The sequence below is a fragment of the Ylistrum balloti genome, unplaced genomic scaffold (genome assembly GCF_031769215.1).
Source record: "Ylistrum balloti isolate Yb309-2 unplaced genomic scaffold, AGI_CSIRO_Ybal_v1 Utg370072, whole genome shotgun sequence".
Classification (NCBI taxonomy): Eukaryota; Metazoa; Mollusca; class Bivalvia; order Pectinida; family Pectinidae; genus Ylistrum; species Ylistrum balloti.
In genome coordinates, this window is record NW_026782113.1 from 525,672 (window position 1) to 669,850 (window position 144,179).

Consider the following 144,179-nt stretch of genomic DNA (forward strand, 5'->3'; position numbering starts at 1 on the left):
TATTATCATTAATAATCAGTGTAAATAATAATTATCAACTGAAGAAATATTTGATTTGATAGCGAAATGAGAAAAAATAAGTGAAATAGAATTAAATGCTTCAGAAAGATATCGTTCTCTTCTAAAGTATATATATAAGGCCTACACACTTAAACAATAAGATACAACATGGGAAAAATCTAAAACTCAAACATGATAGAAAAAACCAAGAAACACAAACTTCGCTCGTAAATTGTATTTTTAATGCATTTAATCTTTATTTTCACGTATAATAAAAGAAGTCATAATGAATAAAATTGAAAAAAAATATATCGTAACTGTAAAACAAAGGACTAATTTGTCTCTTTCATATACATTTCGATAGAGGCATAAATTGCAGTATATTGGATAATAGTTGTGATAGCCTTTCTTAGGTTGTCTAGACGGTTAGGTGCCTTGGGGTAAACATGTCACACAAATGCTTGGCATTGGCTTTTGTGACTGGCGATTAACGCTGTAAGTAATGATATGACAATGGATCAACTCATTGATGTCGCTGAAACTTATTACCTTTTAGATGAATGTGCCTCACGTACGTAATGCTCATGTATTATTAACTAATAACATGAGGTAATACAATAGAAGGAGGTAGGGATGGCCGGGACGAACAATGATATTTATGACATAACAATATATAAGATATACCGAAAAATACAGGTAGATCTGTCACGCACATAGGTAAACGACAATGATGATTGCATGTACCCGCGGGCTTAATGGGTTTGGAAGTATATGGTTCTTTGATTTTTATGAGAGAAAAAAACCACTTAAGTATACCGTGATCAATTTATCAATGGTAAGAAATTTAATTCCAATTCACTCTGCACAATTGACTTCTTAATAAGTTGTTTTGTCTCTCTTCTTTGTTTTGGATATTGCATCTGAATCTACACTGTACATTCTCGAATTTTCCATATCTGATTACTTTTTAATCTATTTGTTTTACGTCATTTAACACGCATATCTGATATATTCTTTTCATTTTCTTATTTTCGTCATTTGCCTCATAAGCTTCCAAATTTAGGCTGTAAGCATCGCTGTAACTGAAAGTTGGATAACGATATTGAACAAAGATGTTTGCCCAGTTCATTTAATTTGTCTCAAGATCAACTTTTCCCTTTTACTCTTAGAATAAGCAAAAGCGCCATTCATTCTTAAGTTATGCCATAGACAAATAGTGTTTATAGATCGCGCTTCATATTGCCAGAAAATATTACATGTTCTCAAGGAAAAATATATATATATATGCTGTATTTTTCATTAAATCCAACTTTTGATTTTGGTCATCCAGGCTATCGGTGACCATTCGTGATGTATACGGAAGAAACAACATTAACAATGTGACGTCCATATGTATGGATAATTTACATATAAACACGCCGGTCATTAAGACGAAGTAGTTTTAAATGCGACTTTAGCGAATTCATCTTTAATGGAAAATCTTTATATATAAACTTTATTTATTTTACAACAATTGCGAAACAAGGAAAATCTTTGTATATAAACTTTATTTATTTTACAACAATATTGTACAGTGAAATATTGTATATTAAGAAAAATTGTAATTGTAAAAAACATACAGGCTCACACCTCTCAAGTTGTTTATAATTGTCAGACCACAATTAATCTTCCTTGGTTAATGATACGGAAAGCTTACGTGGAGGTTGAAGATAAGATAATACAGTATTTTGTTTCCTTTAGTTTGTTGCCACTTCTAAACAACTCACATTGTATATATACGACAATATTTGCTTGTTGGGATGGATTATTAAACATGGACATAGTGACTTTGACAAATTCTTGTACTCTTGGTCAAAAACTAGGCCATGACTACTGTTCGCGTTTAGTATAAATTGTTATTACTATTCTTATTCGTTAGCATAATGTTCTAGCAAGTTAGATATGATATCCTAATGGAAGTTACTTCACTGAAAGATATATTTACTTATTGTTAGGACAACGTAAATCAGTAAATAAACAGATCAACACAATATTAATTGTTAGAAGAACTACGAATTTTAATGCGCATTTCGTTAGTGACGAAGTTATATAACCAAATAGTGATAAATATTGGAACCAAAGAATCTGAAGCAATTGACCGTACAGGAATTAACAAATGAATCTAGAAACAAGTGCTAATTGATATTGTTTATTTCCATGTTGTAGGCATATTGAAATGGAAGTTATTGTTTAACAATTTGGACCATTAAGTATATTCCTAAATGCAAGGATATCGCCGCCACTGGAAAATTATCAACAATTGATATAGCTAGCTAGTTAAGAGATAACAACGAATAAAGACCTATCCTTTCATCAAGAATTTGACATTTCATCGAAACATGTGGCTAGCGCACTTTCCATCTAGATTCTGATATTCTTTCGATGATTTTTTTTTCTCAATGACCTCCAAGTATTTAACAGCATCAATGACCAATCCTATGAACAGCAATATGATTAACTTAATTTATTACCTGGCACAACTGTCTAATTCAAAAATTGTATTGAAAAGTGATATAAAACTATGTGCCCTTTTCACAATGTTATCATCGTATTTTCATATTGTATTTCCATTGATTTTCATACAACTCATTCAACATCCATGAACTATACAACACTAATTGACGCCATATCTTTATCAGTTAGGACAATAAAAAAATTTCTAAAACCGATTGATAAATGTACGTTGTATACTTTGTTCTCAATCAGGAACGTTACATATCTAACTTAGATTGACCAAGTTTTACATGGAGGGTGTTGTCGATGAAGTAAAAGATGCTTACAGTTCCGAAACACGTGGTCATATTCTCCTTGTATATTTTTCACGAATTTCCGTGTAAATCTTTCTTTTGCTCATATTTTGCCTAGGTTGTATTGAATTTTAGTTTGGATTTTAATTATGATGACAGGTTGGTATTTTCTTGCAGTTTTGTTTAAGTACTTACTCCATGTTGAAGTGGTTGTGAGAACATGTTAAGATCAAACATTTTTATGGTTTTAAGGTAGCGGGAACACACTAACGAAATAGAAAAGCATGCCTTGTATACGTATGAGTCTAAGAACCTCTTAGTTATGCATAAGTTAACAAGCGAGAAAACGGAAATAAATCTACTTATAAAGTTACCACTTATCTACGCTGTCATTTATTTTATTTATTCAAAAGTTTCCATAATCAATTGACTGTCGATTTCACATACAGCATTCTCATAATTTTCCAACATCAAAATTATACACAACTGTTCAGTATTGTAGAACACCAAGTTTAAATATATCACCGTCTCTAGTTACAAATTATCACAATATTCAGCCCGAGGCATCTGAGTCAAATTTAAAACAAGAAAAGAAACGAGATTCACAAACTGAAATCAACATGAGTTAAAGAATGCAATTTTTCACAATCACGGGGAAAGGATTTCAAATAATTCAAAGTATCTTACTTCCTTCTAGAATGTTAGAAACAGCATGCAAATGACGTCACAGATTAAACAGTTATTCATGTGATTAGCACGTGTTCGTGTTACACGAACAGCTTGAATAACGATAAAAGGACGAGGAAATTTACACCATTGGTGGACGAGGTGATGTGAGGACACAGGTGGATGGTGGTGACACCATCATAAGATCACCGGGTCAGCAGATAATTGATGATGAGAGTTGCCTTGCGAGGAGAGTCAGCTGATGATGAAGGCCGATATTAATGTCTCCCTTTGCCTACACGCTCACGGATAACGTTACATTATGCTACTGGGAAAGAGAAACTTAGAAAAAAGACAACCCATTCATTATGTCCGTAATTCTATAATCTTATGCAAAAGTTAGCTAAAAATATTAGATAACATAAGATAATAAAATCAGAAGATATTCTGAAGAAAGAAAGCTGAATTTATGACTTCATAGAATTGATTTTATACAGGGCCTTGTAGTACAAAATGTATATTCCCTTATTGAAATGATGATCTGATTTTAAGCAAAATAAGACCCGCTATCGTACTTACAGCTAGTACACATTGTATGATGTTATAGTATGTAAACTTGTTAATCAATTTGTCATACTGCTTTTAAAATAGGTCTCAAACCACCAAGCAAAACTTTCAAACAAATTCATTTTCTATCTTTAAAGACAATTATATAGAAATGTTCTATTACCCTGTGCGGTGGACATGTTAGGTGTTCGTTAGTATGCATTGATGGCTCTGTTGTTGATTTACCTTGTTTTCATTAGGGAACATCACATAACTAGAATTCCCTATGTACTTTAACGAAGGTGTAAATCTTTACTTTTCCTCGGTGTCATCGAATCTAGATTGACCTGTCAGAAATGTTCAAATGAAAAAAAATATCCCTCTGGTATTAAAATAGCTTAATTGCTTTAATCTAATTTTGATATATAATACCTAAGTTGATAAAAAAAGCTATAATTGATACGTAAAATTACATGTTTACCTAAGAATTACATTATGTGACAGAAATGTCAACGACATCGGCTATAGCTTTTGCTTTCCAGTGTTGTCAGTCGTTTATTTGCATTTAATGCGTGATTTTTGGCTCATATCAGCGAACATGTTATCTGTACTCCGTAAATTGCAAGAGACGTTTCAGAAAAAACAGACAAGATTTCTCATGATTTGATCACGTAAATAGGTAAAGCTATTTTCCAGTCTTTATTTAGCAAAGTTGTCCATATAGTTATTAGGGATTGCAGCATCAGTTTACTTGTATTATCCCTAGCTTTATAACGCTGATCAGAAACTGATGTCGCTGATGTATGTGTTTTGTTATATTTCTTATCAAACGATGGACAACAATCCTGAGTTGATTTTTTTTCTTCTCACGCGCACTCCATATCAGCACCAAGTATGTACATCTTCTAAGATCAATTTTTATACAATTCTTATAGACGGGATGAATGACCCAGAATATCCGTCATGGTTAAACTATTAAACAAAGTGTCTTTATTTAGCAACTGGCATGCTGTGATATAGAATAGTCAATCATGAATAAAAAAGAACCTTGGTATTAGCACCTGAGATTGTATCAAACGTAAGACAGGGGAGCTATCCATCTGGGAGAGGGCAGCCAAAACAAAGGTAGGGCAGTGAATCAAGTCCAGTAGGTAAAAAAAGCAATGCATGTCTATAAATGACCAACCATCGGTCAATTATGAAAGGGTCATATGGATCAAGGTTAAACGAAGAAAAAAGGCATTTCGGAAGCTTCTATGTATATTCATAGGACAACATATATGTAAAAATATCACATTAAGAAGTATTACATGTAGAATAAATTGATATATTAGGCAAGCGTGAATAGATATATAATTCCTTTGATGAATACAATATACACGTTTAGTTCAATTATACTGATTTATGATTTGCGATATGGACAAAGCATGAATAGTTTTAAATAAAATAACAAAGAAAACAGTACTATACGTAATAAACTAACCAGTCAAATAGAGAAAGGTTTTTCCTAGTCCAAAAATGATATGAGTTGGCTCATCTTTTGAATCATCATCATCATCATCATCATCATCATCATCATCAACATCATCATCATCATCATCATCATCATCATCATCATCATCGCTTATTTCATTTTATATTTTTATCGAACGCCTTAGCGAATTTTTTTTTTTTTACATTTAAATTCGTGTGTGTCCTCCATGGATCTTATTGGGTCATTCATGATGGTCAACTTGAAGTTATCTTAAAAACATTTGAATTTTTTAAAACTATTTTAATCATTGGTTCACTCCACCTCATCATCTGGTTATTACACATTCACCTCGATCAAATCTGGTTGTTCTCAGTCGTCAAGGTTTCCCAACTGTATGTCTTTGTCACCATGGAGTCTCAGAAGGACGAGTCAGCTGTATAATGCACTTTGAATCATTAATTTGCTTTACTATATATATATATATATATATATTTTCTCTCTCTCTCTCTCTCTCTCTCTCTCTCTCTCTCTCTCTCTCTCTCTCTCTCTCTCTCTCTCTCTCTCTCTCTCTCTCTCTCTCTCTCTTGTTTATAATACATTTCATGACATCACATTTTTTCTGTTCTCAGTTAAAGATGACATTTTTCATATATCAGCTACATTTTACCAACATAACTAACAAATACATGTCATTCGCAATGTTGAGTTATCTGGTCTCATTTTGTAAAATTGTAATGTTGCCGTAGTTATGTCTAAGAGTGCTGCAAATATAATACATATGCTGTTCATATGATTTGTCAGTTCTTGACATGGCCCTATGTTATACATGAAATAAAACAACACAGATGGAATTAATACATACATAATGAATCTGTGGTGTAAACTGAATGTCGGTTTTGACATGGTGATTATCTATCAGCAAATTAGGATAATGGTCGTTGTCAAATATTAAAATTTTCTATCGCCGTGAAATGATTTATATCGTCATTCAAGCAAATTAACAAGGTCCGTGAAATGACAGTCATCAGAATTCCATTACGGTCATTATAAAATATGTTAAGAACCTTGTCAAGAAAACAGAGAGGATTTGATAGTCAGCCAACCAAAGGTGAACGAATACAATTTATATAGCAACCAGTTTATTAGAATCAAAATGTGATTATGTATCTATCTTTCATTGTATGTAAACAAGAGTCAATGCCTGTTATGGGAATGAATTGGTTTTTGAGCAAAAGTGCTGACTAGACTTGAAAAGACATTTTTAGACCATCCAATATCATCCAACAAATGTGTACTGGCCAATCTTAATCACATGTTAGTGTCATCATATATACTATTAACTAAGTATGACATGTAAATGGTTTGTTGTGTATGTATTCCAGAAAAAAAGTCGTCCCGGTTCCGAGAACAGCGTTTATTTTTTTCAGATTATGTTTCAAGACAAAATATATGCCTGCCAGAGAGGTTTATTTTCTTTGAAATATTGCTGTGTGTTATTTCTTTTACGTTTGTAGTCAGGAATAGTGCTGTGTGGTATTTCATTTACGTTTGTAGTCATGAATAGTGCTGAGTGGTATTTTGTTTTTTCTTTGTCGTCTGGAATAGTGTTTTGTGTTATTTCTTTAATATTTGTCGTCTTGAATAGTGCTGTGTGGTATTTTGTTTATCTTTAAAGTCTGCAATAGTGCTGTGTGGTATTTTGTTTATCTTTAAAGTCTGGAATAGTGCTGTGTGGCATTTTGTTTATCTTTAAAGTCTGGAATAGTGCTGTGTGGTATTTTGTTTATCTTTAAAGTCTGGAATAGTGCTGTGTGGCATTTTGTTTATCTTTAAAGTCTGGAATAGTGCTGTGTGGCATTTTGTTTACCTTTAAAGTCTGGAATAGTGCTGTGTGGTATTTTGTTTACCTTTAAAGTCATGAATAGTGCTGTGTGGTATTTTGTTTATCTTTAAAGTCTGGAATAGTGCTGTGTGGTATTTTGAATAGTGCTGTGTGGTATTTTGTGGAATTTGTGTTATTTCTTTAATTTTGTTTACCTTTAAAGTCTGGAATAGTGCTGTGTGGTATTTTGTTTATCTTTAAAGTCTGGAATAGTGCTGTGTGGTATTTTGTTTATCTTTAAAGTCTGGAATAGTGCTGTGTGGTATTTTGTTTATCTTTAATGTCTGGAATAGTGCTGTGTGGTATTTTGTTTATCTTTAAAGTCTGGAATAGTGCTGTGTGGTATTTTGTTTATCTTTAAAGTCTGGAATAGTGCTGTGTGGTATTTTGTTTAGTGCTGTGTGGTATTTTGTTTATCTTTAAAGTCTGGAATAGTGCTGTGTGGCATTTTGTTTATCTTTAAAGTCTGGAATAGTGCTGTGTGGTATTTTGCTTTGTGTGTGCTGTGTGGTATTTTGTTTATCTTTAAAGTCTGGAATAGTGCTGTGTGGTTTATCTTTAAAGTCTGGAATAGTGCTGTGTGGTATTTTGTTTACCTTTAAAGTCTGGAATAGTGCTGTGTGGTATTTTGTTTATCTTTAAAGTCTGGAATAGTGCTGTGTGGTATTTTGTTTATCTTTAAAGTCTGGAATAGTGCTGTGTGGTATTTTGTTTATCTTTAAAGTCTGGAATAGTGCTGTGTGGTATTTTGTTTATCTTTAAAGTCTGGAATAGTGCTGTGTGGTATTTTGTTTAACTTTAAAGTCTGAAATAGTGCTGTGTGGTATTTTGTTTATCTTTAAAGTCTGGAATAGTGCTGTGTGGTATTTTGTTTACCTTTAAAGTCTGGAATAGTGCTGTGTGGTATTTTGTTTACCTTTAAAGTCTGGAATAGTGCTGTGTGGTATTTTGTTTACCTTTAAAGTCTGGAATAGTGCTGTGTGGTATTTTGTTTATCTTTAAAGTCTGGAATAGTGCTGTGTGGTATTTTGTTTACCTTTAAAGTCTGGAATAGTGCTGTGTGGTATTTTGTTTATCTTTAAAGTCTGGAATAGTGCTGTGTGGTATTTTGTTTATAGTGCTGTGTGGTATTTTGTTTATCTTTAAAGTCTGGAATAGTGCTGTGTGGTATTTTGTTTATCTTTAAAGTCTGGAATAGTGCTGTGTGGTATTTTGTTTATCTTTAAAGTCTGGAATAGTGCTGTGTGGTATTTTGTTTATCTTTAAAGTCTGTGTGGTATTTTGTTTATCTTTAAAGTCTGGAATAGTGCTGTGTGGTATTTTGTTTATCTTTAAAGTCTGGAATAGTGCTGTGTGGTATTTTGTTTAAAGTCTGGAATAGTGCTTTAGTGCTGTGTGGTATTTTGTTTATCTTTAAAGTCTGGAATAGTGCTGTGTGGTATTTTGTTTATCTTTAAAGTCTGGAATAGTGCTGTGTGGTATTTTGTTTATCTTTAAAGTCTGGAATAGTGCTGTGTGGTATTTTGTTTATCTTTAAAGTCTGGAATAGTGCTGTAGTGCTGTGTGTATTTTGTATCTTTGTCTGGAATAGTGCTGTGTGGTATTTTGTTTATCTTTAAAGTCCTTTAAAGTCTGGAAGTGCTGTGTGGTATTTTGTGCTGTGTGGTATTTTGTTTATCTTTAAAGTCTGGAATAGTGCTGTGTGGTATTTTGTTTATCTTTAAAGTCTGGAATAGTGCTGTGTGGTATTTTGTTTACCTTTAAAGTCTGGAATAGTGCTGTGTGGTATTTTGTTTATCTTTAAAGTCTGGAATAGTGCTGTGTGGTATTTTGTTTACCTTTAAAGTCTGGAATAGTGCTGTGTGGTATTTTGTTTATCTTTAAAGTCTGGAATAGTGCTGTGTGGTATTCATTTTTCCTTCTCTAAGTCTATCATTTTGTTAGAGAATCTTAAGCTCTTACTAAGAGTTGATTTGATTATTCCTATGAACTTTCATTTTTATCATTAGAATGCGTATTATTTAGTAATGTCTATTCGTGGGTTGTAGATAAAACTACGGTGATTTTTATATTAATTTTGTGCTATAGTTCCATTTGCAGGTGGTTAATATTTATTGTGTAAGTGTACCACAACGAAACAACGAATTAATATCGACAGGTTTTTTCTTATAATGATTGAGTTTTTTTCGGTCAATCCTGGTGAGTATAATTTTCATATATCTTGTTTAATTCAGGTCATATAGATAGTTCTATGGCCAGAACATTGATTGTATGTGATCACTATATAATAATATCAAGAAAGGAAATGTTTATGCTATGGTCAGGTGATCCGAAAGAGAATGTAAATCACGGTCAAATCAAATAAGTAATGTCACCTTCTCAACTGAGATCAAGGTGTACGACATATGAACCATGAAGAAGCCAAAAAGTGAAACACACGATAATGACATTGATCTTTTTTTAAAATACTATTTTAGGTGATGATGACGGCGATGGTGTCAAAGGTCACTAATGATTTGAGAAGGCAATATACAATATTTGTTATTTAGTTTTGTTTCGAGACTAAGGGTATAGAAAATACTATATAGTGTTATCTAAAAGTTCTATTCACTCACCAAACACAACTTTTTTTAAGATACTCAGTGAAAGAACCTCTCTTTCTACATAGTATTCAGAAGTTGAAATTATTCGACTTGAATTGGTGGAATATGTTGTCATTCTTTTAAAAATAAATGGCATAACTCCGGGTTCTATCTTTGCACGAGAGTAATTTTTCATTTTAACGGACCATAACGAGGTTTGTCGCGTGATGTGTGTGGTTATTCCAGGCCTCAAAGTCAGGAGCATACACGATTAGGGATATTTCAGGATGACAGTTTTTTTTATTAAAGAGGGGGTTAACTGATAGTGACAATTAATTAATTTGTTAATGCCATTAATTAATAACAATATGGAAATTTGTGGAATTTATTTAACACGTTGATGGTAATTAATTTGTTTACCCCAAGTACATTTACATATACCTTGATGTCCATTGCTTGTAAACAGAGTTATCCTGCTGTATGTAAAAGGCTGTAATAATACACTTTGGAATTTTTTCATTAGAAGCAATGCATTCATATCCTTTTCATAAAACTTGAAGAATGATAAAAAAGAATACTCTGTTTTTGCTCTTGTGACTATATTTTCCGCTTTCATTTCAGAAAAATGTTGAATGATCCCCACAAGAGAAACATGAAAACAGGAAAATCTTTGGGATTCCCCTACGTTGTACAAAAGGCACACAAGTGAATGGCATGTTTTAATTCAGATATTGTACAAAGAACACACACAAGTGAATAACTCCTTTCAATAATATAAGCTAATGGCTTTCTAAAATATGTGTTTTACCACAGGGCCTTTCAGACTTGACGTCACGTCATAGTAACAAAAGGAAAATCCCACTGTTAACCCAAAGATGAGTCAAGGAAATCGTACAACGCTTAACCTGTGGTCCACATGTCCAGGGCTTGATAAAATGTTGTCCGACATCATGCCCCAGATGGTTTATTTGCGTCCATTATTTTTCGTGACGTTGACGTGATGGTAAAATTCACTACATTAAATTGCACTAAGAAGAAAATTTGGGTTACCGTGCCAAAACTATACTTGATTTATCCTCTGCGCATGCCTCTAGATGATGTGATATACCATTAAAGTATCTTTAATTGTGTTGTGTGTTTATATATGCAGGTATATACACATAGTTAGGACAATTATGTACCTCTAAATAATATGTATCAATATTCTAACTAGCAATATTATAATAATGCTTAAAAAGTGCCTAAAATGGTTAATTAAAGGTTGGTCATGGTTAGCAGTTTCTGAAAAACTTATGTTGGAAGGCAAATATTACCTCTGCGTCATCAACAACCGAAATGTTGTGCAAACAAACTTAAGGCTCAAAAAGATAACCACCTGGTTGCGTTTGTTTTCTTTAAATTAAATTAAATGTATTTAGAAGACTGGTTTTATCGAACAACACAAATAGGACACCTTTACACTTGCTTCCCCCTAATGATTGGTTGATGTCATCAAACCATTTCTAATGTTTATAATATTAGGTACCATTTGAGTCATACAATAACATGAAATGTAAAGTAATGAGACAAGCATTCCTTCAAACACGTTAAGAATATCCCAATCGGCAAAACATTATATTTTATTGTAAACAAAGATTTGGGTATTTTTTTTATTATTATTTATTTATTTTACAGACTGTACATAAGTGGCAGTTGCTGGTACAAGATGTGAGAGAAAATGATCATGAATGCCAGTAAAATCTTAAGTAGGATCATTTCAGTTTAGCAAAAACTTAAGAAATCCTATCTAATTAGGAAGTATTTGTAGGTTAGTGATATGTTCTTATACCTCTGGCGAGTTCTGACATATGCTTTTGTCACATTATTTTGACACATAGCCAGAAATACCTTAGTTTTACACTAATTGGTCGGTCAGGATGTAAGAAAAATTCTCCACCCATCTCAGAGTTGTCGCCATGGTTCACGATGCGTGATACCGCTGTCAACCCCTAAAGTATGATAACTAACATTCGTTGAACCAGAACAATTATAAATTAACACTAAACACTTGTTGACACATTTTCTACTTGTCGAATTTAAAAACTACATTTAACACACAGAAGGCACCCTAGACAAGCTTTGTTTATAAACAAACAGCAGTTGGCATCTATAAGAGATATAACGTTATAGAGGTGATGAATATTTTCCAGCTGGGTGTCATTTACAACTTAAATGACAATGTTAATTTTTTTCTTCATACGTTTGGTTTCAAACAGTATACCAAATTACTTACATAAACATCAGCTATCTTCAATGTAGTGTATAGTGAAACACTAAGGTGTGATACTTATGGTAGATATATGAGGCGTGCGTGTTCACATCCAACCGTATGGTAGGGAGTTATCAGTTAAACATATTGATCCTAGTTAATCATTTCTTATATCATTCTAAATTTTTATAAGTATCCTTAATTTTAATGAATTTAATCTAAATTTAAAGGTTTATTCAATGTACATGTATGGTACATTCTCTGCTGTACTGAAAAAACAGAACAAACATATTGAGATACGAGCAATTTCCTTTATAGTTAAGCCTTTTTTATAATCCCATATATACGAAAGGATGGAACTGTCTACATATGAAAACTTAAAAAAAAACATCTTATCACAATTATTATTAATGATATATTGTATAAAAAGAGAATATATGACCAGGTGTTCCGGAAGGGTAAGCGCCTTCTTCTTCATCACCGACACCCGGCATGTAAATACAGGCCAATCCAAGTAAGTCATATCATGTTCTAAAAAGAGAGCAAGATATCCAATAGCAGACACAATAGTCAGACTAATGAGTAAAAAACTTCATCTCTTGAAATCCTGTGTTATGGATTAGTATACAACATCCTGCACGAAAATTGTTATATTGAGCTTATATCCTTGAGAATCGAATCATCTGTGATATGTAAACACCATAGGTTGAGGATGCAGGAATGCTCGCTATCTAGCAATTGAAAAACAACAATAGAAACATTGAAATTATAACACAAACTATGTTATTCCATATATGAAGTAATACAGCAGGACCAATTTTGAGGTTACAGTTAACATATGTATCTATAGTTAATTCATTATAAAGCGAGTTCATAAGTATGTCGAGACGATATTTAGATTATTTCAAATCCGGAAATGTACAATATATCTTTGTGCAATATGAATCTGGACGTGCATGATGCATGTTGGTTCCGTTATTGTTTACCTTGTCCTCATTTGAGGACGTGACATCAATGACTTGGATTTACCAAGGTTTATTTGGCTGATATCTTCGATCAAACAGCAGACGCTTACTCTTCCGGAACATCTTGTCTTATTTCCTTGTAGGTTTTTCAGCAGTTTCATTGTAAGTATTTCATTTGTTCATATTTTGCCACAGTTTTATTGAATCTGAGTTTGGATTATTACGATGTGCAGAAGTTGCTAATTTCGTGTTGTTTTTGTATTTGACAGAGGTACAAGTATATTTTCAGGTAATCTCAATTTTGTTTCGATTACTATCATTTACTCTATAGTATGGAAGAATGTGTATTGTATATGTACATTTGAGAGTTGTGGATAATAAACACGTTGTTAATCAATGATTGAAGAGCAAGGTATGAGGCCACAACTCTTTGTATGTCACCTGAGTCACGACTACATGTATACGGGTCAACCTTAGAACATCACGCCTTCTTCCCATGCGTATACAGCGTAAACAGTAAACAATTTTACCTGATAACATCATTAATAAATAATTTTGAAATTATATATGGCTATATAACCGAAGAAAAATATTCAAGCTTGTATTCAACATTTGATAAGCAACAGTAAACAATAACTATGTAAAATCTAATTTCGGGAATAATAGAAAAAAAAACAAGGTATAGATCTGAAGAAAGCTAATGGAAAATACGATAATTTTATTGACGCTGCTCCTAAACAAGGCCAGGAAGAAACTGAATTTTCTGAATATTATCTTGATATGTTATCGAATAATTATGATTATAGCCAATTGAACTAAGGCATCAAATAGACAAAATGAATCACACGATTAATATTACGCAAGCACCTTCACACTGTTAACTGTACTAGAAATTTTGTCATTTTAACATCATCATGTAGCGATATTTCCACATGGTTAGGCACAAATTTTACCAACCGCTAATACAGGGTTAACTAAAGATTTCCAGCACTTTATATAGGATTAAGTTCAAAGTTGGCCAACACTTAGACATGCTTAACTAAAGATCCATTCACTTAAATATGGAAGATTAAATATAGCTAGCACGTATACGTAGTTAATTACAGACTTCCAGTGCCTACCCAAGGTTAATTACAAATTTTGTAAACAACTACATTTGGTTAACTTCAAAATATATTCCCTTGCACTAACTGTTAGTCGACTACATCACAGATTTGCACATACAAATGGTCAACTACAACGGGAATTTATGCATACCTACCAATACATTGTATGTAATAATTAGATGAGGAAATGAAATAATTAAAAACTGTTTGGAAAATAGCAATTTAAGATTTCCTTATATGGGCATAACTTCTAATGTCTACATGATGTTTATTGTGTGCAATGATATACGACACATGAACTGGCCACAACTTCGTCTTTGCATTGCAGCCTGTGGTCAACATGTCAACACATCTTCAGTCAGTGGTCATCCTTAATGTCCACTCGTGGTACGTAGTTGAGATATCATAGGTCAACTATCAGAAATTTTGTGGGTTATTCTTCGTCGTCCGTGCGGTGTTTCAAGATCGCGAGTTTATATTCTGTATCAGCAAAGAACATGACAGTATAAAGGTTTGTAGCTGAACGAATCAACTTGCAAATTTCTGAACAAATTTCATGGTATCTTTTTACAAAACAAACCAGGTCACTGATAAAACTGATACCCAGTGAAACCTCGTTTATTGTCATGTATTATGATTAATAGTTATCATTTTAACCAGATCTTCTCAAAAGAAGTTCTTTGCAAAACAATCAGGACACATGGTTCCTTTGATGGAAAAACATGTTTTCTCTCCACTTACACGATCATGGAGTACGCGGTATATATTCACAGAAACCAAATTTGTTCAGAATATTGTTCAATGAAGATTCTTGATGTTTCCGTCAACTTTTCTTGTGATGTGAATCGACGTGTACATAATGAATTCTTATTCTATTTGGTGACTGAGCACTTGAATTCAAACATTTTATATAGACCTACAAAAACATATGATTGAAGTAAGTTCAAGCAACGAACTTAGTAATGCTTTTTGGGCGACCACCTTCTTGCGATGGCATTTAATGTAAATACAAACAAAAGCACCAAGCCTTGACAAGCTGTTGTCTCACCGACATTATATTCTGAGTTTGTTGACAATGGCGTATTTCTTCTTCTTTCGCGTTTAATGAATCTTGTCAAGTGAATGTAATAATGAAATTAATGTAGACTTAACACTATACGCTAGTTGTGCCGACGCCTTACTATTAAAACCGTAACATTGCACATTGACAACCTTCGTTTAACCTTCAGAGACGTTATTGTTCTTCAGTCAGGTCCATGATTTTCCGCTAAAAACGACATTGTCACAGTTTTTTGACGAATATTTGTGCCTGAGTGTAATTGTTTCATTTCCTTTTCGATAGTATATATGTAAAGAATGTTGTTTTTGGTATTTCGTGTTGTATCCAACATGTGAGGTCCTAGTTATCGAAGCATAAGATATGTATGGGCAACTGGTCAATTATACCTATCAGAAGAAGAGTTAAGGAGAGTTTTATGACAGTTTGATACATTTAATGAGTCAATTGCATCTATGTCTTATTTTGTATATACAGTTTCTATTGTCTTTCGTGCAATCCTTAGACCAAACCCTAAGGAACAGAATGTGGAGACGAAAGGAAGAAATACAGATCCAAACTGTCGCGATCCAGGCAAATCATTCCTACAACAACGATCCTTATGTCGTAACTGCAATGACTATGGAAAAAGTGAAATAATGTCTCGTTTGTAATTGTCGAAAAAGTGAATTAAAAGTGCAAAGCTGTTGTTGTAATGGTATACAGTATGATTAAGAAAGGGAAAAAATGCAAGAAAAAAACAAACAAACGGTGTAGACTTATCATTAAGAAATTTTACCATTCAATGACCTTAATCGACTGTAAAATAAATATCGGTTTTTACATGTGTGGTTATATATGTATGCCTGCTGTGATAGTATACATTGTGTTGATGTATCTTATGTGTCATTACATTGCATTTTTTCAGTTTGTGGCCATTTCCAAATGAAATACACCTGTTCGTGTTGACTTGTAGAAGTACAAATGAAATACACCTGTTCGTGTTGACTTGTAGAAGTACAAATGAAATACACCTGTTCGTGTTGACTTGTAGAAGTACAAATGAATACACCTGTTCGTGTTGACTTGTAGAAGTACAAATGAAATACACCTGTTCGTGTTGACTTGTAGAAGTACAAATGAAATACACCTGTTCGTGTTGACTTGTAGAAGTACAAATGAAATACACCTGTTCGTGTTGACTTGTAGAAGTACAAATGAAATACACCTGTTCGTGTTGACTTGTAGAAGTACAAATGAAATACACCTGTTCGTGTTGACTTGTAGAAGTACAAATGGAATACACCTGTTCGTGTTGACTTGTAGAAGTACAAATGAAATACACCTGTTCGTGTTGACTTGTAGAAGTACAAATGAAATACACCTGTTCGTGTTGACTTGTAGAAGTACAAATGAAATACACCTGTTCGTGTTGACTTGTAGAAGTACAAATGAAATACACCTGTTCGTGTTGACTTGTAGAAGTACAAATGAAATACACCTGTTCGTGTTGACTTGTAGAAGTACAAATGAAATACACCTGTTCGTGTTGACTTGTAGAAGTACAAATGAAATACACCTGTTCGTGTTGACTTGTAGAAGTACAAATGAAATACACCTGTTCGTGTTGACTTGTAGAAGTACAAATGAAATACACCTGTTCGTGTTGACTTGTAGAAGTACAAATGAAATACACCTGTTCGTGTTGACTTGTAGAAGTACAAATGAAATACACCTGTTCGTGTTGACTTGTAGAAGTACAAATGAAATACACCTGTTCGTGTTGACTTGTAGAAGTACAAATGAAATACACCTGTTCGTGTTGACTTGTAGAAGTACAAATGAAATACACCTGTTCGTGTTGACTTGTAGAAGTACAAATGAAATACACCTGTTCGTGTTGACTTGTAGAAGTACAAATGAAATACACCTGTTCGTGTTGACTTGTAGAAGTACAAATGAAATACACCTGTTCGTGTTGACTTGTAGAGGTACAAATGAAATACACCTGTTCGTGTTGACTTGTAGAAGTACAAATGAAATACACCTGTTCGTGTTGACTTGTAGAAGTACAAATGAAATACACCTGTTCGTGTTGACCTGTAGAAGTACAAATGAAATACACCTGTTCGTGTTGACCTGTAGAAGTACAAATGGAATACACCTGTTCGTGTTGACTTGTAGAACGTGTTGACTTGTAGAAGTACAAATGGAGTACTGCTTCATTTTGTGGTGTGTAAAGTTTTGTTGGCGGTATATAATATTAACACTTGTTTTTTATAACACATGTTGTCACAGTTTTGGTTAATATAATTACGAGTTGATTAATTGGTGAACTATTTTTGTGACATATGTCTGGTTGTAAACACTATTCTCGTCTGGAATGCAATCTTCATTACTCTCCATCTGTTAAGGAAAGGCCTGAAACACACTTGAGAGAATTATAACAGTGATATATTATTTAGGCTTAAGTGTGCAATAAAGGCACAATTAAAGTGGCAATGGATGAAATATGTTGACCATAGTTACAATTACTATCTCTGTTGATGGAAATAGTCGCTCTATATTTTATATTAAAAATGCCGTGCATATTTTATCAAAGAATATTATATCTGCGATACAGTAGGTCATTATCTTAAACTACCCGAAGAGCAAGTTAGATACAAAAAGGACGAACATATTGAAGATGTTATACTCAAGTTACGACGGTGATATTCTAATTGACAAATGGTGACAATAAACGAAAGATTATAGGTTATAGTTTCAGTGCTTTATTCGAGACATCATCTCTCTGCATGACGTCCGGCTTTACACGGAAATAATGCGCGACATCAAGAATCACTTGCTACAAGCAAACACCATAGGTGGGGGATGCAGGATTGCTGCTATTCAAAATGGAAAATTCACGAAAGGGAAATTGAAATCATCACGCTTATCATAAAGCTTGTTGAAAAGCTGTCCAAATTTTTTTTTCTCCTTCTTCTTTTGAAAAGATTGAGATAAGCGGCTGAGGTCGAAATGAATTTAAGTATATCATACTTCTGTTTCGTCCTTCTAGGACTCGACCGCGATGATATTTTGAAATATAGCAGGCGACTGATTAACATACAAAGCCCTTTCTGCTGTGTAGTAGTTTATAAATATGCAAATATGTTTGAAAATTTTCTTAAAAGCAGAAATGGAGTGCCAATTGGGTGTGTTTAGAACCTAACAAAAAACTATGTACCTAACAGTATCAGAATTGAAATTGCAAATAGATGCAGATTCTCTGCAGTGTTAACTATATCTAGGTAGGTGTGCACAACACGGACACAAGTAATATAACAATGGTCTAGCTGCAGAAGACTTTTAAAAACATTGGTTTGTGAAATGTCCACTCAGCTTTTGATTTATCACAGACGTAATGTTGTTTAATCCACTTTAACACAAACCATATATCAAACGAAACGTCCTAGCTGAAAGTAAATTATTACCTTATTACCAAGCCTCACAACAGCATGGCATAAAGTTTAACATATTTTATAATTTATCAGTCTGTTTGTAGCTACATTTCTAATGTTAATGTGTACACTATAAACTGACACAGAAGTTGGCCATTATTACAGTGGATGTCCAGGTGGTTTTATCGGCAGATTGGTTGGCCTAGTCATTCTATTTTGATTTTTTATATCCTGCATGCTTTAATAACATGGAAATATTAGCAATTTTGTCTGTCTTAATTTCCAGACTGTACCCCAAGGGAATTTATATCATTTTTTTTTTTTTTTATTTTAAGGGAGTTTTCAAGATTTTATGTTAATGAGTGTGGTTAGTGTGTGGGACTTTACGGTAATGTATGTGCGGTGTATCCGTTGGTGTGGGTAGTGTGTAGGACTTTACGGTAATGTGTGTGCAGTGTATCCGTTGGTGTGGGTAGTGTGCGGGACTTTACGGTAATGTGTGTGCGGTGTATCCGTTGGTGTGGGTAGGGTGCGGGACTTTACGGTAATGTGTGTGCGGTATATCCGTTGGTGTGGGTAGTGTGCGGGGATATACGGTAATGTGTGTCCAGATTATGATAACACGATGATACGCTGAAGGGTTCAGGAAAAAGCCTTTACTTGCCGACAGTCCTAATTAGATTCACGCTGTAAGAAATCCATATCATTATAAATTGAGAATTGGAAACGAGGTGGAACATCTACGTATCAAAATCACACATGTAAACAACACATCCTTATCCACGCAAATGAAAGCGTATTTTGGCATAAAACTCGTGTTACGAATGGTCAGCGGGTCAAGCCTGCGTCACGATTCGTTTTCATGTAGTTACTCCATCTTAATATATGGAGACGGCGACACCGTTACCTTTTATTAGGTTGAACGAACTCAGTAATCATTTCTCAATGTACGTATACAATATCTTAACATCTCAATTCTAACATCAGTTATGGACACGTTTACGCTCTATCATTCTTACAAGTCTTTATTATTTTTTTTTAAAGTTATAATTATGAAATTTATGTTGTAAAAAGATTTGACGTCTTTATAACATGTAATGAAGGCTGTTTGTTATTTAACTGTGTTCTGCCTAAATTGTCCTTTCTTTTGGGACTCCTGCAAACACGGTCATATGAAGACTAAGTTCATGGATATTTGCTAGGCTGGTTGCACCCAGAACAGCCAGGGTCATTTCTAGAGGTCGCCTTGTAGTAGCTGGTGATTATTTCACTAAATAACGCACGGGAGGCCCGCCGGGAGGAGGAATCATCACACCATACGCTTGGGGTTTTGATGTTATGTTAATGTGACCGATGTTCTAACCAACGAAACTGGTGAGTTACTGATAAACGTTTTAAAGTGCAATCAACCTGAAATACCATGGTAGATTGGCACCCCAACTAGATCACACCATATTGAAAAGATGCTAAGATGTCCATGTCCATCCAATTTAGTTCCTAGCAAGGATCACCCGGCATCATTTTAATTTCACTAGTTTGTTACTGCTGTGGAATGGGCTCAAAGCTTTTTCACATTCGGGCTGCCATTGTGTCTTAATATGTACAATTACAAAAGGTGAAACGGGACAATTATGGGTGTTTTCACAAGTCTGATAAATGTATTTCCCACATAGTTACTGTACAATGAACCTTCTCTACCAGAAGCATTTATATTTTACTGAGGTGAAGATAAATCATGTTTACTTACGTCTTACTTACGTAGGAAAAGACAGTTTACTCACGTAAACGTCACAGGGTCATTATTTCAACAAAGTGCATACATTCTCGAACTAGTGAATTCAATACTGACATAACAATTATCTCTGACAACGTCACAACTGAACTGTTAGCATGATATCACATTCGTCATCAGTTTCAGCATGCCTGAAAGCATTGGCAAAATTAACATTCATTTTTCATAACATCCTTGATATTATTAATGTGTGATGCAAAAGAAAAAGAGCGTTACACCTAAGCCCTACCGATCTTCCAGAATTAATGATTTTGAAGACAATAACAATTATAGAGCAAATCCTGCAAAAAATCTACAACGACCTCGGCGTCGCAAGTTTCAAATTAAATGAAAACAACTGCAGGCATTTCCAGGTGACCCCAGAAGTTCCCTGTAGTCTTATACTACCAAAATAACTTAAACTAAGACACATATTATAAATAAATCTAGCTGCTGTGGACTTATATATATCGTTATCATTTCTGCAAATAGGAGAGAATCTTCGTAGTTATCGCTATAACGTTGATATCGGCAAACAACATTTTCAAACGCGTTGGCTGCTGCGGCAAAGAAACAACGCGATGATTTAAAGCAGTTACCCCTTTTCACATTTGAGTCTGGATTTTTTTTATCAAAATTTGTTTCTGATGTACGACAATTCAACAGCGGTGTACTGATGCCAAATTGAAACATTTATCGTAAACAGTATGGCGTCCAACGGATTACTACGTTCTTTCAACGTCGACATCAAATCTTCAGAAATGTTTTGTGCCTTCTAGTGTTAGACCGTGTAAACTTCACTTTAAAACTGTTCGAACTGTCATATAAATTAACTAATCAGGATAAGTAATAACGATTAATTGGATAGAACTAATTTTTATTGACGCTGTTGACATGCCAAGTAATCCCAACCGATACTTTCCCGCGAAAAACAAAAGTGTTCATTCTCCGTCGTCTCGGCTACTTAGACTGCAGAGTCAAGTTGTAATCTCATATTGTAAATATTGTACATTTTTGTCGTTCATTAGACAGAAGATATGGTGACATTTGACACGACAACAGTCACCAGTACAATGATAGCATACGCAATTGTCTTTAAAGCGTAAAATCGACATAGGAAGTAATTCAGTCAATTCAAAAATTTTGCAAATGAAAATATTTTATATTTTTAATAAGTATTTGGCACAATTGTGTACCCGCAAATTGATAATCACCGGTGTATATGTTTGGTATAATTTATTTTGGTCTCGATCTGACATTCTGTGACATGTCATTCTCGGCTTCGCCTTAAAATCATTACAGAATGTAAGACCTCTGTCTAGATTAATCGATCTCGGACACACACACACACACACACATGTGACAGATTCAATTAATCATTTGTCCAGAAGCTCACTGTCGTTAGGACCTCCTCAATGTTGTTAAAATATATCAATTATTTCTTATATGAATCGTAAGTATGTCAAAATAGGATCACGTGATCAGTTTGCCCATACACTCTGCATGTTTTCGGTTGTTGGTGTGTTTATAGTTATTAGGAATTGGGTCTAAGAAATCCGCCAGTTATCCATATGCAAATTTGTTAGAGATACCATAGAAAGATAGGATTCTACGGTCTGCAGTATGATACATTATTTCCATGTCAAAAACACTCCTTGGACCACATGTAAACAGTACTATGACGTCATCAGAGAGTGACGTCAACCTGTTGTTTCCGAAATGAGAAGAAAATTGTAAATCTGTTCATAATGCGAACATTTTATAATGAGTTAATTTTCTGATTTTTCCTTTGATTTTCCAGTCAGTGTGAATAACGCTTTAAGAAGAGAAGAAAATACTGCAGGAGTTTTAATAGGGTCGCGTTATATCAATATTCTAAACTTGTTTGTAATCTTTCTAATTATATTTACCTTCAAGTAAGGTATGATGTATAAATAATAGAGTCTTAGGCCCACCATGGTTTTTACACGAGAGAAATACACATTCAGCCATGTCTACATCTAGGCAGTCTGGACACAAGTTGTGATAGATGGACTTGTTACAGACCTACAGAACTGTACATATAAACAAAACGTGCACAATATGTGTCTCCTTATCTACAGACAGGACGCTCACTCCCGTGTATAACACAGCAACTGTACTCTATACCACTAGGGACAAGGAAGACACCAAAATATATTTGCTATATCTCTCTTCCCATTTAAACATCCCCTCCCCATGACAACATCCCCCTACCAGATTACAACACCCTACTGCCCATTAAAATATCCCCTCCCCATTACAGCACCACTCCCCATTACAACATTCCCCGCCCCATTACAACACCCCTCCCCATTAAAATATCCCCTCCCCATTACAACACCTTCTCCCAATTACAACATCCCTACCCATTACGACATCCCCCTACCCATTACAGCACCCCTCCCCATTACAGCACCTTTCCCCATTACAACATTTCCCTCCCCATTACAACACCCCCTCCCCATTACAATATCCCCGTCCCCATAACAACACCCCCCTCATTACAGCACATCTCCCCATTACAACATTCCCCTCCCCATTACAACACTCCCTCTCCATTTAAATATCCCCTCCCCATTACAACACTCCCTCCCCATTAAAGTATCCCCTTCTCATTAAAATATCCCCTCCCCATTACAACACTCCATCCCCATTAAAATATCCCCTCCCCATTAAAACACCCCCTCCCCATTACAACATCCCCCTCCCCATTACAACACCTCTCCCCATTACAACACTCCTCCCCATTACAACACCCCCTCTCCATTACAACACCCCTCCCCATTACAACATCCCCCTCCCCATTACAACACCTCTCCCCATTACAACACCCCCTCTCCATTACAACACCCCTCCCCATTACAACACTTGATTTTGACCTTCTCATTCTGTGTTTTATCTCTTTCTGCCCTTTATTAATTACACTTGATGTTCGTTTTGACATCCGTCCTATTATGTCCGAGCCTTGCTCTTGCATGGACATGAAACCCCGCAAAAACCAAAACAAAACAAACTATCATTTACATTGTTTTCCCTTTCCCTATTATAATGGAGTATTTTTTCGAAATATTTGTTTTACAGAAAAAAAAGATATCTGACTTGACGGCTAACATTGTGAACCTGAGACCAATTATGATCACATCATAAACAATTGATTATATCTAAATGGAGCGGGTCACACGTAACACTACCAATTACTGGGGTATTTTTTGTGACATTTCGACGACAACACCTTGTAACTGTCACCAGAAAAGTCAACGTTACACAAGTAGAATGTGTTGCACCTATTCATGACACTTTCCACTAATATGTTGTTTTTTTTTTAAAAAAAATGGTTCTGATACATGTAGATTGCATGTTGAAAACAGCTCCTAATCTGGATTTTTTTCCATCCATGTATTTATGATATCGACATAATAGTGGAAAAAACGCCACCACAGCGTCCTGATTATTAATTCAGGGACTAGATTTAATTCATTCTAGAAAATTTACATAGAAATGATAGCCTACATAAATGCCACACCAAAATAAAAACAAACCGAAAATTCTCTAGCCAAGGAATATTGTTTTTCGCGAGACGCAAATTGTATTAAAGGGTATTTCGTGAGCACTTAATTCCGTGGACAACTACTGAATCCACAAAACATAGTTATTAAAATTCTACCAAATTTTCAACGATTCATTAATTTGGGATATATGGATAAAATGGGGAGAAAGGGCATTCAATAACAACAACAAAAAATAAAAGCCCACGAAAATTTAATGTTTTAAAGTAACAGAGCGTCTTTAAAAGTTAGAAATATACTGCCTTCGATGTTTGGATTTTAACATATCCATTGTCACACTAAATATTTGTTCTAAAGTAGCAGACAGTTCCCTACACTATCAATTATGACATAATGAAATGTATGTTATTATGAAATTGTGACATGATAAAATTTCCTGTTCATGGAGATTTGCAGTGTACGAGCTAGTCTACTTGGCAGAGAAAAAATGTTGGTAAAATATCAAAATTAGTGCAAAGAATTACAATAGACTGATTGATAAAATTAATGACTTATTATAATTAATACAAAGTAGGCACCGCTATATCAGTGTTTCCATCTGTATTATCTACATGGGAAATCACGTTACTGCTCAGTCATGTTTTTGATAATTCGAAATATTGTGTGTGAATAAGTTTTTTTTTAATTTATGGCTTATCTAGCTAATAAAAAATTATAGGATATCTCAATGAATATTTAAATTTGACAATTTGAATTTTAAAAAAAATAAGAAAAAATGCTGGTTTTAAATACAATTTAGATGTGTTATCGAAATGGAAAATAGTCATGGAAATGACAATTTGAAAAATTAAAGAAGGAAAGAAAAGTAATCAAATCGAATTAAGACGAAATTTGTTATCTTCAAATTACATTTAGAAAAATTGTCAGTTTAAACTGGAATAAAAACAATATTTACCAAAAACATTAATTGCCAAAAAATCAGTATACCATCGAATTTTCAAATCAGACATGTCGTGAAATTTTGTGGATACCAAATGAAGAATGATTCAGAGAACAAACGTAGTTGTATTTAAATATTACGTGTTTATATATTTAAATCTCGTACAGAAATGAGATATAGATACAGAAATATCAAACCCCTATAATGTAATAAAGTTTACTTAAACCCTGTAGAAATAGCTGTCTCTGATCCGCGTCTCATTTACAAACACGGGACATTGTAATAGATGCGCATGCCTTCGAGCAAGTGCAATAATTGTCAAGTGAGACATGCAAGTGTCCCGGAGGATATCTTTGTTCTGGCTAGAAAGATGGCGGAACTCCTGTTTAAGTCACCCCGGGGCACTGACGTAATGCAATAGTATTACAGTACTACATAGTTAACAACTGTAACACAGTGTCTGTAATTGAGTGGCAGACTCAAAGAGACTGGAGGAAAAGTTCCATCCATACCAAGAAAAGAAATTTGAGAAATGAGTATAATTCCAATATACCTGCTTCACGTGTGATAAACCTGTTGGATATTTTCCAGCCTCCCTTTTTATTGTACGTTCAATTTATTGTATATGTATCTTTTTTCATTCTATTATACACAGCGTAATATGTTTTTTTCTGATTAAAAAAATCCATTGAATATGAACAATTTAGAATCTATAACTATTGAACAGTTTATAAACTTCAACCGTTGAACAGTTAAGAGAATGTAACTATTGAAGGCTTTATAGATTATAACTCTTGAACATTTTAGAGACTATAACCATTTATAGATATGAAAATGGATTTTTTAAAAAAACTCCTTGACGCAGTGCAGTAACTGGAACGAAAATGTTTTTCAAAATAAGCAAATCAAGAAAAATTCCGATTTGTATGATTAATACTATGATATATAGATTACTAATCAATTAAACAAAAATATATTACGAGAAAACTTATTGTACCATAATATAGGAAATCGTTTGAGAGGACACCTAGTTTGTCTTAAGTTTGGACGAAAGACACACAAATAAAAAGTAACTTCCAATATAAGTTTAGAATCTATAGAGTCAGATACAGTAGAGTCAGATACAGTAGAGTTAGATACAGTAGAGTCAGATACAGTAGAGTTAGATACAGTAGAGTCAGATACAGTAGAGTTAGATACAGTAGAGTTAGATACAGTAGAGTCAGATACAGTAGAGTCAGATACAGTAGAGTTAGATACAGTAGAGTTAGATACAGTAGAGTTAGATACAGCAGAGCTAGATACAGTAGAGTCAGATACAGTAGAGTCAGATACAGTAGAGTCAGATACAGTAGAGTCAGATACAGTAGAGTTAGATACAGCAGAGTCAGATACAATAGAGTTAGATACAGTAGAGTCAGATACAGTAGAGTCAGATACAGTAGAGTCAGATACAGTAGAGTCAGATACAGTAGAGTTAGATACAGTAGAGTCAGATACAGTAGAGTCAGATACAGTAGAGTCAGATACAGTAGAGTCAGATACAGTAGAGTCAGATACAGTAGAGTCAGATACAGTAGAGTTAGATACAGTAGAGTTAGATACAGCAGAGTCAGATACAGCAGAGTTAGATACAATAGAGTTAGATACAGTAGAGTTAGATACAGTAGAGTCAGATACAGTAGAGTCAGATACAGTAGAGTCAGATACAGTAGAGTTAGATACAGTAGAGTTAGATACAGTAGAGTTAGATACAGTAGAGTTAGATACAGTAGAGTCAGATACAGTAGAGTTAGATACAGTAGAGTTAGATACAGTAGAGTCAGATAGAGTAGAGTCAGATACAATAGAGTTAGATACAGTAGAGTCAGATACCGTTGTTTAGTCTTTCTAGGACTCCTTACTGATGGGCTTAAATTTTCAGTAAATCTTGAATAAAACACCTTACAGGACCGTCACCCATCTGCCACACATACAGCTACGATAATACACATATATAACATCCAAAAAGCCTACACATGGTCCAGGATGTTTGTCTACGTTACGTAACTGCTTGGAGCTGTTCACCTGAACGACTTTTTAATTTTAAGAGACAGATCTGATGAACAGCGTAAGATTAAAACACCGTTTCACATCTTATCTCGTCACACTGCTTACTAAGTTTTTAATCAACCATGAACACTAGAATGCATAAAAAGTTAACAGCATCAATGTAGGTCAAAGGTCAAGTGGGGTGTTGAATGTGCAAACAACCCAACCACCACATCTAACGATATCTGGACGATATATCAACAACGTTTGTCCTCGTTGCTAACAGATGAGCCGTGTTTAAACTACAAAGACACATGCTTCTAACGCATGCTAATGTAAAAATGTCCACGGGCATATGAAAAATTGTTATTAAGGTCAGAAAGAAAATGTTCATCATCCTTGCTACAACGTATGTGTGTCAATTCTTCATTTCCTTTGTTTTCGATATGGAGAAATATCATATTGACAGAATATATACGGTTTTAGATATTGATTCTTGTTTTTACTTTTCCTTTTCAAAATCACCATCCGATCGATGTGGGTGTCTTTTAATTTAACAATGTACGCAGTTTTGTTTAAGTGTCAAACGTCTTGGTTGATCTACGTCATTTTAATGTTTGAAACTCTTGAATATATCCTTGGTTGATCCGGCTATTGGTGATAGATATATCCGATAAATACAGAACTTAATACACAAATTAGGGATCGTCAGAGAAACATATATGAGCACAGAATCCATGAAATAGGACATACAACAATGCATTTTGCTAAAACAAATTTGATGAATTAAATGGAAAACTTCTTCAATTACAGTCTGACATGAGTTGAATGAGAAAGGAAAATTGGACCTCTTCAAACAAATTATTGTTGATAATATTAGGCAGGACATTATGAAAACATTATATTTCATTCCACTTCATAGAGCAACATTTGTTTTGTTTATTCTTAACAAGAACTACATCTTGGGGTTAAAAAGAAAAGAAAGGTCTTTTTTTATTCACCTTCAAGTTTCCAGAGTTTGCCAAAAGCTGCATGCCACGTTGTAGTTCATCAGAATGGTCTTTCGGTTCACAATGTATATATCTAATTTATTTATTTTTGGGGTAAGCGCACCTCTCTACCTTACTTTGTTATTAGTATTCGGTACGGTAACGTTTCTTCTGTATTTGGTTCTACTGAATCTCATTTTAGATTTTAATTGAAAAGTGCTGCCAATAAATGTTTCTGTTGTACAAGCTTCTAATCTAGCAACAAATACTGAAATTTAATGAAAATAATTTTCTCATATATATTCAATGTTTTTTTTTTGTTTTTTTTGTTTTTTTGTTTTTTAATTATTTCTGTTTTTCCTGTGATGCACAATTTAAACTCTGTCAAATGAAATGTTTTATATCGTATGATATAAAACATTTCAACTGATGACGCTCTGACGACGTACGGTCTTCATATCCAAATTATGAACAGCTGTGGGTTTTTTTTAAATAATATAGAAAGTCAATGACAAATATTGGAACGTAACAAAATTGTCTTGAAACAATTCTATACATTATTTTTTCAGCTCCAGGTTTCTCCGTGGTATAGTGTTAAAACGCTACCAAAGATTGTTTTATGGATACGAACCCCGCGTGATTTGTGACGTTTTGACATTACAGAGAGATTATATGCTTGTTTAAGCTGTGTTGTGGTAATATTAGTGTGTATGGGAGACGATGCAATTGTACTTGCCATATACTGGAACATTAAACGTCTTTGGCAGGAGAAAGTATATTTTAGTTAGCAGTGACATTTATAGCAAAATGAACGAGAGCCAGCTTCGCAAGCTAGCAATGGACACTGCCGGTAGAACGAATGAGTAGGAATCAATTATAGCTGCCATTGCAGGTTTTTAACCTTCCATTTCACCCTCTTTTATCGATCTCACAATTTTTACAGGTTTTTTTAACTGCTGTAAGCGGAGCTCTTTGTCAAAAATATATTAAATGGCAATCATTAAAGTTTGAACATACACGTATATTCTGTGTGAAACAAATTTTCATGATGTTATATGTGCAGATTTGACTGTATACTGTATAAACAGCATTATGTAACTGGTTTGAAAGTTAAAATTTGGTGAAAATAATGCATATTTTATTTTTTTATGTGATATAAAATTTGATATTTTTTGACATACGCTCATAATTGATTTCACCTTTTATGTGCTTAATGTTGTCCTAAGACAAGGGGAACATTGGGTGTCATTTTTCTCTTATCGTCTTTATGTACATGGTTATATTACTTTCACCTTGCGACGATGTCTCCAATATTTGGCCGAATGTTACATTGGTGTTGTTAAAATATTTGATCGTTTATTTATTGTTTTGACAGCATATACTTCTATCAGAGATGGAAGACCGTTTCATTTAAAACAGACGGATGATGAGGAATTGTGTAAATTTCTTACTTATAACACATCTAAAAGAAATGTGTTTTTATTTCTATTTTCAACTTACTTCTTGATTACGTAACAAGTTTACATGGCAGTCCATATACAAGTACTATTGTTGTGACTTGAATGTCATTTAATTGATGAAACGACAAAGGACAAACGTAAATCAAATTGCATAAGGCATTTATTGTTTAATAAATCTACGAACTTCCCCGAAGAATAGGTTGCATGTGTTCTGTATGTACCGATATATCAATTGTGACAAAATCTTTGTCATCTCAAAGTACCTACCAACACTGACACGAAATGACCGGGGGATACCGTTTTCCAGGAGTAGCATCGGCGAATCAAATAATTTTATGCTATACGGCTGACAGGCGAACTTGATGCGTCCAACTCAGCCGAACTGTCACAGGTTCTGACCGACTGAGATGTATATGTGTCATTACACACAGGTTAATAGGGTTATGATAGTGTGTCACCAAAAATCTACAAACTTATCGGAATATAAACTCTCTCTCGACGTTCAACAGTTTATTTCATTCAAAATTGCCCTACATTTTGCGAACTAATGAACTGTGACTTCAAAAAAGATACCTAGATTCATTCAGTTTTTCATTTCAATTGTTTTACACATCACGAGATAATTGTATTGAGCCAAGATGGCAGTATCTATGCAATACATTTCTTCCATTAGATTCTCTAGTTTATTAGTTTTTTAATTACCTGTTGTCGAACAGTATTTTTTTAAAATCAATTATACTTAACACTCATGTCTAATTAAATAGCACTTGGAGACATTGGTGTCGTAGATAGTTCTTATCTTAAGTCATATTCTACATCATGGCGATAGTTATCTCCTCCGTAAATAATAATCTGGCACATCGCCAATTCCTTGAAATATACATTGTTTTGAAAGTTTGTCGATATTATATATATATATATTACAAAACTCTATTATTTGTTGAAATGCGAACTCAGTCTGTAAACCAATAAAAGTCTTACACAACTATCCGTACTCAATCCGACAGTTAGCTGGGAGAGGAAACATTTGTGGATAATCTTTTATCACGTAAGGGAGAAGTTCTATGAATCAACTGTTCGCCATACCCCGTGCCTAGGTTTACTTCCTCCGGGTCATTCCGTTCATCCTTGAATATCTGTTTCTCGGCGTCAGAAAAGATCGGGACCAAGGATATTTCAACATACAAACAAATTATGTTTTGTATTAAGTTGTTAGAGAGCATTGTCAATAATCCGTTACCATGCTTAGGAATATTTGTATCTCCACAAAGGAGAGTTCATTGAAAAGCGAAATTCTTTTTGCAACTCAAAATTAACAATAAGGAAAGAAAAGATAGATGTGTTCATTAGAAAAAATATCGGTATGGCTTCCCTTCGTCTAATATGTGGAATATACTTTTCTTCCACCATTAAGAATTAGTAAGAATATTTTCCTTTTGTATAGATCAATTTAACAACAACGGATCTCTGTAGGGTAAGAAACTTCTTACTCGCTAGTACCACAGCAACCGTCCCGTCTTAGTTTATTAGCTGTATATAATTTTCTTTCGAAATATTTTGAAATGTTTTCATTGGTTGAGCGACCATATGTTAATAACGCTGAGACAAAAAGAGTAACACTTCAACTTCCCTCTGTATTCCGTGTAATATTATCCATACCCATTACTTTCTATGAGAGATTTTGATAGGATTGACCAAGATTTACATTGCTGGTGTCGTAGATAAAGCAGAAGACGCTTGCATTTCCGGAACAACAGGTCTTATTCTTCTTGTGTTTATTTTCAGGAATCTCTTAGTGAATCATTCTTTTGTTTATATTTTAACCTGGTTTTATTGAATCTAAGTCTGGATTATAATTCTGTTCATCTGCTGGTATTTTCTTGTTAGAGGAGGTATAAAACACCAGTATGATGCAGTTTCATTCATTTGTTGGCTTTATTGTATGTAGATCTACATAAGTACTGAAACATGCAATCAATGTGAGACTGCAGGTGCCAGACACTGCTGGTCGACTTTAAGTCCCCGAAATCTGCCGTAACCTGCATGAAATGTTCTTTTCTTCTATCTAATAAAAGTGCTGTTTCGGAATATACACAGAACCTTAACGTTCTGCTAAAATCATGAAATATATGAAAATTACTAAAATATGATGATCTATACCAGGGTATTTTGTTCAATCTTATCAGCATTTCAATCAAGGTCAGCAAAAGACGTTTTAAATTCATATTGATTTAAACCATTTGAATCAACTCGCTAACATGGCTGGACAAGTGTTAAAGTGACAGTATAAAACAATAGCATCACTTTTAAACATATACTGGAGATGCCAGTTTGCCGAGTCATTCATTTAATGAAAACCCAGGGGATGTGAGGGAGCACATACTAGACTTGTATCTAGGCAGCATGGTTTATTTACTGACGGTCACCTTATCAACAAAAAACACAGCATGCACCTATAAACTATTTATCCTCCAAATACCAAATGGTTACTACTGCAAAACAAAAACAAAAACAAAAAATAATGATAAAAAAAACAAACAAAGATACGATGAAAGTAGATTTCCTGTTTAAATTTAATATATTTCTTTGGTTTGTTTTTTGTTATCTAGTGTTTTGATGACCTCATGACAGCAGTGGTCAATTACAACGCAATTAAACAACAAAATTTTGCAGTACAGTCATATGTATATTTATTTCTTGTCCTTCACGCCCTCTCAGGACTAAGCGTTATTGATAAACTGAAACTTCATGGCTGTGTTACCTTGACCTTTATGTATCAAGAATTATTATAAAACACTCAACGAATGTCGAATACGCAGTAATTTACCTAGCCAACAGATATGGCGACACCTACGAAGTACTGAAATAACGGATTAAACTTGCCGGGAAAACTTTTTGATTTGATATGGACTATGATATAGCTTCTGCTTTCTCCTCTTTCATATATACCGTAAATATATCCCTAAAGTTTCCAATAACTGTCTCTAATCAGCCATATTTTAGCTTTACAGCTGTATCTTGTTTTACCTATCCAGGCAGCAAAGACAGAACCACTACAACTGGTAAGAAATATAATGCCCTCCGCTGCCTAGGCAAATTCCTTACAGAGCGAGGGCAATCAGATCCCATATGGTCTTTTTTATTTGTCCTTGCTTAAAACTATCCACGTGTATAGAAGGTTGTCAAAATCCTAACGGGAAGTGGTATATAACTGAATATTGCGTGGAGTTACATCTTCATGTCGAGTTTTGCCTAATACTTGTATTCAAAACACTAATCACTTACCCACAATTCATCAGAGCATAGCCTCATTGTGGAATATATATTGTCAATGAATAAACAATTGACAATTAAAAGGTTTTTGATTGCAGTATGACAAAGCTATACACCTATAAAATACATCCCAGTAATAAACGGACAATCGGTATAAACACAAATTTGTGTGTACTTTATGAACATGAAAGTCTGTTCTCGTTGCTGATGTCCAATATCCTTATATCGCTGATTAATGGCCCCGTAGATATTAAGTCTTTGTGCGAGAACAATTCGCCTCTAGTACATAAAGTTCAGATGACCATAATATGTGACATTTATTCCCAGTTCCCATATCATCAGAACATGGGAATTTGTATATCTACATCCATGTTTAACCTTTTGCCGTGTATATTATAGAACTTGTCCTTAAAAGTGATAAATGGGGTTTTTATCTTGGACGATCTAAAACACATTGAAAAGACAGACAAGGAGGTTTGCAAGGCTTCACCTTATCAAAGGCAATATAATTTTGACTCGATCTCTCACCCCTGTCACCCACCCCCACCCCACAAACACCACACACTCGAGAATCCTTCCCAACAACAATATTGGTTCTTCTTCACTCCACCTCACCCGCGACCTATTATCGATCACTGAATTCAACACTCTATTCTTTTTTCACATTGTTTACTAGTTTTTACTTCACAATTGGAAATCTGCTTCGTCTCTAGATGTGACTGTTCCCGTCCATCAAGAGAGTTGTAAATATTTTTTTACAATAACGGTATTAACCGTCAGTCTGACCTTAAAAATAAACGATAATAACAATAAATTTTATTAATTTTACAACAAATGCGAAGCATGTTTTTTCCAACTTATATTAATCACCTTGTTGGTCCGGATGAAAGCGTGCGAGTGTTCTTACTGTGGGAGGAAACCGGAATACCCAAGTGACCCCATGCTTTTTCACATCCATTCCGGGAATCGAACCACGGACGGTTAGGTGAAAAGCGCGTGCGTTACCACTACGCCAGCCCAAAATATGAATGAAAATGTTGATACAACACAGGGAATTTCAGATAGATCGTTGTATGTTTTCTTTCGTTAACATTTGGCTCTTGATGATATTCGTTGGTCCGAAGATTTTATATTTGAATTACCTGACGTAATGTACCGACTTTGGTGAAAGCATATTCATCTGCATTAAGTACAAACTCCAGAAGAACCTTGCTCATACCGACACATTAGTCGCCTCATAATCGAGACCTCATATATATGTATTTAAGCATGTCTATATATGTTTTTTGGTCTTATTTTATTTTATTTTTTTAATCCAATATTTTTTTACATTTCTTAAGAGATCATTTACTCGCAGGTCAATATCTGTATTTGTCATTATGAAAAAAAATTATATTAAACTGGTATAAAACCACAAATTGCCATATATCTTACAACAAATCGGGTTTAACTGAGGTACGTCTTGAAACGGTCCATTCTAAATCAAGTACATACTGTCAAAAGTGTAGGAACCAAGACACAGCTCCTACATAGAACAACTTGTTTGTAATTCACACCACAAATAACCAAAAACCGTGTCACGAAATAAAATAATTCACATTTTAATGAAATATTGAGGTGTTGATAAAATATTGACTGTTAATAAAAATCATTATGCTAAGTAAAATACTTCTAATCAAACATTTTAATTCCTGACATGCATTGATAGGTCTAAGCGATAGTACAGCCTCGGGTCTTGGTTTGGTCTCTCAGGAGACGAATCCGCACTAAGGGAGATAACCCAAAAAAGAATTTCATAATTATCTTTTTCTGGTAGTTTACAACCGTATTAAATTCGACGTTCTCATTATAACAAGATCAGAATTAGGATGGATATCATATGGAGAAACAACCACAGGGATATTTATGCTGCAGATCTGTTCTTTATTCTTCAAGTTCACCATTTTGATGTGTGCATACCACTTGCTAAATGTGTTAATGAGTAAAAAAAGTCGCTTAATTTTACTTTAAGATGTATTGATGACGAATTTTCTTTAAATCACAAGAGATATATTAATCACGTCAATCGTTTACCCACCAGGTTTCATACTCTTCTACATCAGTTGCTTATCTCGATCTTTTCCTACAATGAAACCAACATGGACAGCTTTACGTTATGATGAGTTCAATTTCCCTATCGTGAATTATTCATTTCTGGATAACAAAGTTCCTGTGGTGTTTGCATGTCGCAGTAGATTCGATATTCAAGGGTCTATTCACATTATCATGATTTTTGTGCAGTAAGTCGTCAGCTGACAAACTCATACAAAGGGTTTCAAAAGATGCAGGTTGATGTAAATTATAAGGTCGTCTGTGCGATCTCTTTGAGAAATATTCTATACCTTTGTGCGATGTGAAGCTAGACATTTTACATGCTCGTTAGTTAGCCTGTTGTTTCCGTTGTTGTATGTCTTCTTCTCATTTAAGAACGTGGCATTACTTACTTGGGTTGACCAAGATCATGGCGGGTGTCATCAATTTAGCAGAAGCACCGTACTCTTCCGCAACACATCGTATCATTCTCCTTGTACTTTTTCACGAGTCTCCGAGTAAACCTTTCTTTTGTTCATATTTTGCCCTAGTTTTATAGAATTTGAATTTGGATAACGAGTACATCTGTATTGACCCAGGTATTCTCTCAATAATGCACTCTTTATGATATCACAGTCAAGTAAACATGTTTTGGTATAGTTTACGTACATGCTACCTTTGAACTTTAACCCCTATCAAAATGTCATGGCTGTATGTAATTTGGAATTTTAGAAGAAAATACAAGAAAATGTAATAGAACTTATACATATTTTTATCACATAATTTCCTACATTTTTATTTAAAATGTTATTATGCATACCACTTATATGATATAACCGATTGTGACGTCAGATTCAGATTCCCGGGTATCGCATCGTGACGTAAATGACGGAGTAGTGTCCCTTTTCTACAACAATCGATGATGTGATAAAAAAGCACCAATGGTTACATTTAATACGTGGATTTTAATGCTCATCATCATGAATTTTTTCATAAATTACATCTGAAATAGGAACTTGTGTAAAATGTAGATGCAAAGAGCCCAAAACTGAGGCGTTCGCACCTAGACTAACATGCGAGAGGAAGGATTCATTCGGAAGTGATGAGGGACCGGGAAAAAAGGATGTGTGGGGTCCGGAACTGCTCGCCCTCCCCTTTACATCTACCTATTAGATCCTGTACTTTTGTACTGATTAACATAATAAATACATCACTCTTATAATGAATCCTTAACAACTCTTTTTTATCACTTAATTGTGCAATTTTAATGAGTAAACTTCATTTTATAGAGATTATTTTTTCTGTAACTTTTTCGTTAAAAATTCTGTTTGTATTATTGGAGGTGTTATATTGAAGTCGTTTTAGTTTGTATCCTTTCTATCATTTGTTTTAGGACATTTTTAAAACCCCAATAGCCCAATAGTTAGAAGAAGGAATATAATAATTTAAGATATTTTTGGAATCAGGTTTAAAGTACCACATATACAAACAAAATCTAATTCTTTGTTTTTTGTTTTTTTTCTTTTTTGTTTTTTTGTTTTTTTTTTTTTTTTTTTTTTCTTTTTTGCCCTGATTCTATTAAAAAACAAAGAGTATGATGACAGACTTCGGATAGATATCAATAAAACTCGACTTCCAACATGAAGGGAGGGAACTCCCGAATAGATCGCGATGGGTTAGTTAGACTCATATTCGGCGTCCTACAGTATACGACTTGAGTTCATATCCTACGTTAGTGTTTGCTGGAAAGTGTGATAGTGTGGGTTTTTCTTGTTTTTGCTTTTAAAACATTAAAAATTAAAAAAAAAAAAAAAAAGAAGAAGAAGGGGGGCGGATTTACCATTAACACATATACCAGAACAGCGGTATAAACATTTTGTGCAAAGTCCCTATGTATAAACTCAATATTGGAACAAAAATCATGATGTCTTATTTCAATACATATTAATCGTAGAAAAAAAAAACAACAGGGGTGGAAATGATAATAGGTGGTATCTATGTCTCATTCTATGATTGTTAGAAGGGAGATAACTCGAAAGATTTTAGGGATTTGTAAAATCAATAGAGATATAAATTGCGTTACCAAAGTATATAAAATATCCAATATATAACACAACCTAAATCGTAACTTCCTGAAGCAACAATCAGGAGGGAGTGTCAGATGAAGAAGATAAATTTATTTCTAACTCATAAAAACACTAAATGAACTGTCACCAATGACATGACTGGGAGAACATATATATACTCTGTATAAGAGTGATCTCCCTTCACATGTAAAAGTGTGGTACATAGTAAACATTTGTCAACATAAAAAGGTGGCGGTATTTGAATGGGGATTTTGACTTTTATTAATATACTATACGAAAATGAACGACTATGATACTTATTCAAAATGTTGTTTTCTATCAAAACTTGTCATTAATGATTTGTTTTAATATGGTACATTCATATGTACCTGTGTGATAAATTTAGTCGTTTTTTTTTTAGATTTTTTTTCGTTGTGTAAGTAATGTATAACTTGACCTATCACGGGACCGTATCACACGTGAAGCGTGATCACGTCGTGTTGGAGATCGCGAAATAAATTCCATAATAAAACAAATCCTCACATTTTAAGGTCTACAGGGCAAATAAATGAATAAACAGAATTTGAAGAAAAAAATTATGGAGATAATGATACTAGGGGTGCGTGGAATATTTGTGATAGTTATCAATTTTATTGCTATTTTATAATACAGGTTGAAAGAACGCAATATCTATTAATGTGGTTTTAGAAATCTTTAATGTTAATGTCTTCCAATATTTATCGGTCTTGAAGATTGGTAATTGACAAATACAAAACTAGTATTAATGATAACGAATACATCTGTATGATGATTAACTTGTGCAGGGTGTATTTTTATTATTATCATTCGGCGACTAACTTTAAATATGCTCGAATACAATGAAATCAAATAATATTTTACGAGTATCAAAATTATTTCACATTCTGATGATCGTAATACTGGAGAACTCGGGAACATAGACTAAAGTATAGGATGTATGGAGAGTCTCCTGTGTCATCAAACAAGTCTTCTTCCTCTTATAAACAGGGAAGTGAACGGTGTTTGTAGACAAATGTTACAGACAGCCTTGTTGCGGACGCTATCAAATATTCACCTTCCAAGTAATGAAAGGAATTCCACGAAATTTTGAGCCCTTAGCGAATTGCACTCATAGATGAACATTTTCGATAATCGATAATACTTAAATCGCCAGGTTTCCGAATCCGAATTATTCTTTACGTAGTTTCAACATTGTATATCAGTTTGGATTCGATGAAAGTCTTAATTCCTGTTAAATTTTCTCGCTAAATCCAACGGCTTGAACTTCTGAATCGGCATTACCACACATACTGTTAATTGAATTGCCATAGAGTGGGTGGGGATTGGGGGGGGGGGGGGCAATTTATATAATGGTTTTGAGATATCGCTTGCAAAACGGTGAAGTCATCCGCAGTCTCTTTCTATCCTTAACTCAAACATTACAGCGCGCATGTCTGTTATTGTCAAACCATCGTAAACATCGTGTTTAAATCGAATAGAAAGATTAATTCAAAGTCTAAAAAGAATAACTAGAACTTGCGTGTGTGTTCATTGTTTGGCTAGCTAGCATTGAATCCTATATCAGTATCAAGAAAGTATTATTTCTAGGACGAACTTGTAAAATGGATTGTAAAATGTAAGTACACAGGATATTTATCACTAGGTTTTTTTTCCTTGATTTGAACATTGAAAAACAACAGGGATTTTTACCCGATATTATATGTATCTTAAGAAAATACTCATTATATGATACTTTTGTTGACTGTTTGAAATTAAGGTCATTTCCAGGATCACAATGGAAAAAAACTTGTTTATGAAAATGTATATAGTGCAGAAGAAAATGCATGGTTAGAGCGTGTGTCATATGATGACGATAATTTTCAGATTTTAAGTTTATCCATCTTAAACTTCAGACACATGACTTATGGAAAATTACCAGTAAAATGTCCTCAATGTTATATATATTGTATTTAAAAGTATGTGTAACCTCTCGCATGTTGAACCATGAAGAATTGTATCGACTTGGGGAAGTCCAAACACCTTATGGCTAGCGTAAAGTGTGCGGTTTTTCAGCTTCTTACTCGCACAAACGCTTTAAAAGCATCTGAGTGACCCGGTTTTTGTTTTTGTTTTTTTTTCAGCTAAAGCCCTGTTCATTAAACGGTCAGAACGATTCCTTCAAACATGCATCTATGTACTTAAAGCATATGGCCTAACTGATGACGGTGACTATTGAAAATACAGATTTTGCATTTTATTGTAATTGTCCATTATATTCAACAACAAACCATTAGGCATGTCCACATTTTATAAACCCGGGTTTAACAGACAAAATCAAATGGCATTTAACATGAGGCTACGTATACTGTACCCAAAATGGAACGCTACTCAATATTTTATCTTGCAATACGGAGGTCCATAACGTTGTCCGACATTAAAGGCCTACATTAAAGGTTAACTGCAGTTTGCTCTTGTTGTGGGAGTAACTAACATGTTTAAGTGAGGATTGGATTTTGTGTCCGAGTGTCCCTCACGTTACACCCGAGGCATCTCTGCTTACGCTTTCATTGAATATGGTGTTAAGTAATCACTTCTTACGGTGTTAGGTAACATTTCCCAGAGACGATTTGGTGTAACGTCGCCCAGTGCTGTGTAAGATAACACTTCTCGGTGACGATTTGGTGTAACGTCGTCCTGTGCGGTGTAAAATAACACCTCTCGGTGACGATTTGGTGTAACGTCGCCCAGTGCGGTGTAAGATAACACTTCTCGGTGACGATTTGGTGTAACGTCGTCCTGTGCGGTGTAAAATAACACCTCTCGGTGACGATTTGGTGTAACGTCGTCCTGTGCGGTGTAAGATAACACTTCTCGGTGGCGATTTGGTGTGACGTCGTCCTGTGCGGTGTAAAATAACACCTCTCGGTGACGATTTGGTGTAACGTCGTCCAGTGCGGTGTAAGATAACACTTCTCGGTAACGATTTGGTGTAACGTCGTCCTGTGCGGTGTAAGAAAACACTTCTCGGTGACGATTTGATGTAACGTCGCCCAGTGCTGTGTAAGATAACACTTCTCGGTGACGATTTGGTGTAACGTCGTCCTGTGCGGTGTAAGATAACACTTCTCGGTGACGATTTGGTGTAACGTCGTCCCGTGCGGTGTAAGATAACACCTCTCGGTGACGATTTGGTGTAACGTTGCCCCGTGCGGTGTAAGATAACACTTCTCGGTGACGATTTGGTGTAACGTCGTCCTGTGCGGTGTAAGATAACACTTCTCGGTGACGATTTGGTGTAACGTCGTCCCGTGCGGTGTAAGATAACACCTCTCGGTGACGATTTGGTGTAACGTTGCCCCGTGCGGTGTAAGATAACACTTCTCGGTGACGATTTGGTGTAACGTCGCTCCACACGGTGTAAGATGACAGGTTTTAGTACTGATTTGGTGTAAACGTCATTCCCTTGCTGAGTAAAGTAACACGTTTAAGTGAAGATTTAGTGTAATGCCACACCCGTGCGGTGGAAGGTAACATTAAAGGTATCGATTTGGTGTAAAGTAATTCCATCACAGTTTAAGTTAACACTTTTAGGTGAGATTCCGGTGTAAAGTCACTCTCTTACGGTGTAAAGTAACACTTTTAGGTGAGAATCTGGTGTAAAGTCACTCTCTTACTGTGTAAAGTAACACGTTTAGGTGAGATTCTGGTGTAAAGTCACCCCTTATGGTGAAAAGTAACACTTTTAGGTGAGATTCTTTTGTAAAGTCACCCCCTTACGGTGTAAGATAACGCATTTACACCGATTTAGGATTGAAGTAACACATATCTTAATTATGTTTAATGAGCTTTCCAAAGTAAGGGACTTCCATGGCGTACTATAGTAAGAGAAAACAATGGCGACCATGATGGTGATTAAGACTTATACAGTTACAACTTACCTCTGACACTTTTCTTAAAATATCATGTTTGTCTCGTTAGCTTTCATATCAATTACATTCTGCTTGCATTAACGTTTGATTTTTGACGCCTCAATTTCTTAACTTTAATCATTCATAACTTCCAGTTGCTTTAAATTTCCCCCATATGTTTTTATTTAAATGTCTGGTTTGTCCCGATTCTAAGTATTTGTTCAGGCTCCATTTTATTTCGCCATAAAGCCTTGATTATGGTTTGCCTGTTTTATTTCTTTTTATTGGCTTTTTTTATTTCTCAGATTATTAGCAGTGTACGTTCTCCCATTCTCGACTGTATTTCAAATCTATCTCGTGTTCTTTTGTTTAAATTTTTACCAGTCATGTTGGCCCCAATTCCAAAAGTTGAACGGTTAGTTCAATTTGATTTTATTTTCGTCAGTTTTTGTTGCCTTGGTTTTAAGGTCTCCTGTTACTACGTCTCTCACTTACATTTTATTTACACAATCTCTCATATTTTCTTTCTATTTCTGTCCTAACTATGAGCTTAAACCTTGCTGTGACGTGTTGACGTTTTGGTGTGTTTTCGATATTTACACCTGGTTGGGTTAAGCTTATCCATATTTGGTACATGAATATTTTCATACTATGAAAAAAAGTCTTGACAACTCACCAACAAGCCAAGCAGACAACCAATCAAACAAATAAGAAAAAACATAAAACAAATTCAAAATCATTTTATGATTACAAACTTTTTTTATTATCATTACAATGTTATATACAAGAAATTATATATTTCCAGACAATTCTTTGAATTTAAATTGATAACAATTTAAAATCATATTAGCACTATTTTACAGTCGTTACCGAAATGTATATCCTTTGGCGAGAACACTTACATGTGAGCATTGCTAAATTTTATTGGTAGGTCAACCTTATTTCAGTAAATTTCTTACTGATGTCGTACATCACAGAGCCAAATAATCCACAACGCCGATGTGTTCGGTGAATTTCGTCCGAAGAGGCGTTCTGTAGAATAACAAGGAAGTACTACCCAACCTGCTTGGTGTATGATTGAGGAATGCCGAGGGACGAATTATGATTAAACTAGGGAAATGATATAAATACTACAGCAAGATAGTATCGAGTCTATACCAAAGCTATATATTGATGTATCTACTGATTCAGTAAACTTTTCCATGTTTTATCAAATTTCTTAAAAAGATCGAGAAATATTGTTTTATAATATGGATTGATAAAACACATAGAACGCTCTCATATTGTCCAGTTAAGACAATCAAATTGACTTTTATTTTTACAGATCCATGGATATCTCGATATCGTTTTCGTGTTAAAGAAGTCGTACTGGTATCACCAGTCTAGGATGAAATCGATAGGATAGTGGTCGACTTAAATGTACAAGACTGATGAATGAGAAAGTTGATGAAAATGAACTACATGTTTGTGCCTTTGTCTTGGAAAGTTTATAAGCCTCGCCGAAATCATTGTCACAAGTGGATTAAAATCTTGTCCATGATTTCACGAAAGATAATCCATGTTATCCAGCATTAACAATTGCATCAGAGTCGGAAATGCACGTCTACCTTGTCCGAGTGACCCTCGGGCCCGGTTGCCTTGCATCAAAAAATACCAGGCAGCTGAAATGACAGAAACATACACAGTTTTAACATTCCATACATTACTCTCTTGCTATGACTTTTTGATCAAACGAAAGTGTTGCTTTAAGAAACACTGTCAAGAAAATGACATCGGTATCTAAAGAAAACCAGCAATTCAGAGGAGTAAAGTTCTGGGGAAAAAAAATTAACACACAAAAAACGAGAAAAAAACAAGGAGATACGCCAGGCATTCTGTTTCATCGACGTTTTCGACTCATTTAAATAAGATCGTTGTTGTTGATAATGTATTACAGTTTGGTAAGTGATTCGAGAAAGACAATGACTGTTTTATATATTTGTCATCAAACCGTATTTTTACGTCGTTTACTGTCTTCGCATCGGCGTCACCTATGGACGGGATATATAGTTATGAATGTAAGCAGAAGACGCTTACTCTTCCAGAACACCTGGTCTTATTCTCCTTTTTTCAAGAGTTTCCGTGGTAATCTTTCTTTTGTTCAAATTTTGCCCTAATTATATTGAGTGTATATTTGGATTATGTTGATATCTTTTATCAGTTTTTAATACAGTATGGCTTTCCTGTATTCTTAACATCTTATCTAGAGAATCACATTTACATTAATTTCTGTAGAATGCTAATTCCATCAACATGTCAACCCTACTCGTCTCGCATTACAAGTAAATGCACGTGTGTTTCAGATATATACGTTTATCAAGTAGTAAATATAATACAATACCAATGGAAAAATAGTACAAACGTCATAAATGAAGTCGTGAGATTTTTTTTTATTTATTTAGTAATTTATCTATTTATTTATTTATTTACCTCCTTCATTTAAGCATTCATGTTTACCAATTTCAAATCAATATCTCAGACAGCGAAAGAAGATTTTTTTGGTAAACTAAAATTAATTCCAATACTAGTTAACATGAAAAAATTAAGCGTAACTATTGACAAATTGACACGTGATTGCTTTGAGAAGAAATCGTAAGACTAATTTTTTTTTATATGTAGTAATTAAGTATACATGTTTACACAACATTGTGTTGTTTATGGCTACGTTTCCATGTTGAATGAACAATGAGTATATATATATCTATTGTTATCATCCCCCTTGATGAGTCAAATGTTGACCAATAAGTGTAAACATCATGATGGACGGTGAAATCAGGTGCCTAACGTTTTTGTTCCAAACTACTTAAAGTGACAGGTTTATGGCAACTGATGCGTCATCACTCAATACCACTGGCGTCCTGTGTCCGAGGTATTCACCTACAGGTACGTTTTGTAAACAATGACACACAGCACTGGACACGAACGTCCCTAGTACATTGTTAGAATGGTTCTATTAAATATATTGGTACGAGAGGAAAAGACTTTGGATTAAGGTAGAATAAAAATAACCATTGGGTTTCATTTGATTGGTTTTCCACCTGGACAAGTGTTCATGGCGTTACCTTACCGAAATGGTATACATGTACTCATAAATACAAGTCAACAGTGTGCTTTTTCATTTCAAAAAGAAGATGATGGGGTTCTTAGATATTAATCTATTTATTCCAGTATTGAAATGTTAAAATCTCGTTTGCCGCGATATCTCAACCCAAGTCTTCTCGGCATGAACCTCTTTGGATTGAAGGTTTGAAAACAATGTTTTCTTACTGTGTCTAGAAGAGTTTGAATGACGGGGATGTTGATCTCGCCTATAGTGTGAATCCAGTCATGTAGAGTGTCTATATACATAAAGGCCTCCAGGTGACTACATTTGTACAATTTATGCAGTAAACAGAAAAAGCTTGAACAAAGTTAGCCCTACATGTTGTTTACTTTCACAAGGTTGGCAGCGTGAGTTATCAATCTTATAACAGTAATTAGCATTCCATTAAGCTGATTAATATTTATTTCATTAAAACGACGCTCTTCACAACCTTTGGTCCTAACTTCTATTTTTTTTTTTTTTTTAATGAATACTTCAGATTAGCGTAAATTGTTTTGTCGGCCCCTTCTTTTTGTTTCCATAGCCTGGTGCAAAATGAACATCTTAAATTTTCCTTATAAGATCTCTGCTCTCTGCTAGATTTGATAATGCTATGCAATAGTAATGCTTAAAAATATGGGATTTACATTAATAATCTATCTTATATCCCTACGCCTCTTTCTTATATGTGCTGTAGTAACCTGTGTTTAATTGCGGATTTATGGGATGTTTACTACAGTATTGTTATATCAACACACGATGGTGAATACTCTCTGGCAAATTGGACACTTATATGGTCAAATTATTGGAATGAGATGTCACACATAACGTAAACCATATTTGCCAACCACAGTATGAAACATCGCACTGGTCATTGACTCAAATAGTGATCAAGTAAGGAAAATTTCACATCAAGGACAACAACAACAGCATGATCTGTCACAGTTCAGTGAATTTACGTTTCGCAAGGTTAAGTAAGCTTCATACACTGGTGACTACGTTGATATTTATACCTGTAGCAAACACCTGTAATATCGATTTATTATGAGAAATTATGATGAGAATTATTTGTTTTGTCGTTTTGTGTTATGATTATCGAGTCAATTCATAATTATACCAGCTCTGTTGTTGTTGCTACGTATACACTCTGTGTAATCGTTATAGTTAGAATTTTGAAAAATCGTCCATATTCACTATCTTTAATGGTTTGGCAACAAAAGATTTAATGTGATGTAACCACGAACAAACCCCAGAAACAATCGGCTAAAATCAGCGTGATTATTTTCATTGGCATAATATTCTATGAGAACTGGTTTGTGTCAAGTGTCATATATTCGAAGATGCTTTGAGGAATTATAATGACGGATTATAATATTTGTAATGGTGCTGCACATTTGCTTGATAATTCTATCTAAATTACGAGTGACGTATCGGGAACGAACCCAATGGTCAATGGTTTTATTAACTACACTTAAATGGGTATTACGGGGAAAATTCTATTAATGACTGTACGTGTTTTTGGTGCTTCCGGGAACGTTTCTATGCCAGTCTCATATTCAAAGCAACAGTAGTGACACAGTCAATAAAATCCTGTTTTTTAGCAGCAAATGTTATTTATGGTACCTCTAAGGCAATTCAGGATTACGAATTAAATATTTATCGCAAACATTGTAGTGACCGATTCAGGCAGGTAGCCATTTTTGTTTAAAGACGACAGTGTTTGTGTGCACGAGTTATAGTATATGACGCAAAAATTTACATATCCAAACTGTCGATCAACAGATCAGATTTCTTTCTTTAATTATTAATCAACTTTTTATGTGCATATTTCAGCGAAAACCACCTATCATTATTCATAAGGAGATACACTTGATATATACATGTATATGCAATAGTTTTAAAAAATCAGTAACAAAATCGGTTTAACGCCGTTTTAATACAGTTGGTAACTGTTTCTTACCATGAGCTCTTTTTGAAAGTGTCAACATAAAGTAAGGCAAAGCATATGTTTTGTAATTTAGAAAAGTAGGTGATGAAAGTCACAGACAAACTAATTTTTTTTATCAAAGTCATTTTAACATAAAGGTACAAACATTTTGTACCTAATGCGTGTGACAAAATTGTCTTGTAGAACGTCTTAGAAATACGTCACAGTTGTTGATAGATTACCAGATATGTTCAACTTAGGGTTAGGATCCGAGATGTGTGTGTGGATGGGAGGAGGGGGTGTAATTAGACATGCGTTATCGCACCAAGAAACTTATATTCAGCCATACGAAATATTTTGATGGAGACACACTTACCGAGGTTGTCTGACTGTGCCATAGTTACCGCAAGGAACGAGAAAGCCAAGAACACCACAATCAAAACCTTCAGTGCCGACATCTTTTCTGAACTGAAACAAAATGACAAAAGGAAAAGTTACAAGAATCTCATTGATAACTAGGCATGTGTTAAAAATTGTTTTTAAGTTTTGAAAATGAAAATTGAAATGTGCTATTCACGATTCTGTCTTTCATATTACGTTTTAACAATATCAAACATTCTCCAATAGAATTCCCCGGGGAAACTTAAGGATACAAATACCACATGAATGGCCATTAAAGTTTATTTTGGGGCATAGAGTAACAAAATAGTGGGAAAAACATCATTCATGAAAGACAAATAACAAACGGTAAAAACACAATTTGCATAATTTTCTTTGCAGAAGGCCTTGGTATAGATATTACTTGTTGTTATTGGCGAGAATAGACCCAAAACATAAATCTGTAATATCTAGCGGTATACATTAGTATCACTTATGGTATAGACTTTTAACGTTATCATTGGTAAGACTAAGTCCAAAACTTAAGTCAAATTACCATAACTAATGACATAGATTTCATGTTATTTGTTTATTTTATTTTTTTGCGCCATTGACATATTTCGATGACAATGACCTAAAGATTGTGCACATAATAGAACTTTAAATAGATTTTTTAAAAAATTTAGATGGAGAATAACCAAAATTTTAATTTTAAACTGCATTCCATATTAGACATTAAGATTCGAGTAGCTTCATTTGCAAAGCAATTGGACATGTTAATTGGCAAAGAATATCCGTTAAAACTAACTAATGATAGAACTTATGGAGTTCGTTTAGTAGTTCATCGGAGGTGTCACAAGTATGATGAGATTTTCTCCATACAAGAGATATGCAGATAAGAAAAATATGTTATAGATGTGATTCATTTAGATAAAAAAAGTTTAAAAAAATATTTAAGCTTCTCTGATTTTTTTAATCGATATTTTGAAATCGTTAAATTTAACATTTAGGTAAATTGAAATATAAACACGACCCTTGAATCCGTGAATTAAGTATTAAATATGACGTTTGTATAAAAAGAACAAGAAATTACCAACATGTCATCATAATCCAAGCTATTACTGTTTCCATGGTAAAAAGATTTTTACATGCTCAAAATAAAATATGAGGCAATCGTCAGATGAATGAATTCAAAAGATACAAAGTATTAACATAATTACACAACAATGATGGCGGACAACACGGAAATACTTACAGAGAAGAAAACTTGAAAAGTTTGAAGAAGTTGTCCACGAAATCTCGTATTGAGCGATCAGTTATCAGATGCTGGGGAAAGATTCAGCTGGCGTGTGGCGAGTCGCTTATATACCTATCAGTAGGAACAAAAGGGACTCATTTGCATATACCATCGGTGTGACATATTGCTGGCCAGCTCTTCACCTGTGGCCTTACAGCTTAGGTCAATTTCGAGATGACCTTGTTTGTTTGTCGTTAGGAAACTTAATCATGGTGACAATAGCCGATTGTGTGTAACACACGATTTTCTCGTGATTGTTTTTATAACTATGGAAACACACTCCACCGCAAACCACTGAATCCCGTGAGAAATTTGCCGTACTTGGAATATTGCCAATGTACAACAAAATTTAAAGGTATTCTGAATTCCTTGCATTTCAAGAATATGCACTCCTTTTTTGGGGTAGCTGGAAAAATGCAATTTGTCAATGTGACGTGACATTTCTTGCTCTAACAACAACGGTATTTTATAGTGTAAATGGTTGTTAATATACAAGCCGCGCATTCAAGTGTCCGTAAATTTACATCAGCTACAAAGGAAATGACCGGCGTATCACCTCTCTTGTCATCATTTTCGGACGGAATGTTCATATGAAAGAATTTGAAACGTCATTTATGATGACTAATTTGATATATAAAGAAAAGTTGACCCTGACCTTCAATATTTGCATGGCTAATTGGATCATACATCAAAAAGTTCTATATAGGCAGTTGAAAGAATAAAGAACTCATCTTTTTCTATATTTCTTTTCAAAGTCGAAGGAAGTTATTTGTTCTAAAGTCAACTTTAAACATAGCGGTAGATGCAATTTATGAAAGGTTATGATGATTTTAGAGAAAATGTCAGCGTTATGATTTGGTATTAAAACTATCTTTTACATCGATTATCTGCACTTATACATAGTACCATAAATATAAACTGTAAACAAGAAAGCAAATTAAACTTGATTTCGATGAAACGAGAAGAAAATATTACGTAGTTACATCTGACCCCAATCAAGATGATGTTACGTTATCAAAGTAAGAAACAGTGTAGTCACAATTACACAAAAGGAAAAAAAATGAAAATGTCAGAATTCTTATCAAACAAGAGGATACCATGATCAAGGTAAAGGTAGTAAAATGAATACAAGAATTTGAAAAAAATGAATTCATAATTTAGAAAAATGAACCGATAATTAGTCAAATTAAATCATAGTTTTCAGTATTGTATGCTGTAATATCGACAATAAATCACTCAAAAAGACTGTCATAATTTTCACAAACACAATAATAAAAAAGTACGGTAAAAGTCTCTCCTGGTGGCTACTAACTAGACTTTTAAAAAAGACCACTAGTGTCTATACTAAATATAGAACAATAAAGATAATGCCTGATCATGATTCTATAGTGTATTCACCCATCGACACAAGTAATTAATTTCACTAACCTTATGTGGTCCGCGTTGCAGTCATACACTTTAAAGCGGATGAAAGGGACACGACCTATCAGGGTTATATATACATCTTTTATTCTTTATTTTTATTAATTCTCCATAGTGAAGATCTCACTGGGAAACATTACATTCCCTTATCATTTGTTACATCCATTTCCATGATTAACATATATCCTGAAACGATTCTAAGGACGAAACAGCTGTATGATGCAGTTTAATTCATTGTTTGGTTCAAGTGTATCTAACTCTTAACTATGAAAAGGTGTGTCTTTTGTACCATCTTATGCATGATGTATTTTACAAACAATGTTTAAGTGTGTTAAAGTACATTTGATGCTCTTAAGTCTTTGATCGCTTAACATCCTCTATCTGTAGCTGTTCCAAAGCTCGGTGATAGGATTTACTAGAGGCAGAAATATTGAAATTCATAAATAGTTCTGCCAAATAACGGCTATGTGAGTGAATTATCATCAGAGGAATGTACTATATTGTAACAGAGATGGCGTGTTACATTAAAAATTAACATGGTTTGGCGTCTGGAATTTGAAAATTGCAGATGACACGAGAAAAATCGGGGGGGGGGGGGGGGGGGGGGGGGGGGGGGGGAGGTGGGGGGGGTTGTCTGTCATTACGTTTTATATACTGAGGATATTTTTCCAAAAGAAGCAAACGCGTGTACAAATACACAGTTATATACTGAGGATGAGGCATAAAAATATTCGATCGACAATATCTTCGTCACGTTTTATTGCAAGATCTTCCAACAAAATTTTCGCATAAATATGGGAACTCACCTGCCCGTATCCCTTTCTTTAATTTATTAAAGTGCTTACTAAAATTAGAATAAAATTCCTGCACTTTTACATATATTGATATTACAAAAGGTATTGAACATATCTTATGGATATACTCTCCAGACCTTTAAATTATGGAAACATCAGACTCCGAAACAACAGATCTTTATCTCCATTACAACTAGTTATCATTAGGCTAAACGCGATGATTTAATTAAAATTTTTGTTGTGTGATGATATTTCTTTAACGATTCTTGTTTTCATGACTGGTGGTTTTGTCTGAACCTTGAGGTGGCAAATGTGTTATTATAACAGTTATTCCAGGAGCAAATGATATTTATGACAACCTTCCAATAGTCTTGATCACCCTGCGTCTCTCTAAGAAGGGAGAAGGGTCATTACTTTTAATTCGTCAAAGAAACATCAAACTTATCACGATTTTCATACAGCGAGATGGAATAATATCTCTGATGGTTTTGTTGTAGGAAGTAATAGCCGATGTAAAAGAATGCGTCGTGTCCTTACATTCTGATTAATATATATTAATACGATCGACATGGTCTTATATAAAAACGACATTAACTGGAAGATAGTACTTAACCAATAGTTGATCGTGCAATAAGATAATAGAATTCCTTTCAACAAAACTTCTAATATAAGAGAATTATAATTTGAATAGCGATGAACGCAAATGTCGAAGAAACTAGTTTGGTATCTAAAATGAAATTGGTTTCTTCAAAAGTCTTGGAAATTGCCAGAAAATTAAGACAATGTAAAGAAGAAGCGTCTTTAACTTGGTCTTTTCTGAGTAGTGTCATGCATGTTTAAAACAGAACGCAACCGTTACAGCTTGTATGATATTTTTTTCTTTTTTTTTTTACAATTGCCTACAGCTGTAAGAGTCACATAGTGCCATGTTACTTTATCTATACTGTAATGACAGCATAACATATGTTATAACACTTAGAGATGACCGACCGAACAGTCAACCAAATACGATCAAACAGACTTCACTGGTATACCGTGTAAAGTGTTTCAGGCTTAATTTTCTTGTAGCACCTCACTCTGTGAATGATGAACATGACATAGAGTAGTAGTTACTGTCCCTTTGGTAAATCGAACAATCTATCACATGTAGGCAGATCAGGTAGGTCACCATTTACTATATTTTTATGGTGTGTCAGAAAAAAATAAACTATAAATGACCAGTTCTTTTTTACATAAACATCATCGCTGCAAATATTGGAACATTTATTTGTTTTTAGTACAAATTCTCTTTCTATTTTATTCAAAGTATACTTGTTAAAGATAGCGTCAAACTTTATCTATGCCAAAAAGGCTTAGGGAATCTTATGATTGTGGATTAGAACAATAGATCTACTTACATTTCTTGCTAACCGAAGGGTTGACCAAAAGCTAATGGTAATCTATAAAACTATAAAATGTGTCGTTGCACTTTCGCTGAAAAGAAGTTTTTTGCATAACAACAAAAAATATTTTAAAAGTTACGACGAGACTATATTCCATTGTTTGAAAAACATTTTATGCATGTATGCATTTATTGGATACCCATTCATCACAGCAGCACAGCATGTGTATAGTGTTGAAATATAGACGTGGTATTTGATTTCGCTCTATGTTGAATAACCCCGAAGATAGCCAGAATATAACATTTCTTCGAATATTTTTAACGGTACAGTATAAACAGATTTCTTTTTTGTGTTAGTTTGTTGAGGGTTGGTGTTGCACTGATGGTTACATGCTATAAATATTGATTCGCCAATGAATACATATTACTAGGTACTAGGATTTTCATAACAAACTGATGATTGAGGAAGGCTGTAATGCTATCTGCTGCACGGAGTGCAAAAAATTAATAATGTAATTATCAGAAATTCAAAATATGCCATGCAGATGACGAGTCCTAGAGGGACGAAAACGCGGTATGGTCATTTTAACTCGTTGTTTGGAATAATGTTCTCTAAGTTTGTATTAAAAAGCGTTATTCACTTGTGTGGGCTCAATCTGCAAATATAGAGGAGGTCATATGAGTGTCGATTTGAAATGAAATTAATTAACGAGTGACAAATGAGCACATTAGGTCAACATAAGTGTATAATTTCAGTTATCGTATTTATGAAAAAAATATTTGTAATGTAATTTGCCTTTGAGACAGGCCTATTCCGACCTGTGTATACAGAAGGATATATTACCTACATTGCATGACCTTGACCGGTAAATACTTTGGAATCTAAACAAACCACTCTATATCGGGTCACCTACTATCATAAATAAATATATGACATTTTCTTGATTGCGAACATTTGGTATGTAGCAGTTTTATATAAAGATGTCATAACCGTCACATTTCCGCCTGTCTACAGAGATGGCATATTATGACTGACAATGGCCTATTGGTTCTAGATCTCTGTTTAGGTTATTGTACTGTAGAGCATCGGATTTATGATAACCAATGTCTTATATACAGACATATAGGACATGGAGGAGCAGGTGGTCTTAAGTTTCACATTACATTTTGTATAGAGCGTCATATTTTATTGCAAGGAAGTTTTTTTTTCTCGTTCCCTCGAAGATTGTATATGGTGTAGACAAAAAGTGAAAAGAAAATGTCAATATGTCAACATAACCATAATCCAAACGCCTCAACTACTACAAAACTATGATAAATTATGAACAAAATAAAGATTTACACGGCTAATTTCCTAGTACTTATAACAGATAATGTTCAGTAATATATACTGATGATAGGAAATATTTTACTTTACTTGTCACCAATGAACATTATATTCATTTAGAGTAAAAGAGTTGAGATATTAAAGGAAATACATATTTGATGGCATTCATGGGCATAGATCTAGAAATGACTCATAAAACACAGAGTTCTATTCATATACATGTTCTTTCCAGATTTCATCTTATGGAAGACAACTTCAATTTGCTTACATTACTTGCAATATATTGCTACTCTGTTGGCATTCTATGAGCTGGTAATACTTTGTTAATGTTACATCGTCATACAATGGTAAATGTTAGCATTTTCATCATTTTTTACATATATTGTAGCAATCATCACTTGTGATAGTAATTACATTTCCCTTCAACTATAAAACATTAAACGTTAAACATTAGCAAGTTCCGTAATTGTTTGTCCAAATCTAATATTTAAAAGAATCCTTATTTAACCGCAAAATTAGACTTCGATATTGAATAAAAAAAAAATCCCAATTATTTTTACGTGGTCAAATAATACACAATCACATTCACTTACAAATCTCTTTTTGAGTAAAAAAAACCAAATGAATTATTTAGAGGAAAACTGGAAAACGTACAAGAAATAGAAGAACATGTGTTTCGGAAGGATAAGCATCGTCTTTTTTCAGTGACGACATCCGCCTATTTGACCTGAAATCGAAATCATAAGACTTAGGTAGCAACACCTCTGCACCTACAAATGAGGATTTCATCTAAATATTACTCATAATGCACGCTTAGCATATAGATTGAAAGAAAAAATTATTTAAGGCCAAGGTAAATGGCCGATGTTACATCCTTTGGCTTAAACGTCCTGTCACAAATACCAGCTGCTGTTTACACAAAAACCTTGAGCGTGTCACTCTGGCCAAAATTACTAATCTGTTATCTTTACAAAAACATGCCACACTCGATGTGAAGCCCTTATTTTATTCACTGAGAATTCTTAACGCTTAGATACATATTTAATCAACCTTTCGAGTAATGAGCTTGTGGATGTATTGTTAACGTATTACACAATTGCAAAACTATTACTTTAGCTTGAGGCTGAGGTCACTGTTAGAAACTGACATCCATTATTACTTTACTCGTCTTGCTTATTTTTTTATCATCATGTAACTAAAAGATAAAAAAATACCCTTATGCTTTATTACAATTAGTATGATTTCGGCCAAATTTTGGCGTTTCTACATCGCACACTAAATTACAACAATTAAAATTCGTTATATCACTGAAGAATCCCTATCCCAAAACCTGTTCCACACGTAACTTTTCTGTGATGGGCGTATACTGTATAGCTGAATTCTTCGTCTATTTCTTCCTAACGTCGGTAGGGCGAAAACAATACGTAGCTTAAGTTTGAAGTTCAAAATGAAGTGCATGTTATTTTGAAATATAAAGCATTATTATTTACAAACCAGACGAAGACATTACACAATATGTTAACTTGCTTTCAGTTTAATTTTCAGAAAAATATTTTGATAAAACTAGGAGAAAATATTAAAAAAAGATAACTCGGAAACTCCTGGAAAAGTACCTGGAGAATAAATCCAGATGTTCCGAAAGAGAAAAACGTCTTCTGTTCCATCGACGACACCTGCCATATAAAACTTGGTCAATCCGAGTAAGTAATGTCACGTTCTCAAAGTATAAAACAACGGAACCAACAGGCAAACTAACGAACAAGCACGTTCAAACTGAAATCATCGCGCTTATTATAAAAGCTTTCAAATTCTGTCTCATGGTAAGAAATGATCGAGATAAGCGGCAGATGTAGAAAAGTACAGAAATACCTTCCTTTTCTACATGTCATTCCGAACCCATTACAACGATCATACACGAGAGGTTTTCATGACTAGCCCAAAATACTGTAAAACTAGATCGTTAACAGGAATGGGAATTTTAAGATACGTTTTTATTTAGGGATTCTATGGAAAACCATATAAGAGCTTTGGTGAATGAGAGCATGCTGCGTTAGATTCACTATCGGAGTGAGTAAACTCCATTTGGTCTACCCTTCTACAAAACGAAAGCAGAACACAAGCCTGTGTTCCTTGATCTCGATGTAGATCCTAATTACATTTACAGTATACAGAAAGAACTAAGCTTGTTTGCTAACGAAGAAAATCCTACCAACCAAAATATAACCTTTCCAAAGAAGCTTCGAGCTAACTTAGGTTCAGTATTACAATCTATTAGTGATAAGGACCACCCTCGTGTATGTTGGATTCCTAAACTCCACAAAAATTCATAAAAACAGTGTTTTATTAAACTGAAGTTGATTTCGTGAAATATCCGCCAAATAAAAAAAAAAAAGAAATATATGGAGGACGAAAACCTAAATATAGCTGAGTTTCTGGTTGATGATGACTTCGTGGAGTTTGATAAGATCTTACAACTTATAAACTTACATCACTCCTATGGACACAAAATGTTTCCCTTTTTTTCTGGTGGCGAGCAACGTGAATCCCCATACTATGGTGTCTTTACTTCGCAGTAAACTCGATATTTAATGTCTTTTTTCCAATATTTCTATTTCTATGCAAGATGTCGGATGGTGACCAACAACTTTATAACACGGTTCCGAGAGATGTACATTATGTATGTTGACGAAGATAAGGTTAGAGTTCCTTGTGGTTCTACTGTTGTTTACCTTGTTCTTATTTCTGGAACTTGACATTACTTACTTGGATTGGTCTACATGGCGGTGTCGTCGATGTTTTAGTTGATAGTTTGCCCTAGCTTGAGTTCAAATGTTTTTATTGTAGATTACAAAAGTGTTCAGTACAATGTACATTTGAACATGATTTCACGTTCTCTGATATGCTTGGACGTATTTTTAACAGCTGCTTTAGTCGAAACACACCTTACACATACAATTTGCACTGTCTCCGACAATGACCAAATACCGCTTAGCACGTGCATTAAAAAGCTGGAGCGACTTCCTGGTTTATTTTAATATTACATCTAAAATGTGAAATATTCCAATGAACAAACGTCATTTCGAAAATTCATGAAAATTCTATTATAAACATTGAAATGTTTCCGCAGAACAATTATTTGGAGTACGTCATATGGACCAGTTCAGCGTAACGTCTACATCTGATAAGGATAACAAACTTAATGTTTCGATATCCTCATTTGTCTCTCAATGTTTCGGGATCAATAGAATCCATTGTCAGAGTCTTAAGGTATAAACTGCATTTTAGCTGAGGACACATAGACCCCGTAAAAGGCTTGCTTTGTTTGTCTCTCTTCACTATTGCTAAAACATTCTCTATGTATATATGAATTATCTTAAGAATTTTATCTTGTAAGAACTTGATTTATAGTACACCAGATGTTACGACTCAGTGGACAGCTGACCAATATCAACATGTCCACTCTGGCGAGACTGTAAATGATTTATATAAGGTTAAAGCGTCAAGTGTCATTATGTCCAGCAACTAAAATCTTCATTATCACTAAATCACGACGAATCGTAGCTCATAAATAACTTAACTCATGGTCACAATATGGTCATTATTCCGACCAACTTAACCATGTAGTATGAATATGTATATTTGTATTCTTTATCACTTATGTTATTGTTTTACTTGGTTTCTAAATACATTAATTAATATCATGATACCTTTTTGCCAAATAAATTAAACCCAGATTAAACAAATGACAGATGTAAACATTTATATGTTTTCTTCTTGTATTTTTGTCTTCGTCGTTTGTCATTAAAGTCATCAAGGGCCATCAAAAATAGGAAATGTAACTCAGCACAAGTACATCAAATTAGAACTTTCTTTCAAAACAGCAATGATAGGCCCGTTCAGAGGTACTTTACTAGTGATCAGGTGATGAAACGTCAATCCTTTACGGGTGTTTTGGACTTTAGTGACCTGATAACTGACTGGCATTGAAATATGTTTCATAAACACATTACTGTTATGGAACAAAGCGCGTGTCTCTTCAGCACGAATTCGGCTAATTATTCTCTGTTTGTTACATATCATGCAAGTCATCGTGACATATTTGATTAACTAACATGCCACCTGTGTACGTTCGAGCCTTAAAACGTCGAATGACGTGAACAAATACACAGACTAATCCCCATTCTTTTATTTCATTCATCAGCACTCTTCCCCATACGAAAAAGACACGTTTTAGAATATTTCACACCGTTCGGGTGAGGATGTGAGTTACTGACCAAGTCTTATAAACGGACATGATGACTATTTGAAGGCGTTTTCGTTGTTTATCTGATTCGATTCTATCAACTAAACATACGACAGGTGTCCCCGGGGTTTGGCCGTAACCTGCTTGTCAAGCTTTTTTTATTTATTCCTGTGTTGGCACGGTTCAGAATATACATATTGTATATGACGCTGTTCTAAAATCATCAGTTATATGAAAATTACCAAATCTATCAAATCCCAGTGCACCTCGCCATCTATCGATCACTTTGAATATACCGAAGTCGCCTCCTATGCTTCCAAATTTAGACCATAAGCACACTGACAACTCCTAAAAGGATGAAACAGCTGTATGATACGGTTTAAATGAAGTCTAAATTTGTATTGAAACTTTTTTTCATTTGTGTGTCTTTTGTAAAAGTATCAAGGGGGCGAACACTAAGGAAAACTGGGTATGAAACAGTATCTTTACTATATACATGTTTTATAACTTAGGTACGCACATTGGTAAATGAAACATTTTCGAAAGTCACAAGAAAATATCAGCAGGCTGTTTAAGTCGTTATTCAAACTCAAAAATGATGAACCGAGGGCAAAAAATGAATAAAAGACTAACACGAAGGCTTTTAAAAAGACCATGCGTACTATAGGGAAAGCATTTTCTGCTTCATCGCCGACACCTGTCATGTAAATATTGATCGATCAAATAAGAAATGAAACAGGCACACAGTATACACCCAAAACTGCACACTGAAACTGATATCTCCTAATCATCGGCAAATCACGGATAAACGAAATAAAACGGTCGTCGGTAATAGTTTATCTTAATCTTCTGAATGTTGTTAACTGAAGCAGGTAATCAGGTGTTGAAAGGTGCCATATCTTTTGGATTTATTTGCTTCATGGTTTTATCATCACGCGAACAGCTAAGGTAATTAGGGGTAAGACATCTTGGTTGTAACTTGATAATTCATTGAACAACATACGGGAGGATCATAACATACAAAGTAATAAGAGCAGAATATCTTGCCCTGTACAGTCTTCAGTTTCGCGCGAAATTTAAAGCGCCACGAGGAAGGAACATCAAATCACAGGCTTCAGATCTTCACTTGAGGCCAGTGCGGTCCCTTCCTCTTTGGAAAGTGAATGGAACGTTTCTACTGATCGACATCTAAATATCTCTTAATTTGTATATTAAGTTCGTGAAGGAAAACACACACAATTTCCTTAACACCCTAACCATTTGTACAAACCAATGATCGGGGTTAAGTTTTTTTATTGAGAAAATAGTGACTTAAAAAGCCGACTGTTTCAGTATTAGATACATATATATATGTGATAATTATAAATTTACCTACAAAGAAAAAAAAAGTAATAAAATCATAATGTTTATCCATATATTATACTCCAGATGTTTCACTTTAAATCTCGTCCAAAGTCCCTTAATATATCAAAATAAATGAGTTTTGCATCCTACGTCATGACTACTGGTACGCGTTGTTACGATCAAGTGTCATCAATCCTACACGGAGATCTCTACATATGCGTGTCAGGATGTTAGCATTATATTAACCTCGTAAATGTATCAAATGAACTGCACGTGCTTGTTTCTTTACCTATGTCTGGTATAGAGGCCAGTATGATCCTAAAGTAATCTATTTGTCAATTTTTGTTTCCCACCTGTGCTGAAAGATGTAAGTAACCCAAATAACACTGTATAGAATTATTCATGAAATTAATTATAATGATAAATTATTGTTGTTGATGTTCTGGACAATGGTCAGGATTTATAAAATATGTAGTGATTGTCTAATTATTAAATTATTATTATTATTATTATTATTTTTTTTTTTTTTTTTTGGAGGGGGGGGGGGTGTATATATTATGTTTATTAACTCCATAGTAGATATGATTTATGAAGAATACGTGGTTAGTGCCTTAAAATATAAGCTGTATTTTGGCCAGAGTGAAAAAAGACAAAAGTGGCGAGCCTATTATATTTATCCTGCAGCATTAATTGAAAATTCAGACTATCGAAACTACAGAAATTTGTCTGTCAGTGTTAACCTGACGTTGACGTTAAACTGAAGTAAGCCAGACGACGTACGCCCTCGTGGTTGTTTCAACAGAGGAGTGTTGTAAGAAGGATTCTAGTTTATTTCAGATGTGTTAACCTGTGATGACCTGTGTTTTACCTTTGGTAACCTATGCTTTTTAACCTGTAGTTACCTGTGTTTTTTAGGTGTGTTTTACCTGTGTTTTTACCTGTGATTACCTGATTACCTGTGTTTTTTCCCTACAGTTACCTGTGTTTTTAGGTGTGTTTTACCTGTGTATTATCAGTGTTTACCTGATTACCTGTCTTTTTTCCCTGTAGTTACCTGTGTTTTTAGGTGTGTTTTACCTGTGTTTTTACCTGTGATTACCTGATTACCTGTGTATTTATCTGTGATTACCTGATTACCTGTGCTTTTTCCCTGAAGTTACCTGTGGTTTTTAGGTGCGTTTTACCTGTGTATTATCTGTGTTTTACTTGTTTTTTTACCTATGATAACCTAATAACCTATGTTTTACCTGTGATTTTACCTGTATTTTTATCTGTTGTTTCTTGTGTTCTTTAGCTGTGATTACCTGATTACCTGTGTTTTAACAGTGTTTTACCTGTGGTTACCTGTGTTTCCTACTCGTTTTTTTTACCTGTGGTTACCAGTGTTTCTTACTCGTGTTTTTACCTGTGGGTACCTGTGTTTCTTACTCGTGTTTTTACTTGTGGTTACCTGTGTTTCTTACTCGTGTTTTTACTTGTGGTTACCTGTGTTTCTTACTCGTGTTTTAACCTGTAGTTTCTCGTGTTTTAACCTGTAGTTTCTCGTGTTTTATCGTGCTTTATCTGTGTTTTAATCTGTAGTGTCATCTATGTTGAAAACTAGAGATAGGAATTGTATTGGCTTCAAATGAAAATTCAAGTTTTACATTGTGTTAATATGGCACTGAAAATAACGACAAGATAGCGCCATTAGATTCTAATTTGTTATCACCAAAACGAACTATCTACCTCGTACTTACAAAGCTTTCTGTTTTCTAAGAAATCAAAGATGACATTTATGGTTATCATATCATCATGTTTGAAAGAAGTATGAAAGTTGCACTTGACCCATAGTCTGGAATTTAACTGTATAATAACAATATATATCTTTTTTTATTATGTTCCATGACAGTTATGTTTTCATTCCTTTGTATATAACGAGCAAAGAAATGACGGTTTTAGTATCAAAGACGACATCACATTACAGCGAAATGATGATTTCTTTACAAAAACATAATTAACATTACCTTGGAAGACAATTGATGTCACTTCACAGGCTTATAGGGTTATTTATTGAGGTGAAAGAGTCCTTACTATTCCCCGAAACTAACATGGTACGGGTAATGTTTGAAGTGCATACTCTTAGAAGCATAGTAGACGTGACTTTAAGCTCTAAACTTGGTGTTGTCCGTTGTCGATGTCTTGCACGAATATCTTATTATTCGAAACGTGCGATTAAATATTGAATCCATTGTGACATTTAACACCGTAGGCTGGGGAAGCAGAGATAAACTGAAATCATACAGTTTGGTAGAAGCTGTCAGAGTTGGTTTGTTGTAGGAGAAGTCGAAGTAAGTAAGCGGCTGGTGTCGAAAAGTCTGTTGTCCATACTCTTAGTGTCTTTCCGGGAAATTGAAGGACAAAACAAAGTCAAGAGAGGGACACATCTTATTTCCGTTGACTAGCCTGCACTCTTTTGAAAGATCTTAGTACCAAACTTAAAGAATATATTGTCAAATATATTCGATCATTTTTATGAGTTTGCACGACCCAACGTATACGATACATAAACCTTTTGTAACCTTCTTGTTGTTAGTCATAAAATTCAGGATCTTCTATGTATTATATTATGTTTGTCATGTAAACTGTATAACCGTAGTGTTTTACTAGACCAATGCCAAACTATTGTGATAACTAATTGATATGTAAAAATGTTAAATATGTTTTGAAAACGGAAGTGATTTATATTATAAAAGATAACGGCTATCAGATATGTGATACAAACATGTACACGATTTCATATATACGTTAACGAGAAGAACATGGATCTTATTCGCTAGTTCCGATATTTCTCTCAGTTTGAATTCCTGCTGAAAAAAATCTTCTCCTGGGAACAACATCATAAGGATGATTATATCGCTGAACTCGGTATAAATACTTTACTTATAGAACATTGAAATAATAAATGATGTATTGGTCAGATTATTGAGTTTTTTTTAATCGTGCTGCTGTACTTAGGCGACTTGAGACCCACAACAACAAATAATTCGTGAGAGAGTGTGTCATTTATAATTTTACTCTTGAAATATTGCAATAAACAATTTTATCTTGACACATATATTTTTGCTGTATACGGCAGTGACGGAAAACAGCTTTATGTCAGCGCGTGCGTTAATTCGACATCATTTCTTTCTGAATTTACTTTAAAATTACGTTCAACAATATAAATAAGTGTTAAAATAAGCTATCTCACATATTGTAATGAACAAGTTTATTAAAGAAAATTATAAAAATCGTTGTCACATCCATTGAAGTTTAGGGCTATACTTCTGCGCAGAGCAAATATTTTGACGTACGTGATCAGGCAATTTTCAACGTAAGATTGAACTACAAAACTGTTGAAGTTTTGATGGTCTGATTTTCAATGAATGTTGCAGGATAAATTGAAACAGAAAGACAAAAAGACAAATGTCGCGCGCCAGAGGCTGGCCATTTTATATTTCTTCACCCTCGCCAAAATACACTCTGTATGGCCTTTTCCCATCAATGTAAGGGTTAGTGGAGCAAAGATAACCATCGACCGTGCATGGAGGTCACTTAAGTAGCCGTCATTATCATTTGCTAATGGTTAATTTGACATTGGTATTATTCCTCTGTTCGAGTTCGGTGACGATATCATCCGACACTTTGTAACCACTTAGCCTTGTCCGTAGAGTACACTTTTTAAAACATCAATTATTACGATGTGTTTCAATGGTAAGCAGATTGTTAATCTTTGTCATAACTGTAATAAGGAACATCATTTTTTGTCCGCGTTTAAGTGATGTCATCAATTTAATCGTAATTTCCTCCTCTGTATATCTAATTCTGTTTTAGAACAATTTAATTACGACTTTTTTTCAGTTTTCTCTAAAACCTACTATGCATGTTTTATAGATTTAGATATAGATATAGATAATTATCTTGTATTGAGCGAAGGGACCAACCAGCATTATCTGTTGTTTGTTTTTTTTTTTTTCGTATTTTATGTCACGTCCGTGAACAGCCAGTGTCATGTTGTGGCGTTTTACCTGGTGGCTACCTCACTGAACAACATACGAGAGGCCCGTCGCGTGCCATCCAGTGCAATTAGGGTAAAGTGTCTTGTTCTAGGACGCGGCCACGTCAGCACAGGCCGGCCCGTTTCTCAAGCTCTTGAGAAAAACGAACCGCCAAGGGCAGTGAGCGTCGAAGTTATAGGCCAACGCCCGGGTGAATATCCGCTTGGCGTGGTCCGACGCTCACTACAATAAGTACTATCTTGTTTTTCTAATTTTTTTCTGATAATACGTTTGAAAACTATCTAAATGTTTCAAACTTTAAATATCATAAATTTGGTTTTTCAAGTGTCTTTTTGTTATTAAATTAGATATATACAAATTCAAAATGGTTTAATTCATCTTTCTGTATCTTTACACCTGTTTCTCATTATTGTTTTTAATCACTGGAGGAGTCTTCGAGGAGGCAACGGCTTTGTGTTACTTTTCAAATCCTGTAAATGGATTTTTCCGTAAATCGTAATCCTTGAAATATCCTCCGCGTTGTTAAATTAAATCTACTATGCGCATGAGGTAAACCCACTTTGTACCTTATACTGACCACTTGCCAAATGTGTGTATGATAAAGTCCGTGAGTGATTTGACATCCCGACCTCAATGAGACGTGAACATCACAATGTATGAGTTTCGTACATATCTTTTTTCACATTTGATGTGACCTCTTATTTACAAATATTGTGGCAAAACGTACAAGGTGGGTTCAGCTGGCAAAGTCCCAACAATTTATCATAAATATGACAAATACGACCTAGCGTCCTCGTTAGTGAGGGCGTTACGAACACGTCCAAAGAGGGGAAAAAAAGTGTTATGCTAGATAATAAATGTTTTAGTAAAAATTTTACTACACACGTCACAAAAATGTATGTTTTGAAAGTGATTAATGTGACCTTATAAAATATTCGAGTTGATCTATTTATTTGCATATTTTTTCCTCAATAAATGTTTTATATGTCACAACAAGTTTAAAAAAAATGTGTGTGATGTTATGATGACCACACCGCTATCTCTATGCGACAAATGACCAGTGAACACTGAAGGAGACGGCAGTAGCGACTGTATGAGGTATTTCCGGTTGTAATCTAAGCCTATAACAAAGGTACAGTGAAAACAATGTAGGAAATAGGGAAGACATCTAAACGTTTTCATAAACTTTCTAACTTTTTGTGACATCTACACGTCTTCCCCATTGTAAACATTGTCAGGAGTTCTGTCTAAAAGTTGTTAGTGCCTTAGTACATTGTGAAGAATGTTCAACCCTACAATATTATGAAGAATGTTCAACCCTAGCACGTTATGTAGAATGTTCAACCCTAGTACGTTATGAAGAATGTTCAACCCTAGTACGTTATGAACAATGTTCAACCCTAGTACGTTATGAACAATGTTCAACCCTAGTACGTTATGAAGAATGTTCAACCCTAGTCTTTATGAAGAATGTTCAACCTTAGTACATTATGAAGAATGTTCAACCCTAGTACATTATGAACAATGTTCAACCCTACAACATTATGAAGAAAGTTCAACCCAAGTCCGTTATGAACAATGTTCAACCCTAGTACATTATGAACAATGTTCAACCTTACAATATTATGAACAATTTTCAATTTAACTAACATACATGTAGCGTCTGGTACCTCGAACTACAGAACACCTTCACATACGATATAGAAAATGTTATATAAATTGATATTCTTTATCATATCATATGATATCATCATTGTATTATATAAGCGTTATGTTATATACATGTGTCATCGTTATATTACATGTTATAATCGTTATATACACGTGTCATCGTTATATTACATGTTATAATCGTTATATACATGTCGTTATATTACATCGTTATATATACATGTTATAATCGTTATATACATGTGTCATCGTTATATTACATGTTATAATCGTTATATACATGTGTCATCGTTATATTACATGTTATAATCGTTATATACATGTGTCATCGTTATATTACATGTTATAATCGTTATATACATAATCGTGTCATCGTTATATTACATGTTATAATCGTTATATACATGTGTCATCGTTATATTACATCGTTATATAATCGTTATATACATGTGTCATCGTTATATTACATGTTATAATCGTTATATACATCGTGTCATCGTTATATACATGTTATAATGTTCATACGTTATATTACATGTTATAATCGTTATATACATGTGTCATCGTTATATTACATGTTATAATCGTTATATACAATCGTTATATTACATGTTATAATCGTTATATACACGTGTCATCGTTATATTACATGTTATAATCGTTATATACATGTGTCATCGTTATATACATGTGTCATCGTTATATTACATGATATAATCGTTATATACACGTGTCATCGTTATATACGTGTGTCATCGTTATATTACATGTTATAATCGTTATATACATGTGTCATCGTTATATTACATGTTATAATCGTTATATACATGTGTCATCGTTATATTACATGATATAATCGTTATATACATGTGTCATCGTTATATTACATGTTATAATCGTTATATACATGTATCGTCGTTATATTACATGTTATAATCGTTATATATGTGTCATCGTGTTATAATCGTTATATCGTTATATTACATGTTATAATCGTTATATACATGTGTCATCGTTATGTCATCGTCGTTATATTACATGTTATAATCGTTATATACATGATGTCATCGTTATATTATCGTTATATAATCGTTATATACGTTATATGTGTCATCGTTATATTACATGTTATAATCGTTATATACGTGTGTCATCGTTATATTACATGTTATAATCGTTATATACATGTGTCATCGTTATATTACATGTTATAATCGTTATATATCGTTATATTACATGTTATATCGTTATATACATGTTATATATCGTTATATATATACATCGTTATATTATATAATCGTTATATACACGTGTCATCGTTATATTACATGTTATAATCGTTATATACGTGTGTCATCGTTATATTACATGTTATAATCGTTATATACATGTGTCATCGTTATATTACATGTTATAATCGTTATATTACATGTTATAATCGTTATATACATGTGTCATCGTTATATTACCTGTTATAATCGTTATATACATGTGTCATCGTTATATTACCTGTTATAATCGTTATATACATGTGTCATCGTTATATTACCTGTTATAATCGTTATATACATGTGTCATCGTTATATTACATGTTATAATCGTTATATACATGTGTCATCGTTATATTACCTGTTATAATCGTTATATACATGATGTCATCGTTATATTACATGTTATAATCGTTATATACATGTGTCATCGTTATATTACATGTTATAATCGTTATATACATGTGTCATCGTTATATTACATGTTATAATCGTTATATACATGTGTCATCGTTATATTACATGTTATAATCGTTATATACATGTGTCATCGTTATATTACATGTTATAATCGTTATATACATGATGTCATCGTTATATTAAATGTTATAATCGTTATATACATGATGTCATCGTTATATTACATGTTATAATATATATACATCGTTATATACATGATGTCATCGTTATATTACATGTTATAATCGTTATATACATGAGGTAAACGTAAAAAACCATGATAAAATCGTTAAAAACACGTGACAGCGTTATATTACATGTTATAATCGTTATATTACATCGTTATATTACATATCGTTATATATCGTTATATACATGTTATAATCGTTATATACATGATGTCATCGTTATATTACATGTTATAATCGTTATATACATGTGTCATCGTTATATTACATGTTATAATCGTTATATACATGATGTCATCGTTATATTACATGTTATAATCGTTATATACATGATGTCATCGTTATATTACATGTTATAATCGTTATATACACGTGTCATCGTTATATTACATGTTATAATCGTTATATAATCGTTATATACATGTTATAATCGTTATATCGTGTATCGTTATATTACATGTTATAATCGTTATATACATGATGTCATCGTTATATTACATGTTATAATCGTTATATACATGTGTCATCGTTATATTACATGTTATAATCGTTATATACATGATGTATATTACATGTTATAATCGTTATATACATGATGTCATCGTTATATTACATGTTATAATCGTTATATACATGATGTCATCGTTATATTACATGTTATAATCGTTATATACATGTGTCATCGTTATATTACATGTTATAATCGTTATATACACGTGTCATCGTTATATTACATGTTATAATCGTTATATACATGATGTCATCGTTATATTACATGTTATAATCGTTATATACACGTGTCATCGTTATATTACATGTTATAATCGTTATATACACGTGTCATCGTTATATTACATGTTATAATCGTTATATACATGATGTCATCGTTATATTACATGTTATAATCGTTATATACATGTGTCATCGTTATATTACATGTTATAATCGTTATATACATGATGTCATCGTTATATTACATGTTATAATCGTTATATACATGATGTCATCGTTATATTACATGTTATAATCGTTATATACGTTATATACATGTTATAATCGTGTCATCGTTATATTACATGATATAATCGTTATATACATGTGTCATCGTTATATTACATGTTATAATCGTTATATACATGTGTCATCGTTATATACATGTGTCATCGTTATATTACATGTTATAATCGTTATATACATGTGTCATCGTTATATTACATGTTATAATCGTTATATACATGTGTCATCGTTATATTACATGATATAATCGTTATATACATGTATCGTCGTTATATTACATGTTATAATCGTTATATACATGTGTCATCGTTATATTACATGTTATAATCGTTATATACATGATGTCATCGTTATATTACATGATATAATCGTTATATACATGATGTCATCGTTATATTACATGTTATAATCGTTATATACATGTGTCATCGTTATATTATTGTATCACTATGTTACATGCTTGATCGTGTAATGATTCGAATTTACCTATAGACCTACATTTCAATTATTTTATCGGTATAATATTAATTTTCAACATTACATAATATATTTTAATGTGATTATTACATTCGTTATATCATTCGATATAATATAATCATTTCCGTCATCATATTAATCATAAATATTATTATCTGATCGCGACATAGTAGTATAGCTACTTAATATGGAAAACGAGATATCATTTCCCCTACTTTGTCTATTTGAACTCGCTGGATCTAGCTTTACTTTAGTAAATTTTTGGGAGTACTATAATTAAGTTAATTTTTGGGAGTACTGTAATTTAGTAAATTTTTGGGAGTACTATAATTAAGTTAATTTTTGGGAGTACTTTAATTTAGTTAATTTTTGGGAGTACTTTAATTTAGTTGATTTTTTGGGAGCACTGAAATTTAGTTAATTTTTGGGAGCACTGAAATTTAGTTGATTTTTTGGGAGCACTGTAATTTAGTAAATTTTTGGGAGTACTATAATTAAGTTAATTTTTGGGAGTACTGTAATTTAGTTGATTTTTGGGAGTAATTTAGTTAATTTTTGGGAGTACTTTAATTTAGTTAATTTTTGGGAGTACTTTAATTTAGTTGATTTTTTGGGAGCACTGAAATTTAGTTAATTTTTGGGAGCACTGAAATTTAGTTGATTTTTTGGGAGTACTGTAATTTAGTTAATTTTTGGGAGCACTGTAATTTAGTTGATTTTTGGGAGCACTGTAATTTAGTTGATATTTGGAGTACTGTAACCAGAACTCACTGAGTATCCCGTACTATTAACAGACGTACACACCCACACACGTGCACTATGTATGGATGCTATAAAACAAATATAAACAAACACACTCGTGTCTGGGCGGCTATAATTTGCTAACATTACTACGGTCTATACATCACATATGACAAGCACGTGTCTGTATTACAACAGAAATGATACACGTCATGTAAATCACAAAAAAAACAACACGACGGACAGTAACTGGCAAAACACAGTTACTCGAGAGACTTTTCTCACAAGTAATTAGAAGTGTACACTAGCTTTAACGTACTCGCGATACCTGTAGATTCCTAAATTAATATCTACTTCACCCCTGGTCGCTTGAATAGTGTCTCTATTAATCACACGAATTGATGATTGTACGTCACATATTCGGACAACCCCTAAAGATCAAAAAAGGTATAATGTATTTGACGCCGCCTTTAGGGGTTCTCTCGCACTTCAATTGACCTTTGTTGGCCTCGGTCAAACTGAAAAAATAATATACTTCTAAAACGTGAAATTTCCAATGAATAATAACCATAAATTGATTTTCACAAACGACGTGTGTTACGGATATAAGATTTATACAATGTAGACAGACAGGCAGACGGATGGACGGACAGAGACATGATAGAAGGTTTGCGCAAGTGTTCTCACCACTCAATTGTTATTTTGACGAATTTCACGTGTGTTTTCGTTGTTAGTGTTTTGACATTGCTTAATCCTGATTTATTAACTTGTTTGTTTATATTCATTTTATATGGGGACGGTGTTCACGACTGGTGTGTCCATCATACCGAATTTTTTCAATTTGCACCTGGTAACATGAAACCTCATCTACTCACATTGTACTGAAAACCGTATATCTTGTCCATTCAGTGCAGAATACTAAGTAGTACCATTTAAAAATTAAAACGTGGTCTGCAGCCACTCAGTTAGTAACAGGACAGAAGGAGTTATATTTATTTGTATAACAATCATCAATATAAATCAATATATATATACTTTTGTAAAAGTCATTCTTAAATAAATGTTGAATTTGAAAAAAGCGAACTGGAAACATTTATTATTTTTTTATCGTGATTACATTTTTGTTGTAACATCCTCGCAGAGAAAGAAAAGGGCAAAAAAAAAAAACCATGGGGGATGCATTGCAGTGCTGCATTTGTCATGGAAATTGAGACTTTTTTTTACGTCGAAACGATCACGAGAAACGCAAACATGTATCATTGACTCTGAATCTATTCTAGGTTCGCGCATGTATGTAAGTGTAGTGCAGTTTTAATTAGAGATGTAAATTACCTCCCTTGTTCTCTGATTGCCTCCACCTGCTCCTTCTCTAAGACATGGTTGTCTGCCAATGTGGTCAGCACATGGTCAGTATAACATGACCTTGTGAGGTGCTCTCTTCCTGTCCGTGATGTTGTTGTCAGTGTCCTTGGGTAACTGGTGATAAATACACGCCGTCATCAGGTTCCAAACCGCAATACAGACATCAAACTACATGTTTTGCTCTAATGTAGTTTGGAATGATCAGACGTTTCGAGGGTTATGCTATACACCTAGTGAAGTGTTGTGACTCCTTGTGGCCGTTTTCCCTTAGATGTGGCTAAATCGTAACACTGTAAATAAGTTTAACTGACCCGTACCTGGTTATCGCTTACTTGTACCTGGGTATTGCTAAATCGTACCTAGATGTGGCTAACTCCTAACACTTTATTTAGATTGTATATTAATGACGTCTTCATGTGACTGATATAGTCTATAATGATGGTGGCAACAATAACATTGAAAAGTTCGATATTTAGAAACACTCGTTGAAAAAATAATCATATCACTCGTTAACAAGACATATACTTACTCCAGCTCACAAATAACCGTATCAGATCAGCATGTAGTGGTGTAATTTTAGTGAGACCAATTATTCTTTATTTCATTTCCAGATGATCTGAAGGTTTTTGATAAGTTGATGAAATCTCCGGGCCGTTTTCATTTTAATTTGTCATTTAAAGGGAGGCAACTCCGGTTGCCTAAGCTTTCATTGCATAGGATTAACAAGCCGTTAAGGATTGACTTTGACCGCGTTGTGACGTAAAACATTCTTTTTTAGGTCAGAATGACAAAGTTCGGTAAAATGAATAAACATTAAATAAAAACAAAGTTTCATGATAAGTTTAGTCGATAAATAGGCAATACAGATTATTTCTATAACAGTTAAAAGTTATAATATCTAGTGTATTTTTGTCGCTACAAAATTATGGCAGGTCGGGAGCTTTTCATTTATTTATAAAGAAATATTGATCCAGCACTAAACCAAACTATATAACATATCTTATCACTATATAATATGTCTCATTAATTTTCTTCTAAGATGCCTCATGCACTTTGTAAAATATCTTAGATATTTTATTACATATGTATATACTTTATAAGATATATTCATATACTTTATAAGATATCTTGAATACTTTATAAGATATTTATTTCAAGCAATTATTGATATAAGCATGTATAATATTTTGTTTAATATATTTCTGTAAGACAGATGTATCTCATTAAGACGAGATACGCCTACAGATGTATTTGTAACATAATTTCTACTGAATCAGTATTTCCCCGTGAATAAATGAAACATGTCTTTTATCTTGGCTTGCCTTACAAAAATGTTTATTTCCGTCTCGCGGCAACCAAGAACTCTTTAAAGTTCAGACCACCATCACGATCACGATCATATTTCTTGATCATAAAATCAATATTCTCCTCAAGCATAGATCGATTGGTCTTTTCCAAACATAAGGCGATGTCATCAGGCGTTATCAAGCCATCTTTGTTAGCGTCCAGCTGATTAAAGATCACCTTCATATCTTTCTCCCTGTCAGAAATGCAATGAGAAATGGAGCTATATTGCAAAATTTAGGTTTAATCCTTCATGTTTTTAGAAAATATGTTGCATCTACAATAATTTATTGTTGTAGTTGTTTTTTTCACATGTAGTTAACAGATATCCGGAGTGCTAATAACACCAAAATGCATCACACTTAATTACAGCAATTTTTACACCTAGCTAATTATAAATATAGGCATAAACATGATCTAGCCATTCATGGGCACGTATATTATGACCTAAGCTGTCCTCAACATGTTTGTAGTGAGCTGACCAATCATTGTCACGCATTTGATAATTTAGCCAATCATTTGATAATTTAGCCAATCATTTGATAATTTAGCTGACCAAAGACACGTACGTAATGATAGAGCCAATCAGAAAAATGTACAGTTTCGGAACGATTTAACCAATAATAAACGTATATTCAATAAGTAAGCCAATCATACAACCGTACATTTGTATACATTTCTAGCAAATTATTGGCAAGTACATTTTAGACTACCCAGCTATTAAGCCAATCATAGATACGTACGTTCTTGTTCGGCTGTCCTCCTTACACATCTCATTCATAAACTCGTCCACAGTGACGAACCGGTCCTCGTTAGGATTCAGATCGATAAACATTTTCTGTAATTATAAATCATTTGTCTAAATACCCTGACGGGAAATAATGTGTAGGGGAGATAACTCGCCATTTCATCTTGGACTTGTGAATATATATCGAGAATTTTGGCATTCTGTGCCAGGCTTTAATCTATAGCTTTAAACTGATTACTATTTTGCCGATAAAATTTGTGATATGTTGATAATAATTTCTTTCATTCTTGGGTATTACATGTGTACTTTGTCCCTCATCAATGATATGTAAATGTAAGTCATCACACTGTTCACATGTTCGCTATACTAAGACCAATTTACTAAATTTGTGCGTCATGGATCACTGGTTAAAAGCTACTACTTTTACTAATCCACGTAGCAAGGTTCAATTGATGAGGAGTTGTGCCACTAGTTGGACAATGACCTCTAAGTTTGTAAAAGTACAAACATCCAGACGCTTAGCGCGCACAATTAGACACGTGCTGTGTGTATATCAACTGCATGTATATCCCCCTGCTGGAGTAACACTGATTTCTACCCGGTGATATTACTAGACACGGACTGAAACATCAGGAGTTAACAGTGACTGCCGGCTCAGTACGCTCGACTCACTGAGAGAAAAATTCGCACTTGAGTGAAATCTGTCTTTTCGTCCGACTTTTCGTTTTCTTTGATCAAATCATTCCAGACAAAATTCAAAGTCGCTAAATTGAAGCTACTGTTACAGATATATATGTCTAACTACTAATTCAGGACTATAACTTCTGAAATGTTTTCATTTTGTAAGTCGTAAGACCTACCTTTGCTATTAATTCAACCTCATCCATTGTATACTGTATACTCATAGAAGGATTAAAATCAAATTGTATTAAATGAATTCAAAAGGTTAAATATTAATCACAAACGAATTAGTTGTAAGGTTATATTCTTATGGCGGAAGTCAACCGCGAAACATGGAACTACAATTTATGTATACACCGAGTGCACGTATTTCCATTAAATATAGTTCCGATTTTCTTTTGAAAACACGTAATGGATGCGACACAATAATTCTTCGTTTTCCGTTCAGTCGGTTCATCCGTAAATATTAAACGTCCGGTAATTATTCTGTAGTTCTACCTCAAGAAGTTCCACAAGGTCACTGTGACCCCTGTATAAACTTTCGCTGACTTGAATAACGAGTGGAAAATATTCCATTTACGTGAAATCAGACTGTTTTTAAAAGTTAGTTTAAGTTCTTGTTAATACGTTGCTTTTTCCAGTCAAAAACGGTTTTGAACATTACCAGCACGCGGTTATAACCGCTTCTTTGAGGGACGGAGTTACACGTATACTGGTGTTTTATGATACATCAGCGAGCGGTTGATACATTGTTCCACGCCCTATTTTACAGGCCTTTGGGACACTAAGTGGTATTTTAAATCGTTTTAGTGTCTGATAAAACTGGAAGTTTCGTTTGATGGTTATTTGTTTGTAATACGCTATCTGCCTCGTCCATGCGAACATCAGTGTCAGCCGGGAGACAGTCGTTGTCAACACTAACACGGGGGAATCAGTCGGGTTTTATGAGTGTCTGGGTCAAACGCGCTAGTCTGTATTCTAAGGTTAAGTTTAACATATCAACCTGCTATTTAAATGCACAAGATGTAGACATTTTTTACCAAGATTTGATCTAGTTTTAAGATTTAACACAACATAGAAGATGTTCTGCCAAATTTTGCTGATAATTCATCACCGTTACCAACAAGGTCACAAAAACGGCAAATACATTATCGGTATGTCAACATGTCCTTAATTCAAACTCATATCCGATGAAACTAATATAAAATATAAAGAAATGAAGTCTTCTGCTTCATCGATGACACGCGCGATGAGGGCAAGGTAAACAGCGGGTATACTAACGAACATCGAAGACGTCCAACTTCATATCACACAAAGAAATAGGACATTTTCCGAATATAATATTACGACGTCACACTTATGAAGCTTGACGGAAGGTGTTACTTTTGATTAGGTGATGTAGATGAATATGGCGTTTTCTTGATTTCAAATTCTGGTCGATATAACCGATGGTTAATAAATCTCTGCTGTTTAAAAAAAGGAAGATCTTATCACCAAACTCATCGAAGATGTTGTAAGCCAGGAATTTCACCATTTTCATCTTTTGGACTAATTTTTCATGAAATACTCTCCAATATTTTCTGTTTCAAACCATGTATTTGTATACCACTGCACCTTCCCTCGTTATCAGCAATGCCTAGTTCTATTTGTATACAGAGAGAAAATGCATGTCTGTAGGATAAGGTAACTAGGCAGCTTGTCTGTAGGCACAATAATAGACCTATAAAGCAAATCGTCAAGTGTCGATTTAACATCAGAATTAAGGTATAAAGTCTTGTTTTGTTTTAACTTCCGTGACAAAAAAGTAACCAATACCTCCTCTGTGACAGACCATGTCACTAATACCTCCTCTGTGACAGACCATGTCACTAATACCTCCTCTGTGACAGACCAGGTCACTAATATTTCTCTGTGACAGACCAGGTCACTATATCTCCTCTGTGACGGACCAGGTCACTAATATTTCCTCTGTGACACACCAGGTCACTAATATCACCTCTGTGACAGACCAGGTCACTAATATTTCCTCTGTGACACACCAGGTCACTAATATTTCTCTGTGACAGACCAGGTCACTAATATTTCTCTGTGACAGACCAGGTCACTAATATCTCCTCTGTGACAGACCAGGTCACTAATACCTCCTCTGTGACAGACCATGTCACTAATATTTCTCTGTGACAGACCAGGTCACTAATATCTCCTCTGTGACACACTAGGTCACTAATATCTCCTCTGTGACACACCAGGTCACTAATATCTCCTCTGTGACACACCAGATCACTAATATCTCCTCTGTGACACACCAGGTCAATAATATCTCCTCTGTGATAGACCAGGTCAATAATATCTCCTCTGTGACACACCAGGTCAATAATATCTCCTCTGTGATAGACCAGGTCAATAATATCTCCTCTGTGACGGACCAGGTCACTAATACCTCCTCTGTGACAGACCATGTCACTAATATTTCTCTGTGACACACCAGATCACTAATATCTCCTCTGTGACACACCAGATCACTAATATCTCCTCTGTGACACACCAGGTCAATAATATCTCCTCTGTGATAGACCAGGTCACTAATATTTCTCTTTGACAGACCAGGTCACTAATATATTCTCTGTGACAGAAAAGGTTACTAATATTGGCTCTGAGACAGACCAGGTCACTTATATTTCCTCTGTGAGAGACCAGGTCACTAATATATTCTCTGTGACACTCCAGGTCACTTATATCTCATCTGTGACACACCAGGTCACTTATACCTCCTCTGTGATAGATTCAATCACATGTAAAACGAGGTACTACATTTTCCAGGGTTCACATTGTAGTATGAGGTACTGAAGGGGTTCACATTGTAGTATGAGGTACTAAAGGTGTTCACATTGTAGTATGAGGTACTGAAGGGTTCACATTGTGTATAGGTAGGGTTCACATTGAGGTACTGAAGGGGTTCACATTGTAGGGTTCACATTGCTAAGTAAGGTACTGAAGGGGTTCACATTGTAGTATGAGGTACTGAAGGGTTTCACATTGTCGTATGAGGTACTGAAGGGTTCACATTGTAGTATGAGGTACTGAAGGGGTTCACATTGTAGTATGAGGTACTGAAGGGGTATTGAATGAGGTACTGAAGGGGTTCACATTGTAGTATGAGGTACTGAAGGGTTCACATTGTAGTATGAGGTACTGAAGGGGTTCACATTGTAGTATGAGGTACTGAAGGGGTTCACATTGTAGTATGAGGTACTGAAGGGTTCACATTGTAGTATAAGGTACTGAAGGGTTCACATTGTAGTATAAGGTACTGAAGGGTTCACATTGTAGTATGAGGTACTGAAGGATTCACATTGTAGTATGAGGTACTGATGGGGTTCACATTGTAGTATGAGGTACTGAAGGGTTCACATTGTAGTATGAGGTACTGAAGGTACTGAAGGGTTCACATTGTAGTATGAGGTACTGAAGGGTTCACATTGTAGTATGAGGTACTGAAGGGTTCACATTGTAGTATGAGGTATGAAGGGTTCACATTGTAGTATGAGGTACTGAAGGGGCTCACATTGTAGTATGAGGTACTGAATTCACATTGTTGTATGAGGGGTTCACATTGTAGTATGAGGTACTGAAGGGTTCACATTGCAGTATAAGGTACTGAAGGGGTTCACATTGTAGTATATGGTACTGAAGGGGTGAAGGGTTCACATTGTAGTATGAGGTACTGAAGGGGTTCACATTGTAGTATGAGGTACTGAAGGGGTTCACATTGTAGTATGAGGTACTGAAGGGGTTCACATTGTAGTATGAGGTACTGAAGGGGTTCACATTGTAGTATGAGGTACTGAAGGGGTTCACATTGTAGTATGAGGTACTGAAGGGTTCACATTGTAGTATGAGGTACTGAAGGGGTTCACATTGTAGTATGAGGTACTGAAGGGTTCACATTGTAGTATGAGGTACTGAAGGGGTTCACATTGTAGTATGAGGTACTGAAGGGGTTCACATTGTAGTAAGGGTTCACAGGTACTGAAGGGGTTCACATTGTAGTATGAGGTACTGAAGGGGTTCACATTGTAGTATGAGGTACTGAAGGGGTTCACATTGTAGTATGAGGTACTGAAGGGTTCACATTGTAGTATGAGGTACTGAAGGGTTCACATTGTAGTATGAGGTACTGAAGGGTTCACATTGTAGTATGAGGTACTGAAGGGTTCACATTGTAGTATGAGGTACTGAAGGGGTTCACATTGTAGTATGAGGTACTGAAGGGTTCACATTGTAGTATGAGGTACTGAAGGGGTTCACATTGTAGTATGAGGTACTGAAGGGGTTCACATTGTAGTATGAGGTACTGAAGGGTTCACATTGTAGTATGAGGTACTGAAGGGGTTCACATTGTAGTATGAGGTACTGAAGGGTTCACATTGTAGTATAAGGTACTGAAGGGTTCACATTGTAGTATGAAGTACTGAAGGGTTCACATTGTAGTATGAAGTACTGAAGGGGTTCACATTGTAGTATGAGGTACTGAAGGGGTTCACATTGTAGTATGAGGTACTGAAGGGGTTCACATTGTAGTATGAGGTACTGAAGGGGTTCACATTGTAGTATGAGGTACTGAAGGGGTTCACATTGTAGTATGAGGTACTGAAGGGTTCACATTGTAGTATGAGGTACTGAAGGGGTTCACATTGTAGTATGAGGTACTGAAGGGGTTCACATTGTAGTATGAGGTACTGAAGGGGTTCACATTGTAGTATGAGGTACTGAAGGGGTTCACATTGTAGTATGAGGTACTGAAGGGGTTCACATTGTAGTATGAGGTACTGAAGGGGTTCACATTGTAGTATGAGGTACTGAAGGGGTTCACATTGTAGTATGAGGTACTGAAGGGTTCACATTGTAGTATGAGGTACTGAAGGGGTTCACATTGTAGTATGAGGTACTGAAGGGGTTCACATTGTAGTATGAGGTACTGAAGGGTTCACATTGTAGTATGAGGTACTGAAGGGTTCACATTGTAGTATGAGGTACTGAAGGGTTCACATTGTAGTATGAGGTACTGAAGGGGTTCACATTGTAGTATGAGGTACTGATAGGGGTTCACATTGTAGTATGAGGTACTGAAGGGGTTCACATTGTAGTATGAGGTACTGAAGGGGTTCACATTGTAGTATGAGGTACTGATGGGGTTCACATTGTAGTAGTATGAGGTACTGAAGGGTTCACATTGTAGTATGAGGTACTGAAGGGGTTCACATTGTAGTATGAGGTACTGAAGGGGTTCACATTGTAGTATGAGGTACTGAAGGGGTTCACATTGTAGTATGAGGTACTGATGGGGTTCACATTGTAGTATGAGGTACTGAAGGGTTCACATTGTAGTATGAGGTACTGAAGGGGTTCACATTGTAGTATGAGGTACTGAAGGGGTTCACATTGTAGTAGTATGAGGTACTGAATGAAGGGGTTCACATTGTAGTATGAGGTACTGAAGGGGTTCACATTGTAGTATGAGGTACTGAAGGGGTTCACATTGTAGTATGAGGTACTGAAGGGGTACACATTGTAGTATGAGGTACTGAAGGGGTTCACATTGTAGTATGAGGTACTGAAGGGGTTCACATTGTAGTATGAGGTACTGAAGGGGTTCACATTGTAGTATGAGGTACTGAAGGGGTTCACATTGTAGTATGAGGTACTGATGGGGTTCACATTGTAGTATGAGGTACTGAAGGGGTTCACATTGTAGTATGAGGTACTGAAGGGTTCACATTGTAGTATGAGGTACTGAAGGGGTTCACATTGTAGTATAAGGTACTGAAGGGTTCACATTGTAGTATGAGGTACTGAAGGGTTCACATTGTAGTATAAGGTACTGAAGGGGTTCACATTGTAGTATGAGGTACTGAAGGGTTCACATTGTAGTATGAGGTACTGAAGGGGTTCACATTGTAGTATGAGGTACTGAAGGGGTTCACATTGTAGTATGAGGTACTGAAGGGGTTCACATTTAGTATAGTATGAGGTACTGAAGGGGTTCACATTGTAGTATGAGGTACTGAAGGGGTTCACATTGTAGTATGAGGTACTGAAGGGGTTCACATTGTAGTATGAGGTACTGAAGGGGTTCACATTGTAGTATTGTAGTATGAGGTACTGAAGGGGTTCACATTGTAGTATGAGGTACTGATGGGGTTCACATTGTAGTATGAGGTACTGATGGGGTTCACATTGTAGTATGAGGTACTGAAGGGGTTCATATGGTAGTATGAGGTACGGATGGGTTTCAAACGTTATTGTGGTGATCGCTAAGACCCTTATGTTTCACAATCGCTCCCGCTGGTCACACCCAGGAGTCATTGATGGGCAACACTTTAACAGTTAGTAACGATATCACCTACTTACATTAGCGGGTTTCATCCACTATGGTAACTGGAGTTACAATAGTTAAGTGGTGTAGACAAACCGACTTGTGCATCGAGTTCCAACAATGGGTGTACACATGTCATCGTGTCCCCTGGTAATTATATAACCCTGACTAACTTCAATAACATGTACGATGTCATTTAGCCGCTTCCAAGCTTTATAATTGTTTAAGGTATAAAACCGATACTGTGGGATATATAGCTGATATTTCAATCTCATCTCTACATCTGGTTGATAAGTTTGTTGGCTACGGTGTGGTTTCGAGGCATTATCAGAAACAAACTTGATAAATACTTTGAATGATAACGAACTAACAACCATTTTCCTAAACAAAGGTTGCCCCCCTCCTACTCATAGCCACCATACCCCCAACCACAGCCCCCTTCAACGGAAAAAGAATGTGAAATAGCGCTGAACGCAACAGATAAGATGAAGGTATGCTAATTAAATTGAAGGTTCTATTTTATTCGTGGTTTGATTGAAATTTCTCTGTTTTTATTGGAGGGATGGTTTTGAGCCACTATTTCGTCCTCATAAACACAGAACAAAACTGTTTCCTGGTAGATTGATGACGAAGAGAAACAGGTTGAAGCTCTGAAATAAGAACAATGTCAGGAATGATCGCTTAATAAACTGTAGTTTTCCCGGTTTTGACGGGTGTGTTTTTTTTCTGCTGAAAACGTCAACTACGATAAGGGCTTTAGGTATACAAACACTTATCGCGTTAAGATCACATGAGTGTGAGACTTAAATGTATACCATGACCCTGGCATATATTCCACTATAAAAATACCACGCAACTTCAGTAGGGAATTAAAAACAACACCGATAACCTATATAGAGAATGAGGGTAACTGTAACGCCTTGAAATGAGGGGCGGGGTCAGTTATCTAATCGATAGGTATTAAGATGCCACATCATTGTGTGAAGTGTTGAAGTAAGGCGTGACACCACTAGTTCAGATTTTATCGTAAAATGGATTTTTTTTAATGTTTACGTTTTCGTTTTATCATCAGAGTTTGTTTTTACTGTATATTTTTGTAAATAATGTTTTCTTTCTTCTTTATCTGTGTGATTGATATTCTGACAACTTAACGCCACAAAAACAGTATTGCAACCAGACGCGACATTTTTATTCAACTTTAAGAGGTCTTTTCAATCTCTGACAATTAAAAGTGTAGTACCTGTTTTTCCATGCACTTTTCATTAGAACTTATTCATTGATTCGGAGCAGTCACGACCAGGTATATGTATTATCTATGTTTAATCAAAACCTACTTTTGATGAATTAACAAATTAAATCGACAATCTTTCGTATATGCGCTGACTCTGCTGGAAATGAATATCATTGTGAAATAGATAGAGTTACCTCTCTACACCTCTACACTTGCTGTTTTATCCTGCAGCTGGCGCCGCCATTGTCGGAATACACCTGCCACATGTATTTTTGCTGTATTTGGCAGTGACGGAAAACAGCTGTATTTAAGTACGTGCATCAATTTGACAGAATTAGATTCTAATTTATCAAAAAATTACATTTAAAAAAATTGACTGATGAAATAACCGATTCTACTTTTTATAATTAACAAATTGGGCTGGGTCCCCGGTCATGATATCTTGGAGTATCTCTCAACAATATATTTTGCTTTATCGCTCTACTTTCGTGAATAAATATCTTTACTATTCCGAGATGGATATGACGAATTTTGGGTATGTACACTAGTTAATCAACATTAACAACAATTTAGATAGATAATCACGGCAGATAAACATTTTAGGTCTTTTATATGCCCCGACCTACATCCTGACCCGAATCTATCAACAACTTGACTGGAAGTGGGTTAAGATTCTACGTCACCAATGCCTGTAAGGAGCGTTTTAATTGGCTAAGACCATGTGAGGGAAACACTTCGAAAAAAACTGTACAGGTTTTAGTTTTTGTTGAATTTCGTTTTGCGATTATTACATCAATTTTAGACTCAAATTATTTTAGAATTGTGATAGTATGCTAGTTTTCAAGCATATATTTATGTTCGATCCTGAATTTTGTCGTTTCAACACTCTACTTTGTCTCGTGTTAAAACCAAAAGTTATGACCTGATCTTCAGTATGTGCATAAAATACAAGTATACTGTCCCCTAATTATATTATGACATTATTTACGTTTTTAAGCTGCATGCACTTGTTACTCAATATGTTTTCACCATTTCGAATGAGATCACTCCCTGCCTATCAGGAAAGTTGCCAAACTACATCCGTGCCTGAATTATCAGGTCCCTGTGATATCTATAATATTTAATTGTTTAAGTTAGAGTGCCGAAACTGTCTTATATGATCTCCACCTTCTGATACCATATCTCTCTCGACCTGCTTTTACAAAAGTAAATACGAGGATTTCCAGACGTTGAGAGTAAATCGTAAATAGAGAATGAAAATGACCAGATTTACCACGTATTTGTAAACATGGCAGATTCGCAAGGCATGATTTTCACCTAGTATTTACATTTCGCATGTGCAATAGATATATTTTTTATTTTTACCACAGGAAATACACGTGAATTGATGAGTTGACCTTCAAAACAAAGCGGAAGTAATCAGACCAACAGGTCATTATGGACGGTGCCTACATGAAATAACATCGGTAACACAAACTTTTGTCGATATGGATTGTTTTTTTCGGGCTGGTATTGTAAACGAACATTTTTTTTTGCGGAAATGATATTATCACGCTTTCCGCTTTGTAGATATTGCTCTAAAATATGATAGCGTTAATTGTCACTTCTGTGTATTGCTTATAGAAAGCAATTGTTGTATTGATGCGCAGATTCCTAATTGCGCTTATTTGCCGAAAAGTGTTCATATGCTTCCATTTGTACTAAATCAAGGATACATTGTACATTTGTAATGAACAGATTTTCGTTCACAATTTTTAGGCGACACGAAGTATTATGATCACTAAGAAAATATAACATACGACCGAATTATGTTATGATTATAAAATTGGGTCGAGTTGGATATTTTTTTCATTTTTAGACATGTTTATGTTAATATTATCATGAAAACTGTACGTAATGACAGCAGCCGATTCGCCCACGATTTGTTTACGATGTGCGGGAGTATAATGCTCCCTAATCCCGAAATGCGACAACAGAATACGTTGAACCGTGCGCGGAAACACGTTGGTGACTGCGGTGCTAGTCAAAGAGCTCTTTCTATCAAAACTGGTTAATAATAGTGTTTAACTCCCGTTATCGTTGATTAAACAGTCATTAAGATAACAAATTCATGTAATGTTCTATAAACGTACTTTTTGGAAGGTGGCTTTAATTTTTTAATGAGAAGATTTATGGATGCTGAAAAAAGTTAACGAGGGCGCTACTTCGAAAATGTAGAGATAAAATACCAGATTATTCCTTTATTTAATATCGTAACATGTTCGTATCTTACTGTTGTTTTATAGGCTGGCCTTGTTTTTCACATTCTTATGCTGCGAAAAGCTCTGGAATCCTGCTCAATAGATTCTCAAATGAATTTTTCATATTTTTATCAGGACAATTACTGACGAAGTTTGAAACAGAACACACTGATTTACAGCAATGACCTGAAGTGGTCAAAATATATCAAAGCTCACAAATACATTTTTGTCATCGATTTAAACAGTTCCATCTATGTAGGCTGGTGTAACTTCAGAGAAGACAAGCGAATACAACTGTACTGCTATCTCCAAGAGGTGACTAAATCTCTCGCTATACATTACCGCACTTTCGGCACATACGTAATTTAAGAAGGAACTGTACTGTGTTATTTGTTGGGTAAACTTTTGATGAATATATTACTACTGATACTAGAAAAAAACCCCAAAAAAACAGGAGCACTTATCACATTCTGCACAGTAAAGACAGTCTGTTTGATATATGGGTAAGTTTGACAAAACCCAAATATAATGAAGATATCGTGTCGTTTTTAAACAATCAGGTTTTCACAAATTATTTCAACACTCAGCAACACATACTATAGCAGCACTATAAGTCTGTGTTTACTTCATAATGTGTTTAAGAAACAAAAAATGCTCCGATAATGTCGAAAAGAAAACTTCAAATGGAAATTTCATTTTAAGACCATTCGCCATTTTTTTTTGTTATAAAATCAAGTAACGCGCTCGCTTGTATGCGGTAGGGTTTGAAATAGAACTTGCTTTTTGTCGTGACTTTATGCTCTCGGCTTGACGTTGGTAAATGAAGTGCCGTCGTTATGAATGATACAGGGTATCATGACAGTATATAACTTAGTTCCTACCTCCATACTTTCTTTTCATAAAAGTGATAAGAAATGATAATGGGTATAGCACATGCATGACATAAGTAACATGATATTTTTTTAACAGACTAGACTTTAGGAGAAATTATCAACATTATGAATCTAATCCAGAGGGTAAGATGTATCTTTCCGCTGTCATGAACATAAACAATAACAAGTCATTTGAAAATAGTATGTGTTGATGATGTGGCCATTGACGCACGCTTTATAGTGCTATCCAACCGAAATATCATAACTTGGATACTGTAGCATGACACCCAACCCCGTCATACTAAACTGACCATAGGCTAGCAAGTTCCCAAGCATCATATTCATTGTTGAGTGAGGTATTATCTTAATGACTTTAGATACGGCACGTCATGGGGACAGAACTCATAACCTTCCACGCTTTGGCGAAAGCTCAGCTCGGTGAGTTATATATAGTGTCTAGAGAGGCATTCGGAGCAAAATGAACTTTACAAAAGAGGGAACAAAATTATCCAGAATAAAGTAGATTTTTTACAATAATCGAATAATGACAGCAGGTAAATATTTAAGCTCCACCTGCAAAGTAAAGGGGCTATATATATTTTGTAATGTTCGGTATTGTTTTGAAACGTGTAAGAGATTTTGTTTGTATTAACAGAAAATGTATATGCTAACGTAGTTGTTTGGATACTGTGGCGTTTGATTAAAATGGACGTAGATTCCTTCTAACTTCAAAACAGCAAATTATTGTACGGAACTGTTTAAAAGTCATACGCGTCATTTCAGCTTTATGAAATGACAAAATACAGAAGAAAAAAAATCATTTTTAAGATTAAGGTGGTATGTCTGATCGTTTGACATACTTTGCGTTGTATACAAGATTTACATGTAAATATCCGTACATTTCACACAAATAGAACGAATGCATACAACTCTATAATAACTGTTCATTTAAACCATCTGTTTACAGATAAAGGCTCACTGAGAGATTCAAAAGAAACTACTCAGTTGGTATTTTATGTTTGTTTACAAACACATGTAAAGGAACACACAGTGTAATGGGTTCACGATAAACGTTACAATAAGCTAGGCGATCAACAATACAAGTAGATTGTAAATACCTTAGGTTTGAATTGTTAACATTTAAAACTTTAATTAACTCTAGCGATACAGGCGAGGCCACGAAAGGGTCGCTATTGTCTATTGCTTTTGGTCGTTTATCATATTTTCTATGTGAAATTATGTTATAGCATATCTTTCTTACTTACTGCAATTTCGAATGACGCGCCTTGGAATCCTAGAGCCACAACAGCGTCCCTAAACTGCAACACAGTAATTGCACCGGCTTTTGCCTTGTCAGCCTTCTTAAAGAAATTGAGATACGACTTCTTTTTTCTCGTCTTTTTTCTCGTCTTTTTTCTCGTCCTTCTTCTCTTCTTTTTTCTCGTCTTTTTTCTCTTCTTTTTTCTCTTCTTTTTTCTCGTCCTTCTTCTCTTCGTTTGTGTGCTCTTTTTTCTCCTCCATTTTGTCGTCTGCCATTATGTTTCCCGCCTCCGTTAATATGTAAGGATGTTTCCTCCGATGTCTATCTTTATTACTTCCTATCGATATTTGACAGGAATATCTCTGAAATTGACGTGACGGCATTTTATATACCCTCACAAGTACCCGTCCCTCTGAAAGTAAAGATCACGTGACCGAAGATAAACAGTTCACCCCCACCCGTATACATTTATTAACTATATACGTTAAGCTATTTAAACCACGTGACATCTAGTTTAGATTTATGCTAGGGACGTTCCTTCTTCAATTTCTTATGCAAACAAGACATGTCCGTTTCATTTAAATTGTGTGATAAAATAAGATTTATTGATGGTCCGGATTAACATTTTGAGCTCGATCTCACACTTACACTGTCTGAGGGCGATTTGGGGACAGGGATTGGCTTTGGAAAACAAAACAAAGGAAAACGCTTAGAAATATCCACGTAACAAGTACACACTAAATAGTTTATTATAGATTAATTTATTACAATATCCGGTTGACATCGCGAATGCAATATATTTCATTCCTATCATTCGACATCCCTGCTTACGTAATAATCAGTTGATATCAGACACATGCGTCGAACTCGCCCTAATGGTTACATTGTTCTCTCGGCTGGGTACAAACTCGTCATAATGGTTACATTGTACTCTCGGCTGGGTACAAACTCGCCCTAATGGTTACATTGTTCTCTAAATTGGGTACAAACTCGCCCTAATGGTTACATTGTTCTCTCGGCTGGGTACAAACTCGCCCTAATGGTTACATTGTACTCCCGACTGGGTACAAACTCGCCCTAATGGTTACATTGTTCTCTCGACTGGGTACAAACTCGTCCTAATGGTTACATTGTTCTCTCGACTAAGTACAAACTCGTCCTAATGGTTACATTGTTCTCTCGGCTGGGTACAAACTCGCCCTAATGGTTACATTGTACTCTCGAGTGGGTACAAACTCGCCCCAGCGGTTAAACACTAGATCAGAAAGTTATGTTTTTGAGTGTTTATTCTGATGTCAATTCCCCAGACCCTTATCCATATGTGACCCTGGATGTTGGTGTCTCCCTCTTTACACACGTCCTCATAAGACCCTGGCTGTTGGTGTCTTCCTTTTGACACCCGTCCTCATATGACCCTGGATGTTGGTGTCTCCCTCTTTACACCCGTTTTCATATGACCCTGGCTGTTGGTGTCTTCCTCTTTACACCCGTCCTCATCAGACCCTGACTGTTGGTGTCTTCCTCTTTACACCCGTCCTCATATGACCCTTGCTGTTGGTGTCTTCCTCTTTACACCCGTCCTCATAAGACCCTGGCTGTTGGTGTCTTCCTCTTTACACCCGTCCTCATAAGACCCTGACTGTTGGTGTCTTCCTCTTCACACCCGTCCTCATAAGACCCTGGCTGTTGGTGTCTTCCTCTTCACACCCGTCCTCATAAGACCCTGGCTGTTGGTGTCTTCCTCTTCACACCCGTCCTCATAAGACCCTGGCTGTTGGTGTCTTCCTCTTCACATCCGTCCTCATAAGACCCTGGCTGTTGGTGTCTTCCTCTTTACACCCGTCCTCATAAGACCCTGGCTGTTGGTGTCTTCCTCTTTACACCCGTCCTCATAAGACCCTGGCTGTTGGTGTCTTCCTCTTCACATCCGTCCTCATAAGACTCTGGCTGTTGGTGTCTTCCTCTTTACACCCGTCCTCATAAGACCCTGGATGTTGGTGTCTCCTTCTTTACACACGTCCTCATAAGACCCTGGATGTTGGTGTCTCCCTCTTTACACACGTCCTCATAAGACCCTGGCTGTTGGTGTCTTCCTTTAGACACCCGTCCTCATATAACCCTGGATGTTGGTGTCTTCCTCTTTAAACCCGTCCTCATCAGACCCTGGCTGTTGGTGTCTTCCTTTTGACACCCGTCCTCATAAGACCCTGGATGTTGGTGTCTTCCTCTACACCCGTCCTCATAAGACCCCTGTTGGTGTCTTCCTCTTTACACCCGTCCTCATAAGACCCTGGCTGTTGGTGTCTTCCTCTTTACACCCGTCCTCATAAGACCCTGGCTGTTGGTGTCTTCCTCTTTACACCCGTCCTCATATGACCCTGGATGTTGGTGTCTTCCTCTTTACACCCGTCCTCATAAGATCCTTGCTGTTGGAGTCTTCCTCTTTACACCCGACCTCATAAGACCCTGGCTGTTGGTGTCTCCCTCACCCGTCCTTTACCCTGGCTGTTGGTGTCTCCCTCTTTACACCCGTCCTCATCAGACCCTGACTGTTGGTGTCTTCCTCTTTACACCCGTCCTCATAAGACCCTGGCTGTTGGTGTCTTCCTCTTTACACCCGTCCTCATAAGACCCTGGCTGTTGGTGTCTTCCTCTTTACACCCGTCCTCATAAGACCCTGGCTGTTGGTGTCTTCCTCTTTACACCCGTCCTCATATGACCCTGGCTGTTGGTGTCTTCCTCTTTACACCCGTCCTCATAAGACCCTGGCTGTTGGTGTCTTCCTCTTTACACCCGTCCTCATAAGACCCTGGCTGTTGGTGTCTTCCTCTTTACACCCGTCCTCATATGACCCTGGCTGTTGGTGTCTTCCTCTTTACACCCGTCCTCATATGACCCTGGATGTTGGTGTCTTCCTCTTTACACCCGTCCTCATAAGACCCTTGCTGTTGGTGTCTTCCTCTTTACACCCGTCCTCATAAGACCCTGGCTGTTGGTGTCTTCCTCTTTACACCCGTCCTCATAAGACCCTGGCTGTTGGTGTCTTCCTCTTTACACCCGTCCTCATAAGACCCTGGCTGTTGGTGTCTTCCTTTAGACACCCGTCCTCATAAGACCCTGGCTGTTGGTGTCTTTCTTTTTAAAACCGTCCTCATAAGACCCTGGCTGTTGGTGTCTTCCTCTTTACACCCGTCCTCATAAGACCCTGGCTGTTGGTGTCTTCCTCTTTACACCCGTCCTCATAAGACCCTGGCTGTTGGTGTCTTCCTCTTTACACCCGTCCTCATAAGACCCTGGCTGTTGGTGTCTTCCTCTTTACACCCGTCCTCATAAGACCATGGCTGTTGGTGTCTTCCTCTTTACACCCGTCCTCATATGACCCTGGATGTTGGTGTCTTCCTCTTTACACCCGTCCTCATAAGACCCTGGCTGTTGGTGTCTTCCTCTTTGACACACCTGCTGTTGGTGTCTCTCATAAGACCCTGGCTGTTGGTGTCTTCCTCTTAACATCCGTCCTCATAAGACCCTGGCTGTTGGTGTCTTCCTCTTCACATCCGTCCTCATAAGACCCTGGCTGTTGGTGTCTTCCTCTTTACACCCGTCCTCATAAGACCCTGGCTGTTGGTGTCTTCCTCTTTACACCCGTCCTCATAAGACCCTGGCTGTTGGTGTCTTCTTCTTCACACCCGTCCTCATAAGACCCTGGCTGTTGGTGTCTTCCTCTTTACACCCGTCCTCATAAGACCCTAACTGTTGGTGTCTTCCTCTTTACACCCGTCCTCATAAGACCCTTGCTGTTGGTGTCTTCCTCTTTACACCCGTCCTCATAAGACCCTGACTGTTGGTGTCTTCCTCTTTACACCCGTCCTCATAAGACCCTGGCTGTTGGTGTCTTCCTCTTTACACCCGTCCTCATAAGACCCTGGCTGTTGGTTTCTTCCTTTTGACACCCGTCCTCATAAGACCCTGGATGTTGGTGTCTCCCTCTTTAAAACCGTCCTCATAAGACCCTGGCTGTTGGTGTCTTTCTTTTTAAAACCGTCCTCATATGACCCTGGCTGTTGGTGTCTTCCTCTTTACACCCGTCCTCATAAGACCCTGACTGTTGGTGTCTTCCTCTTTACACCCGTCCTCATAAGACCCTGACTGTTGGTGTCTTCCTCTTTACACCCGTCCTCATCAGACCCTGGCTGTTGGTGTCTTCCTCTTTACACCCGTCCTCATAAGACCCTGGCTGTTGGTGTCTTCCTCTTTACACCCGTCCTCATAAGACCCTGGCTGTTGGTGTCTTCCTCTTTACACCCGTCCTCATAAGACCCTGGCTGTTGGTGTCTTCCTCTTGACACCCGTCCTCATAAGACCCTGGCTGTTGGTGTCTTCCTCTTCACATCCGTCCTCATATAACCCTGGCTGTTGGTGTCTTCCTCTTTACACCCGTCCTCATAAGACCCTGGCTGTTGGTGTCTTCCTCTTCACATCCGTCCTCATAAGACCCTGGCTGTTGGTGTCTTCCTCTTTACACCCGTCCTCATCAGACCCTGGCTGTTGGTGTCTTCCTCTTTACACCCGTCCTCATAAGACCCTGACTGTTGGTGTCTTCCTCTTCACACCCGTCCTCATAAGACCCTGGCTGTTGGTGTCTTCCTCTTCACACCCGTCCTCATAAGACCCTGGCTGTTGGTGTCTTCCTCTTCACACCCGTCCTCATAAGACCCTGACTGTTGGTGTCTTCCTCTTCACACCCGTCCTCATAAGACCCTGGCTGTTGGTGAGTCCTCATAAGATCCTTGCTGTTGGTGTCTTCCTCTTTACACCCGTCCTCATAAGACCCTGGCTGTTGGTGTCTTCCTCTTTACACCCGTCCTCATAAGACCCTGACTGTTGGTGTCTTCCTCTTTACACCCGTCCTCATAAGACCCTGGCTGTTGGTGTCTTCCTGTAGTTACATGTATAAACTTTCTTGTTGATGTCTCCCTAAATACGATGCATAAATTGCAACATTACTTTTTATCTGTTTCTTACACATTGACTGATCTCCAAGTAAATCTAGAAAACTCTGACCTGCACCAATAATATACACTGGGAAAAACAGCCGGTGTATAAATGTTCACTGTATGATACAATAACGCCAGGCGTGGTTATAGCTCTATCAGACAATGATAGTTCATGCATTTCATATATAAAGCTGAGCATTTTTAAATGCCTAAGTGAAGAAAATTGTATACTGCATTAGAAAATATCTTGATGATAGCTTTCTCCTTAATTTAGCATGACTTACTAGAGAGGGTATAACGAGCCAAGTGGTACAGTAAACAAGAGATAGGAAGTGCGCCAATATGTATATCCCCAATATTCTGGGAGGATAAAGTGGAAATTAGTGTAAAACGACTTGTCAGACACACAAAGGTATTTCCATACTTTTTTGTTTCTAGAAAGAAGCATAATGTGGCATACACGGCGAAGTGCATTATAAGAAATATTCGGTATTCTCAATATTGTTCGCAACCTTACAAACATTTTCTGTTATCCTATACAGTGTTTTTACCTATTGCCGTTCACAAAATTTATACCTGTAAACTTAATTTAGATAGATATTTAGATAACCACATGTCTGGATAATAACTTAAAACGTGTTGTGTATGAGTACAATATCTAAAAAAAATCTTATCTATTAATGTGTTGATGTTTAAGACGAATAGAAATTTTAGTTTGATGTAAACATCCACCACATGGTCATCCTCCGGTATCGTGTACGAAACTCACAATCTTCACAATAGTACTTACAGGAATCATTTACTTGTAAGATGTTTTTCCTTTTTATGAATCATAAAGCAATTAATTTTCATCAAAATCACATGACTTCGTCAAACATTTTCATCAAAATCACATGACTTCGTCACACATTTTCATCAAAATCACATGATTTCGTCAAACATTTTCATCAAAATCACATGACTTCGTCAAACATTTTCATCAAAATCACATGATTTCGTCACACATTTTCATCAAAATCACATGACTTCGTCAAACATTTTCATCAAAATCACATGATTTCGTTACACATTTTCATCAAAATCACATGACTTCGTCAAACATTTTCATCAAAATCACATGACGATGAAAAATCTCATGACTTCGTCACACATTTTCATCAAAATCACATGACTTCGTCAAACATTTTCATCAAAACCACATGACTTCGTCAAACATTTTCATCAAAATCACATGACGATGAAAAATCTCATGACTTCGTCACACATTTTCATCAAAATCACATGACTTCGTCAAACATTTTCATCAAAACCACATGACTTCGTCACACATTTTCATCAAAATCACATGACTTCGTCAAACATTTTCATCAAAATCACATGACTTCGTCACACATTTTCATCAAAATCACATGACTTCGTCACACATTTTCATCAAAATCACATGACTTCGTCACACATTTTCATCAAAATCTCATGACTGCGTCAAACAATTTCATCAAAATCTCATGAATGCGTCAAACAATTTCATCATGTGTTAAATATACATATGATTGACCTTCTTATATCACAACCTGTGTGATGCTTCGATAAGGACACCGTCAACTTCCCTAAAGCAGTACGAGGCGTATCGGCTCTAAACTATAAAGTAGGAATTTTATATTAAATTTTTTATTTCTTTCTACCACACGGAAGTAGCAACAGAATCAATTTTTTAAGCCGAATTTAATGTCTCCTCTTTTAAAGACTGTAATAAAATAAAGCCGACAGTAATATTTGTCTAAATACTTTTAAAAAGTGATATCAGCCATACCAACAGAGTAACACCCAGTGTCTCTAAGGTTGAAAGGTAATTTCAATCAGTCCTCGTTTTGGCTTTCCAAAACCGAATAAATAACAGTTATATTCAGAAAAATGAGTACAACCGTCAAAATTCGGAGTTTGGTTAGCATGTTGGAAATATCAGATGTAGAGATTACGAAACTTAACAAGTACCATGGACAGCGAAACAGCAAAAAGATTGGATAGTGTACCGCCACAGACGTCGAAAATAGGTTGTATCTAGTTAACGTAATTCTGAGATAAAAGCTACAAAAAGAAATTAATGTGTCTGGTATGTCTCTACATTACCTATTATCATGTATACCTTTAGTCTTTTGTGTTGAGAATCTGCCGAGTTGAGTACAATATGATTACAGTCCCTGAGCCAAAGTTATTAAGGCGGTAGTACGTGATCCTTGCTTGTGGCACAAAATTAAATGGGATCACAAGGATTTCTTAAACCGTTGTCAGCGTAATCTGACCAAGTTAAGTATGCTACTGTGTCCAGACATTTCGGTGGGATGACACTTTATACTCATCAGTCAGTGTCCTCATCTAAAGTGGTCTTCATAAGACATTGACATATTGCACTAACCTTCGAATTTAACCTCTGTACTATGGAACAGCCAGTGTTATATGAGAACGGGTGTCAAGAGAGATACCAAGAGTGTGACACGAACAACAAAAAGGAGCCGACAGGGAAAATGAAAAGCCAAGAACCCGGATGTTGCTATAGGGACTTGCAATATAGCTTTTGTTAGCCTCCTCTTCTAACCATTATGGGAGGAATCTGTAGACACAACGCGTGTAAGGAGTTGTGTACATGTACCTGTAAACAGATCTGACCTAGACAATCTACACTATGAACGTTGTCCAAATTTCAGTCGAATGGTTTAGGCATTGTAGATACAATACGCTTATTAGAAATGGAAGTTTGATTGTTGTACTGATTTGTTTAAAGAGGGAACGCGCATGAGCAGATGTAAACGGTTTTTATGTTATGACGCACGCATAGAAAGGATTAGAAATCCTAAAGATACAGGTAAATAAAAACAAGACGATACCAACATGTTAACGTAATCATATTCCAAAGTTAAATTCAATAAGACCATGTGTTCCGAAAGAGTAAGCGAGCGTCTTCTGCTTCATCAACGACACCCGTGATGTGTCAATTCAACCAAGTAATGTCACATTTTCAAATACGAACAAGGTATACATTAACGGAAACAACAAGCGGGAGTGTTAACGACGTCTCTCGTCCCATCAGAGTAAAGTATATAAATATGACTGTGGGAGTCTCTCACCGCCTTACCCTGTCAAAGACGTCTCCCGTCCCATGATAGTAAAGTATACAGATATGAGACTGTGGGTTTCTCTCACCGCCTTACCCTGTTCAAGACGCCTCTCGTCTCATGATAGGAAAGTATATAGATATGACTGTGGGAGTCTCTCACCGCCTTATCCTGCTCAAGACGCCTCTCGTCTCACGATAGGAAAGTATATAGATATGACTGTGGGAGTCTCTCACCGCCTTATCCTGTTCAAGACGCCTCTCGTCTCATGATAGGAAAGTATATAGATATGACTGTGGGAGTCTCTCACCGCCTTATCCTGCTCAAGACGCCTCTCGTCTCACGATAGGAAAGTATATAGATATGACTGTGGGAGTCTCTCACCGCCTTATCCTGTTCAAGACGCCTCTCGTCTCATGATAGGAAAGTATATAGATATGACTGTGGGGTTCTCTCACCGCCTTATCCTGCCCAAGACGCCTCTCGTCTCATGATAGGAAAGTATATAGATATGACTGTGGGAGTCTCTCACCGCCTTATCCTGCTCAAGACGCCTCTCGTCTCACGATAGGAAAGTATATAGATATGACTGTGGGAGTCTCTCACCGCCTTATCCTGTTCAAGACGCCTCTCGTCTCATGATAGGAAAGTATATAGATATGACTGTGGGAGTCTCTCACCGCCTTATCCTGCTCAAGACGCCTCTCGTCTCACGATAGGAAAGTATATAGATATGACTGTGGGAGTCTCTCACCGCCTTAGTCTCATGATAGGAAAGTATATATATATAGACCGCCTTATCAAGACTGTCATGATAGGAAAGTATATAGATATGACTGTGGGAGTCTCTCACCGCCTTATCCTGCTCAAGACGCCTCTCGTCTCACGATAGGAAAGTATATAGATATGACTGTGGGAGTCTCTCACCGCCTTATCCTGTTCAAGACGCCTCTCGTCTCACGATAGGAAAGTATATAGATATGACTGTGGGAGTCTCTCACCGCCTTATCCTGTTCAAGACGCCTCTCGTCTCATGATAGGAAAGTATATAGATATGACTGTGGGGTTCTCTCACCGCCTTATCCTGCTCAAGACGCCTCTCGTCTCACGATAGGAAAGTATATAGATATGACTGTGGGAGTCTCTCACCGCCTTATCCTGCTCAAGACGCCTCTCGTCTCACGATAGGAAAGTATATAGATATGACTGTGGGAGTCTCTCACCGCCTTATCCTGCTCAAGACGCCTCTCGTCTCACGATAGGAAAGTATATAGATATGACTGTGGGAGTCTCTCACCGCCTTATCCTGCTCAAGACGCCTCTCGTCTCACGATAGGAAAGTATATAGATATGACTGTGGGAGTCTCTCACCGCCTTATCCTGCTCAAGACGCCTCTCGTCTCACGATAGGAAAGTATATAGATATGACTGTGGGAGTCTCTCACCGCCTTATCCTGCTCAAGACGCCTCTCGTCTCACGATAGGAAAGTATATAGATATGACTGTGGGAGTCTCTCACCGCCTTATCCTGCCCAAGACGCCTCTCGTCTCATGATAGGAAAGTATATAGATATGACTGTGGGAGTCTCTCACCGCCTTACCCTGTCAAAGACGTCTCCCGTCCCATGATAGTAAAGTATACAGATATGACGTTCTCTCACCGCCTTATCCTGTTCAAGACGCCTCTCGTCTCATGATAGGAAAGTATATAGATATGACTGTGGGAGTCTCTCACCGCCTTATCCTGCTCAAGACGCCTCTCGTCTCACGATAGGAAAGTATATAGATATGACTGTGGGAGTCTCTCACCGCCTTATCCTGCTCAAGACGCCTCTCGTCTCACGATAGGAAAGTATATAGATATGACTGTGGGAGTCTCTCACCGCCTTATCCGCGATAGGAAAGTATATAGATATGACTGTATCTCTCACCGCCTTATCCTCAAGACGCCTCTCGTCTCACGATAGGAAAGTATATAGATATGACTGTGGGAGTCTCTCACCGCCTTATCCTGCTCAAGACGCCTCTCGTCTCACGATAGGAAAGTATATAGATATGACTGTGGGAGTCTCTCACCGCCTTATCCTGCTCAAGACGCCTCTCGTCTCACGATAGGAAAGTATATAGATATGACTGTGGGAGTCTCTCACCGCCTTATCCTGCTCAAGACGCCTCTCGTCTCACGATAGGAAAGTATATAGATATGACTGTGGGAGTCTCTCACCGCCTTATCCTGCTCAAGACGCCTCTCGTCTCACGATAGGAAAGTATATAGATATGACTGTGGGAGTCTCTCACCGCCTTATCCTGCTCAAGACGCCTCTCGTCTCACGATAGGAAAGTATATAGATATGACTGTGGGGTTCTCTCACCGCCTTATCCTGCTCAAGACGCCTCTCGTCTCACGATAGGAAAGTATATAGATATGACTGTGGGAGTCTCTCACCGCCTTATCCTGCTCAAGACGCCTCTCGTCTCACGATAGGAAAGTATATAGATATGACTGTGGGAGTCTCTCACCGCCTTATCCTGCTCAAGACGCCTCTCGTCTCACGATAGGAAAGTATATAGATATGACTGTGGGAGTCTCTCACCGCCTTATCCTGCTCAAGACGCCTCTCGTCTCACGATAGGAAAGTATATAGATATGACTGTGGGAGTCTCTCACCGCCTTATCCTGTTCAAGACGCCTCTCGTCTCACTCACCGCCTTATAGGAAGAGTATATAGATATGAAACTGACTGTGGGAGTCTCTCACCGCCTTATCCTGTTCAAGACGCCTCTCGTCTCACGATAGGAAAGTATATAGATATGACTGTGGGAGTCTCTCACCGCCTTATCCTGTTCAAGACGCCTCTCGTCTCACGATAGGAAAGTATATAGATATGACTGTGGGAGTCTCTCACCGCCTTATCCTGCTCAAGACGCCTCTCGTCTCACGATAGGAAAGTATATAGATATGACTGTGGGAGTCTCTCACCGCCTTATCCTGCTCAAGACGCCTCTAGTCTCACGATAGGAAAGTATATAGATATGACTGTGGGGTTCTCTCACCGCCTTATCCTGCTCAAGACGCCTCTCGTCTCACGATAGTAAAGTATATAGATATGACTGTGGGAGTCTCTCACCGCCCTATCCTGTTCAAGACGCCTCTCGTCTCACGATAGGAAATAGATATGACTGTGGGAGTCTCTCACCGCCCTATCCTGTTCAAGACGCCTCTCGTCTCACGATAGGAAAGTATATAGATATGACTGTGGGAGTCTCTCACCGCCTTATCCTGCTCAAGACGCCTCTCGTCTCACGATAGGAAAGTATATAGATATGACTGTGGGAGTCTCTCACCGCCTTATCCTGCCCAAGACGTCCCATGTTGGTAAAATATCTAGATACAAGATTCAAGATACAAGAACATTTTTCTGTCGCGCACAATAAAACATGTAACATTAGCTCAGAAGAGCTATTATTACGACAAACATATAAAATATAACACAGGGTCACAGGCGGAATATTGAAATATAATTCAACAAAACACGCATAATGTCATAGGCACGTAATTGGCATGATATAAACATAAACTTTACCACAGTGAGGTACTGGTACATAGCACAACTACAAATACTACAGCTGAATGAAATTGCAAAATTAAATGACAATCACAGAGCTAATTGATCTTAAAAATTGATTAGGAAATAATCAAAAACTTATTTTTGATAGTAAAAATAATGTTGAGTAAGAAAAATAAAAGAAACTAGTGTTAAAACACATAAAACAAGAGAGTTTCAACAGCAAAATCACATACTAGTAAAACAGCAATAGTGCAGAAAGGTCAAAGAACAGGTGGTTGGGCCAATCCATACCAACCAAATTTCTTGACCAGACTAAGCAGCATAAAAAAGTAATTGTAAGTATAACAGCCAAAAGAGATCAATCAATTTCTCTCAAGCACAAATGGGACCATCCCATGTGTGGATCATTCTCCTAAATTCTGGAAAGTATTTACATCCCCGCAATTCATTTGGGAGGCTGTTCCACATTCCGGGCGGCCTCATAAGAGAATGAGTTCAGTCCATACCTTGAAGACTTTACACGTGAAATGCTGATTGCGTTGTCTCTCCTGAAATTATAAACAGATTTTTAAAATTTTACTAAATCCTGTATGTATACAGGGGAAAGCTTGTGTAGTATTTTAGAAACCTCACAGCCCATATCCTTCAGCCTCCTGACATGTTAAAGTGAGCTATTCGTAGTTTTTAAGAGATGACTAAAAGGTGAGATAGAATAACACTCCCAATGCACGCATCCGGATCTCTCCCATCTTTCTCACACTTTTCATACTTGTGAACTGCCAAACTAAAAGGCATTTAGATATGACTGTGGGGGCCTGTCACCGCCATTTCCTGTTCGAGACGTCTCTCGTCCCATGATGGTAAAGCATAAAGACATGACTGCTGCATTCTCTCATCGCCTTATCTTGTTCAAGACGACTCTCGTTCCATGTTAGTAAAATATATAGATATGACCGTGGGGAGCTTCTCAGAGCCTTTTCCTGTTCAAGACGCCTCGCGTCCCATGTTAGTAAAATATATAGATATGACCGTGGGGAGCTTCTCAGAGCCTTTTCCTGTTCAAGACGTCTCCCGTCTCATGATAGAAAAGTATATAGATATGACTTTTGTGGGTTTCTCGTCGCCTTATCATATATCGGATGATAAAAATCTTATTTCCATAATTCACGGTTGATTTTAGTAAAGTTCATTTCTTATATTTATGAATTTTTTGCTGAAACTGGTAAACCTCTGTAGCGAAAATTTATTTTTTCTTGAACCTCTATTTCAAAGGTATGACCTTGTCAAATTGCTAGAATTGAATAGTATCAATAATAACACAAAGATGTAACGGCCAATTAATCACTAGTTGAAGTATTACTTCATTCATTATCCACATAGAGCCTATGAAAAGTAACAGAGGTCATTATCCATTTCAGTGCCTCCACTTGGGACCTCTGACTTACTAGTCACACGCTCAAGCGAAAGGGAAGTTCTGCCCACTCCAGAACCTTTGACAATAGCTGTTTGCCACATTCAGTAAATCTCTCCCGCTCATTTACAAAATGTAGCATGTTCCTTATTAAACGTGCCTAGTTATTTTCTCTCAGTATTACGGATTTTATCCAGAACTATCATTATCAAACCCTGTATGTCTGGGTTGACACATAGAAATACTAGTCCATGTATGTATATGTTTTGAATTTACTTACACGTTTGAGTTGACACATAAAAAAATACTCGTCTTTGTATGTTCAGTGATGGCTCTCAATAAAATTTAATACTCAATAAGTTTCGTTGCACTTAGCTTATGAATGCACCTCACGTGACTTTAATGTTGAAACAATACATTAGCTACAAATGTAACGTTTGTCTGCCGTAAATTGTTCTTGTATTTACCTAAGGAAATGCTACTTCATACGTTTTACAATGTGATCTGTAATATACATGCAAATGCAGTCGACCAGGTTAGATAAAATCCTCTTTGTAAAGAAATAACAGTGTTGCCTGGGCCGTCTATTGTTCAAAGTTTAACATACCACAAAGGTTGTCGAGCGGAATGACGGGAACATAGTCCAGCTAGTCACGTGACAGGTTGTTAAACGTCACCACAAGTCATCTTTAAAGCTTATTGTAAACGAAAATACACAATGAAGGTTGACATGATATACAGTTAGATAAAGAGTGTCGTTTTATAAAAATATACAGTTAGATGTCTGGAATGAAATAGTTAAATATAAGAAAATATAGATAAAACACAAAATTTTATGAATACTGTATATTTGATAATATTCGCGAAGGATTTGATCTTTTTTCGCGGTCAAATAAAGATGGCGATAGATTAGATCCTCACCAAATATTCCTAATGTGAATGCAAATCTTCGAAAATATCTGTTATATTTGCGAACATGGACGTCCGTTAATAAGTATGTCCGAAATTTAATACTCACAAACAAGCCCGAACCGGACCAACCTCGAAATATTAGCCCCGCGAAATTGAACAACCATACTGTAGAATGTGTAATGTAATAGAACATAATAAAAGTAATATTACAGAACAATTGTCTATGAAAATAAAATATCGGTTAATAAGATTTAATCAAATGCTTATAGCATAGTATGAACATGAACAAAAAATTAAATATATGACATAATAACAGCATAGAAAATACTGGTATTGCAATACGATCAATTATTTCAACGTCATGTCATTCATTACACCAGGTCGTGAAACTCTAATAAGTTATTAGAACTGAATTGAAATTTCTAATTCAATATAACTATGAAAAAATTATCAAAACAAAAAGAAATATTTACATGGAGACTTCTGAAGAAGTACACTGAGAATAAGACCAGATGTTCCGGAAGAGTTATACAGGATACATAGCGCAAGAGAATATGATTATATAATATACAATATCATATATATAATATACAATATCATATATATAATATACATATATATAATACACAATATCATATATATAATATACATATATATAATATACATATATATAATATACAATATCATATATATATAATACAATATCATATATATATATATACAATATCATATATATAATATACATATATATAATATACATATATATATATACACAATATCATATATATATATACAATATCATATATATAATATACAATATCATATATATAATATACATATATATAATATACATATATATATATACATATATATAATACACATATATATATCATATATATATATATACATATATATATATACACAATATCATATATATAATACAATATCATATATATATATATACAATATCATATATATAATATACAATATCATATATATAATATACAATATCATATATATAATACACAATATCATATATATAATATACATATATATATATACACAATATCATATATATAATACAATATCATATATATAATATACAATATCATATATATAATATACAATATCATATATATAATACAATATATATATAATATACAATATCATATATATAATACACATATATCATATATATAATACACAATATCATATATATAATACATATATTTTTATATAATATACAATATCATATATATAATATACATATATATATATAATACACAATATCATATATATAATATACATATATATAATATACATATATATAATATACATATATATAATACACAATATCATATATATAATATACATATATATAATATACAATATCATATATATAATATACATATATATAATACACAATATCATATATATAATATACATATATATAATACACAATATCATATATATAATATACATATATATAATACACAATATCATATATATATATATATATATACATATATATAATATACATATATATAATATACATATATATAATACACAATATCATATATATAATATACATATATATAATACACAATATCATATATATAATATACATATATATAATACACAATATCATATATATAATATACATATATATAATATACATATATATAATATACATATATATAATATACAATATCATATATATAATATACATATATATAATATACATATATATAATATACATATATATAATACACAATATCATATATATAATATACATATATATAATATACATATATATAATATACATATATATAATACACAATATCATATATATAATATACATATATATAATATACATATATATAATATACATATATATATAATATCATATATATAATACAATATCATATATATAATACACAATATCTTATATATAATATACAATATCATATATATAATGTACAATATCATATATATATGTACAATATCATATATATAATACAAAATCATATATATGTAATTCAAGAGGATATATATATATACATATATATATATATATATATATAGAAACACCCTACAGATGATAGGGATATTATATATACATATATATATATATATAGAAACACCCGTGCTTGCGGGCGGTATGGTATGGGGTCACCTGGACAACGTAGGTTTGTAGCGATTGATACAGGCTGTGAAAACTTGAAACTGTTTCCGCGATTGTTGTTAAATGTATTAAGTTTATCTAGTTTTGCAACAATGCCATGTCATGCTATAGAGTCATTAATTTTCATGGTATTCTTTGTAACTCTAAATTCACGAATTTATATGTCCATGGAATGATGAACACGTGAAAGTTAAGGTGGGTAATAATAATAGTAGGTTTTGTGAGAATAATTTACCCACGAAATCAGCGACGAAACTGTATATTTTGGGTAAAAATCACGAAATTTAAGAACCATGAAAATATATTATTTTACAGTAAGGAATTTGATGAAGAACAAAACAATAAAATAAGAGAGAAGATTAACATATGCATTACATAAAAGATCAGCACAGTCTAAAAATCCTAAGAAGTCGACCGTCTGTTATCTGTTTTTTACATGAGCGAAAACACTCGCTGCAACAAATCATGTGTGTATCGTGTTTTTGGTGAAAATATGATGTACGTGTATGAAAGAGCAACAGTAAAATTCGTGACACGTCAGATAGTGATATCGCACAGTTTTTAGATGTTATGTACGTATATATGTCCAGCATAGATTGCTTTTCGTATAGTCGAACATACTGAACTCGATCAATAACGAAAGGCACCAATTAACATTACGTGACAATGATTGATTCCAAGTTCTTTATACATGACGTAGGAGTGTTTTTTCTTCGTTCTCACCCGTTCAAGATTCGTTGATACGAGGAAAACCAATTGAGTGACGTCAGAACATTAATGAAAGGCGGCAATTCAATAATTCAACTAGTCATTTCAGTACAGCTATGAAGAGATCTAACTACATCAAATTGTTGGACATTTATAAGACACAACAGAGTGAAAAAGCAAAATCTGTCATCCCTTCAGTTGCGAGAAAATGAATCGAAAATCTAGGGGTGAGATTATGTCAAACGCTCTGCAAATCCTCACGTTTGTCGGTCGTTTCCCATGAAATAAGATTCCTAAATATTTACATATTTCCAATTGTTAATTAGATTGAATGTTATTAACATGAATTTTATAATCCATAATCTTTAAGAAATATTTTCTTATAAAAGTACATTTGTGGAATGTATAGAATTTTCTTACATTTTAATAGCCATCACGGCCACCGTAGACGACAATGAGCGTGTCTCACCTTCCTCCATTAACGTGTAGCAATATCTAAAGAAACATGCTCGTTACGTTTGAAGTGCAGATAGATACAATTAACACAGACAAACCCTAATGGGACTTGAAGAAGGCGTGAAGATATACTTTAGGATAAGTTCTACACAGTCTGATAAGGACCTGGATCCCCAACGCCCCTATCGCACGAGCTAGCCGACAGTAAAAGAAGAAACCAGACACTTTAGTATGACCAGGTTCATTGTATCTGCTCGTCTTAATTACAGGAGGCAAACTTTGCCGATGTTAATCAAACCGATTCTGTTGTTTTTTTTACAGATGGTTCACTTACCGACATCTGTGTATGCTATGAATACGTCAGTTTAAACCCATCACAAAGAATAGATAAGTACTGAATTACGTTATTTATTCAAATTGGATACAATTATAAACATTTCAATGGGCCCGTTTGCGTTTCAATTGTTAGACTGAAGTATGATTTGACACGGGCAGCGAGTACACGTCGTGTTTAGCAACATCTCATCCCCATGTAATATTGAAGCACTTTCCTGACAACACTCTAACAAATTGGTACGGAAATTGTTGTGTTTAATTTAAATGAAATTTTGTAGACAAATCACACTGTTTTGTTACGTTGACGAGAAGATTGCACCAGGACAGAAAAATGGCAGCGTCTCCGTTAGCGTGGATGTGACAGCCAGGACCTTAACTGCGGGGGTTGTGACTGTCTGTTTGGTGCACGGCTGCACTGTTACTGGTGTTTTGTTCTGATCAACACGAGATTACGTGTCGCTGATATTGGCTCCTTGCTGTTACAGATATAGATATATATATATATATCCGGATTCATTCAGAAAGGCAATTCTCTTCTCAGCTGCAGGAGGTATTATATAAAACACGTTACTGACAACCCAAGTGGCATTGCGTTGTAGCGCAATGGTGTGCAAATAAGAAAACAAACGGACCTTAATTCATATTCTGATAAATACCCGAGAAGTCAGTTATTTTATCTATGTGTTTGATCTAAAGGAAATATGTTTTTGTCTTGTATGAGTTTGTTGTCACTTTTGACACTTGTGGTGTTGCTTTCTGTTACACAAACTGTGTTTTCAGCCGATAAGTTTGCCTACAAGACCCAAGAACCCATTGATGGATCTGTTATAAACTCAAAGATTGACAAAGTATATCATCTCGCCTCCCAGTTTCATGAACAATTCCGCTGGGAGAAATCTATATTATCAGAAATGGCACAAACCCAAAGTCACGTTCTGTCAGAGATTAGGGATCAAGAATACCGGATACGTCGCCTCAACCGGAACTTGAAGAGAACTCTAAAATTTTGTGCTAACCAGAAACTCCTCTCTGCAAAGGCAACGACAACTCCAACTCCCTACAAAGTGTTTTTCTCTAACGAAATGTAAGTATAAAGACTACTTGAATATTAATCAACAATGTTTGACTGACAGCAAACAACAAAAATCTAAATATCATAAAAACAAGCAAATTTGTAATATGTTTGACTTAAATGATTAATTCGTCAAATCACCTTCAGGTCAACCAAATCTTAATCTAAACTGAAACTTTAGTAATCGAGTAGAAAATGTACATAAAAAATACACGAAAGCTCTTAATTCATTGAAAGGGGAATACGACCAGGTGTTCCATGTGGGCCAGCGGCTTCTGCTTGATCGGCGACACCTGTCATGTAAATCTTAGTCAGTATGATTAAGTAGCGTTACTCTACCAAAGTACGAACATCGGTTAACAACGAATTTTGTATTAAATACGATGCTTGTCAAATGAATTAATCAACTGCACCAGACAGCCCTATCAATTACTAATAGCGGTCAATTCTCAAGACATTCTATGGAAACGTGGTTATCCGAGGTTATAATTAAAGAAAGAGTACTCGATGTAATACCTGGTTTGTGATCCCTTAAACAGACTTAAATTAGTTGCTTTTGTAAAAGTAGTTGGTAAATATTGATATAGACAAAGAAGTGAGGTTAAATATGAACAAGGTTCTAGGTTCAGGACCACATGTTTATAAGGCAGAGACTATATGGATTCTTTTCATAAAAATCACTAATAATTTGAAAATCTATTTCTTAATATGATTGCATGTTTTTTTAAGGATTGTTACCAAAAAAAGCTATTAACTGCTGACATTAAACTAATTGATACAGGATGATGATTCAAAATGTATTATATCATATTATCTTATCGCGACGATGTTTCTAGTTTTCTGTTCAAAAGTAATGAGTTTTAACATTGCCAGCATTTTGTACATAAACTTTTATCGTACACCGAAGGTCAATTTAAGTTAAATGATAAAAAAGATAACAAAAAGATAAAATTTTATTCTGTTCGTTCTTTTGCCAAATATATTTATACTAAACATGAAACCAACTATTTGGTTAAAGATATCGATGCTTAAATAGAGAATATTCAAAAAGTGACCATTATGTAGCTAGTTGGTTTGATAATATATAGCAATATCACTAAGATACAAGATTTTATTTTATTCGCAAATTCTGCGTAAACAGACGGCATACGGACTCTTAACGGAAAAAATGTGATTGAAATTTCAGGAGAAGTTAAATAAATGGTACTTAATTAAATAACACGAACATCCTGAGACATGTACATATCATAGTGTGTGTTGACCAACGATTAAATAATTTATAGTTGAGATGCGTAACTACAAAGCAGGCTCTCAAAACACAAACACGCATGTCAATCCGATTGACGTCACAATGGGCGATGGCATGGAGATGAACGGTATGTGGTATGTAATCAGCATTGCTTTGTGAAAAAAAATCTTAAACTTTTTCCGTTTTTGTTTTGGAAAAGAATACAAAAAAGTCATAGGATCCAGCGCGTCTAATCACCGTTATTAGCGTCAAATATGCAGACGCAAAAGTGCGGAAAATTTAAAGGGGTATTCGGTAGTACGATCAGTATAGTTGTTCTTTATAGGAAATGTGTTCCTTCAAGGAATAAAAACAAACATTTTGTCTAAATAAACCATACAATTATATGGTTCTGTAGATAGATCCAGAAACGGAAGTCTGGCTATTTCTGGTGTGTCTACTGGAGTAGCTAAATTGATTCTGTAACGGAGAGTATGTGTTTTAATTAACTCTGATCGGTCAATGAATGACAGATGGCTGGTAGAGTGTTAAATACACAGACTGATTTCTTGAATCATCCTGTTGTATTGTTTTTATAATGTGTCAATTTTCATATTCCCTACTTCAATTGTCCATGAAATTGACCAGATTCCTATCACTGTCCATGTGGATTTAAGTTAGCAATAGAAAGTTAGTTTACACCGAATTGCCATTTGCAACGGTTGCTGTTTCTCATAGATTGCACAAGAGACACACAGGTGGTTTTCACATTTTCAATACAAACTAAGAATTAAATATAGTAAAGGCAAACAATGAATTAACTGCATCATAAAGCTGTTTCGTCCTTCTAGGACTCGTCAGTGAGGCTACATCACACGGCTGTTTCGTCCTTCTAGGACTCATCAGTGTTGCTACCTCATACAGCTGTTTCGTTCTTCTAGGACTCATCAGTGTTGCTACCTCATACAGCTGTTTCGTTCTTCTAGGACTCGTCAGTGATGCTACATCATACAGCTGTTTCGTCCTTCTAGGTCTCGTCAATGATGCTAAGAGCCTAAAATTTGAAACGTAGGACATAATACAAATCAAATATTGGACAAGTTACTAGGTAATATTACCTATTTTCCATAAAACATTGCCTAACAAGTATATTTTCGGAAAGATCAATGATGGTGTGTCGTTTTTGTTTATTTTATTTATTTATTTTTTTGTTGCATCATTGCAAAATAACAGAGGGCTCATGAAGTCGAATTTCACGGAATATGGGACTATCCATGGACTCCTACATTGTACCGAATTATTGAACTTTGACACCGTAGCATTCCATCCAGTCTTTATTGCTTAAACTTGATTATAAAGTAGCACGTTCTTCCAATTCTATCGTTTTTATTTATATTAGAAAGGAAATGTGATATTCTTACAATAAGTATTAGAACGCGTTTACAAAGAGGATTAAGATCCAACTTCATATCATGTCGACAGCTGGTTCTAGTCTAATGCATGAAAGTTCTTATGGTAGACTTGTTTAACAAGCTTGTATATCAATAAACAAGTATAGTTACATATGAATTCGCATGGCGATGGATTGCGTCAAGCATAAGACAAACATCATCGATATTCCTCTCACCTCACTATACCTGTCTGCAGACCACTTCATCAGCCCTGTAAAATCGGTTTTATCCTTGGTAAGAATAACACGTATTTGTTACTTGACGATCAGATTGCAATCTGTATAATAATAGTTTAGATTAAGTAGAACAAATCTAATCGGATACATTTGCCTTGTGTAAACAGCATGGGTTGCATTTCGATGAAATACGTCTTCTGGAAATAGTTCTTCATTGTATTAATGCTAATGTGGATTAAACTCTACAAAACACTACAAAGACTTGTAATTTCTGAAGATGCTTTCGCAGAAGTGTTTTTCTAAATTTCGCATTATCTTATATACACGCGGAATTGAAAAATTAAAGTTGGTGATAGCTGGCTGCTTGCCTGTTGTTGTTTCTCTTTTATATAACATATGTTATAAGTTTAGGTCTGATTTACAGTAAGACACATTTGTAGTAACACGTGAACACAATCAGGCGGTATCATTAATGATATCGTACATTGATCAATGCATTCCATTCTCTTGAACTTCTTGTTCCAAGTTTTTCCCCGTGCACAAGTTTACTCTTAATAAATGATTATCCATGTGTAGTCTCGATGTTTATGTTGGCTCTCTTTTATGGAGGTAAAAAAAGTACACAATGTATTTCCGTTTCCGGTAACACGTGTAATGCATTTTTCCTTAGAAAAATATTTCACACGGGTAGAGATGTTACACAATACCATTTAATGACCCTCATGGCCGTACATCTGGGGAATTGTACGACCTTCCAACGTAATCGATATGTAGATTATACATTTTACAGCAATTTTATTTACACGTTTCTAGTCGTGATCAATGTTTTCCAAACGAAGTATTAAAATTACACTGTATATATCACCTTACTTGAATGCACCCATTGAAGCCGGATGTAAGTTTCTTATGTGCTCTGATCCAACAGTAAACTACCTGAATTATAGGTCTTGGTGTGTTTTCGTATTGAGCCTACTTGGCTGTCCGCCCACTGCATCTTAAATACAGGTTGGATAGTTCTATATATTCATTTCAACCGGAGGTATAAAGTTCGTTTTCTCGTTAAACATTAAGTCGATACTCAGTTTGGAATGACGCAATTTCTTCCATTTTGTTCACATAAAACATCACACACAAGTGAATAGACACAGTACAATCATTTGAGATTAAGAACTCTGCTTTTAGACAGAAAGTCCTCGACGTTTTCCGTAATACGACCATCGGCAAGGTTCAGAATATAAATGAAGTGAAAAAAAACAACAACATAAATATCACCATGACAATATAATCGTATTTCAAACTCGATGAAAGTAGGGCAAAATAAGAAATAAGAAAACGTACGAAAGTTATTGAAATGTGAAGCCATTTCACCAACCATATCCTATCATTCGTTATATCCTACTTTTACTTCCAAATCTTCTCTTCAAAGTTTCATTGATTTGTCCTCTGGTATCAATGCCGAATCAGGAAAACAACTGATAAACTGCGTTTGATTCGTTATTTGGCTTAACAATTTAAAATTTGTGGCGGAGATATGTACTTTTCCCAACAACCCCATTGGATATCGATTGTCCATATTCACAGTATCTCCCATAGTTACTCCCCTTTGTTTCACTCTCGCGATAAAGTTGGCACCGATGGAGATTGAGAACACATCTTTGTGTTTCATCTGCGGCATTGCTGACAAGTCAGAGTAATTGTAATAATAAACGTTTCTACGGAAGGGACACGATTAAGATTACCGGAATGGCGTATTATCCAATCAAATCAAAGCATATGAAACGTGTCCTTGATGTACGTTATACATTTCATTATGTTTACTGAAAGCGAAATTACAATAATTGGTCGTTTGATACGTAACACAATCTAGAGGCCTAAGCTGACATGTGTATTCAATAATGCAGTTTCCATGTAACCGTCGATCTGGTAAACATACTATAATCTCCATCATGTAATCACTAATATGAAAATATTTACCATTGGAATGTTTCAAAAATTTATCTTATTCGTTACTAATAAACTCACCGAAAATTTCGCTTTGCATTTCTTGTAAATGAAGTTCATATACCGAAAAACGTTTTTTTTTTTTTTAATTATTTTAAGACATCCTTCTGATGATCCACAGAGTGATAGACAATGTAAACAAGGCGTCTAACATGGCCGTATTTGTCATATTTCACACACATTCAGATGGAATCAGGATTCCCAGTCCCGTTAAAAACGCTAAATCTTGATACTGTTATAAACACATTATTCTTTTAAGAGAGTAAATTATGAAACTACATCAATCAAACATACCAAAGGGATCCTGGCTGATAAACTGGTGAATGGGGAACTTTGTGTTTGGTATTCAGTCTGTTCAGTAGCGATATTGCGGATCTCGTTAGAGAATTCTTGTCACTTTTGTCTAAGAAATCACAAGTAAACTCGAATCACACCGACACCAGAAAAAAAAATCCGTTTCATGGAGAAATCCGCAACAGTTAAAAAAAGCCATTGTTGATAACACCCTGAAAAAACATAGTACCACATAGCTTACAAGCCAAAAAAAAAAAATAGCTGAAGGTATGTCGTGAATCCCTCACGGAATTAACCTATTCTTAATGCTTTTGACAGCGAATTTTTTCCCTTATCTCTGCGGTACATTTGTGTGTCCCGACCTTTATCTTACATCACTTTCGAGTCCCATGACCCGAGGCATCATTGTGATTGCAGCGTTCCGAATCGTTGGCATTCTTCTTCTGTAGTTTTTGCTTGGCGTCTTATCGGGTCATCAACACGATAAGGTCTTACTTTTAGCACGTGAATGAACGATGCGCGTGCAGTGAGAATATACTGCTATTGAATTGGAGTAGGTCATTATGAATAATCTTTTTTTTCTATGGTAACTGATACGGAAAGTGATGGTTGATTTCGTTACTTCGCTTTCGTCAGAAAAATAATACAGGGGAAATCTTATTGATGTAGTTTAAACAATATTTTAATTCAATATTCAACAAATAATCACTTACCTTTAATACGTAAGGGATGGGATAACAGCCATAGTGAACAACACCAAACATTATACCACAACAACAACATACCATAAAAGCTGAAAGGAAAAGTGATTGTAAAAACGACATCAGGAGACATATAAATGAATTTCTTCCAAAAGTTACGACTAATCCTCTTTGTACCATAAAGGGCATCGCCAACGGTGTGTACATTCGCTAAGACGACTGCCTTGTGTAACCACATGTATCGTTCATTATGACGTCTTCATTTGTGTGTATTCTATCATGACGTCATCTATCCCATGTCTTATTCAGGAGGATTTCTATCATTAACATTTTTGCAGTAGATTAAGGTTTATTCTATAACCAGGTGTCACCTTTATGACGTCATCTTTATGGTGCCTTCCATCACCATATGTCTTATCAATGATAATTTCATCTGTCATAATATTTTATCACGTATGCCATTTACGATAATTTCGCTTATTATCACATTGAATTATATGAAGTATATAACAACAACAGTATCAACACACAAACACAGGATTCATTATAATGTCGTTTTTTATCACAAACATCTTAGTTTGCTGCCTCGACATATTTGGTACTCACTATCAGTCTTAGAAACAACAATTCTAACACCTATTTACGTTTTGGTTTCGTAGTTTGATTTCAGGTCATACTTCTGAAATGGAGATCCATACTTAGGCCGGTTAGGTTAAACTTTTTTGTAGGAAGCCCTAGTAATGTGTGATATTGTTGACTGACCAATAAATCTCTAAGGAATAAACTGACATGAGACTGAAAACGAAGGACACCGCCAAGGGTACAGTATCTTAAGAAAATTTTGACTAATAAAACAAAATTGATTTATCGAAAATCACCAATTAGTCACCACAACTCAAATACCAATCTTGTCGGTGCTTCAATATACGTACTACGGCGTAAAAAATAAAATATATCAGAAAACCAAAGCAATTCAACATAAATATATAAATATATTATCACACTAAACGTTTCCACACAGCCAAACCCCAACCACCCCAGGCTCGGGAGGCATCATCACATGTATTCCGGGTTGAGGTGTTGGCGGACAGATTTTGACGAGATAATTCTAGTTTTTATCAGTAATTTCTATCAGTATATCTCCCATACCTAAAGTAACATATGGAACAGATGTGAAAGTAAAAAAGACTTATCTAGACGATAAAAAACATATTCAAAAAAGTTAAGAAAAACAAGAGATATTCTATAGCTGTCAGGTACACTGTTAAGGTATACTGTTTCCAATGGTTCAAAATTTCACGGTTTTGCAAAAGTCTTGATGCAATAGGGGTTCATGAAATACCGGGTCAGTATGACGACAGTAAAACGTCTCCAAAATTTTCATAAATCCGTATATCTCGAAACCTTGCGACCTGTATAAAGTGTGTGTTATTCATTACATTATAGGTAGTTCATGCAATAGAAGGGCAATAACTCTGTTGATCCTGTAGATAACTGGTCTGGTCCCCTTAATTATCATGAAAAAAAACCCTTCAGTATCTTCCAATCGTTAGAATGTATCCCTTTAATGTTGATTCGGTGTTGGTTATATTTTCAGAGAAACTAATCCTTGATGAATAAGCTGAAGATAGATGACTTCGCTATTGGTGGAAGTTGACGACAACGATGTGATTCAAAATGACTTGACAGCATTTCAACAGGATATTTTATGGTGTAAACAGAAAGTAATGAAATGTATAAGAAATTTAGCGTAGTGATACAATATCAATATATGAGTGAAAAGGATAGTGGCGTATGTTTTTTTTCTCCAAAGGAGGTCTTAGTCTTAGTGATCGTAACCCCTGGAGTATGGAGGATGGTCCGTAACGATACCTGTATGTCGTAACAACAGGTACCATGTAGATGGCAATGAGTGTAAAAAAATTATATCTTATCACTTCGACTTGGGTCTGAGTTGAATGTTGTAAACTGATTACACTCCATAGGAGTTATGTTGTTTAGTACTGTAAACGTATATATTTTAGTGCATTCAAGTTTTAGCGCAGTAGTAATTACGAACAAGTGAGTGCTATGATGCATTAATTAACGACAAACATAAATGTAATTAGCGCAATAATATATTAGCGCAATATTCCTAGTGCGGAAAGCGCTAATATCAGACTGGCGCTAGACTGTTTACATTTGCAGCTCTTCATTTGAAAGCTTAATCATTTAGAGTTTAAGATTACCTTCTCAAAAATCATTCTACAGATTTTTTTCGGATAGAATTCTATCATTATTTCTTATCAATATAGCCGTAATGTTTGCTTTGGCAATACTAGTTTTATTGTATATATCTTATACTATGTAATGATAACTAACACATTGTGAATGTTTATGTAAGAGAATTGAATATATAAGTAAGTAGTGAGACCAGACTCACTTATTCAGAGTATATCGTTAACATTTCAATTTTTAACGATATTATACTGGTTTAAAAGGCGTGCGCAACGCCAAAGGAATGTCCCAGTGACGTCACTTTCAATTTTTAAGTAATGAAATGTCAAAAGTAATTTCAATAGATGTAATAGTTTGAGAGTTCTATGACAGATGTCTTGATATTACGTACAAGTGCGTCATGCTATTTTTATATGACGTCACGTTAGATTATTTCCCATAAATTTACCAGTAAAATATAAAGGATACATCTATTTGCATCCTCTTAATTAAGTTTTGAATTTTGACACGCTTTTTACACGCACTTTTGATAAGTGGTGAGGTGATAAGTGAAGTTAAGAGATATATTTCCAATTATCTAAAATTTCATTTTTAGAACTGTTAAGACAATAAACGCTATTTTAACCTCTTAATAAATGAATATGATTTCCATGTAGTTGATGCTTATTTTAAACGTTTGTCTGTATCTCGACTTATCAGAATTGTGTGGTTTGACTTTTGAATTTTCCTTGATGTTTGAAACTCTTTAGCAATGACTTATGATGTTCATGACCGCAATACTTCAAAGCATACATACATAAATATATATGTATATATATATATATATATATATATATATGTGTGTGTGTGTGTGTATGTATATGTGTGTATATATATATATATATATATATAGAAAAAACTTGATTTGACGAGATGCGAGTAAATTATAAATAAAAATGATTTTTGACAAAAGAAGTTACAACTAGCGCTAGTGCAAAATGTTACATTTTGCACTAAAAATCATTTATATATATATATATATATATATATATATATATGTGTGTGTGTGTGTGTATATGTATATGTGTGTATATATATATACATATCGTCTCAAGTGCATCCTATAACAAAATCCATCACTTGACTGACATATTTTAAACAGACGAACTTCTGATGTCATAATAAGCTGATTTATTTCCTAGTCATATCATCATAATTGAAAAAGAATTGAAATTAAGGAATCGATTTGGTAACAGCTTATATTATCATGTGACTATATAGCTTTTCCATAGATTATTTAACTTTTGTAATACGTTTTTGTATATTTGACCAATCAGAGCGGTGCTTTGTAGTCACTGCATAAAAATCTGCTAATTTTCCTGTTCGGACGCAGATAAAGTGACGGTTCAAGATGTTTTTTTCCATTAAATTTGTTTAGTATGTATTTAGGGTTTTCTGTATGGTAGGTTTGTAAGGTAATCTTGCCAGATAAAAAAAAAACATACAATGATAGGGTTTTATGTAAAACTGCCTATTCAAAATGGCGTCGTCTTGTTGTCAGGAGTAACGTCAAAATATCAGACACCAAAAGAACGATCTCATATTTCCAAACTTTCTTAAGGATGTATATATAATCATTTGACGTTTGACCAGAAGTAGATATAATCAGATGTAAAATGGATTCCGCCAAAACTTCTGGACTTGTATGTCTATGTATACTTAACTACCTAGTGTTGTACATATAAACTTAAATACGTTGATTTTCATGACTTTTGTAAAAAAAAATCACTTGTGGACTACTTTTTTGACGGCGTATTTGACGGCGTGATTTGGTTAATAGCGTCAACAATTTCAACATTTTCTAGTCGCTAAGGTAATTATCTTGAGTATAAATATAGAATATGGTAGATTACGACCAAATCTTGCACGGATTATCAACAATATTCTCTGTCTAAACATAAAGTCTTTAAAAGAGTTCAATTCTAGATGGTCAAATAGAGGATTCGAGTCTTTTTGGAACATTTTCATTTTTAGGTTGCTCTGTTCGTTTAAAATTCTTTAAAACAAATGAAAATTTAGCATTTTCACATTAATGTTTCTTTACACCCAGGTATAACACCTTTACCCTGTAATGAAAGACGATTTTTTAAAAAATATTTGTCACGAAAATAACTGAGAATATCTGTTATTCTCGAAAAAAATAAGAAAAATATATATAAAAAACACAACATTTTTTTAGATGTATGCTGACGACTGTACCGGAAAAAGTGTATTTTTTCTTCTTTCTTTCTTTCTTTGAATCAATTTCCTATACTCAAACTTTCCAAAAACGTCATCAGAAAAAAAATGTTTATTATTGGATTTTTTTAGAAGATTACATCATCAAACGATGGTTAAATATGGTTGGATTTTTTTAGAAGATTACATCATCAAACGATGGTTAAATATGGTTGGATTTTTTTAGAAGATTACATCATCAAACGATGGTTAAATATGGTTGGATTTTTTTTTAGAAGATTACATCATCAAACGATGGTTAAATATGGTTGGATTTTTTGTAGAAGATTACATCATCAAACGATGGTTAAATATGGTTGGATTTTTTTTAGAAGATTACATCATCAAACGATGGTTAAATATGGTTGGATTTTTTTTAGAAGATTACATCATCAAACGATGGTTAAATATGGTTGGATTCTTTATAGAAGATTACATAATCAAACGATGGTTAAATATGGTTGGATTTTTTGTAGAAGATTACATCATCAAACGATGGTTAAATATGGTTGGATTCTTTATAGAAGATTACATAATCAAACGATGGTTAAATATGGTTGGATTTTTTTAGAAGATTACATCATCAAACGATGGTTAAATATGGTTGGATTCTTTATAGAAGATTACATAATCAAACGATGGTTAAATATGGTTGGATTTTTTGTAGAAGATTACATCATCAAACGATGGTTAAATATGGTTGGATTCTTTATAGAAGATTACATCATCAAACGATGGTTAAATATGGTTGGATTTTTTTTTAGAAGATTACATCATCAAACGATGGTTAAATATGGTTGGATTCTTTTTAGAAGATTACATCATCAAACGATGGTTAAATATGGTTGGATTTTTTTTAGAAGATTACATCATCAAACGATGGTTAAATATGGTTGGATTCTTTTTAGAAGATTACATCATCAAACGATGGTTAAATATGGTTGGATTTTTTTAGAAGATTACATCATATGGTTAAATATGGTTGGATTTTTTGTAGAAGATTACATAATCAAACGATGGTTAAATATGGTTGGATTTTTTTTTAGAAGATTACATCATCAAACGATGGTTAAATATGGTTGGATTCTTTATAGAAGATTACATCATCAAACGATGGTTAAATATGGTGTGATTTTTTGTAGAAGATTACATCATCAAACGATGGTTAAATATGGTTGGATTCTTTATAGAAGATTACATCATCAAACGATGGTTAAATATGGTTGGATTCTTTATAGAAGATTACATCATCAAACGATGGTTAAATATGGTGTGATTTTTTGTAGAAGATTACATCATCAAACGATGGTTAAATATGGTTGGATTCTTTATAGAAGATTACATCATCAAACGATGGTTAAATATGGTTGGAGTTTTTTAGAAGATTACATCATCAAACGATGGTTAAATATGGTTGGATTTTTTTTAGAAGATTACATCATCAAACGATGGTTAAATATGGTTGGATTTTTTGTAGAAGATTACATAATCAAACGATGGTTAAATATGGTTGGATTCTTTATAGAAGATTACATCATCAAACGATGGTTAAATATGGTGTGATTTTTTGTAGAAGATTACATCATCAAACGATGGTTAAATATGGTTGGATTCTTTATAGAAGATTACATCATCAAACGATGGTTAAATATGGTGTGATTTTTTGTAGTAGATTACATCATCAAACGATGGTTAAATATGGTTGGATTTTTTTAGAAGATTACATCATCAAACGATGGTTAAATATGGTTGGATTTTTTTAGAAGATTACATCATCAAACGATGGTTAAATATGGTTGGATTTTTTGTAGAAGATTACATAATCAAACGATGGTTAAATATGGTTGGATTCTTTATAGAAGATTACATCATCAAACGATGGTTAAATATGGTGTGATTCTTTGTAGAAGATTACATCATCAAACGATGGTTAAATATGGTTGGAGTTTTTTAGAAGATTACATCATCAAACGATGGTTAAATATGGTTGGAGTTTTTTAGAAGATTACATCATCAAACGATGGTTAAATATGGTTGGATTTTTTGTAGAAGATTACATCATCAAACGATGGTTAAATATGGTTGGAGTTTTTTAGAAGATTACATCATCAAACGATGGTTAAATATGGTTGGAGTTTTTTAGAAGATTACATCATCAAACGATGGTTAAATATGGTTGGAGTTTTTTAGAAGATTACATCATCAAACGATGGTTAAATATGGTTGGATTTTTTGTAGAAGATTACATCATCAAACGATGGTTAAATATGGTTGGATTTTTTTTAGAAGATTACATCATCAAACGATGGTTAAATATGGTTGGATTTTTTTTAGAAGATTACATCATCAAACGATGGTTAAATATGGTTGGATTTTTTTCGACTTGTTATGATTTTCATTCCTCTAGTTTTGCGTGCGTAAAAATAGACGATATATAAATATTCAAAATCACTAAATTTGTTCGGCTTTTTTTTTTTTTTTTTGTGTCTATGCCAAAATGATAGATCACGATGTCAGAAGGATCTGAAAATTGCTTCAATTAGACATGTGATTTATGTAACTGACACTTACATTACTTATCTAGATAAAGAATATGTATCATCTGACTGACATCAATCTTCAAATATGCTTACCTATAAAGTGTATTGGCAATAGCTGTCTTGGCCTCAGTACGAACAGGGCAGCTTCACGGTTATAATTTAATCAAGGTAAGATATTGTATTTGTTTGGTAGTGTTGTGTATCAATTGTTAGCATTAATAATAAACATAATCAATACATTATAGATAATCGATAAAAATTGTATTGTTCCAGATACTCTTGTTTTCATTCGTAGGCTAGTGATAATGATTACAAATCTGCACGTGACTTGTATTGGAGAAGAGGATATGGTATATATCGCAGGGACATGTTAAGTGTTTTATTAATGAATTAATTATACATATTCATACACTCATGTATAAATATGTGTCTCAAGCTTCATTCTATAAGACTATTTGTATCCTTGTGCACAAAGTATGGAAGTAACTAGGTGACATCTGTATTAATATGAAACCTGCTGCTCTCTCAAAGCAATCGCTACTGAGAATTTACACATCACAGAAGGAAGGAGTATAAAACATATTTGCCCCTTAACCAAAATATTGCTGGGACGTAATACAGTCTAGTACTTATCTCATGTTGCGAACATTCTAACTACAAAAGCATCGCTTTTTGTTGTCGTGCCTCTATATAATGCCCTTAGTTTATATACAGTAAATCCCCTATATAATGTCCTTAGTTTATATACAGTAAATCCCCTATATAATGTCCTTAGTTCATATACAGTAAATCCTCTATATAATGTCCTTAGTTCATATACAGTAAATTCTCTATATATTTGCCTTAGTTTATATACAGTAAATCCCCTATATAATGTCCTTAGTTTATATACAGTAAATCCTCTATATAATGCCCTTAGTTTATATACAGTAAATCCCCTATATAATGACCTTAGTTTATATACAGAAAATCCCCTATATAATGCCCTTAGTTTATATACAGTAAATACCCTATATATTTGCCTTAGTATATATACAGTAAATCCCCTATATAATGTCCTTAGTTTATATACAGTAAATCCTCTATATAATGTCCTTAGTTTATATACAGTAAATCCTCTATATATTTGCCTTAGTATATATACAGTAAATCCCCTATATAATGTCCTTAGTTTATATACAGTAAATCCCCTATATAATGTCCTTAGTTTATATACAGTAAATCCTCTATATAATGTCCTTAGTTTATATACAGTAAATCCCCTATATATTTGCCTTAGTATATATACAGTAAATCCCCTATATAATGTCCTTAGTTTATATACAGTAAATCCTCTATATATTTGCCTTAGTATATATACAGTAAATCCCCTATATAATGTCCTTAGTTTATATACAGTAAATCCCCTATATAATGTCCTTAGTTTATATACAGTAAATCCCTTAGTTTATATACAGTAAATCCCCTATATAATGTCCTTAGTTTATATACAGTAAATCCCCTATATAATGTCCTTAGTTCATATACAGTAAATCCTCTATATATTTGCCTTAGTTTATATACAGTAAATCCCCTATATATTGTCCTTAGTTTATATACAGTAAATCCCCTATCTAATGTCCTTAGTTTATATACAGTAAATCCCCTATATATTGTCCTTAGTTCATATACAGTAAATCCTCTATATAATGCCCTTAGTTTATATACAGTAAATCCTCTATATAATGCCCTTAGTTTATATACAGTAAATCCCCTATATAATGCCCTTAGTTTATATACAGTAAATCCTCTATATAATGCCCTTAGTTTATATACAGTAAATTCTCTATATAATGACCTTAGTTTATATACAGTAAATCCTCTATATAATGTCCTTAGTTTACATACAGTAAATACCCTATATAATGACCTTAGTTTATATACAGAAAATCCCCTATATAATGTCCTTAGTTTATATACCGTAAATACCCTATATATTTGCCTTAGTTTATATACAGTAAATCCCCTATATAATGTCCTTAGTTTATATACCGTAAATACCCTATATATTTGCCTTAGTTTATATACAGTAAATCCTCTATATAATGTCCTTAGTTTATATACAGTAAATACCCTATATAATGTCCTTTGTTTATATACAGTAAATCCTCTATATATTTGCCTTAGTTTATATACAGTAAATCCTCTATATAATGACCTTAGTTTATATACAGAAAATCCCCTATATAATGACCTTAGTTTATATACAGAAAATACCCTATATATTTGCCTTAGTTTATATACAGTAAATCCTCTATATATTTGCCTTAGTTTATATACAGTAAATCCTCTATATAAGGTCCTTAGTTTATATACAGTAAATCCTTTATATAATGTCCTTAGTTTCTATACTGTTAAGCATTCAGGGAAACCTTAATTATTTTTGTTTAGGAACAAAAAGTCTTGATCGAATTATTTCTAATTTTTCTTGATCCTATTACTGGAACCTTTGGCCATATCCGAGTTTTGGCTCGTGTGGGGTCATCATTATGTTTCGCTCATTAATTTTTGCAGTTTGCCTTTCAGCCATGCTAAGAGCGCCATTTGATCACGTGCTCTTCTGTGTGGAAGAAAATGGATGACACATCTGTATTAGTACATTGAGCCCACAGTGCTCGTGGAGTGGATAATATATACTCTGTTTTAACTTTCGAAAATTGGTGTAAATCAAATTCTGAACAAAGGCATTTTGAACGGACGGGCGGACAAAAATATTTCTGTTGGGTACTTGTATCTTGATTTCGGGCCCAAACAATGACGTCAGTATTCTAAGAGTAAAACAAACATGTTTACAGAATTTCAGTCATTCGACAGATGTATCTTATTTTTAATTTTTTTTCACCAAAACAATCTTTAAAATGCTATTATTCCCCAACGTCAAAATGGATTTTGGAGCAGACTCATCTTTGTTTAAAGCAATCTAACCCCACATTGGGTAGACGGTTTCTGAATGGTTGGGGGTGGCTTTTGTTGAACAGTGGGTCAGAGGCGACCAGAATAATGGCGCCAAAGAGGAGGATTAAACACACTCTTCAAATGATTTTTCCATTTCTGTATGAGTTCGACGATTGGGTACAAACATCTTTTCAAACATTCTTGTGTGAAGGTCATTATTTTTTTTAAATATAGAACTGACCTTTGCTATCTCAGTAGTTGAAGTGCGATAAAATGGGAGAAATAGAACAAAGCAGCATTATGCGTCCTGAATAGTACAGATGAAATGAATTTCAGTTTCGCTCTGTCTATGAATACAGGTCTAATGGGCCTCTTGGTGGCATTATCATCCTATTAATGATATTGAGTAAGTCTTTATTTTCTCTCCGTATATATATTCTCCGGGTACAAACTGTTAACATGGATATGCTTTTTCGTAGATATCCGCAACTAAACCGAATGACCATGAAGTTGGTCCTGTTATGTCTCTGCTGTGTAAGTCAACTACAAGGGATCAAGATAGTGAGTTACAATACCGGTCTTCTCGACAGCCTCCAGTCCTATGCCGAAAGGAAACATGGAATTATATCGTCACTCCAAAGGACAAATTTTGATGTCATGTGTCTCCAAGAGGTTGGGAAAATATCATTTAACACCTTTTATCATTTGTGTAAACTATTTTCAATGTATCGCTTTCCTCTACAAGCAATCATCAAACCAAGCTAGTAAGTTTAAGGTTGGAAATTGTAGAGTAATAAATGACTTTCCGTGTAAAACATTCTTTTTTTCATGCCGAATTTTTTTTTTTTTATCCGGTTGAGTTTAAATCAAGGTGCGCGATTTAATACATTTATTTGACTGCATTAAACATTCTTTTAGGCTGTAGATCTGGTAAAATGATTCCGATTTTATAAGATATAACAAGCATTATCTCATAGCAATTTCCAGCTTTATATTACATCTGTTTCGTCCTTCTAGGATTCTGCAGTGACGCCCAGGGCCAAAGGCCTAGGAGGCGACTGAAGAAAATCACATGTTAATCACAAGTTGAAATCTAGACAGGAAGGTACACCAGCCCCTATAATTCAATAAATTTCACAATTTTGATATATCAGATTATTTTAGAACAACGTCCAGAACATGTTTATTCTGAACCGTGCCGGGTATTTCGGTTAAGGCAACTCTCACGGACTAAAAGTCCGCCAGCAGATTCATAAATTGTACAAGACACAATAGTTGAAATCCTGTTAAAAATACGTCATTGTCCACCAAAATTAAGGCATTTGTATCATTATTTCATAATGTCTGCAGCTTTAGCGTTGTCGTTCTCCGTTTTCATCATTTTGTTTAGTCTATTTGCTCTTACATATCCCTCAGGTCCTCCTCATCAATAGTAACAAAGTATATTGTTGCCGTAGCAATAACTGTATTTACTCAACTGAAACACGCACATTCACCCATAATTACAAACGTTGCCTTCGTCGGCTATAGTGTGTGTCAGCTGTACTTCCTACCCATCGTGAGATGAAAAGAATGTTTAACTGGAGGTAAAATGGGGATCTCGAGGGGAATCCATGATCGCCGTTTCCCGAAGAGATGACTTTCCCCCACCCTCCTCCCTCCATCTCAATCCTACAGTGAGCAGGGAGGAAATTTCACACCTGTAAAAGCTGTTGTATGACCCTCTGACTATCTAAATATTTTCAGGTTTTCTACGGAAATGACGTCATGGAAATCGAAGCTAGACTTAAACGGCTTGCTAAGTCATTCTACTTGCCTTTAACACAGGAGAAAAATATTTTCGGCGCCAAAACAGCACCGTGTGCAGCTGCTTTAGCTAGAGGCACAATCAACTGCATCTTAACACAGTGTGCATCAATGTTACGGGGAGAATATATCAAATGCGCCTTTTCGATTTGTAGAATTGGTTTAGAAAGTCAAGCTTGTTTATCATGCCTTGTATATGATAATAGAAATATGAAGAAACGCTGTTTCATGGACAGTGGTTCTATGAATATCCCGGGATTAATGCTGCTCAGCAGACGTCCAGTTATCGGTGTGAAATATGAATTCTTTGAGGAACCAGGTCTCAAACTTCTAACTAAAAGGGCATTTATTACCGCAGAGGTAAGTTCTTTTGATACAACTGTGACATTTATACCTGCATACCTCACCAGTAAGCAATATAACAAATTGTCCACCTGCAATACCTCACCACACAAATTATCGAAAACTTGTCCACCTGCATACCTCACCACACAGCAATCTCCAAAGGTCCACCTGTATACCTAACTTCACAGCAGGTTTAAAATGTCCACCTGCATACCTCACCACATAGCAGTTTTAAAATGTCCACCTGCATACCTCACCATACAGCAATCTACAAAGGTCTACCTGCATACCTCACCACACAGCAATCTACAAAGGTCCACCTGCATACCTCACCACACGGCAATCTACAAAGGTCCACCTGCATACCTCACCTCACAACAATTTCGAAAGGTCCGTTTACATACCTCTCCACACAGCAATCTACGAAGGTCCACCTGCATACCTCACCACACAGCAGTTTTAAAATGTCCACCTGCATACCTCAACTCACAGCAGGTTTAAAATGTCCACCTGCATACCTCACCACACAGCAATTTTAAAATGTCCACCTGCATACCTCACCATACAGCAATCTACAAAGGTCTACCTGCATACCTCACCACACAGCAATCTACAAAGGTCCACCTGCATACCTCACCACACAGCAATCTACAAAGGTCCACCTGCATACCTCACCACACAGCAATCTACAAAGGTCCACTTGCATACCTCACCACACAGCAATCTACAAAAAAGGCATACCTCACCACACAGCAATCTACAAAGATCTACCTGCATACCTCACCACACAGCAATCTACAAAGGTCCACCTGCATACCTCACCACAAAGCAATTTTAAAATGTCCACCTGCATACCTCACCATACAGCAATTTCAAAAGGTCCATTTACATACCTCACCACACAGCAATCTACAAAGGTCCACCTGCATACCTCACCACACAGCAATCTACAAAGGTCCACCTGCATACCTCACCACACAGCAATCTACAAAGGTCCACCTGCATACCTCACAGTAATCTATAAAGGTCCATCTACATACCTCATCATACAGCAATCTACAAAGGTCCACCTGCATACCTCACCATACAGCAATTTCAAAAGGTTCATTTACATACCTCGCTACACAGCAATCTACAAAGGTCCACTTGCATACTACACCACACAGCAATCTACAATGTCTACCTGCATACCTCACCACACAGCAATATAAAAAGGTCCACCTGCATACCTCACCACACAGCAATCTACAAAGGTCCACCTGCATACCTCACCACACAGCAATCTATAAAGGTCCACCTGCATACCTCACCTCACAGCAGTTTTAAAATGTCCACCTGCATACCTCATCCCAAAGCAATTTTAAAATGTCAACCTGTATACCTCAACACACAGCAATTTTAAAATATCTACCAGCATACCTCACCATACAGAAATCTACATAGGTCTACCTGCATACCTCACTACAGAGCAATCTACAAAGGTCCACCTACATACCTCACCACACAGCAATCTATAAAGGTCCACCTGCATACCTCACCCAACGGCAATCTATAAAGGTCCACCTGCATACCTCACCACAAGGCAATCTACAAAGGTCCACCTGGATACCTCACCACACAGCAATCTACAAAGGTCCACCTGCATACCTCACCACACAGCAATCTATAAAGGTCCACCTGCATACCTCACCACACAGCAATCTACAAAGGTCCACCTGCATACCTCATCGCACGGCAATCTACAAAGGTCCACCTGCATACCTCACCACACAGCAATCTACAAGGTCTACCTGCATACCTCACCACACAGCAATCTACAAAGGTCCACCTGCATACCTCATCACAGAGCAATTTTAAAATGTCCACCTGCATACCTCACCACACAGCAATCTACAAAGGTCTACCTACATACCTCACCACACAGCAATCAACAAAGGTCCACCTGCATACCTCACCTCACAGCAGGTTTAACATGTCAACCTGCATACCTCACCACACAGCAATCTATAAAGGTCCACCTGCATACCTCACCACACAGCAATCTATAAAGGTCCACCTGCATACCTTACCACACAGCAATCTACAAAGTTCCATTACATACCTCTCCACACAGCAATCTACAAATGTCCACCTACATACCTCACCAAACAGCAATCTATAAAGGTCCACCTGCATACCTCACCACACAGCAATCTATAAAGGTCCACCTGCATACCTCACCACACGGCAATCTACAAAGGTCCACCTGCATACCTCACCACACAGCAATCTATAAAGGTCCACCTGCATACCTCACCACACAGCAATCTATAAAGGTCCACCTGCATACCTCACCCAACGGCAATCTATAAAGGTCCACCTGCATACCTCACCATACAGCAATCTACAAAGGTCCACCTGCATACCTCATCACACAGCAATCTACAAAGGTCCACCTGCATACCTCACCACACAGCAATCTACAAAGGTCCACTTGCATACCTCACCACACAGCAATTTTAAAATGTCCAAATGCATACTACACCACACGACAATCTACAAAGGTCCACCTGGATACCTCACCACACAGCAATCTACAAATGTCCACCTACATACCTCACCAAACAGCAATATATAAAGGTCCACCTGCATAGCTCACCACACAGCAATCTACAAAGGTCCACCTGCATACCTCACCACACAGCAATCTACAAAGGTCTACCTGCATACCTCACCACACAGCAATCTACAAAGGTCCACCTAGATACCTCAACTCACAGCAGTTTTAAAATGTCCACCTGCATACCTCACCATACAGCAATTTCAAAAGGTCCACCTGCATACCTCACCACACAGCAATCTACAAAGGTCCACCTGCATACCTCACCACACAGCAATCTACAAAGGTCCACCTGCATACCTCACCACACAGCAATCTACAAAGGTCCACCTGCATACCTCACCACACAGCAATCTACAAAGGTCCATCTGCATACCTCACCACACAGCAATTTTAAAATGTTCCAATGCATACTACACCACACGACAATCTACAAAGGTCCACCTGCATACCTCACCACACAGCAATCTACAAAGGTCCACCTGCATACCTCACCACACAGCAATCTACAAAGGTCCACCTGCATACCTCACCACACAGCAATTTCAAAAGGTCCGTATACATACTACACCACACAGCAATCTACAAGGTCTACCTGCATACCTCACCACAAAGCAATTTTAAAAAATGTCCACCTGCATACCTCAGCATACAGCAATTTCAAAAGGTCCATTTACATACCTCACCACACAGCAATCTACAAATGTCTACCTGCATACCTCACCATACAGCAATCTATAAAGGTCCACCTGCATACCTCACCACACAGCAATCTACAAAGGTCCACCTGCATACCTCACCACACAGCAATCTACAAAGGTCCACCTGCATACCTCACCACACAGCAATCTACAAAGGTCCACCTGTCACCACAGCAATCTACAAAGGTCCACCTGCATACCTCACCACACAGCAATCTACAAAGGTCCACCTGCATACCTCACCACACAGCAATCTACAAAGGTCCACCTGCATACCTCACCACACAGCAATCTACAAAGGTCCACCTGCATACCTCACCACACAGCAATCTAAAAAGGTCCACCTGCATACCTCACCACACAGCAATCTACAAAGGTCCACCTGCATACCTCACCACACAGCAATCTACAAAGGTCCACCTGCATACCTCACCACACAGCAATCAACAAAGGTCCACCTGCATACCTCACCTCACAGCAGGTTTAACATGTCAACCTGCACACCTCACCACACAGCAATCTACAAAGATCCACCTGCATACCTCACTCACCACACAGCAATCTACAAAGGTCCACCTGCATACCTCACCACACAGCAATCTACAAAGGTCCACCTGCATACCTCACCACAAAGCAATCTACAAAGGTCCACCTGCATACCTCACCACACAGCAATCTATAAAGGTCCACCTGCATACCTCACCTCACAGCAGTTTTAAAATGTCCACCTGCATACCTCACCATACAGCAATCTACAAAGGTCTACCTGCATACCTCTCCACACAGCAATCTACGAAGGTCTACCTGCATACCTCACCACACAGCAATCTATAAAGGTCCACCTGCATACCTCACCACACAGCAATCTAAAAAGGTCCACCTGCATACCTCACCCACACAGCAATTTTCTCACACACAGGTCTACCTGCATACCACTTCACACGGCAATCTACGAAGGTCTGCCTGCATACCTCACCACACAGCAATCTACGAAGTTCCACCTGCATACCTCACCACACAGCAATCTATAAAGGTCCACCTGCATACCTCACCACACTATAAAGGTCCACCTGCATACCTCACCTCACAGCAGTTTTAAAATGTCCACCTGCATACCTCACCACACAGCAATCTATAAAGGTCCACCTGCATACCTCACCACACAGCAATTTCAAAAGGTCCGTTTACATACTACACCACACAGCAATCTACAAAGGTCCACCTGCATACCTCACCACACAGCAATCTACAAAGGTCCACCTGCATACCTCACCACACAGCAATCTATAAAGGTCCACCTGCATACCTCACCACACAGCAATCTACAAAGGTCCACCTGCATACCTCACCACACAGCAATCTATAAAGGTCCACCTGCATACCTCACCACACAGCAATTTTAAAATGTCCACCTGCATACCTCACCATACAGCAATCTACAAAAGTCTTCCTGCATACCTCACCACACAGCAATCTCCAAAGGTCCACCTGTATCCACACAGCAATCTACGAAGGTCTACCTGCATACCTCACCACACAGCAATCTATAAAGGTCCACCTGCATACCTCACCACACAGCAATCTACAAAGGTCCACCTGCATACCTCACCACACAGCAATCTACAAAGGTCCACCTGCATACCTCATCGCACAAAGGCAATCTATATATAAAGGTCCACCTGCATACCTCACCACACAGCAATCTACAAAGGTCTACCTACATACCTCACCACACAGCAATCAACAAAGGTCCACCTGCATACCTCACTACACAGCAATCTACAAAGGTCAACCTGCATACCTCACCACAGAGCACTCTATAAAGGTCCACCTGCATACCTCACCAGACAGCAATTCTAAAATCTCCACCTGCATACCTCACCATACAGCAATTCTAAAATCTCCACCTGCATACCTCACCATACAGCAATCTATAAAGGTCCATTACATACATTACCACACAGCAATCTACAAAGGTCCATTACATACATTACCACACAGCAATCTAGAAAGGTCCACCTACATACCTCACCACACAGCAATCTATAAAGGTCCATCTACATACCTCATCACACAGCAATCAAAAAGGTCCACCTGCATACCTCACTACACAGCAATCTACAAAGGTCAACCTGCATACCTCACCACACAGCAATCTACAAAGGTCCACCTGCATACCTCACCACACAGCAATCTACAAAGGTCCACCTGCATACCTCACCACACAGCAATCTACAACGTTCCATTACATACTTCACCACACAGCAAACTATAAACGTCCACCTGCATACCTCACCACACAGCAATTTCAAAAGGTCCGTTTACATACTACACCACACAGCAATCTACAAAGGTCTACCTGCATACCTCACCACACAGCAATCTACAAAGGTCCACCTGCATACCTCACCACACAGCAATTTCAAAAGGTCCGTTTACATACTACACCACACAGCAATCTACAAAGGTCCACCTGCATACCTCATAGCACGGCAATCCACAAAGGTCCACCTGCATACCTCACCACAAAGCAATCTATAAAGGTCCACCTGCATACCTCACCACACAGCAATCTACAAATGTCAACCTGCATACCTCACCACACAGCAATCTACAAAGGTCCACCTGCATACCTCACCACACAGCAATCTACAAAGGTCCACCTGCATACCTCACCACACAGCAATCTACAAAGGTCTACCTACATACCTCACCACACAGCAATCAACAAAGGTCCACCTGCATACCTCACCACACAGCAATCTACAAAGGTCCACCTGCATACCTCACCACACAGCAATCTACAAAGGTCCACCTGCATACCTCACCTCACAGCAGGTTTAACATGTCAACCTGCATACCTCACCACACAGCAATCTATAAAGGTCCACCTGCATACCTTACCACACAGCAATCTACAAAGTTCCACCTGTATACCTCAACACACAGCAATTTTAAAATATCTACCGGCATACCTCACCGTACAGAAATCTACATAGGTCCACCTGCATACCTCACCACACAGCAATCTACAAAGGTCCACCTGCATACCTCACCACACAGCAATCTACAAAGGTCCACCTGCATACCTCACCACACAGCAATCTACATAGGTCCACCTGCATACCTCACCACACAGCATACCTTACCTCACCACACAGCAATCTACAAAGGTCCACCTGCATACCTCACCACACAGCAATCTATAAAGGTCCACCTGCATAGCTCACCACACAGCAATCTACAAAGGTCCACCTGGATACCTCACCAAACAGCACTCTATAAAGGTCCACCTGCATACATAACCTCACAGCAGTTTTTAAATGTCCACCTGCATACCTCACCACACAGCAATTTTAAAATGTCCAAATGCATACTACACCACACGACAATCTACAAAGGTCCACCTGCATACCTCACCGCACAGCAATCTACAAAGATCCACCTGCATACCTCACCACAAAGCAATTTTAAAATGTCCACCTGCATACCTCACCATACAGCAATCTACAAAGGTCCACCTGCATACCTCACCACACAGCAATCTACAAAGGTCCACCTGCATACCTCACCACACAGCAATCTACAAAGGTCCACCTGCATACCTCACCACACAGCAATCTACAAAGGTCCACCTGCATACCTCATCGCACGGCAATCTACAAAGGTCCACCTGCATACCTCACCACAAAGCAATCTACAAAGGTCCACCTGGATACCTCACCACACAGCAATCTATAAAGGTCCACCTGCATACCTCACCTCACAGCAGGTTTAAAATGTCCACCTGCATACCTCACCACACAGCAATCTACAAAGGTCCACCTGCATACCTCACCACACGGCAATCTACAAAGGTCTACCTGCATACCTCACCACACAGCAATCTACAAAGGTCCACCTACATACCTCACCACACAGCAATCTATAAAGGTCCACCTGCATACCTCACCCAACGGCAATCTATAAAGGTCCAACTGCATACCTCACCACAAGGCAATCTACAAAGGTCAACCTGGATACCTCACCACACAGCAATCTACAAATGTCCACCTACATACCTCACCAAACAGCAATCTATAAAGGTCCACCTGCATACCTCACCACACAGCAATCTACAAAGGTCCACCTGCATACCTCAACTCACAGCAGTTTTAAAATGTCCACCTGCATACCTCACCATACAGCAATGAACGCAGGTCTACCTGCATATCTCTCCACACAGCAATCTACGAAGGTCTACCTGCATACCTCACCACACAGCAATCTACGAAGGTCCACCTGCATACCTCACCGCACAGCAGTTTTAAAATGTCCACCTGCATACCTCACCACACAGCAATCTATAAAGGTCCACCTGCATACCTCACCACACAGCAATTTTAAAATGTCCACCTGCATACCTCACCACACAGCAATTTTAAAATGTCCACCTGCATACCTCACCACACAGCAATCTACAAAGGTCCACCTGCATACCTCACCACACAGCAATCTACAAAGGTCCACCTGCATACCTCACCACACAGCAATCTATAAAGGTCCACCTGCATACCTCACCCAACGGCAATCTATAAAGGTCCAACTGCATACCTCACCACAAGGCAATCTACAAAGGTCAACCTGGATACCTCACCACACAGCAATCTACAAATGTCCACCTACATACCTCACCAAACAGCAATATATAAAGGTCCACCTGCATACCTCACCACACAGCAATCTATAAAGGTCCACCTGCATACCTCACCCAACGGCAATCTATAAAGGTCCACCTGCATACCTCACCACAAGGCAATCTACAAAGGTCCACCTGGATACCTCACCACACAGCAATCTACAAATATCCACCTACATACCTCACCAAACAGCAATATATAAAGGTCCACCTGCATACCTCACCTCACAGCAGTTTTAAAATGTCCACCTGCATACCTCACCACACAGCAATTATAAAGGGTCCATTTACATACCTCACCACACAGCAATCTACAAATGTCCACCTACATACCTCACCAAACAGCAATCTATAAAGGTCCACCTGCATACCTCACCACACAGCAATCTATAAAGGTCCACCTGCATACCTCACCCAACGGCAATCTATAAAGGTCCACCTGCATACCTCACCACAAGGCAATCTACAAAGGTCCACCTACATACCTCTCCACACAGCAATCTACGAAGGTCCACCTGCATACCTCTCCACACAGCAATCTACAAAGTTCCATTACATACCTCACCACAGAGCAATCTATCAAGGTCCATCTGCATACCTCACCACCGAGCAATTTCAAAAGGTCTACCTGCATACCTCACCACACAGCAATCTTAAAAGGTCCACCTGCATACCTCACCACACAGCAATCTACAAATACCTCATATCACACAGCATCTCACCACACAGCAATCTCAAAAGGTCCACCTGCATACCTCACCACACAGCAATCTACAAATGTCCACCTGCATACCTCACCACACAGCAATCTACAAAGCTCCACCTGCATACCTCACCGCACAGCAATCTAAAAAGGTCCACCTGCATACCTCACCACACAGCAATTTAAAATGTCCACCTGCATACCTCACCACACAGCAATTTTAAAATGTCCACCTGCATACCTCACCACACAGCAATTTTAAAATGTCCACCTGCATACCTCACCATACAGCAATCTACAAAGGTCTACCTGCATACCTCACCACACAGCAATATACGAGATCTACCTGCATACCTCACCTCACAGCAATCTACGAGATCTACCTGCATACCTCACCACACAGCAATCTATAAAGGTCCATTACATACATTACCACACAGCAATCTACAAAGGTCCACCTGCATACCTCACCACACAGCAATCTACAAAGGTCTACCTGCATACCTCACCACACAGCAATCTATAAAGGTCCACCTGCATACCTTACCACACAGCAATCTACAAAGTTCCATTACATACCTCTCCACACAGCAATTTCAAAAGGTCCATTTACATACTACACCACACAGCAATCTATAAAGGTCCATCTACATACCTCATCATACAGCAATCTACAAAGGTCCACCTGCATACCTCACCACACAGCAATCTATAAAGGTCCACCTGCATACCTCACCCAACGGCAATCTATAAAGGTCCACCTGCATACCTCACCACACAGCAATCTACAAAGGTCCACCTGCATACCTCACCACACAGCAATCTATAAAGGTCCACCTGCATACCTCACCACACAGCAATTTTAAAATGTCCACCTGCATACCTCACCACACAGCAATCTACAAAGGTCTACCTGCATACCTCACCACACTGCAATCTATAAAGGTCCACCTGCATACCTTACCACACAGCAATCTATAAAGGTCCACCTGCATACCTCACCTCACAGCAGTTTTAAAATGTCCACCTGCATACCTCACCACACAGCAATTTCAAAAGGTCCATTTACATACCTCACCACACAGCAATCTACAAAGGTCCACCTGCATACCTCACCACACAGCAATCTACAAAGGTCCATCTGCATACCTCACCACACAGCAATCTACAAAGGTCCACTTGCATACCTCACCACACAGCAATTTAAAAATGTCCACCTGCATACCTCACCACACAGCAATCTACGAAGGTCGACCTGCATACCTCACCGCACAGCAATCTATAAAGGTCCACCTGCATACCTCACCACACAGCAATCTACAAAGTTCCACCTGCATACCTCACCACACAGCAATCTATAAAGGTCCACCTGCATACCTCACCACACAGCAATCTACAAAGGTCCACCTGCATACCTCACCACACAGCAATCTACAAAGGTCCACCTGCATACCTCACCACACAGCAATTTTAAAAGGTCCACCTGCATACCTCACCACACAGCAATCTACAAAGGTCCACCTGCATACCTCACCACACAGCAATCTACATAGGTCCACCTGCATACCTCACCACACAGCAATCTACAAAGGTCCACCTGCATACCTCACCTCACAGCAATTTTAAAATGTCCACCTGCATACCTCACCTCAAAGCAATCTACAAAGGTCCACCTGCATACCTCACCACACAGCAATCTACAAAGGTCCACCTGCATACCTCACCACACAGCAATCTATAAAGGTCCATCTACATACCTCATCACACCGCAATCAAAAAGGTCCACCTGCATACCTCACTACACAGCAATCTACAAAGGTCTACCTTCATACCACTCCACACAGCAATCTACGAAGGTCCACCTGCATACCTCTCCACACAGCAATCTATAAAGGTCCACCTGCATACCTCACCACACAGCAATCTACAAAGGTCCACCTGCATACCTCACCACACAGCAATTTTAAAATGTCCACCTGCATACCTCACCACACAGCAATTTTAAAATTTCCAAATGCATACCTCACCGCACAGCAATCTACAAAGATCCACCTGCATACCTCACCACAAAGCAATTTTAAAATGTCCACCTGCATACCTATCTACAAAGGTCCACCTGCATACCTCACCACACAGCAATCTACAAAGGTCCACCTGCATACCTCACCACACAGCAATTTTAAAATGTCCACCTGCATACCTCACCATACAGCAATCTACAAAGGTCTACCTGCATACCTCACCACACTGCAATCTACAAAGGTCCACCTACATACCTCACCACACAGCAATCTACAAATGTCCACCTGCATACCTCACCATACAGCAATCTACAAAGGTATACCTGCATACCTATCCACACAGCAATCTACGAAGTTCTACCTGCATTTCTCACCACACAGCAATCTATAAAGGTCCATCTACATACCTCATCATACAGCAATCTACAAAGGTCCACCTGCATACCTCACCACACAGCAATCTACAAAGATCCACCTGCATACCAAACCACAAAGCAATCTGTAAAAGTCCACCTGCATACCTCTCCTCACAGCAGGTTTAAAATGTCCACCTGCATACCTCACCACACAGCAATTTTAAAATGTCCAAATGCATACCTCACCACACAGCAATCTACAAAGGTCCACCTGCATACCTCACCACACAGCAATCTACAAAGTTCCATTACATACCTCACCACACAGCAATCTATAAAGGTCCACCTGCATACCTCTCCACACAGCAATCTACAAATGTCTACATGGATACCTCACCACACAGCAATTTACAAAAGCTTAAAACATGTTTAGTGCACAGTACATGAAATGTACAAAAAACTAGTTGAAGAAATTTGATATTGAACAGCTTTTTATGCTTGGCTGTTGGCGGGTTTACTTTGTCCCAACAACTTTGTGCGGATTACTTTGATTACCGTAGTAAACCTGCACATGATAACAGTCATCTAATATTGAATGTTGAAAATGGCAACACGACATCCCACTAGACCGGAAAACAATACACAAATGAACAGCACCTTTCAATATGTGGCAAGTGAAAAAGAACGGCTTCGGGAGGGGTACCATTTTTTATTACTCGTGTTGAAAATTGGTAGACTGTTACCTTAGACTGTAAAGGGAGGTAATGAGTACCCGTATGAGACGCGGCCTTTTGATCCTGATTTTGTAGTCAAACTATGGTGAAAGACAATATAGTATAGTTTTAGTCGGATTTGCAAAGGCGGTGCTTATATGTTTAACAAGTTTTCATTTTTAAAATCAGAATGTTCTCTCCTACCTTTTTTTTTTCTCTTTGCTATTGAGAGTTTTCGTTCTATTAATCAACAAATCATAAAATGCTTCAGTTTTTAAGCAAAAAGAGGGTAAAGTTATAATCACTGTTGAGACTATTCTGTTATACATTGTAATTCAGAAAATCAATATAAATATAAATGTTTAAATGAAATTCTAATTAAAGTCACAATATATTACATGAACTGCATTTTTCTGCTCCCCCCCCCCCCCCCCCAAAAAAAAGAGACCAGTAATATTCATCCTATCATTGTGCCTTATAAGTGTTTGCTGGAAAACTTTCAAATACTTTATCATAATTAATTTCAAACAGTTATCGAAAAACATCCACATCTTGCAGAATTAGTATAGTTAAGAGACGGGACAGGGTTTTCGCCAAATCGGGAGCTTTCGACTGCTTCCGCGTAAGAGACGATATCTAACGGAAAGTGACGACAGTTCCCGAAGGTTAGCCCGGAATTCAGGTACATCGGAGAACAAACGTGCTCTCGTCTTGAATGGTCAAAATTGTAATTTTTCAACGAGATGTTTGTTATATATTTTTCAAACCATTAAAGTATGTGTTTGTTAGATTAATTTGAATTATTTTAGACTTTTAGTATGATTTCACTTCCACACGGAAGCTTAAAAGGATATTTTGTCTGTCAAAGTCATTTTAATCCATTCAACGGCTCGGCAGTTTTCGTTGCGTGGTAATGAAGTTCCAGCCACACTTCCGTTTAAAGTTGATCGTATGGGCAGGTTGTTGGGGTTGAGTTATCACACACAAACACTACCATAAAGCGCTATCTGCGCTCGCTATTATTGTTATATTCGAGGTAATCTTTGGGCATTTAATTGGCAAATAGTGTTTTACCGACTTTTGGTAACATTCCATTGGTGATAATTCTGGTACGGCAGTGCATTTGGAGTAGTCTTCCCTGGCACAGTAATTGAGGTATACAGTGCGGGTTTTGTACATTGTAAATATTATGACTTTATTGGAGGAGTTTGAGAATGGAATGTAGCTATGAAATATTTTGCTGACGGCATTGTAATGATTTCAATTACCAAGTGAATTTTACCAGATCAGTTAAGTATGATAGTACTAGAGTGTAATTATAGTTCACCAACTGTGAATGATATATTGTTGATAAATTCATGGAAATACGAACACCTTCGAAATTGGATAGTATTGGAAACTCTATTAATTATTCCAGTAGTATATAATCAACAGCAATTATTTTAATTATATATGATAATTGGAGTATGTCGATTGGAATAGTTTTAATATGTTAATTCGAATGTGAAGTCACATGGTGTGTAATCAGCGTTAGTCACACTTAGTCATGTGTATGTCTAGTCATCTGTAAGTCACTTGTTCAGAAATCAGATGGACTTGCACTAAGTTTGAATCTAAGGTGTATTGTTACATTTGTCACAGGTCAGCTGATGTGAGTTATAGTTTATCACATGTTGTCACACTTTGTCACATGTTGTCACACTTTGTCACTTTTTGTCACAATTTGGTAAATTTTATCAATTGTCCATCATTTCGGATCAAATTCATATTTACTAAATATAATTTGATATGTATAAGTCTTAAATCCACTAGGTTGTATAACGAGTCAAGAGTCAAATGATATTGCGTATATTTTGGAATTGATATGTTCAATACTCAGTGGTTTTAAATATTGTGCACTTTAAGATATATGTAACAAGCAATGATAAGTAGTAACACAGATGTTATTTTTTAATTAGCTTTAATTACAAGTATAGTATTCATTTTGTAAATATTGTAATTAAATTGTTTTCTCTCTCTTTTGATGCTGAGTCAATAAACTTTTGGGTCACACCTTTTCGTCTCCTGGTTTTCAGGTTCAGACTTGTCCGGACTACAAATACAAATTTAGAATAAGATACAGTAAACCAAAATAAACTGCTTCATATAGCTGTTTCGTCTTTCTAGGAGTCATCATTGATGCTAAGGGTCTATATTTTGTGACAAGAGACGGCTTCTGAAGGCAAGATGCAGTTACTCAATAATTCAATAGATTATGTAATTTTCTTACATCTGATCATTTTGCACCACGATATCATCGAAAGTAAATATAACAACTTTTAATTCAATTCAGAATCTGATACATTAGAGAGAAGTATTGACGTAAACTGCATCATAGATCCTTATTATTACAGCCCCACTTCATAGGACATATAGCCTTCTTCTCCTTGACCACACTAGACAAATCCTCAAGGTGAAATCAATGCTCTGAATTTAAGAAATGATTGCTCACTCCCTAGGGTTGTTTCAGACCAAATTTGGTTGAAATCCATCTTTGTGTGGAGAAGTAACGTTTTAAAGGAAAAATTGCGTTGATGAGTAGTGTTTTAAAGGGAAAAAATGTGCTCGATGCAAGGCGGACGATGGCAGACTAAACACAATGACTTTGATTAATCTTGACTACTAAAACGTAATTCTGCCAACGTACTAATAATAGCACGTGAAAATCTTTGATTCTGGATGTGTGTGAATCACCAATTTGTCGCTCTTTACAAATTTAAGAAATAGTATGTATATTTGTTTTCAACAGGATGATTTGTCATATATTCTGTCTTTGGCGATATGCACATACTATGTAGATTTAATCTGGCACAGTATAAAACTATATTACCGGTATCAATTATTGAGTTCCTTCTACCGAAACATAATTTGTTATTTGATACTTGTTTGTCTTTGTTCCATATTACGAGATTCCTTTGACCACTACATTGAGGAAGGATTTAGCTCCCCTTACTTCGACATAGATGGCCGATGCACATTTTGTAAGGGTAACTACTTGGCAAATAAATTTACGATGCAAAACTTCGTGCTAGATCACGTGCTCATCAAGTCTGATAGTCACGTGGTAAACACTTGCAGACGCCGTGACTGGATCGATCTTGCAGCAGAGGTAATAAAATAATGACAGTTAACCTGACCCTTCTCTGGGAAAAGCTGTTGGCCGGAATACATTTTATCGAATAATAATTTGGAATTAAAATGCAAAAATATGTAAAAGCTTTTTTCTCTTTCTAAACTTTAAAACATTAAATGTTTTACCTGCAGTGGATCTGTACGAAAAGGAATTCAAGTCATGTGGAAAGATTTCATTTTGTTCGTTTCCGTAACTTGAAATTTCTACTAACTCAAAATTATTATTTCAGAATTTCGAGTCATTGATAAGAAAACACTATTTGCTTTTTTACTTGAACTCATTGCTCGTCCATGCGCTTTTTCCAAGTATAAAAAAAAAGAGAAAAAAATTAATACAAATAAAACATTCATATATTAAAAAAGAGAATATATTTTATTACATAGATATATTATTTCACAAACTTTAATCGACTTATTAGGTTTCTTTCTCTTCCCTTACACACATCACTTTCTGTTCTTTTTTTTTGACCATTCGATATCAAAAACTATAAAGTTGTATACTTGTAAATTCATCTAGAATTAAGACAATGAATTTGATTATCATTATTATTATTATGTCTACCTCTTGGGTTAGTGTTTTTCTGTCATTTTATCTGCATTCCTAATATAGATAAATGAGAATGCTTACCTATTTCAATTTGATTTCTAGTCTTCGGTTTAATTTCATTTCTTTGTGACGTTCTCTGTGTCCTCTTGTGTCTACGTTTTTGTGTTGACTTCATGCAATACATTTTTTTTTAATTTCTACTTCACTTTGATAACAAAAACAATCTGAAATTCTGACATTTCGAACTTAAAAATAAATTTCGATTTTCGTTAAGGCAATTTTCATGGTTATTTTATAGATTTAGGTCTGAATTTAAATATCTTATTTCATACTGATGCTGTGTATTAGACCAAACGATTTATAAGGAAAGATTATCAATATCAACAAACTACAGGAATAGCGAAATAGAACATCGTAATTTGAGCTGAAGAATCCTTTCTGTCGGAATGGTATTTTCATTGTTTTCTGTTAATGATAATTTATCATCTTTCAGCGAATTTTAGAAGGCAACATCATTCTCGGTGGTAGGCCTACTCCATTGTCGGATCACTTCGCTGTCTCTGTGGACATCTTGCCTTTAAGGAGGAGAGAAAATTTGAAATAAAAAAGGACAGTGCTTTTGTTATTTGTATCCGTTCATCTGCTCAGGAAATACAAGAAGCAAAACTATGGTATTTTTAGTAAGGGCCCAGACAATGACTTCATAAAAAATCGACTCTCGAGCCATGTCATGTGATACACGATTAATTAAACATGATTTGTTAAATAAAAGGATTATGCTGTCTTCATGTTTTTGCTTTCTTGTATTGATTTGGAACAAATGAAGATCTGAAATCAGTGATGATATTTTTATTAACTGTGTATAGTAGTTTAGGAACCTGCCTGATCCAGACTGTCATGCATGGACTGGCTGGTCACTGGAACAGTCCAGGATAATGTATCGCATGTGTGAATCCGCACTTCTTTCAGCTTTTGGTCAGAGTTTACGCTTGTCAGATATACTCCTCTACATGTGGGCAAAATTAAAAACCAATTTATCATAAAATGAAATTACTGTCTTATCAAATCTGTCCCAAACCTCATTCTCTAGATTTTTTTCACAAAGTTGTAGATATTTTGAACACAATAACTGTGCCCAAATTCCTTGGCACTTCCCATATCCCACGTGAAGAAGCCCTTGCACACAGCACAGCTTCCACAAAAACAGCATCATATTTGATGGAACATATATTCATATCAACAAGAGTGATAACAAATCAGTTACCGAGGATTTCCTATGGAGGTAGATAAAACGCAGCTACTTGAAATTCATGTAATTCATAGTAGACAGAGGTTTTCGGGACATTTTGGTGGACTCAATTGTACACTACAACTACGAACAATACTTAATTAAACATTTTATTTATTCATTATGACAGAACGTTTTGACATGGAATTAAATTGCACATACTGTATTTGGTATAACGAATAAATATTTTTTTCTTTCTTTTTTTTATCAAGATCGAAGTCAATAATATGACCGACTCCAGACTCCAAAGACAATATGAAATAATTCTAACATCTGACTGATTTTTAATGTTCTTCTTGTTTTTCTTTATTAACGTTTAATAAAGACTTAAAATCTCTCTTGAAATTTGTTCTGAACATTCGGAACTCATTGTCTATTTCTACGTCACTTCCGGTCGTGTTTCCATGCGTTAAACCAGATATCATGGTACAACTATCGGTCCGTTTGTCCACACTATTTGTCAAACTTGTTTTGGAATCCTTTTTCCCTATAGAAGACTTCGATGGAACCGCCATAGGAGGTTTAGCAATCTAGAACACAAAGATTGAAAGATCGTAATAAAAACATAACAACGTTGATCATTTACTCTACATATTAAGTATAAGTTTAGATTCTCTATATTTAACAATAGCACAATATCCAGAATTTCTCTCTTTTTCTCTCTCTTTTTCGTCTGAAATTTATCAGTAAACATTTGGTTATCACAACCCATAATTTCCCATATTGCTTAACAGTAATGAATATTCACCATTGTATAGTTTTCATTCGGAGTAACCTCACAAAAGTCAATGGCATGTTACGAGCTCATGAACTCCGTAGGAATACAGAATGAATAATACAGACTGACAACAAGACGAAATTGAAAATGATAAACATAAGTATCGAACTGTCCTTCATGGGCATATGAATTCCAACAATGTAACGACAAATTCAAAATAAAGCGCTGACGTGCTGCGTTCGCATTCTATGCCCATGGATGCCAACTAAAAGTAGTTCAATATTTGAGTTTCATCATGTCAAATGATGAAAAGAGAAAATCGCACAAGACAGGGAAACATTCACGGCCTTTTCTTTTGCCCAAAATACGCTTATTGTCACTCCCACGCTGTGATTTAGCAGACCATAAACCAGATCACCATTCAAATTTTACAATTATCACTATATGGAATTTTACCAGCGAGAAAATGACGTCTTTTGATCAGAAGAACACATAAAGTCTTTCAGAAATGAAACCTCTGTGACGTAATTATTCAGATCATTTGGAATGAAAATCCGACATTTACGACTATGCAAGTTAACAACTAGAACTGACCTTTGGACGAGAAGTCAAGTCTCCGTTAGAAAGACCCCTCTTCGAATTTTCCGTGGCTTTTTGCCTGTAGTGAAGACGAAGTTTGTCTAAAAAAATTCTGTGGAAGGGAAAGCTGGCTTACATCACACTAAATTCAATGTAGAATTTTTATTCAAAAGTCAGCAGAATGTGTTTGTCAAAAACCGTTACCGTTTATTTAAACTGGTGTTGTTGTTTTTTCAACATCCCTTTAATCATTAGATGTAAATATTATATTTGAATATACAAAATGATACTTGAATATACATGCAACATGCTGTTCTGAAATCTTGTCTTGATATTTACAGTTAATATCTTCTTGGCGATATTAAAGCGAACAATTATTTGAAGTTTAGACCGGTATATGATTCATCTAACAGATAATTTTAGGTAAAGCACCTGTTATCTTAGCAGACGTACTAAGTACTAAGGTAACCTAGGACGACATTGTCTCGTTTTCATGTCAAAGTTTTAAGTATAGTTCACGAAGTCTTCAGATATTTATCTAAAGTTATCGTTTCATTCAGCTATGATTGATTATCCTGTGACGAAAAAGACCTGTATTTTAGCACGTGTATTAATTCGACAGAGTTACTTTCTGAAATTACTTAAATTTACAAAGAATATATGTTGAAATAAGTGATTTTATACATTGTGATGAACAATTTTTTTACGAAATATAATAAAATTAAAATCGTTGTTACATTGGTCGACATTGGTTGAAGTTTGGAACTATATTACTTCGCGGAGCAATTAATTTGGCATATAAGCAAAATTCATGGTAACGTAAACATCAGGTAAACAAAGATTGAAAAACAAAACTGTTGAAGTTTTGATCGTCTGATTTTCAATTAACGTTGCAAGACAAATCCTTGCCAAAATACAGCTTATTTCTTAAAAAACTGACCATGTATTATCTCTATATTCATACCTCCACGACGTTCTTTGATGACGTCGGCGTTCCAGATCAAGGTCGCCGACTAAATCCAAATTGGCTCCGACTCGATCTGTTTTCATCTGTCACAAATAAGATGAAATGGAACAATGATAACCTCCAAAATGAAAATGTTGCTTTGTCTTATAGATGTTACCTGAACGGTTGAAATGTATCTTTTAAACAAACATTTATAAATGCATGTACCACATTTCTGCTCAGACACATCTGTGATAAATATCTGGGTAAGCACATTGGTCAGTAACTAATAATAATGTAATTGTGTTTCAATATGTTTTTTTTTTATTCAAAAGACAAATTAATGTCTGTAATTTTTGTTACATTTTTTACCAGTATGTGAAGCAGCCATTTGTTTTATTTATCCCTATAACCTGTTATGAAGAAAGTGACTAATTTCAATCAGAAAAGAGTGTTGCTGTTATATGAATATGACATGACACCATTTTGTTGGCATACATGCTCCATAATATGAGTAAGACTCAGATGATACACTACCTTAGCCACAAGAAAGAGAACAATGACGACCAGAATTAAAAGAAGCAGGGCTATGAACATGGCGATATGGAACAGCCTTTCGTTTTTCAGTGGGAACATCTGAACTGTTGGCTTTGTTACTGCTGAAGTCTTTGTCATAGGCTGTTTAAACACACAATGACGTCACGATGAAACTCTTGGAAACTTAGTATCGCCACAAATGCATATCAAGCAGTTATTGTGTTTATTGTACAAAATTACACTTTTGATAAAAGCGATCCTTCAAGTTAAAACTGTATCGCCTGCATTTTGTATTTTTATTATTTTCTCTGAGCAAATTTAAAAAACACTAGATTCTATTGAATTTGGGGCTGAAAATAAAATTGACCACGTTTACATACCTGTTTGGATGCACCTGCAGGCTTCTCCCAACCACCTGCAAATAAACATGTGTCATGTAGCTTTGTAAAAATTATATTCTAATAATCACTTGTTCAAGTCAATTCACTTGTCTGAATATCACCGGGAATTAGTCTTGTCAAAAAGCAAAAACACTGAAATCCGATTATAGTTGAAAAGTTACAACAATTAATACTTAAATACCTGTTAAACTACGGTCTTGGTTTTCCATCTTATCTGTAGTTCCGGTTCTTTCTGTATCCTTGGCCGTGCTGTCTTTTTCATGTTTCTCTTTCAGTTGAAAAAGCAAAAGTATATTAATGACCTGCTTATTACTGGAACTTACTATGTATATTCTTGCTGTAGTGAAATAGATTTGATGGGCTTGAGCCATTTAGATCAAAAGAGAGTGAGCCAAACCTATTTTTAGATGAGTCACTTATGTTTATCCGAATACAAAGTCTTATGTAAAATTTACGGCGTTATGCTTAAATCATAAACTTGTCAGATTACAAGGATAAAATAACAATTGTGTATATATTATTAGTGTCTTTGTGGTTCAATCTATCAAGAAGTTCAGATTATAAAACGATGACTTTGTAAAAGAAAGAAGTAATAGAAAACGCATTGCCCCTGCTGCGGTTCGAACCAGTGACCCTTTGGTCTCTAGCCGGAAACTTTGCCGATTGACTAAAGGGAAACTGCCACTAGCCGTGGCATATCGGGTGACATGTACTCTCGATTTCTTCACTACTCCCTCCTCCACTGAGTCTCTGAAGACATCTTTATCTCCTATAGCTAATATCCCGGTGTGGTCAACGGCGCCAAGAAGGTTAAGGTTAAGGGGGTACTAGTGACCTTAGGGAGATACTCTGCCGCTTGTCTGAAGGAAAATTCCCATTAGCCGAGGGTAGTAAGGTATCATTCCTCGTGGCGGCAAAATTGAAGGCACAAGTGACGTAATTTGATTGGTTCAGGAGCAAAAAAGCTGACCAATGATATGCTGATACGCTCCTTTTGAAGATTACCACGGAGCGGCATCCAACTTCAAAGCCATTACATTAATCAGGTATGTTATATATATCATATATATCATACGTTATGCGACCGCGAGATCCGTTTGATGTACATCAAAGTATCGAACTAATCTTTTTGTCTTGTCCAGGAGGTGTCGCACCTGGAACCTTCAATTTTGCCATGACGTGTTCCAGGGTGTAGAGAGCGATAGTGAGTGTAAATCCTGGAGTATCGAGGAGGTAGGGTATCCTGAACATTAAACTTTGTATTATGATTGACTTTGTGTGAGGACGCTCAAGTTTTCTTGAATCACGATTAGCACCCACTTTACAATAGTATCTAGAAAACATGTTCAGATAGAAAATTACTGGAATTAAAGGACAAACCTTTGTTGTTGGCATCAATTTGCCTGATTAGGTATACGATGTCTCGTACTGTATTTGATAACTTGAGTTTTGCATGTCGCTTCTCCGACTCATCCGTTAGTTTTTCAATCCGGGCATTTTCATTTTGTATTTCCCTCAAGAAATCACTCACAGTGTATTCACTCCGGGACACGTCACGTGACAAGCGTGTCCTTGAATCTTTAAGAGTAAACGTTTTCGCAAAGTTTTAAGAATACATTATGAAATATTAAACAGTTCTGACACAATGTCAAGAAAGTCATCATCAAAGATCATATTCATTTTTTCTTCTTTCTTTTTTCTTTATAAATTGGATTTGAGATTAAAGGGGTGGAGTTATTTTGATAATTGACCACGGGGTTAGAGGATGAGTGGTGTTAATCGTTTTGATTTAGTATTTCTGAGAACATAATTCAATAAAAATAACAGTTGTAAAGCTAGTTACGTGTCAACTTACAAAAAGACTGTTGATGGCATGACAGTAGAACGACTGTGTGCATACCGGACTTATCAAAGGGAAGGAGGGATGGGATGGGATTGGATAACACATTTAGGCGTACACGGGGCCCCTATACATTTTCATAACCGCTCAAAAAAGGAAAAGGTTATACGTTGCATCACGCGACCACCTTTAAGTATGGGCGATTCATTATGTACGATATATAAAGGATTGCTTCCTTCATCACCAAATCTACCCAAAACACACATTTATATAAGTGATCAGTTGTGATGACAATTTGCACAAAAGGTGTACAGGTAAACTGCACAGGTAAATAAACTTTTGATAACTTATCAGATAATACTGCTTATAATCTATAGTTTGTGATACGTTTAACGACAGAAAAATATATAATTTACCACAGGTATGGAGAGAATACTGCAGACACCCGAACTTATCCGGGACGTAGTTATATTCAGGGTGACTCAGCATTGCCAACCACTCACAGCTGCATGTGGCAGATCTGTCCTCTCTCCTACAACAAGACATATCTATATTCCCGAAGAATATTTAATTCCTTGATTATCAAGAGATATATAATGGCTCAAACGAGCTCGATGCTCAACTGGGATCCAGATCAAATTATATATCAAATATGTATTCATTTCTATAAAAGCTCCATAAAAATGTTTGAACCAGACTACATACAATTAAATTACTCTTGAAATAAGCGCTGATTCCATATGTTGTATTTGTTCAATAGAATTACGTTTGCTTACTCATTTCATTCATAGATATATAGTACTTTTTAATAAGCTTTCTTGTTTGTCGTAACAAACTTTATTTTCGAAAAATTCGGAAATTCGTTCTGTATATAATCATTGAAGTTGGGAGCTATATTCCCACACGGAGCAATTATTTTGAAATGTGCCATCTGGCACGATTCAGTTAAACGTCAATGTCAGGTAAACAAATATTGAACAGCCTTATCAAAACCGTTGAAGGTTTGTGCAAAATATTACGTACGTCCTTACTGCTACCAAAACAACACCATGCGGAGACAAAAAACATTAGTCGATTCAATGGCTGACCCACGAAAATTGAAAAAAAAACAATGCTCACTTTCTTTGGTTTCGATTGCCGCATGGTCCCGATATCTGCAGTGACTCGCACAGACGCCGACCTTCATCTGATAAGGTGCACGTAGGAAAACATGGAACCTGATCAGTTCTGTCATCAAGTCCCCAATCGAACCCAACAAACAATACCAAAAGTAGGTAGCAAATTTTCATGGCAGATTTCCCATTCCCTCACACGCATTGCACTGAAGAAAATGTCTGAAATCTTTGCTGAAAGAAAAGTTTGAAACAGTCGCTCTTTGGTAGATATCATGGAGAAATGGGACGAAGCCATCATTTTATATGCAGTATGGTAATTCACGTCACCTAGAGTCATTCTGTATATCACACGTCATTCCTATTGATACGAACATATCAACAATGATTTTTTTATGAATTAAATGAAAACTTACCTGTGAGACCTGTGGAAATGTGGAAAATGTGTGTAAATATGAGTGTAACGTTTTCATCATAAATGATGACGTCATCAACAATGATCGCTTTCATGGACAGCGCCAAGTACTGTACTACTGTTTCCCTCGCTTTCTTTTATCTCAAGCGTGGAAAAGC

At 35.8% G+C, this 144,179-nt stretch overlaps 3 protein-coding genes and 1 long non-coding RNA gene across 4 annotated transcripts; 1 reads left to right on the forward strand and 3 right to left on the reverse strand.

Annotated features, from left to right (window-relative positions):
* Positions 1-41,594: 41,594 nt before the first annotated feature.
* LOC132549654 (uncharacterized) lies at positions 41,595-69,367 on the reverse strand. Its single transcript, XR_009554187.1, has 4 exons — positions 69,212-69,367; positions 47,466-47,579; positions 46,209-46,300; positions 41,595-42,445 (listed from the first exon to the last, which is right to left on the reverse strand). It is a non-coding gene; the product is annotated as an uncharacterized LOC132549654 (long non-coding RNA).
* Positions 69,368-70,576: 1,209 nt separating this feature from the next.
* On the reverse strand, positions 70,577-95,470 carry LOC132549650 (uncharacterized). Its single transcript, XM_060213603.1, has 4 exons — positions 95,444-95,470; positions 83,999-84,094; positions 71,329-71,423; positions 70,577-70,781 (listed from the first exon to the last, which is right to left on the reverse strand). The coding sequence occupies exons 1-4, from the start codon at positions 95,468-95,470 to the stop codon at positions 70,577-70,579; spliced, it is 423 nt and encodes a 140-aa protein (XP_060069586.1).
* Positions 95,471-102,206: 6,736 nt separating this feature from the next.
* Positions 102,207-110,534, forward strand: LOC132549655 (uncharacterized). Its single transcript, XM_060213609.1, has 2 exons — positions 102,207-102,759; positions 110,196-110,534. Exons 1-2 carry the CDS (start codon positions 102,377-102,379, stop codon positions 110,209-110,211), a joined length of 399 nt encoding a protein of 132 aa, XP_060069592.1. The 5' UTR covers positions 102,207-102,376; the 3' UTR covers positions 110,212-110,534.
* A 27,223-nt stretch (positions 110,535-137,757) lies between these two features.
* LOC132549651 (uncharacterized) lies at positions 137,758-143,783 on the reverse strand. The gene is made up of 9 exons (XM_060213604.1): positions 143,614-143,783; positions 142,911-143,026; positions 142,035-142,232; positions 140,836-140,922; positions 140,634-140,668; positions 140,254-140,394; positions 139,735-139,820; positions 138,786-138,882; positions 137,758-138,003 (listed from the first exon to the last, which is right to left on the reverse strand). The coding sequence occupies exons 1-9, from the start codon at positions 143,781-143,783 to the stop codon at positions 137,758-137,760; spliced, it is 1,176 nt and encodes a 391-aa protein (XP_060069587.1).
* Positions 143,784-144,179: the final 396 nt, after the last annotated feature.

Bases quoted from the DNA above. Each gene is read 5' to 3' on its own strand.
- LOC132549650 (XM_060213603.1), bottom strand. From the start codon at position 95,470: ATGGGACGTCTTGGGCAGGATAAGGCG. The intron at 71,424-83,998 runs GTAAGTAAGAAA...TTATAATTACAG, and splicing joins GCGCGTCATTCGAAATTGCA to AAAATGTTTATCGATCTGAA. The intron at 70,782-71,328 runs GTACGTATCTAT...CATTTCTGACAG, and splicing joins GAGGACAGCCGAACAAGAAC to GGAGAAAGATATGAAGGTGA.
- LOC132549655 (XM_060213609.1), top strand. From the start codon at position 102,377: ATGTTTTTGTCTTGTATGAGTTTGTTGTCACTTTTGACACTTGTGGTG.
- LOC132549651 (XM_060213604.1), bottom strand. From the start codon at position 143,783: ATGAAAATTTGCTACCTACTTTTGGTATTGTTTGTTGGGTTCGATTGG. The intron at 142,233-142,910 runs GTAAATTATATA...TTACTCTTAAAG, and splicing joins GTATTCTCTCCATACCTGTG to ATTCAAGGACACGCTTGTCA. The intron at 138,004-138,785 runs GTCAGTTCTAGT...TTTGTGTTCTAG, and splicing joins ACTTGACTTCTCGTCCAAAG to ATTGCTAAACCTCCTATGGC.